The sequence below is a fragment of the Mytilus edulis genome, chromosome 6 (genome assembly GCF_963676685.1).
Source record: "Mytilus edulis chromosome 6, xbMytEdul2.2, whole genome shotgun sequence".
Taxonomy (NCBI): Eukaryota; Metazoa; Mollusca; class Bivalvia; order Mytilida; family Mytilidae; genus Mytilus; species Mytilus edulis.
Genome location: NC_092349.1, coordinates 66,325,813 through 66,469,991, shown reverse-complemented (window position 1 = coordinate 66,469,991; position 144,179 = coordinate 66,325,813). Strand labels below are relative to the sequence as shown.

At 32.0% G+C, this 144,179-nt stretch overlaps 6 protein-coding genes across 8 annotated transcripts; 4 read left to right on the top strand and 2 right to left on the bottom strand.

Moving 5' to 3' along the window:
* Positions 1–2,156: 2,156 nt before the first annotated feature.
* Positions 2,157–37,882, top strand: LOC139528194 (pre-rRNA 2'-O-ribose RNA methyltransferase FTSJ3-like). Of its 2 annotated transcripts, none has more exons than XM_071324069.1 (18): positions 2,157–2,343; positions 8,672–8,824; positions 9,577–9,656; positions 11,074–11,173; positions 12,400–12,712; positions 14,016–14,124; positions 14,947–15,047; positions 15,424–15,492; positions 16,522–16,632; positions 17,128–17,263; positions 22,906–23,126; positions 23,565–23,664; positions 24,477–24,858; positions 25,746–25,848; positions 27,499–27,583; positions 29,348–29,440; positions 32,508–32,602; positions 37,658–37,882. In XM_071324069.1, exons 1-18 carry the CDS (start codon positions 2,277–2,279, stop codon positions 37,863–37,865), a joined length of 2,526 nt encoding a protein of 841 aa, XP_071180170.1. In that variant the 5' UTR covers positions 2,157–2,276; the 3' UTR covers positions 37,866–37,882. The 2 variants fall into 2 exon arrangements, with proteins under 2 accessions (XP_071180170.1, XP_071180171.1); XM_071324070.1 differs by having other exon boundaries at positions 2,176–2,343; positions 25,749–25,848.
* Positions 37,883–49,710: 11,828 nt separating this feature from the next.
* LOC139528193 (14-3-3 protein epsilon-like) lies at positions 49,711–60,549 on the top strand. Its single transcript, XM_071324068.1, has 5 exons — positions 49,711–49,945; positions 55,172–55,371; positions 56,396–56,502; positions 57,442–57,785; positions 58,910–60,549. The coding sequence occupies exons 1-5, from the start codon at positions 49,882–49,884 to the stop codon at positions 58,963–58,965; spliced, it is 771 nt and encodes a 256-aa protein (XP_071180169.1). The 5' UTR covers positions 49,711–49,881; the 3' UTR covers positions 58,966–60,549.
* Positions 60,550–63,259: 2,710 nt separating this feature from the next.
* On the bottom strand, positions 63,260–137,271 carry LOC139528191 (probable RNA-binding protein 19). 2 transcript variants are annotated; one of them, XM_071324067.1, is made up of 27 exons: positions 137,143–137,271; positions 131,473–131,655; positions 130,654–130,779; positions 129,726–129,785; positions 129,308–129,461; positions 128,600–128,655; positions 127,417–127,677; positions 125,691–125,759; positions 124,164–124,242; positions 123,674–123,745; positions 120,424–120,515; positions 119,965–120,003; positions 119,291–119,366; positions 118,845–118,975; positions 118,060–118,120; positions 116,189–116,243; positions 115,473–115,569; positions 114,218–114,328; positions 109,682–109,882; positions 109,254–109,364; positions 108,812–108,913; positions 106,565–106,631; positions 104,577–104,712; positions 103,975–104,091; positions 103,035–103,140; positions 68,925–69,048; positions 63,260–63,509 (listed from the first exon to the last, which is right to left on the bottom strand). In XM_071324067.1, the coding sequence occupies exons 1-27, from the start codon at positions 137,176–137,178 to the stop codon at positions 63,442–63,444; spliced, it is 2,790 nt and encodes a 929-aa protein (XP_071180168.1). In that variant the 5' UTR covers positions 137,179–137,271; the 3' UTR covers positions 63,260–63,441. The 2 variants fall into 2 exon arrangements, with proteins under 2 accessions (XP_071180168.1, XP_071180167.1); XM_071324066.1 differs by having other exon boundaries at positions 129,302–129,461; positions 137,143–137,267.
* On the bottom strand, positions 70,666–91,444 carry LOC139528189 (uncharacterized). The gene is made up of 17 exons (XM_071324064.1): positions 90,957–91,444; positions 90,335–90,460; positions 89,091–89,188; positions 88,393–88,579; positions 87,607–87,689; positions 86,360–86,483; positions 85,237–85,499; positions 84,806–84,953; positions 83,535–83,698; positions 80,001–80,061; positions 79,059–79,205; positions 77,797–77,874; positions 76,956–77,087; positions 76,269–76,465; positions 75,028–75,151; positions 74,050–74,232; positions 70,666–73,323 (listed from the first exon to the last, which is right to left on the bottom strand). Exons 1-17 carry the CDS (start codon positions 91,422–91,424, stop codon positions 72,970–72,972), a joined length of 2,937 nt encoding a protein of 978 aa, XP_071180165.1. The 5' UTR covers positions 91,425–91,444; the 3' UTR covers positions 70,666–72,969.
* Positions 91,490–95,593, top strand: LOC139528966 (uncharacterized). The gene is made up of 4 exons (XM_071325211.1): positions 91,490–91,619; positions 93,371–93,530; positions 94,240–94,334; positions 95,495–95,593. The coding sequence occupies exons 1-4, from the start codon at positions 91,611–91,613 to the stop codon at positions 95,591–95,593; spliced, it is 363 nt and encodes a 120-aa protein (XP_071181312.1). The 5' UTR covers positions 91,490–91,610.
* On the top strand, positions 97,255–101,209 carry LOC139528188 (uncharacterized). The gene is made up of 4 exons (XM_071324063.1): positions 97,255–97,367; positions 98,932–99,054; positions 99,771–99,940; positions 101,082–101,209. The coding sequence occupies exons 1-4, from the start codon at positions 97,335–97,337 to the stop codon at positions 101,083–101,085; spliced, it is 330 nt and encodes a 109-aa protein (XP_071180164.1). The 5' UTR covers positions 97,255–97,334; the 3' UTR covers positions 101,086–101,209.
* Positions 137,272–144,179: the final 6,908 nt, after the last annotated feature.

The following is a 144,179-nucleotide window of genomic DNA, read 5'->3' as shown; positions in this document are numbered from 1 at the left end:
ATGAATGAACGATAATTTTATGAATGAACAAGAGCACCTGACCTCTTAAAGAAACACAAATTAAACATAAAAAACCGTATTTATTAGGAGATAATTCAGTTAAATTTTCAATACTAAATCAACAACTGAAATGAATCCATATTTTGTTGAAACATCGTACGAACGGCGGAAAACGGAATCGCATTTATAAAAATGTATTTTTTTTTACTCGGACTTCTATGTTATTTGATAGTCAAACGGTTGACCCTTTAAATACAAAAATACATCTACAAGAACATATTCTGAAACTTCTTAAATCCACTAACTTTTTTTTAAAGTTTCAAGCTATGTATTGCATTAGAAAACATACATAGGTGTTAAAGAATGACTGACCAGGAGCCTGTTTAGCAAAATACTATGGCTTGATCTGGGCGGAGTCTCTGATCTGGGTCACAAAGATGGCCATACGCGACGGCATAAAAGCAATTGCTTTAAAAAACCAGTCTCACTAGTTGTTATGGACATCTGACCTGTAAAATATTGTATAAAAACACCAATTATCAGAAACATGCCTCGCTAGTTGTTATGGACATCTGAACTGTAAAATACTCTAGTCTTATTCTATCTCCAACAAAAAAGAGTTCAAAAAGTAGGCGTGTTTTATTTCAAGTAGGCGGGACCAAAATCCTGCCTCGCTAGTTGCCGGCCTCACTAGTTCCGAAATAGTGCTCACTGTAAAATACAGTATAAAAACACCATTTATCAAAAACCAGCCTCGCTAGTTGTTGTGGACATCTGACCTGTAAAATACAGTATAAAAACACCATTTGAAAAAAACCAGCCTCGCTAGTTGTTTCGACACCTGACCTGTAAAATACAGTATAAAAACACCATTTATTAAAAACCAGCCTCGCTAGTTGTTATGGACATCTGACCTGTCAAAGACCAGCCTCGCTAGTTGTTATGGACATCTGACCTGTAAAATACAGTATAAAAACACCATTTGAAAAAAACCAGCCTCGCTAGTTGTTATGGACATCTGACCTGTAAAATACAGTATAAAAACACCATTTGAAAAAAACCAGTCTCACTAGTTGTTATGGACATCTGACCTGTAAAATATTGTATAAAAACACCAATTATCAGAAACATGCCTCGCTAGTTGTTATGGACATCTGAACTGTAAAATACTCTAGTCTTATTCTATCTCCAACAAAAAAGAGTTCAAAAAGTAGGCGTGTTTTATTTCAAGTAGGCGGGACCAAAATCCTGCCTCGCTAGTTGCCGGCCTCACTAGTTCCGAAATAGTGCTCACTTAACACGGGTCAGCCATTTATCGTCCCCTTCCGACGGACTATCATCGTTTCCTCGAGACCATACTCACAAATGGTGTCAAGGGAGAGTCGAAAATTCAGTTCCTGAAATTTTCATCCCAGACGGGAATCGAACCAGGAACCTTTGTGTTAGTAGTAATGTTTGATATTCTGACGAGAAAAAAATAATAAATTTTACTGTATATCAGAACTGACTAGATTAAGTTGCATTTTTTTTTAACTTTTTAATAGCAGACAGTCTGAGTGATACAGTGTGCTTTTAAGTGTAGGTTTTTTAGTTTGTGTTATTTGTTTGAGATTTTTTTGTTTGCTTGTTCAACTTGAAAATTTGTATCACCGGCACTTGTCTCTTATAAAAAAATACATATACAATGAATTATCATACAGTGGGCTTTTAAGCCAGTGTAGGTTTTTTTGTTTGTGTTATTTGTTTTGAGATTTTTTGTTTGCTGATTCAAGAAACATATGCACTTTTCCTTCTTTCGTAATTCCCTCATGTTTAGTAGCACTCGAAAATGACCGAATAATCATAACAGTATTTTTACACAATAAATCCTCTGTAAAATATGAATGACCAGTATCCTCCACCATAATATATTCTGGCAGTGTATATACAACAAGTCGTGAGCCAGTTTATATATAAGCACATGTCTCTAAAAGAAAAAAACAAATATATACAATATATTAAAGTATATGCAAGGTTTTGTATAAAAAGGTGATCAGATCTGTTTGACATGTTTGACCCATTGTTTGTCTTATGCTCGGTCTTATGTCCGTATGCGGCGAATCCAAAGTAAAGTTTATCTTACTAACTTATTTTCCGAAAAATTCGTTGTCTGTTCCGTCATTCAGTTTTGTATTTAGAAACATTTATATATTTACAGGAAATGACGTAGTACACACAAAAATCGGAAACCACGTTTTTCAATGTAAACAGATTCAGTTCATCAAATATCATTTAATATGGGCAAGAAAAGTAAAACAGGAAAATCCAGAAAAGACAAATTTTACAAACTAGCTAAGGAAACAGGTAATCATCATTTTTCAAATATAGCTGAAATAGTTTTCACTATAGATATTCTTCAATGATCAACCCCCACCTTCTTCTGGTTCATCAAAATTATTTATATTTTGAAGTTTGTCTATTTTCTTATTATTGGTACAGCTATCTTATAGAAGAGATAGAAGAAGAAAATGGGGGGGGGGGGGAATTAGTTGAGGTATCCATGGTAGTCTGTGGAGTTCAAAAAGTGTGGTGTTATAGACTCTCCTTTTCTGTTTTCTGTAGATATGTGGACTCTTTATCTTTTGATTTGTTGAATTAATTTCTGAAATACAATATTCAGTTCACATTTATCACGATAAAAGACAAATTAATAAACTTTTGGGGTGTTCAGTGTTGTTTGGCAGTGTGTGGTGGTGTTCGTTGGTGAAAAGACCTACTGCCGCCTTCTTCTTGTCTCCGTATAAGCATCCTTTATAAGAATCACCACCATGAGTTATGGGTATAAAGGAAGCATTTGAAGCCTGTATCGGTACAGATTAATGTGAGCATTTACCTACCCAATTTCCCAGCCAGGCCGTGACTGGGTCTTATTACCAGAAAGTTAACCTTCCCTAAACATAATACAATATAACAAAATAAAACATACATTTGTACTCATCAATAAAACACTACACTTTTGAGTCTTCTCTCAAATTAACTCGAATACATCGAAGCTCATGAAAGCAAATTCTTGCTTTGGTAGAGTTAGGCAATGAGAATTTAGAGAGGTCATGTAGTTTTATTGTGTCTGCCCACTGATTCACTTTCTATTCCAATCAACAAAGCATTATTCAAGATTTGGTTCTAAAAAGAATCCAATAAGGCAGGTTACACTCGTTTTGATGATATTTGTATGGGTTTCTTCTTTGATTTAAAAATACAAGTATATCTGGTTACCTGACTGACTTTTACTATGGTCAATTTGCATACTCCCATTGAACAAGGCCATAAAAAAGAATAGGTTTGTTAGCCCAAACCCTACCTACAGTACGGGTAAGGACTTATTTTTATGGATGTCTTAATCCGTCTAGATGTCAGACTGGTGGACAGTTGTCCCAGTGTAATAAACACCTGCTGTGCAATACTCAAGTGGAAGGTCGTAAATCAATCTGTACCAGCTTGATTAGAATTAAATTTTACCTGTACAGATATATTAGTATTTATGGAGGATAGATAAATGTAAAATATTGTTTTGTATTCAAAGAGAAAGAATTAAAATTAAAATTAAATATAAGAATTAAAATTAAAATTAAATATTAGAATTAAAATTAAAATTAAATATAATTTTATTTTTTTTATAATTTGAAAATGAAATAAAGACGATTTTTAACAATATATATTGTGTTGCCAATTATTTCAATAGTTTTGTGCCAATAATCTATTTTGTATTTGTATTTGTAAACCGTAAATATTTCAGCTAATTCAAAATAATAAGCCTAATAACAACCAAGACTGTTTTCAATAGAAGTTTAAATCAAATTGTTGAGACTTCAATCCCGTAAATTATACGAGTTTTCATTGATGGTTATATTATTTCCCCCTTTTAACGTCCTGTTCCTTTATATGTTATTATTAGAAACTCAATTTTAAGTATAAGGCCAACATATCGTATTTATAAAATATGTATAGGCATTGTGAATTAAGTTATTTTCCTTTTGATACAACTTTCCCCGTCGGAGCCTCTACATCTATTCACACCTGTCAATCATTTCTCGCAAGTGAAACATTTTGGTCAGACAGATCACTCGTGCTTTCTATTTTGACATATTTCCCGTTAATCTCTTTGAAAGTCAAACAATTGGTTTCTTTTAATACAATATTTATAACGCCGAGATTATATTTCGATTCCTATTTTTTTTTTTTAATTTTAAATTGTTGACACTCGAGATAATGCCTTTCTATTTTCATGTCTTAAATTTTTTATGAAAATCGCCGGTGTTATAAATATATTTTACAAATTGTATCAAATCGATACACGAAAATCAAAGTTTAACCTTATATAGTTTATTGAATAAATGCACATTCATACCCCAATGGGGTTGAAGGCTAGTAGTCGTACTAGTCGTGATCAGCTGTCTTTACTTTTTCGTCGTACTTCTATTCATTCTAAAGCTCGCGCAGTCAGTATGATTTTTTAAATCGATGTTGTATTATTTCCGAAGTTTAAAGGAGGTCTCCAAATAGATTATTTAAATGGGAATCCAGGAAATGACTGATAAAAATAAAAATAAAATAGTTAAAGAAGACTAAATCTTGTTTCGATTATACATGTATGTAAATCGATTAAATTTCTATTCTGGTAAATCGATCAAGAGCCTCAAAACTAAAGCACAATACTGTCAATCATTCCACATCAAATTTAATCATGAATGGATTTTCCCACGGACGTTCAGTAAGGTCACCTGTGTTAACTGTTACGACATTTCCCGCCATATAAAAATCTCGTGCAGTGGACAAAATCGATCTTTAATATCTTTTATTAGCATTCAATATTATTGTGAGTGGAGCCAAGTTAAAGTTCAACCACGTGCACACGCTGTTGATCACTGATATGTGTATCATGGAATTGTCTTTTCATGGCAATTTTTTCTTTTAGATTGCTATAAAAAAAATATAACATACAAGTTTCCTTCTTAACATGGATTGTGCATAAATTAATATTATGCAATTAAGATTTTGGGATTAACCCTTTCAGGATCTGGGAATTCTTTTTTCGCGATGTCGGGATTTAAATTTATTTAAATTTCGGGATCTTGGGACTTTGTGTTTTTAAGCCCGAGATTTCGAGATCCGGACCCCTTTTACCCCCTACCCCAAATGCAGATCAATTATATTAATTTAGCATAAAGAACAAACACGGAAATCTTAAAATAAACTTATGCCCGGGAAGAATCAATATTTTCTTCTTGTGTTATTATTTGCGTTCTATATATTTGTATTTTTGTATTCAGTTATACATCTCCAACTTTCTGACAATATTTGTTTACAGTAAAAAGTAAAAACTACAAAGAATCATCAAGCTACTAATAATATACAAGTATTGCTCACTGTAATTATCTCGGAACTGACCTAACACAGACGAATATTAAATACAAATTATAGAAATATTTTGCACTGATGTGACCGCGTCAAACTAAAACGTATGCAGCAGCACTTGAGACAGCATTCTGCTAATCAATGGATTTACGTGGAAAATAAATCAGTAAAACAAAAATAACCGTAAGCTTCAAGAAATAGAATACATGTAAAAATATATATGTTTAAAAAAATTATGCAAACAAATAAGAAAAAGATACGAAAAAAAAAAAAAAAACGAAAAGGAACATAAAATAAAAATAATTTTTAGGAACAAAGAAAATAAGTAGCAGTTGAAATATAAAAACCATAATTAACAAAAATAGGCTATTTTTATTAAAACAAAGTTTTCTCCAGTACTTCACCTGTAAAAATATTTTATGTCAAATACGATGTAGACCTAATATAATCAATAAAGTGACTGAGAGGTTAAAGTTACAGGTAACATGATTCTGAAATCAGTGAACCGTAATTCTAGCAACAGGGATTAAGATGTAAGGACCATTCACACCTGGATCTGTTGATTAATGACCATACTACCTACCATAAAAATGTCGGATTATTCATATCCGACTAGACGGATTAAGACATCCATAAAAATAAGTCCCTACCCGTACTGTACCTAGTAAAAAAGCTGCCTACTCAAATTCTTTTATTGTCCTGATTTGAAGAAGTTTTTTTTTTAATCAGATAGGCATGAAGACTAAGGCCTAAAATAAAATATTGTTTGTTTCCCCAATCCCGACCGACCCTGCAAAAATGGTGCTACTCATTTGAAAATTTGAAAAAATAATATTATTTCCCTACCTACCTACCCACACCTGGATCGGCGGAGTCGGGATTGGGGAAACAAACAATATATTAATCTAGGCCTAATAAACATCTGATACGTAAATTTCTTTAAAAAATTTTCTTTTTTAAAATGCCTACCTACATGTACTTACCCACTGTCTCAACCTTGGGTAGGGTTTGGGCAAACCAAAATATTTTTAATTGTGGCCCAATATTATATAAGAGGTGTGTGTGGGTGTCTTTATATTATTGTGATTCAAAATCAACTGCATCTGTCTATATATATATATATATATATACTTTTTTTTACATTACATCGAAGATAATAATTCTGGCTTTTATTCAACATGAAATAGAGACACCTACATTGTATTCGGTATTGGAGGCTGCTTGAATCTTTAAACTGTCATGACTGTAGTGCATGTAGTGTAAACAATACTGTCTTCAATATATAAAAAGATGTGGTATGATTGCCAATGAGACAAACAAGATGACACAGAAATTAACAGCTATAGGTCACAAAGTTGGTTTTAATCTGGAAACAGTATATCTGACTGTATTAATTTATATTTAACATGTTAAGACTCAGATTGACATCTGTTCCCCAATCTGATCTCCAAATCTTACCCTCAATTTTTGGATTTACCATAACTGATGAAAAATATTGTTAATATTCTTCTTCTTCATTTGTTCTTCCTTGCTAAGGACTGGATTCTTAAAAGAATGTTATAACATGTATAAGTCCACTTGACATGCTTGACGGAGAATGAGACTAATATTTAATATATTCATTAAATTTGAAAATAAGTTATCAAGGTTGTGTATTTAGTTTCTGCACAGTATTAAGAATTCCCAAGTGCCTACAAAAATTTAAAAATTATTATGATTTATTTAACAAATAACAAATGTATGTTAGAAAAAATCTACTTCAAATTAGAAAATTTAAGGAATTAAGAATAACAACTCACGAAAGTACAATGTATTTGTAATAACAGAGCTCCAGATAAAAATTCACAAATTGGGTTTTTTACCCACCATTTTCTTATATAATTGGGTGATAAAGTTTTGTAATTGCATTATCAATTCCAATTCACCCCTCATGTTAATATCAAATTGGGTTTTTCACCACCAAGCTCCTTATATAATTAATGTATTGGGTTTTTTCATCAACACAATATTGAATATTTAGTCAATACCAACCCCAGATTTTTTTCCATCTTAAATATGTTTCTTTCTTTGTTTACCTGTTTTATTTGGTTTAGGGTTAGGGTTAGGGTTATTTGTTAGCTGTTTTATTTGGTTTATTCACTGAGGAGCAATTGTAGGTTTAATTTGTGTTCCGTTTCAAACCTTCTGCCAGTTTTGTATTTTCTCATATAAACTATAAAAAAACGGATATGTGTATTCACAGGCACTCATCTTATACCATTATATGATAAATTCTAAGACCAGTGCCTGTGTGTGTATTCATTAATTAACCGTAAAATGAAAAAAAATAGTATATAAACTCTAATTATACTTGAATGTTTTTGTTTTATTCCAATTTTCATAAATCTGGGTTTAGTTGTCTTTTATTAGAACTTTTGGTTTCTGATGCTTTATCATGTCATAATTGATTTGGCCTTTCACTTTTTCCAACTGATTTCGTTTTTGAGGAAACCATGCTTTTATTAGCAATGTTCTCATTAAGGTACGCAGACACGCCCGTGTGTTCGATGGACGTTTCCTAAAAACACTGGCTGAGTCTTGTTATTATCATAACTTTCCCTCAGCTTTTCAAAAGAAGCAGTAAAAATGCTTCTATTCAATATTTTTACCGGACATTCACTTTCGTTTTAATTCAATGTATGTTATGATAAATCCTGAGCAATGCGAAAAAAAATATGACTACATGACAAACGCTAATTGGATAAACGCCGAGAAGATCGAAATGTTTTCAAAGACACGTGTACCTATTGAGCAACGGAAAACTATAACAGGGACCCATTTCAGCTACTCAATGCAGGGATCTATTTTTAGAACGAAAGGAAATTTACAATTATAAATATTATAAAAATAGTTTACACAACGACTTTAAACAGATAAGGGTAAATAACGCAAATGGTAGCCAATAAAAGGGTTGAAAACTCATGGTTTTGGAATATAATTGGGTTTTCCTTTGAATTAATTGGGTTATTGAACACTGCAATGAGCAATTGCATTGGGTTTTTATTATTTGTATTGCGTGATCACGCAAATACGCAGCTTATCTGGAGCTCTGAATAATACATGCAAGATATTTTCTCTAAAAACCCATATATAGAGTTATATCCCTGACTGAACAGACTGATGTTAGGCATGTTCTGTTGTACCTGTACATGTGACGTCAATCAAGGATAAAATTGCCAGTCCCGAATCCATGTCATTGTATTACAAATTGTGAAATTTAGTTTTGTATTTACTTTAGGCTACCGAGCTAGATCAGCTTTCAAACTTATCCAGCTGAACAGAAAATATGAGTTCTTACAGAAGTCCAGAGTAGTGGTTGATCTGTGTGCTGCTCCAGGAGGGTGGTTACAAGTCTGTTCTGAGAATACTCCAGTATCCAGTCTTATTCTTGGTAGGTTTATATACATTTGTGGTTTGCTGTCACATCCATAAGAAATGTTACGTACATACCAAACTTGCTGCAAACATGTATATATAAACATGTATGTTAACACACTTTTGTGAGATAAACATGTATAATAACACACTTTTGTGAGCTAAACATGTATAATAACACACTTTTGTGAGATAAACATGTATAATAACACACTTTTGTGAGATAAACATGTATAATAACACACGTTTGTGAGATAAACATGAGAAAAGCTTTTAGATTATATAAATGCTGAATAAGTATACTTAATTATCATGAAATAGAATTTCCTTTACAAGATAAGTTTCAATTGTAAGTAGTACTCAGTAGTATATTTTCCATTGGAACAAAAACTTAAAAGGAACTTGATTATATTTTTAAAGATCAAACACAGAGATAATAAACATCAAAATTAAAGTTACAAAATTAACAGAATTAAAATATGAATCAACAAACAACAATGTCTTGTGAAAAGAAATGATATAAACTATCAGAAAAAATAGCACACAGTACATGTATGTCATTATGACTTTTGTTGGGGAACATGCAACTTCACAAGTATAAAATGTTCCTTCTTTGTCAAACTCAGAAGCTGAGTACCATCATGTATTGGAAACTTTGGTTGCAGGCTGAATTTTTACAGTGTGTTTGAAATATAATAGAATAACATTTTCATGATTTTATGTACATAAAAATATCTATATTATGATTATTTTATTTTTTGTCACCAGGTGTAGATTTGGTTTCTATAAGACCTATACCCAATGTCACAACATTTCAGGAAGACATCACCACAGACAAATGTAGACAGGTTAGTAAGAAAAGATACAGCTATTTATTGTTAGAAAATAATATCCTCTGTCAAATGCTTGTCCATCCAACTAAATGTTGACATTTTTCTACAGTATAAAGGTTTTAATGAACTATTTCTATAAGTATATAAGACTAAGAAGATACATTTGTACATGGTATAATTGCCAATGAGAAAACTCTCCACAACAGAACAAATGACACAAAAATAAACAACTACAGGTTTTCGTACAGCCTGCAACAACGAGCAAAACCATACAGCATAGTCAGCTACAAATTTATAAAAGGCCATGAAATGACAAATGTTAACAATTCAAACAAGAAAACTTGCGGCCTAATTTATCTACAAAACAAAAAACAAATACGTTCTATTTGTTCAACCAGTAGCCTAATGCTACCAATCATCAACAAGTATTGTGTAAAATCAAGTATGAACATAATTATATGAATTGACCAACAAATTCATTTTCTAAAATTTGCCTTTTTATATGTTTCACCAAAAGTCCAGTTGTCAACTGATTCTATACTGTGCAGAATTGGATTTTGCCCACATAAAGCATGATAAATTGAAAGTGATATATCTATGTTTTAACAAATTTTAATTAAAAATAACTTCTGGTATATGTATCAAAAGTATTTAGATTAACAACAAGTTAAATGTAATTAAAAGATTTGAAAACCTTAAATGTTACATGCATTTAGCACAGATAAATTTGCTCTTTCTGCTAGCTCTCTTTTATGCAAAAAATGTATGTCCCTGCTAAGGGAGACAACTAAAAACAGGGATCTCTAATTACAGGGTCAATGGCTGGAATTGGCAACACGAGTGTTACTTATTTGTTTAAAACCTATGCATAATGCCTAATAAAGATTAAGACATAAGCATGAAAAGAACTGTAGCTAAGATACATATTTTTAGCTGTAACAAACAATACCGCATAATTTTATCACCATGACTGCCATGTATATTACAAACATTATTGTACAGTTTTGCATATTATCAAGATCATAAAAAGATTATAAGTAATAATTGAAAAGTATACTCTTCTTAAACCATTGACAGATGTAATGAAAGTTTGTTAGATTCTGATGTAATGCCAGTGTGCAATATTTTAGAATCCATTGTTTTCCAGGAGGCTTTTCTGTTGAAAACAAACACAACAATGAACATGTACATGTATTTGCCATACAAAATATTACAATGTACTCAAACCATTTTGTTTCAGGAACTTATCCACTGAATGGATTTCAATGAAACTTTCAAAGAATCTCATTGAGTTTTGCACTTCCTACCAAGTTATAATATGTTAAGCTCTTAAAAGAGTATTTTTTTCAGCTGATTCAGATTATTATTTCTCATCATTTAAATGTACAATCTTCTAATTATATCAGTGACATATTTTTTGTTAATTTTTTAGACATTGAGGAAGGAATTACATACATGGAAGGCTGATGTAGTTCTCAATGATGGGGCACCTAATGTTGGTAAAAATTGGCTGCATGATGCTTTCACACAAGGTATTATATTACAGGGCTTTCCCTTGAAATTGAAGTAGAAGGCTAAATTAAAATTATAGGCGGCTGTAACATGTGTTCGGAGGAGCCGGACGCCCACCAAGCTGTAAGCTTGGTGCCTAACGGCAGGGGGTCTGAGCTCTCGCATAAATAGAGCAAATTCCTGCATTCATGCAATCTGGCACCTTTTTTCATCTTTCAAATGACCATTTTTTATGTATAAAATTAAAGAAAAAAAAATCTCAAAGAAATTTCATTTTTAACCCACCTGGCCCAAAGGGCCAAGTGAGCTTTTCTCATCACTTGGCGTCCAGCGTCTTCCGTCGTCGTTAACTTTTACAAAAATCTTCTACTCTGAAAATACTGGGCCAAATTTAACCAAACATGGCCAAAATCATTATTAGGGTATCTAGTTTAAAAATTGTTTCCAGTGACCCGGCCAACCGAACAAGATGGCCGCCATGGCTAAAAATAGAACATAGGGGTAAAATGCAGTTTTTGGCTTATAATTCAAAAACCAAAGCATTTAGAGCAAATCTGAAACCGGGTAAAATTGTTTATCAGGTCAAGATCTATCTGTCCTGAAATTTTGAGATGAATCGGACAACCGGTTGTTAGGTTGCTGCCCCTGAATTGGTAATTTTAAGGAAATTTTGCTGTTTTTGGTTATTACCTTTAATATTATTATAGATAGAGATAAACTGTAAACACAAAAATGTTCAACAAAGTAAGATCTACAAATTAGTCAACAGGACCAAAATGGTCAGTTGACCCTTTTAGGAGTTATTGCCCTTTATAGTCAATTTTTAACCATTTTTCGTAAATCTGTTTACTTTTACAAAAATCTTCTCCTCTGAAACTACTTGGCCACATTTTACCAAACATGGCCAAAATCATTATTAGGGTATCTAGTTTAAAAGTTGTGTCCGGTGACCTTGCCAACCAACCAAGATGGCTGCCATGGCTAAAAATAGAACATATGGGTAAAATGCCGTTTTTGGCTTATAATTCAAAAACAAAAGCATTTATAGCAAATCTGACACGGGGTGAAATTGTTAATCAGGTCGGGATTGGGGGCTAAAGGGTTAAAGAATAAAATATTTCCATGCAAATATGCACTTTTGATTCTTGATTCTTATGTCATGTTATTTGGATGCTTCTTTGATTTAGAAAAGAAAAAAATATCAGCATACAATTGCAATGAATTTTCCTATTTTGTATATTTTCAGTTCAGCTTGCCCTTCAAGCATTAAAACTAGCAACAGAGTTTTTAAAACCAGGTGGATGGTTTGTAACCAAAGTGTTCAGGTCCAAAGATTACAATGCACTTCTCTGGGTTATGCAACAGTTATTTAAACGTGTACATGCTACCAAACCACAGGCATCACGTAATGAATCAGCTGAAATATTTGTGGTCTGTGAGAAATTCTTAGCACCAGATAAAATAGACCCAAAATTTGTGGACCCTAAGTATGTTTTCCAGGAGTTGGAAATGGAACCTAAACAGACAATAAGTTTGATCCATCCTGAAAAAAAGAAAAGGTTCGTTCATATACAGTTAACTCTCGTTGTCTCGAACTCGGTTGACCCGAAATTTCGGATGAGTCGAAGTTTTCACGTGGTCCCGAACTTTATTCCATACAAAAGTATAGAATTCGACTCCTGATGAGTCGAAATTGGATGAGTCGAAATTTCGGTTGAGTTGAACTAAATTTACGGTCCCAAGGTTAACAAAAGCATTCAAAATGCATTATTTATATCGAACTTATACACATATGTCAAAACATGACCTCTGGGATTTAAATGGATTGAATAGTTAATCTGACAATACACGTGTAATTAAATTTCTGGTCACTGACCACTGTATTGATTTATGACATGCTATTTCAATGAGTGTTTACCTAAGATTATCTTTTATAGAATTTTGACAAATAATTAGTGATACATTGTTAATGTTCATGAAAAAAGTATTAAAAATGCTTACAAAACAATTAATTTGTGATTTACACTAATGAGCTTGGGTGTGTATTAAGTGAGGATTATGGCTTCCTTTGATGATCACCTAAAAACTACTCAAACGGCGTCTTTAATCTTGTTATATTTTCTTTTGACAAGAAAGAGTGAGATAAAACAAAATGAATAGAAATCAACATTTTTTAAATCTCTTGTATCCGAGAATAAACAATTTTGTCAGCTATAATCGACCTGAATAACGAAACTATCAATTGGAAATTGCTCTCTTGGAAAAGCCATAAGATTTTTTTTTAATTGAAAGAATTGAATAAATAAAAATAATGTCATCATAATAATAAAAGACTGTGACATACAAATACATCGATCTGATACTAGAATATCGATCCCCTTGCCATATTCACCCGGATTTAATTTAGCTTCACCAAGCTAAGCAAGAGTTGTGTCCCTTAGATTGTCGAACTTCCGGTGTTCGTTTGAGTCGAACTACGTGTATCTCGAAATATTTCTCTGGTCCGGCTGACTTCGACATAACGAGAGTCGAATGTATTTTCTAAGGATAATTTTGTAAATACTAATTTCTTATTTTCAATAAAATTCTTTTTTGCAAAACCTTATTTATGTATTAAAGTCACCACAGCCATAGTTGCTGCTGATGATGTAATCACTGAAAAGATGTAGATGTTAAATGAAATTTACATGATTCCAACGAATGAGGAATTTGACTATAAAACAATTTTTATCAATGCAAACAGACAATGACAAAATTTTAGTAAATCTTTTGCAAATCAAGGCTTTAATGAAATATTTTTTGGTAGATCTTTCTTCTATTTAATCATTTGGTTTAAATATTTATATGAATTCTATATTTCAGACAAAGAGATGGTTATGCTGAAGGAGACTACACACTCTTCCACACATTAAATGCTTCAGAATTTATACAGAGCGAAAATTATTTAGAACTGTTGGCTGCTGCTAATCAGGTTTGTCATACAATTGGCTTTAACAAAAACTTGATAAGCATTATCTGGCCTTAGTTTATAGTGTTTTATCTGCAATATTCTGCTCGAAATGTGAACTAATAATACATATAAAATACCGCTGGATTGACAACAACACTTAAGTGAACTGCAACTTTTAATGTGTCGACTAGTTTCGCGGATTACATCGGCGTCTTCAGGACAAATTATAAAGATCGACGAAACTAGTCAACACAATCAAACTTGCAGTTCACTTAAGTGTCGTTGTCAATCCAGTGGTATTTTATTTATTTTTTATTGACAACCCTGCATACCATCGGGTATCCACTTTAGTGACTCTACCTTCACTTCACCACAAAGGCATTGGTTCAGCAGCTTTTTATTAATAATACATTTGCATATACTTTATATTCAGATACATATCTCAGATCATTATGATGTAGTTATCATTGAAAACAATTTGGCCATGTGTTTGTTCTTGGTTATCTTCATGTGATTAATAAGTCCTTGAATTATAAAACAATGGTTTCCCAGAATTATTTATATCTGGTTGAGAAAAGAGCAATGCACTTATTTGCTTTATTGTTGTTTTCTTAACGTCCAGTGGAAATGATTAAATGCATTTATTGTACATGTCCTTTCTATTAATGCATAGGTTGAAGTGTAACTATACTGTTCTCAATGTTGTAAATTACTCAAATTTAATATTTTCAAATATTTTTTAAGGAGGAAGCATATCAAAAATGCATATTGAGACTGTTTGATCTCTTCAAACAAATGACATGTTTTAGTGATTTTAAGATTTACTGATTTTTTTTGTATTAGGTCATTCTTGATGAAGATAGAATAGCAACCCATCCATCATCCACAGAAGAGGTGAAACACTGTTTAGGAGATATCAAAGTCTTGGGCAAGAAAGAATTACGGTAATTGTTTAAATTGACCTCAGTGAAAAACAGTTATTTCCCAGTCAAATAAAAACTGATAATTTCATATATGATAGAAATAATTTTACAATACTAACATTATAAACAACAATACCAGAAGATGTTATTGAGACATTTTGTATTGCCTTGCATCAAAACTAAGTGAAAACACTAGAACAATATAGTTCCTTGTCATTAATTAATATTTGCCATGGGATAAGACCTAGAGCCTTAGAGTAGGAAGTTGTCAGAATATGACAATATTTTTTTAAAGTGTGAAAATTTATATTTTTATATCATAGTCATTATTTAAATTTTTACAAATAGTTGGATGGGATGACTAAAAGTAAAAATATGTATGGTCTTTACTTTGTAGGAGTATAATTAACTGGAGGAAAAGACTGAAAAAGGATTTCAACAAAGAGGATGAAGTAGACGAACCTGTGTAAGTAGTTTGTATATTAATAAATAAACTATTGTATATCATATTCCACAATAAAACCAAGATAATTCTAAGATTGTTATAGTTTCTGTAATCCCTGAAAATAATTATTGGGATGCATTCCAAATTAACAGTCATAGACTGCAATTACAATGTGTGCGTAAAGGGTATCATTTTGTGATCTTTGCTAGTAGTCCGTTCTTTGTTCGTCCTTCTGTCTGTCCTGCTTCAGGTTAAAGTTTTTGGTCAAGGTAGTTTTTAATGAAGTTGAAGTCCAATCGACTTCAAACTTAGTACCCATGTTCCCTATGATATGATCTTTCTAATTTTAATGCCAAATTAGAGTTTTTACCCCAATATCACGGTCCATTGAACATAGAAAATGATAGTGCTAGTGGGGCGTTCAAATACTGCGGACACATTCTTGTTACACTTATTTTGAAAGCTGATTAATTGCTATATTTAGTAAAATAATTGTGTGACCCAAGCACAAAATTCTAGATAGACATAGACAAGGTACATGTATATAGCAACAACCACTGATGATTTTCTAACTGGTTCTGTTCAGATACAGAATTATATAGTGGGCTTAAACTTGATTTATGCCATCTAATATCTCAGTCAGTGATGGAACAAATGCCACAGTTTAAAGTTCTCATAAAGATTACACAGTTGGAAATACAGCTGCTCCTGGCACATTTGGTGCCTGCTTTCTATACTGGAAAAATAATTTACAAAATTCCATTGTAATATTGCACAATATGATAGTTCTGGTCTGTACGATCATTTGTTTGTCAATCTTAAGGGTAAAGTTTTTGGTCAATGAAGTTGTTGATGAAGTTGAAATCCAATCAACTTGAAACTTAGAACACATGTTTCCTATGATACAATCTTTCTAATTTCAATGCCAAATTAAAGTTTAGACCCCATTTCACGGACCACTGAACATAGAAAATGATAGTGCAGATAGGGCATCCATGTATTTGGGACACATTCTTGTTTATACAATAATTATTTTCAATTATATATCAGGAAAGAAGAAGAAGTGATAGAAGAAAAAGCAGAAGATTCAGAGGAAGATGAGGCAGAGTTGTTGAAGAAAATAGCAGTGGCTGAGGAAGAGGAGAAAAAAGCTTTAAAAAGGTCAGACTTTAATCTTTGAGAAGTCGTGTTAAGGAACTGATAAATATATAATCAAATATTTTTTGCTTTGCATTCTCCAGCTCTAGTTTACATCAACAAAATATTATGCAACTTGTATACAATAGTTACTTCCATGAAACACAGACCAAGTTGGAATTTGTTTGCCATTACTTTTAGAGGTCTGTGGAAATGTCCCTTATTAAAAATATATTCAAGGGGTTCATCAGTGTCTGATGGACACATTATTCATTTATTCTGTGTAAGACATTTACAGAATGCATAGCAATATGGCTGGTGGCATCTCTCTGTAGAACAGATATTCTAATAAATCAAGGCGTCATGACTTGTTTAAAGCTTGTTCAAAGAACTCAACACCCTCTGACTTAAAATGGGTTTCAATATTGTGGAAGGATTGATAATTGCAGAATATGCACTATTACAGTGAATAAAACTTTTGAATTGTAATAAATCTATGCATATCTATTTTCATTGCAGGAAAATAAAGAAGATTAGAAGGGAGAAAGCCAAGTTACGAAGAAAGATTGACATGAAGATGATAATACCTGGCGATAGACATGACTTTGTTGATGATATTGGAATGTTCAGCTTACAGAAAATCAAGAATAAAACAGTATGTTTATTTGGAAAAATATTTATAACCTATTTCTGATGTACCATATATAGTATGAACATACTGCCGATCGATGAAGGTGTGTGAGTAGATTAACACATGAGGGGGGGGGGGGGCCCCTATAGAAAATATCACTGGTATTCCAGTGGAAACCAGTGGTATACCATTGGAATCCAGTGGTATACCACTGGACAACACTGGAATGACTTATTCCAGTGGAGTTACCATTGAAATTCCAGTGGAAAGATGCATTCCACTGGAATTTTGAATAAATTATACCAGTGGAAAAAAAAATCAGTGGAATACCAGTGGGAAAAAAAATCAGTGGAATACCACTGGACCCCTGCGAGATGAAATTCATGAACTGATGATGAACCACCATGAACTGTTCATGAATGTTCATGAACAATGCATGACTGTTCATAATGAGTTCATTAAGTTTGTTCATGAATTTAGTTCATGAATAGTTCATAAAATGCAGTTCATGAATATTTTCTGAACTTTAATGAACTGTGAGTCAGTTCATAATGTTCATAAATTGTTCATAACACATGTTCATGAACATTTTATGAACTTTTAATGAATAAATGAATTCATTAAGTTCATAAATAAATTCATAAATTTGACTGTCATACAAGTTCTCATAAACATCTATACATTGTACATGTTGTATTATGACCACAATTAAAGTGCTTTTAGCATGACCTCCAGGTTATTCATTTACAGATCTTGAGATCATTTTGAGACAAAATTCAGTTGAATAGCAAAAGTGTAAATACATGTACATGTTTGTTTATCAAAAAGCATTAAAAATATAAATATATAAAAAAGAAGATGTGGTATGATTGCCAATGAGACAACTATCCACAAAAGACCAAAATGACACAAACATCAACAACTATAGGTCACCGTACGGCCTTCAACAATGAGCATTGAGCCCATACCGCATAGTCAGCTGTAAAAGGCCCCGATAAGACAATGTAAAACAATTCAAACGAGAAAACTAACGGCCTTATTTATGTGAAAAAATGAACGAAAAACAAATAACACATAAACAAACGACAACCACTGATATACTCACTTTTGCTGTGCTGCGACTCCCCAAAAGTTTAAAGAATTGAAACCAACTTTGGGACGTACATGTACATCTATACAGAGGGACAAGGGTAAAACGTATTGCCCCCTCCGCTATGGCAGAGGCAAAATTAAAAAAAAATCATACAGATTTGATTAGTTCCCTTTCACAGCATGCAGGTAGAGCCTCATATTACTTCAATACATGTGATACAAATGTGTTTACAAATGTAGTGTAAGCTTAAGTAATTATAAGCAAAAGTATGTCCATAAAAAATATTTCCTTTTCATTGAACAACAGAAATTAGCTCAGCACCTTTTTCTTTTTTTTTCATACTACACCAGAAGAGTGTTACATTTTGAGAGTCATAAAAAATTTGGGACTAACTTTGAAGTTTTGTAACTTACTTTGAGCTGGAGATGTTTCTCATGTTTCGTTTTTACAATCATGACAATGGTAAACTTAATTTCTTTCTTCTAAAGATGTAATTTCTGATTGTCTCTCCAAGTTCAAACATGTGCCTTTCTTAACCATCATACGGCACATAGAGGAACTTGGAAACAAAGCCCAGATTAATGACAATTCATTCTTTCCCAAACATTGCAGACCGGTGTCAATAATTATCATATTTAATGAATTACGTTTACCTATTGTAAAACGCTTCAATGACTTTGACAAAAGATTGCAATGCAGACAAATGATTACAAGTGACTGGGAATAGAAAAACGTCATAATTACGTCAGCAAAATGGTGGTTTTGACGCTTACAATACAAGATGAAGTAATATAGCTGTCAAAATAAAGCAGATTTGTTATCAGATAAGTAAATTATATATATTTTTGATTATTTTTTTTGCTGAATAACTATTTGTTAAAGCATTATAATAATTATTGATTAATTATAATAAATATAAAACACCAGAAAGTGAAAGTAACCTTTACATTTTACAGTGCTGGTTAACAAATTCGCCTTTAATGTTTTCCATTCAGGAATAACTGATAGATTTGTACAATATATTTTATTTCAAGGTAAACATAATTCATGCTTCAGCCATTCTTATGATTGTGTGTGGGCAAATTAAAAGGGGAAAAGGGGGGGGGGGGGGGGTACATTATTTGAAATGTCATGAAAAGGCAAGTAGTATTCATGTTATTAATCTTACTCTATTGATATTTTAATAAAAACAACAATTATTAAATTAAATTATTACATTGTATTATACCTGTTAGAAACTGTTTAATCTTGAGTGTTTATTTAAAACAAATATCAAGGACTTTTGATTCTTTGTGGAGTGATTTTTGATTTTGCAGGGGGAAACTTAGATGCATTTATTGATTAAAAGATCTGTTCAACTGGGAAGAATTTCAAGCAGAACAACTTCACCAAGATGTTATGTAGCATTTCTAGTTGGAAGTCCAGCAATTTCAATTACAGACAGGAAGAGAAGTTTACTTATGATAATAACACAAAAATGAATATTCAAGAAAATCCTTTTTAATAATTTCATGAACTTTAGATGAACAGTTCATGAACTACAAGTGGACAAACAATGTTCATGAATTAAATTACTGATGAACAGTTCATGAACACAGTAGTTCATGTGTTCATGAATGATTCATGGACTGGTATATTTCATGAACAAATTCATGAATCATTCATAAAAAATTCATGAACAGGACATGAACTACAAATGGACAAGCGTGTTCATGAACTATAAAATCATGAACAATTCATGAATAATATTCAAGAACTATTTTTGTTCATGAACTTTAATGAACCAAAGAGTTCATGAACACTTTCTGTTCATGAATAGTTTATTATTCACTGGTTCATGAACATGCATGTCCATTTGTAGTTCATGTCTAGTTCATTAACTGTTCATGAATCTTTTATGAACAATTCATGAATTGTGTTCATGAATCATCCATGAACATTCATGAATTATTCATAATCATTTCGCAGGGGGGGTCACTATCAAAAGGAAAAAAAAATATCTTATTTTAAATGTACATATAATTAAGTTATAATTGAACAAACAATATAATATATAACAAACAACATGCCCTTTTTAAATTTATATAATTTAAGTAAATCTATATGAATTATAAACATAAATACTGATACAATGCATAGATCCCAAATGACATATGTACATTTCTAATTACAAAATAAAAAAATACAAAATTAACGTGTAATAATTGAACAAACAATATATATAAGGCCAAAAACCAGAGGCTCCCTGGAGCCTGGAGCCGCACACCTGGTAACCTGTTGGATACCCAACAGCAGCAACCGTCCATGTTTTTTGACAAATTGGAACAAAATGAGCAATCTTTTCCCCTAGGGTCCAATGTTAAACTATGTTCCCTGCTGGTGGCCATAATGGATCAGGTGTGGACATGTCGGATACAATTTTTAAAGAAAACCACCTAAGGACCATTGTCACCAAGTTTGGTTCCAACTGGTACAGTAGATTCAGAAGAGGAGATCTTTGAATACATTTTCTCAAAATGGCATCCATCTTGGATCATGTGTGGACATGACGGATACAATTTTGAAATGGGACCGCTCAAAGACTTTTGTGACCAAGTTTGGTTCCAATTGGCCAAGCGGTTTCAGAGGTGTAGAAAACAATAGGGGCATCCTCAGGGGTTTTCTTCAGAGCAAGGGATGACGGAGATCCCTCTCAATTAATGCCCCTTCAAAAATGGTGTATTCTTTAATACAATTTAAGAACAAGGCTGGCTTGTGATTATATCCCCATCTGAACAAATTTTCTGAAGAAAACGCTGATCCTATGTCTCATAACTTTTTAGTTTTTTATTTAAATTGGAATTTTCATGCAGTATAATTTTTATAGTGTGGATATTATAATTGCTTCATTATATTTGTACTTTCAGTAGAAATGAATTTTTTATAGTGAAGATTAAAGAATGATCATACCACAAAGATTTATGGTTGTTTTTGTTAAACTGTGAGTTAGCATGATGCATGATTTACTGAAACCCTTAGTAATTTCCAAAACAAGTACTGTGACCGCAAATTATTCAATACAACAATTTTTTATTGGAATTTCACTGGAGAGAAATTGTCTGGCATTCCACTGATCTACTGGAATTCCACTGATTGACCAGTGATAATTCCAGTGGAATCTACTGGAATTCCACTGATTTACCAGTGATAATTACAGTGGAATCTACTGAAATTCCACTGATTTACCAGTGAAGATTCCAGTAGATCAGTGGAATGCCAGAGAAAATACCACTGGAATTCCACTGGAACTTGTTGCATTCCACTGGAGTTACCACTGGTAAATCAGTGGAATTCCAGTAGATCAGTGGAATGCCAGACATTTTTTACCGCTGGATTCCACTGGAATTCCACTGGAATCCAGTGGTTAATCCACTGATTTTGCCAGTGGCTTTCCAGTGGAATTCCACTGGAATTTTGTCATCCTTTTCTATGGGGGGGGGAATTATCACTGAAGAGAAAGTCGCTGGTGATAGTTTGTTCATATGTTAATCATCCTGACACCTTCGTCCAAGGGCAGTAAGCTTTTTTTTCCACAATGTTATAAAAAGGACAATGGTTAAAAAATACAGTCATAATTTAAGAACCTTGACTGTAGCAGGTGTTAATTTTTCTGTATCGGCAAACTTCAGGCTCAGACTGGTGTTAATATTAGACATTAACACCCTTTGCTAATATTTAATGATGTTGCTTTGGGTAGACAGGGCTTATGAAAGGTTAGTGAGAATTAATAAATGCCACATGTCCAATGAAATTATTGGATATTACAAGAAATTTGCATATAAAAGTATAAGCCTGTGTCATATCAATATTTCCCTGTTTTCCCCCTCCAACTAAAAACCATGTTACTTTGCAAAACCATGTCACTCTAGGTTTTTTAAAAGAAACATATTTTTTTCAATCATGACCCGTCATAAAAGATTTAATTTTTTTTCATGTTGGGTTTTTATCAGTGTAAATAATTTTGATGAATCTAAATTTGACTTTCTAAATGATTTTCTAACAAAACCAAAAATGTTAAAAAAATAAAAAAAGGGTATTGCAAATGGAGTATTAGTTGTAGTTCCATGGATTAATTATTATGATCATTGATCTATTGATAAAAAAAAATGTTAGCTAGTCTTATTATTTGAATAATTTATCAAAATCTGAATAAGCAATTTTTATGCCAAACCTAGGGGCATTATGTTTTTCAGTCTGTGCATCATTGTGCCGGTCCATCAATTCATTAGTCTGTCTATCCCCCTTTCAGGTTCGAGATTTAGGTCAATGCAGTTTTGGATGAAGTTGATGTCCAATCAACTTAAAACTTAGTACCCATATTCCCTATGATATGATCTTTCTAATTTTTATTCCAAATTAGAGTTTTTACCCTAATTTCACAGTCAACTGAACTTACAAAAATGATAGTGTGAGTGTGACATCCAAATCTATGGACACATTCTGGTTTATCAAGAAAAAGGTAAGAAATTGAATTTTAAGACACATATCTCTGAAATAAGATATTTTCTTACATACAGACCAATTCTATTTTTAGCAACTGGATAATGTTGAGGAAGGTGATACAATGATTGCTGATGAGTATGCTGCTGAACAAGATGTAGAAGAAGACGATCTTAATGCTCAACAGAAAAAGCTGACATTTGACCGAGAAGACAAAGAGCACCTAGATTCTGATCTATACTCGTCAGGAGAGGAGGGAGAGGAGGAGCCAGACTTTGAGGACATGGATGATGGGGATGATGAGGAAATTGAAGGGTATGTTTACAAAATTTATATTTGCAAGAGTTACTGTGGATTCATTATTATTCTTTGGGTACCAATTTTTTCGTGGATTTCATTTATAAAGGTGAAAAGAATGACATATTTCCTATCGGCTTGTATGCTGACTTCCTCTTAACCACAAAATTGAATATCCATAAACATGTAAGTTTTACTTAATGCATGAAAGTAAGTACCCACAAAAAAAGTAAATTAATCCACAGTATGGAGGCCATGAATTGGTTATTCTCTGCAGCTTTTATCTTATGTGTATGTAATGTAATATTATTGAGTAAAAAATTTCCTGTAAAAATACTGAAAAAAAGGAATTTCTTATAAAGGTTTCTGTAAAAAGACTTAAACATTCATTGTACTTTTTCTTTCTGCAACATACACCTGGTAAACATATTTATCTGATGCTGACTGTCGTTGCAGTGATCTTGAAGCAGAGGATAATGATGAGAATCCATTACTGGTCAAAATGGAAGATAGAGATCAAAGGACAGAGAAAAAATTAAATAATTGGTTCAGTAAGGTATGTGGCTTATTTAAAGTACAATATTTTTAATATTGTTTTATAAGAGAGATTTCCAATTTGCTTTATAAGGTAGAGAGAATGGAAAATGTTGGGGCTTGAATGGTTAGTATAAGTAACTTGAATACCTAAAATTTTGAATTATTTATTCTTCTGGTCAAACCAAAAAAGTTATTTGAAGAGAAATATACAAAGATCGTTTGATTTAACAGAAAATAGAAGCTAACCTTGAAGACAGAAATTTTTAAATGTTCATGAGAGAATAGATGGAATGAAAATAAGCAAATAAAGTTATATCCTTTTGTCTTCAATTTTGAGCTTAAAATCACACTTTATAGAAAAATAATCCTTAGATTGTTAATTTATTACCTTACATTAAAAAAAAAACTGATGAAGTCCTGTTTAAATGTTTCTTTTATCCTTTATATTTATAGAGTTTTCTTTTGGTTTAGACATTTTTGGATCGCATGCATATGAGATATTAGAGTTGCTGTTGCAAAGGAATTATGTTGTTGTTAGCTTGTAGCTTATTAGCTCATTTTCCTTCAAAGTAACTTGACTTCATTTTACTGTACATGTATAAATTGAATTGTTGAGATTCTATAAAAACGCATTAGTTCATTTTTCATTCCGGAATCTAAAGCATTATCTGTAATATTTTTAAATGTAGCTCAATTTTTTTGCGATTGGCAACAACTTATTAAAAAATTGACATTTAGCCAATGATGGAATGTCATTTTCCTTTTGATGTACACAAGCAATAAAAATGAGTTTTATAAGTAGCTAATTGATATTTTTGGTTTGATTTGTAGGATGTTTTTGCTGATCTAGTTGATGATGATCATGAAGACATTGAATTAAAAACAATGGCTAATGAATATGTTAAAAAGGGTGGGAAAATTCTTGATCAAAAACCAAGTGTAAAATTAGCTGCAACTGACAACAAAAAATCCAGTGAAACATTGACTAATGGCAAACCTCCAAGTGATTCAGAAACTAAAAAACAGTTGGTTGATTCAGATGATAGTGGTTTGTCAGATGACAGTGATACTGAAAGTGAAAGTAGTAGTGATGACAATGCTAGTGACAGTGATTATGATACTTCAGAACTTTATAGAAAAGAAAAGGAAAGTAGAAAAAAAGAAAAAGCACAGACAAAAAAGGATGGTTTTGAAACAGTGCCAGTTGGTTCAGGTAAAAAATTATGTATTGAATTTCCTCTTTATAGTAGGATTTCTGTTGCAATTTTGCATTATTTGTTTGCATATTATAATCTGTTCATCCTTTTACATTTTAAATGATAGTCTGAATTATCATGGAATTTTAATCATAATTTTATTAACTAAATTCTAATACAGTGAAAGTAAGCTCTGTTTGTTCCAACTGAATGATGTTCTAGAGATTTAGAGTAATGTTGATGTAAAAAAAAAAAATGTGTTTCCGCATTGTAAAGTAATGGAAGTCACCTTGTCAAAACAATTGTTATTTTACAATTTTTCATTCATTAATCCTCTTCATGTTCTTGAACACATAAGGCATCAACAAGGGACCTCCAACTCGTTCTATCTTTCGCGATTTTTCTATTTGATTCCAGGTGTAACCATGCCTTTTTATCTCTGCTGCTATATCTCTTCTCCATGTGCCTTTCGGTCTTCCAGGCTTTCTTGTCCCTTGTGGTGTCCATGTCAATACCTTTTTCACATGCCGGTTGTTATCCATTCGCAGTATATGTCCAATATATTTCCACCTCCTTCTGATGATCTCGTTCACTATATTCACAATTGTAGAGGGCATAATCTTTATATTTTCATGATTTTCTTATTACCTCTTTTTTCAATAGCCACAAAGTGAACATTAAATTTTTAAACCTTTTTCACTGACAAATTGAGGTTTTGCATCTAAGTGGGAATTGTATGTTCCGGTTGAATAGGGGACATAGATTCATATGTATATGCTTTTAAGTCAGTACTTTAATATGAAATAGTGAATATTCAATAAGCAGAAAGAAAACTTGTTCTGTAAAATTCATTTTGAAATTATTTTTAAATATGAGGCAACTAATTAATAATTCTTCATTGTAGCAGCCAATATTCCAAAGTTGAATGCAGTAGGATTAGCTATTGGAGCTGCCATGGTAACATCAAGAAAGAGAAAACGTGATATAGTTGATGATGGATATCATAGGTAGGACACGAAGACAATCTTTTTAAGCCTTGTGAAAGTAGGAAATCTTCCCTAAGAAAATTATTTTGTTGGTTTATTTCGCCGTATCCAATTTTTATACGACTGCAAAAAAAATTTGCATTCAGATAATGGTATGATGTCGGCCTCGTCTGTGTCGTCCGAAGACACATTTGGTTACGGACAATAACTTTTGTTGCAGTCAATGGATCTCTATAAAATTTAAGAAGAAGGTTCAATACCACAAAAGGAAGGTTGGGATTGATTTTGGAGATGATACTCCCAACCGTTTAGGAATAAGGGGCCAAAACAAGCATTTTTCACTTTCAGGTTAATAACTTGTGTATCAGTATTGCAATTGCTCTGAAATTGTACCACAATGTGTAATGCCACAAGTAGAAGGTTTGGATTCATTTTGGGGGTTATGGTGCCCACAGTTTAGGAATTAAGGACCAAAAAGGGGCCAAAAACAAGCATTTGTGTAGTTTCTGGACATTAACTTGTGTGTTAGTTTATTGATCTCTCTGACATTGTACCACAAGGTTCCATATCACAAAAGGAAGGCTGGGATTGAGTTTGGGGGTAATTGCCCAATTCATGGAGGAATTAGGGGCCTAAAAAGGGTCAAAAACAAGCATTTTTCTAGTTTCGATACAATAACTTGTGTTTAAGAGTATGGATCTCTTTGAAATTGTACTACAAGTTTCCATACTACAAAGGAAAGGTTAGGATTCAGTGTGGGGGTAAGTGCTCCAAGGAGGGATTCAAAAGTTTGGGGGATTTTAATTTTTTGAAAATTTTCTAGAAGAATCTTTAATTGCACAGTATTGCGCAATAGATTTGTAAGATCTTGACATTTATTTGCGTCAGCAACCTATACTCAATGTCAAAAATTTGATCACAATCCAAATTCAGAGACAGTGTCTAGCGTGAATATTGTGTCCAAATTTACCCCAACTGTTCAGGGTTCAACATCTGCGGTTGTATCAGGCTGCACTCAGCGAAGCAATTTATTCTCAATGCTTTATTGATATTATCCATTACTTGCTGCTGTTAAACGAATGTTCACAGTGATGAAAAAGTGGTGGAATGTATATTGGGAGACACTGTATTGAGATGTTTTTTAAAAATTATGATATATATTGTAACTGTATTTTTGGTTGATTGTTAACTACTTAAAATTCAGCGTTTTACATTTTTTGATACATTTGACCTTTTTTGTTTTTGTTGATTGTTGGATTCTTTACATCTATTGACAAACATTGCAAGTTCACAACCGGCTTTACAGCTCTTCTATAAAAGCATGCAAAGCAAACCTTTGATCAACTTGCTTGCTATGTTTGTTTGGATGTTTGTAAACAACAGGTAGGTAGTGTGTTTCAGTCTGTTTACTATATACTGGAATTTGATTGGACAATAAACATTAACTTCATTTCATGTCAATTTTTATTGTCCAATCAAATCCCAGTATATATAAAAGAGACTAAACTCCGCCTACCTATTGTTTGCAAACATCCAGGTAACATAGCAAGCAAGTTGATCAAAGGTTTGCTTTGCATGCTTTTATAGAAGAGCTGTAAATAGATGTTAACTCTCTACATGCTACTGAAACAATTTATGTGAACCACTGCTATATAGGTTTATATATTTCAGGTTCATGTATGATGATGAAGGCCTTCCAGAATGGTTTGTGTCGGATGAATCAAAGCATACAAGAAGGGATTTACCTGTCACAAAGGTAAGTTATTCCATGTGTTCCTTCTCTCGGTACATATGTATGTTCTGGCAATTTTAGTTTTATGAAAGTTTCATTTTTGTGAGAAAAAAACAATTTGGTTAGGCTGGTATTTTCAGTGGTATTCCCATAGTGTGATCCTTTTGTGACATTGTAATCCAAAAGAAGTAATGTCACAAAACACTTGCAGACACTTGAAAAAACACAAAGCACAGGAACAACACTTTTATTGAATGTCTTAATGTCATAGTCACAATGAGGCCTTCAACAAAGTGCAATGTCTCACATCTCAATGCTAGTTTTAGACAGCTGGTTGCTACCATATTGTACATGTTGTAATGGGAGTCTGTTTTGTGTTGAACATTGATCCTTGTGACTAATACTCTTTTTCCCAGTTTGATATTTGATAATAAAAATTATTACTTCAGATGAATTATTAACCTTAAAAGGATATCGTTGGTTGTTACATAAACAATATTTCCCCAAGTGGTAGATGTTCTAGAATTCTTGCCAAAGTGAAAAGCTAAGTTGTGAATAATAAGTTCAGTTGTCAGTTATTTGTTGTCGTCAGTTACTGACATCAGTATCTAGGCCACTGGGGACACACACTCTGGCTGTATTTATACTTCCGGCAGACCTGACCGGGCTCGGGACAACAGAAGTGTCCCGACGGGAGCACAACGTAAAGTAACAGGACTTTATACAAATAAGGGAAGTAAGTTGTACGTTGGGACTGAACGTCTACCACTAAAGTGTGAGGGAAGTATGTTGTATGTTGGGTCTGAACGTCTACCACTACAGTATGAGGGAATACTTTGATAGGTGTTGATAACACTACATATGTATTGAAGAACTGTCACTCAGATAGTTTATCTATTATTGAAGAGTTGCAATGGCCTATGTTTTATGCAGGCTTGGTCTAATTTAACTTTTAGTTTCATCCTAACTGATAGAATAACCACATGTTATTGTGTTTGATTGAAGTACAGGAATATCAAATGATATAGTAACTGCATGTAAATGTGTAAGATTGATGGTGCGGTGAGGGAATAGGAAAATGTTGATTATTAAAAGAGTTTAATTTCAATTTTTAATTAGTGCTATTTTCTCAAAAGCTGAAATGGGTAACTTGTTTATTAACTTCTTACAGTTAATCACGGTATTAGGACACAGTTAATAGGTGTAAAGATGAAATTAACTCGAATTTGATGATAGTGACTTCGGTTTATTTGATGGATGATATACCTACAGGAAGTCTGGAAATTGTTTATTACAAAAGTTGATATGGATGATGCATAAGTCAACATAACATAATGGTGTTTACAGTCCTAATTCCAATTGGAAATACAGAACCTTGTCAAAGACTTAAAGAAAACCATTTTACCTTGTTTAGATATGTGAAGATGTCCTGTCACTTTCTAACCCACATTTCAGTCAGTGCTTACATTTCATATATCCAATATCTTGCTTTCTGAAAACTGCACCATATTTTCTTTTGACAACCAAATTATTTTTTGAGTACAAAATTTGGGAATCGAATGATATATATTGTAGCCGTGAAGTAGTCATGGCAATTTAATTTTGAAAATTCTGACTGGTCACCAGGCTTTGAAGGATGAAGTTCAGGAATATAAAATGATATACTATTTGCATGTATATGAATGATTGAAGGATGAAGTCCAGGGGTATAATATAACTACATGTTTATGATTGAAGGATAACGTTCAGGGGTATAATATAACTACATGTAAATGTGTATGATTTTAGGATGAAGTTCAGGAGTATAAAATGAAGATGAAAGATATAGATGCCCGTCCTATCAAGAAAGTGGCAGAAGCCAAGGCTAGGAAAAAACAAAGAGTGAGTATAAGCTTTGACTATCATTTTTGTCGAGCCTGTGACTTTTGTCGCAGGAAGCTCGACATAGGGATAGTGATCCTCCACCGGCAGCAGCAGCGTTAGCTAACTTCTTTTAAAAAAGCTTTATATTTTAGAAGGTTGAAGACCTAATTGCTTCATACTTTGTATATAAATGCCTCATGTTACGAAGTTTCCATCAGTCACATGTCCAATGTCCTTGACCTCATTTTCATGGTTCACTGACTAATTGAAAAAAAAGTTAAGATTTTTTATGTTAAATTCTCTCTTATTATAAGTAATAGGATACCTATATTTGGTATGTGCATATCCTTGCAAAGTCCTCATGCCAATCAGACAGTTTTCACTTAACCTCGACCTCATTTCATGGATCAGTGAACAAGGTTAAGTTTTGGTGGTCAAGTCCATCTCTCAGATACTATAAACAGTAGGTCTAGTATATTCAGTGTATGGAAGGCTTTTATGTTGTACATGTCCAACTGGCAGGTGTCATCAGACCTTGACCTCTTTTTCATGGTTCAGTGGTTATAGTTACCGGTAGGTTTTTGTATTTTGGTCTGTTTTTCTTATACTGTATGCAATAGGTCTACTATATTTGGTGTATGGAATGATTGTAAGTTGGACATGTCTAGCTGGCAGGTGTCACCTGACCTTGACCTCATTTTCATAGTTCAGTGGTCAAAGTTAAGTTTTTGAGGTTTGGTCTTTTTTAGCTCACCTGACCTGAAAGGTCAAGTGAGCTTTTCTCATCACTTGGCGTCCGTCGTCCGTCGTCTGTCGTCCGTAAACTTTTACAAAAATCTTCTCCTCTGAAACTACTGGGCCAAATTCTACCAAACTTGGCCACAATCATCCTTGGGGTATCTAGTTTAAAAAATGTGTGGCATGACCCGTCAAACCAACCAAGATGGCCGCCATGGCTAAAAATAGAACATAGGGGTAAAATGCAGTTTTTGGCTAATAACTCAAAAACCAAAGCATTTAGAGCAAATCTGACAAGGGTAAAATGGTTGATCAGGTCAAGATCTATCTGCCTTGAAATTTTCAGACGAATAGGACAACCTGTTGTTGGGTTGCTGCCTGTGAAATGGTTATTTTAAGGAAATTTTGCAGTTTTTGGTTATTATCTTGAATACTATTATAGATAGAGATAAACTGTAAACAGCAATAATGTTCAGCAAAGTAAGACCTACAAATAAGTCAACATGACCAAAATTGTCAGTTGACCCCTTAAGGAGTTATTGCCCTTTATAGTCAATTTTTAACAACTTTTCGTCATTTTTTGTAACTTTTCTAAAAATCTTCTTCTCCAAAACTACTTTGCCAAATTTAACCAAACTTGGCCACAATTATCATTGTGGTTTATAGTTTAAAAAATGTGTCCGATGACCCAGCCTGCCAAACAAAATGGCCGACATGGCTAAAATTAGAACATAGTGGTAAAATGCAGTTTTTGCTTTATATCTTTGAAACTAAGACATTTAGGGCAAATCTTTCAAGATTTAAAAGTCCATCAGAATAAGATATATCCCCTCACAAATTTTGAGTTGAATCGGACAACCTGTTGTTGGGTTGCTGCCCTAAAATTGGTGATTTTAAGGAAATTTTGCAGTTTTTGGTTATTATCTTGAATACTATTATAGATAGAGATAAACTGTAAACAGCAATAATGTTCAGCAAAGTAAGATCTACAAATAAGTCAGCATGATCAAAATTGTTAGAAGACCCCTTAAGGAGTTATTGCCCTTTATAGTCAATATTGAACAACTTTTCGTCATTTTTGTAACTTGTATAAAAATCTTTTCTAAAACGACTTGGCCAAATTTAACCAAACTTGGCCACAATCATAATACTAGGGTATCTATTTAAAAAAAAAAGTGTCTAATGACCCCGCCTACCAACGAAGATGGCCGACATCAGTAAACACATTAACAGGTGAGCGACACAGGCTCTTGAGAGCCTCTAGTTTCTAATACTTTATGCAATAGGTCAATTATATTTGGTGTATGAAAATATTTTATGATCTATATGTCAGTCGCACAGGTTTTATTTAACCTTGCCCCATCTTCACGATTCATTGCTCAGTGTTAAGTGTTTGTGTTTTGGTCTGTTTTTCTTAAACTATTAGCAATAGGTCAACAATATTTGTTGTATGGAAGAATTGTTAGCTGTACATGTCTGCCTGGCATGGTTCATCTGACCTTGACCTCATTTTTATGGTTCATTGGTCAATGTTTAGTTTTCCTCGGTTTAGTCTGTTTCTTAGAAACTATAAGCAATAGGTCAACTATATTTAGTGTATTGAATGATTGTAAGGTGTACATGTATTTCTTGTTTGGTTTATATGACCTTGACCTTATTTTCTTGGATCATGTTAAGTTGATGTGATTGTTGTAGTAAAGAAGTCGAGACATTTCAATGTGTGCACTCTTGTTTTAATTATTTAATTGTGGTTTTGAATTTATTGGGAAGGAAAATTTTATGTTGAACTTTACATTATAACTGGAAATTCTACAAAATTTGAAAATATTTTTTGGTGGGACTAGGCTATATTATTAATTGCTTTGTAGATTAATTTATGAAAGTTTGTTTGACAGAAAAGAAAAAATTCTATCAAAAATTATAAAGGGCTAAATACATTTCAGAAATAGTACAGATACTTTCAATACATTTGACCTATAATAGTTTAATGTTATAGAAGTTCCACAACCTTAAACCTTCATATCTTTGGACCCGTTCTTCTTTAAAGAAAACTTAAACATAGTGGACCTTAAAATAGCTTGTTATAATCTTACTTTAAACTAGACTATTGTTAAACCGAATCTTTATATATAAGACATTGTAATTTCAAACTCCAATCTTAATTGACTTAGTCATGTTAGTATTGTCAGTTTTTCTGCCAAAGATCATGATTCTCTATGGGCACTCTGACTTCTTCCACCATTAAAAACTGACCTCCATGATATAGCCAATAGGGCTAAAAATGGCATTAAAATCAATCAATCAGAAATTTCAATTCTCAATGTGAAATCCTTTTTGTTGATTGTAGGAAGGTAAACGGCTAGACAGAGCCAGGAAGAGAGCTGAAGCCGTCTCTGACACAGTAGATATCAATGAGAGGGACAAAATGCAGCAGATTAAACAGTAAGTTTATTATATATTGGCAAGACCTCAGGCTGTTACTGACGTTTATCAGTACATGTCAACTCAAGGTTTTAGCTCACATGTCACCACAGATCTTCTCTGAAACCACTAGGACAATTTGAACCAAAACTGGCCTGAATGATCATAAGAGCGTGTTTGTAAAGTTTGTGAATTTTTACTGCTTCTAACAAACGAACATGACTGCCATGGCTTATAATAAAACAGAAGGATAAAATACAAGAAATGTCTCCTATCTTTTAAAATATAAAAGATAGCATGCATTATGCAGTATTCATTTTGTATTATTTTGGTAATGTTACTAGAATTACATGTCTACAAGGCTGTAAAGCAGAAAAAATTTGATGAGGTATGGGGAAAACTGAAACCGTATCTTGCACAGTTTGCAAAAAACAACAACATTTTTAAAAGTACTAAATGATAACGAATGGTAAGCAGGAGTATTGTGGAGTATGGTGCACTAATAAGTTTTGATATTAAGTTGCATAAAATTGTGTCAAGCCTTTTTTGATAAAATAATAGAAATATATCCTTGAATGTGATGTACTATTCTGGCTGTATAAGGCCAAAATAAATAAATTGTGTGTTTCCTATTTCGCCTCTTGAAAAAATTAGGTAGGGTAGGTATGTTAAACATTTTATTCAACAAATTTAAATTTTCTTTCAAATGGTCGTGCAACATTGAGGATTATTCCAGCCGGTCTACCAATGCTAAGCTGAGGTTGATTTTCAGGGGTAATGCTCTGCACCTGCATCCTCTTTATTTAATACAAAAAAAAGATGTGTTTTTTGCTCTCGATTTGAGAAGATTTGTCTAAATTTACTAATTAAATAAATTACAGATATAAATATGACATAATTTTTTTCCTTTTCTTGTATAAATTGTTAAGGGAACAGCTGGAGTAAATATCGAAGAATAAAAGTTGATATGGTGCCTGGGAAATAAAATTGAGAAAGGAAATGGGGAATGTGTCAAAACGACAACAACCGACCATGGGAAAATTCATTATAATGTCTACTTCCTGAGGACAGCTTCTTTTTATGCCCCAGGCCTAAATTAAAATATTGTTTGTTTTCCTTTTTCCAACCCTATTTTTTGGAACAGGGTTGGTAGGCAGGTAAAATATTTCATTTTTCTTTCCCAAAAAATAACTTTGCTCGGTACATTTTTTGTCATGGGTGGGCAGGTAGGTATAATATTTTATTTTATAGATACAAAATCTGCATGATATCATTTTTGTCTGTATTGCTTTTGTTTAAATATGCTTTTACTATTAAGTTTCTGGGACTATTGGTATAATGTAGAATGTGAAGTTAATTCATATGCACTATTATTTTGTTTTCAAATATCAAAAATATAGGGCTGTGTGGCATATTTTCAATATTTATATGCCTGGAACTTTTAAGAGTTTTAACTTACACTAATATTCTGTACTATGTACCTTGTAAATGTTGTATGCCCTCGACCTAAAGGTTTATTAGTATTATATATCTCCCCAGCATGGTCTGTAAAACAGCTGTACAATGTGCAATCTATAGCATGTTTTATTCCGATATTCTAACAATTTTATCAAAATTTGAACTTAAATTACCATGATATCTGTGAAATAAAAAGAATATTTGACTAGAATATAAAGCCTTTGCCCGGCAGTGCAATTCTCATCATCATCGTCATGCAACCAGTTGGAAGAGCTAAAACTAACCATTTGTCTTATTTTACTAACAACTTCAGGCACTTGTCTCAGAAAAATTTCTGAGACAATTGCCTGTGCTTGCAACCCTAGAGTTTTTAAACTTTCGTGTGTGCCAGTGTTTTCAATGAAAATGCTACAAGACTTTAACACAATTGTCATGCATTTTACATCGCATTCATAAATGGTCTGTATGGAAAAACTTGGCGAATTTACTGCCAATTATTCTACACTTTACCATGTTTACAAGCCTTTGGTTCATGTCAGATATAAATATTATGTCAAAGCTGGTCGAAGGCATCATTAACATAATCATCCTGATTTACGGATCACCAAAGGCCACCCCTACATAGGATACAACGTCTGTTTAAAAAAAATTTTGTACACACGTTAATAATTTTGTATTGGACGAACTTTTTTTATTGAAACCCTGCTCTTCACAGGGCAATCATTCATCATACCATGATTTCAAAACTTTCAACATCAATTTCAAACAAATGCTTTGAATCGCTAAATGCAAGAGTTCATGTCAAACGCTCACGTGATACCAAACGGTCTAAATCTTATATGGGGAAGGTAAAACCAGAGGATTCCGGTAAAAAAGTTTTGAGCGGGAAATACAAATATAAGATTTTCAGTAGGAACGAAAAAAATAAAATGAAATAAAATATCAGTACAAAGGATAAAGTTTATTTAGTTTTCAAGGTTGTCAGTCTATTTAAAAAAATAATAGGTGGACTATATAGGATCTATAGAACTTTGTATGTTGAACATTTCTGTTTGACATAGATTTCTAGACCTTTACCTCATTTTCATGGGTCAATGCATTATTTGCATGTATCACATTGTTTTTAAAACTTAAGCATGCTGTATTAAAAAAAAATGTTTTTGAAATATATTGTAAAAGTAAACTTTCTGATCAATGTTTTATAAGTCCCATACTGACGAAGTCAAATGGGACTTTAGGTTTGCACTCTGTCCGTCTGTCTGTCTGTCCATCTGTCAGTCCGGTAAATCAGTTTTCCACACTTTCTTTCTTCATGCTTGAAGATATTGATTTAATATTTTGTGTATTACTTATCATGACAAGTTACAGATAAAGTTTGAATTTTGTTCCAGTCTGATGATTTTGTACAGAGTAATGGGCCTTTGAGTTAGACAATTCACTAAAATAATACTTAAAGATATTGATTTGATAATTGGTATCTAGTTTTATCATGACAAGTTACAATTCAAGTTTGAATTATGTTCTTGTCTGATGATTTTGTGCAGAGTTGTGGTCCTTGGACTTAGAAAATTTACTCAAATAATCAGTTTTCTGCATTTTTTTTCATCATGCTTGAAGATATTGATTTGATAATTGGTATCTAGTTTTATCATGACAAGTTACAATTTAAGTTTGAATTTTGTTCCAGTCAGATGATTTTGTGCAGAGTTATGGTCCTTGGACATAGAAAATTCACTCAAATAATCAGTTTTCTGCACTTTTTTTCGTCATGCTTGAAGATATTGATTTAGAAATTGGTATATATAGTTATATCATAACAAGTTACAGATCAAGTTTGAATTTTGTTCCGGTCAGACGATTTTGTATAGAGTTATCATCCTTGGACATAGAAAATTCACTCAAATAATCAGTTTCCACACTTTTTTCGGTCATGCTTGAAGATATTGATTTGAAAATTGGTATAAAGTTTTATCATGACATGTTACAGATCAAGTTCGAATTTTGTTCTGGTCTAATGATTTTGTGCAGAGTTATGGTTCTTGGACTTAAAAAATTCATTTAGATAATCAGTTTTCAACACTTTTTTTCGTCATGCTTTAAGATATTGACTTGATATTTGTTATACAGTTTACACTCTGACAAGTTAGATATCAAGTTAAATTTTGTTTCAATACAATGAATTTTTTAACTGGTAAGGGGCTATGTATTGCCATACATTACTCACAGAATGCTAGTTTTTGAAATGTTGGAAATATCACAAACTTTGTAGAAATCCATGATTAGTTTAGTTTTTCCTCAATGGACTGAAAACAACCTGTTTTTGACTTTGATATTTGATATTTTGTTGGATTATATCTGTCATTTGTCTGTAGTAATAAAAGAAAAGAAAAATATGAAAAATATTGATTTTTGACAAACATTCCTGTTGATAAAGAAAATCAATCAATGAGCGATAAATAAATGTTCAACGTAATTTATGAAAAACTATAAGTATAGTTTAATATGAGTATGAATGTCAACAAAAAGTTTAGAAAAGCATTAAGTTTAAAATTAGTGTTCACTGCATGCAAAATAAAGTATCTTTTGAAACATAGCATTTTTTAGTTTGACAATTAAGCACAATACACTAGTACTGTGCAACAGTAACCTAATGATACAAGACATTTAAAAAAAGACAGCCAGACATCAAAACAACAGACAATTGTTGATACATCAAACTATAACAAGTTCTCAAGTATTGTAGGATCAATGATAAAACAAATTTTATCTCATATTTAACAGAAATTGAATGGCCATTTTAGTGCATCACACTTCATAACATTAATAACTCTTCATTTTTACATTACTAAATTATCCAATTATTGATCATCTAAGAGCCATTATTGACGAAGGCTATGGCAACTTTGGACTTTAAACCTAAGCTAATTGACAATCTTCATTGGATTATTGCCTAAGATATTGATATTCTATAATTAATAAATGACCTAATCCTATTCCAAATATTCATATCAGATTCCTAAATTGGTTAATGTGACAAAATTGATTATTGGTACATGTATTAAGAATGTTATTTATAAGAGATTGTAATTGCAATGAGTTTAGAAGAGTTGTTTGAAGGCAAAAAATATTTGCAGTTTTTATTACTTTTATTTATATATTTTAGAAAACATGTGTAGTATTTTATAGTTAAGATTTTGCATAAACATCTTGGAACTTGGTGAATGTCTTTTTAAGACAAACAAGATGCAGTATAGATTCACATATTAGATATACCCAAGTGATAATTTGTCTTAAAGTGAAACTGATGTCATGTTAGCACTTCTATCTTCACACATTCGGCACAAGGTTGTATAATGATGTAAAAAATGGTTGTGAGTGCTCTCTTTTAGAGATGACTTAAAAATCAAGGTTGTGTGCATAAAGATGATATAGAGAGTTTAAATTACTATGCCATTGCTTAATTAACAAGTCTTCAATGGTTCCAAACTAAAACCGGAGAAAACACATCAGTTTTAAGAGGAAACCAACAAAAACACCCCCAGCATACTGACATAAATATAAACAGACTATTTGATAACAGCTGCCACATACATGTAACATTCATTATTTTTGTTGCAGAATCTACAAGAAAGCAGGCTTATTATCAACCAAAAAGAAAGAAATTAAATATGTGGTGGCTAAAAAAGGAATGGGTAAACGAGCAGCTCGTCCATCTGGTCATAAAGGCCCATATAAAGTGGTAGATCCAAGAATGAAATCAGATAATAAAAGACAGAAAGCTCAAGATAGAAAGAAAGGTGGAGGAAAAGGAAGAAAGAAAAAATAAATATTTATATCAATCTAGTACTTTTCATATTTTTTATATTGAATATCACACTTAAAATCATTAGAAGCTGTCCATATTGATTTTCTCTTTCAAAAACACTATTTTTGGATCTTGGTTTTTTTTTTCAAATAAGTAAGTACCAGTAGATGTTGTTAAATTCCAAAGACCACTGTCCATCACAGTCACTACATTTTACGATGCAGTATTCCGCACTAGGTAATGATTGATACCATTTTTAGGTCAGTTTGAAAAGAACACTCCTTGCTCAATGTGAAAAAGACATCTAGTTCTTCAATTAATACTAGGGTAATGTTAAAAAAATATTTATCCTTTAAATAAAACAGGACAAAAGCAACATAAGCGCTACATTCTACAGACTTAATATAGAAATATGTGGTATGATTAGTAATAAGTAAGGGTTGAAATTTGGGCCTTCTTTTACTTTAAGGGTCCCCAAACTTTAGAGTAAGAGTTCATTCATGGTTATGGGATGTTATAGGTTAGTGTTAGGTTTAGGTATGGGTATGGGTTAGGGTAAGGTTTGGGGTTCAGGATAGTTTAGTATAGCTCTATGTGGGTTGGGACCCCTAAAGTAAAAGAAGGCCGAAATTTGCGCTGGACCGATGGTCCAAGTCCAGAAGAATTTGCATCAGACCAGTAGATTTTGTCAGCAGGTGGTCTGGCGGACCGAACAAAATTGTTAATAAAAATCACTGACTGCAATCACAATGGGAAGAATTGTATAACATGTGAAAAATTTGCAGTGACAGGACTAGAAAAGAAATGTATTTTGTAACAGGATCTTCGTATTTTAAGTTTAATTCTTTACTTGTTAATGAACAATCAGAACAGCAAAAAAATCCACGGAAATAAAAAAAGAGGAATGCACCCAAGGAATTGAAGGCAGGGAAAATCATTCAGACTTTAAATCAAAACATTTTCAAAAGATTGGTGAACATATTAAGAAATGTACATGCTATTGCTAAGTATAGACGCCTGTTCACAGATTTTCTTTGGATGTGTGAACTTGATGATATGAAAGGTGTTATTATTGGACCGGCATACTGTAAAAACAAGCAAGTTATAACTTTTGTTAATTTCATTACAAAAATGGAATGTCAAAAAGTTTTAAAATAGTCCTAAATTAACATTTTGTTGGTTTCCCCAATCCCAACCCTGCCAAACAAGGTGTGGGTAGCTATATAGAAATGTACGCTACAAGGAGTTCAAGCTTTTGCTTCAAATGGTATGGTAAAAATTTTGCTTGAATTACAAAGAAAGAAAATGGGATATACATGTACACCCAACAACACAAACAAAACAAAAGACATCTAGAGGTAAAATTACTGTATAAAGTAAGGGGAGATGTGGTATGAATTGTCTTTAGACAACTATTCAACGGAGTCTCAATGAAGCTGATTAAAGCAACCACAGGTCTTTCTTGGGTCAACAAAATGTCTGGTTTGCTTGGGTTCAGAATTTAAATGGGGAGTATAGTGTTTTCTTGTGGACTGTTACCTTGTGGTAAAGGAAATTAACAATCCAGCTCAGTGTACTGTAATTATACATATGGGTCCCATATTTGTTTAATATTTGTAGCAGGATGCAGCCATCAATATATCCATTATTTGACAGAATATGAAACACATTTAAAAAACTAAAATATAGTAAAGTAAAGGACAAACTAAAGCAAAACTCATAGAATTCTTTTATAGAAGGAACCCCCAACAGCACTTGTACTAAAACAATCTATATTTAAGTCCAGCTTAATTCTGGACAGAAAACATATGAAAAGCTTGTGTTTAGTCATCATTTCCTCCTTTTTGAAAAATGCTTAGGAAATAGAATTCATGATTTAGTACTGCCGAAACCTCATCTCCATTTGAACTACTATTGTTGAGCAGTGAGTCCAGATCAAAGTCTGAAAAATTACTTCAAGATGTTAACCTCTGTCCCATCTTAATATTTCCTTGTGTTAATGTCTATTTTTGTGAGGTGAGCGTTAAGATCCAATACGTTTTTCCTACATGTTGGTATCTTCAACATTTTTTCAAGTGGCAAAACTCTTTCACAACGTATTGAAAAATGTTACTAGAATAGTTTTTTAAGACCCTACAAAGATCATCTCCTGTTGATTGGGTGGCATAAGTTCTACATAGTTACAATTGGCCGGTTCAGAATCTGATGCATTCTGGGTAATATTTTCAAAAGCGTACACCAAAGCGTTGTGATTGGTTTAAAACGTTCTAAACAATGGAAATTCAACCAATGACGTAACGTTATTTTAATTTTGGGGTACGAACAATAAAATTACCCATGATGCTTTAGATTCTGAAACAGCCAATTGAAATCACTTTTGGCAAATCATAAGTTCATCTTCTCTTTTACTAGGCATGCCTATCCAAAACTTTATAAACTGTGTTTTAATGGGTTCATCCTTTTTGTCTTTTATTTTTACTGATTTGAACTTATTCTTGGTCCTTTATGTTCTGAGTTTGTAAGGGATAAAAAAAAACATTGCACTGAAACCAGATTTTGAGAAAGTTGGGGCCCCAGGACAAGACAATGTTAGAATTTGGATTTGTAAATATATGTATTAAACATTTATGTAGATACAGGATGTGTCAAAATGAGCATAAGATTGCAATGGTGTTTAATTCCCTAACACCTTATTTTTGCTATGAACATCGTAATGGATTACAGTGGCGGATCCGGCCATTTAAAAAAGGGGAATTCCCAACCCAGGACAAAGGGGGGTTCCAACTATATGTTCCCATTCAAAAGCATTGATCAGCCAAAAAAAGGGGGGTTCCAACCCCCGGACCACCCCCTTGGATACGCCAATGGATTAATACATAATGGAGGTTGCACTCTCTGAAATGTCTCGCCTGTCAAACTCATGGTTGATTTATGTCAAATATGAAGGGTTTACTACAAGTTTCAAAAACAGTTAACCTTATCAATGACCAATGTTATTGAGAACAAGGGCAGGTGAACGATGCCCTACGAACATGTACACGTATCATACAATCATTTCATTTTCTAAATGTTGTGGTCCTGTAGCTTATAATACTGGAGTAACAGATCAAACCCCAAATACTTGACTTGACATTGACCAATAAACCATGTAAATGAGGTCAAGGTCAAGTGAACCCTATCAGACAGACCTACACTCATTAAAATCATGTCATACACGGTCACCAAATACAATTCATCAGTTACTCAAAATTGGTTAAACTGACAAAACCATGAAAACACAGCATTAACCAATGAACCACTATATACAATTATGTAACAAATGAGGTCAAGATCATATGCCTTCTACCAGTCGGACAAAAACACTTTTTAATCATTCCATACATCAAATATCTCGGCAATATTGATTAGAGTTTCTGATATAAAAATATATAAACACCTTACAATCATTCAAACACCGCATATAGTGACCCTATTGGTTTTTCTAAGATATAGAACAAACCATAAACTAAACAGTGTCCAATTAACCACGACAATAAGATAAATTGTCAGATGAAACCTGTCAGTCGGACATTTACACTTTACAGTTCTTCCATACACCAAATATAGTTCTATTTCTTATAGTACATGAGATACTTGACCACGAAAACATAACTTTGATCACTGATACATGAAATGATGTTGACAGGCATATAGACCTTGCAAATAACCCATATACCAATTGTTTTTCCATTCGTTTGACGTTTTTAGCTTTTAATTTTCAATTTGTTTACGGACTTTTGGTTTTTAATTTTCTTTGAGTTCGATAGTTTTATTATTCTACTTTCTACCAGATAAAGTTATCCTATTACTCATAAAAAGAGGTTTTCATATGACAAAAACAACTGTTAATTTTTTAAGCAGTAAACCATGATCGAAAACGATGTTAAGGACAATAGACATATGGCAGACAGACATGTCATTACATAAAAGGTATCTCAGTATACAAGGTATGAAATTCCGGGTCTTCCACCGTTCAGGACAGGAGTTTTGAGTAAAAAAAAGTCCGGATAAGACACTTGCAAAAAACAAAATCAGGACAATTTAGGTAAAAAAAAGTCAGGATAAACTAAAAAAAAAAGGCAGGACCGAACAGAGTGAAAAATAAAAAGGCAGGACAGAGATTACAGCTAAAAAAAAATGCAAGACAACATTTTTCATCCTAGCCCCCCTTTAAAAATCAAATGGTAGCTCCCTTACACAAATTGTTGATGACACCGCAAGATTGTAAAACATATGTCTTGCATTCTGCGACGACTCGATCTTTCGCTGACATTTTGATTGTATTATATAAATAAAACGGAAATTCATTTAACAGCAACTTATCAATTTTTATGCAGGTGTATGCAAAATCTTGTACAAATATGTGAGATGACATATTTACTAAAATCATAGATAAATAACATGTCTCTGTAGTTATAAACCTGATCTTAATTTTAAATGTAGTTTGCGTAAAAACCAATGCTACATGATGGAAGTCAAAAGGTCAAATAGGATGGCTAATTTTGAACTTCTGTTCTCAACTCGTCGTATTGCAATGTTTATAGGAACAAACGATGACCGGCGGCAGACTTGCATTAAATACTTAATGCTCAAACTTTCATCAGTCACTCCACGAAATATAGTCACCATATTAATTTTGCAATGTTACTTCCACTGAAGAGATTTCCATATGTGTCAATTTTAAAGCTTTTTTCCTAACTGTGTATTGCTACCTAAGCAACACGACGGGTGTCACATGTGAAGCAGGATCTGCATACCCTTCCGGAGCACCTGAGATCACCCCCGTTTTTGCTGGGCTTCGTGTTGCTTAGTCTATGATAGTTAATTATCAAAGGTACCAGGATTATAATTTAGTACGCCAGACGCGCGTTTCGTCTACATAAGACTCATAAACTAAACAGTGACGCTCATATCAAAATATTTATAAAGCTTAAAAAGTACAAAGTTGAAGAGCATTGCCAGGATCCAAATTTCAAAAAGTTGTGCCAAATACGGCTAAGGTAATCTATGCCTGGGATAAGTAAATCCTTAGTTTTTCGAAAAATTCAAAGTTTTGTAAACAGGAAATTTATAACAATGACCACATTATTGATATTCATGTCAACACACCGAAGCGTTGACTACTGGGCTGGTGTAAACTGGACCCCTGTTGTGTTCACTTATCGCTACACTGACAACAGGTATGGCCTAAATCCCGTGGTCAGAATTCTGACCACGGGATTTGATAATTCGACGAGACTAGTGTATCATGTGCTATGTTTATTATGTGTTATACTGATAGGAAATAAAACAAGAAATTAGCACATTTATAACCCTACTGAGTTCTTAAGGGAATAAAAGATACCGGCTCAGTTTGTCAAGAACATGTTAACACGCGTGTTTGTCATTTATCTGCGCTACTACCATGGGGTTAATTAACAGATACTTATTTATTTTGCGGCATCACAGTATTAACATTTGAGGTCAGTTTCCTATCACTTTAATTGGTCAATTTTATTAGCGAATCGTTGAATTTGTAAAATTCGTCCAATTAATGCCAATTTGACAATGGCACCAACCCGTTCCTTCGGTGCAAAGCTATAGATAGAACGGCGGACCAGTTTAGGGCTGGTGATACCCTCGGGGACGATTTGACGGACCGTCAAATCGTCCCCGAGGGTATCTTTCGCCCCTCTTTTACCTTAGCACCATTTGGCAAAACCTTTCGGGGATTTTTCAATCTAATTAAGATTAAATCCTTGAATTGCTCTTGTTCTGATATGTCGCGCATCAGGGACAAGAGCAATTCAAGGATTTAATCTTAATTAGATAGGGGATTTTTGGGACGTCCGTATTGTTGGCTTACTTCGTATTTCATTTGGCTTAAAACCTTCTATGATTAGAGCGATACTGATGAGTCTTTTATAGACGGAACCAGAGGTGGATTTAGGGGGCAGGGGGCCCGCCCCCCCCCCCTTTTGGGGAAAAAATTTGGTTGCTTATATAGGGAATCAATGAAGCGTGACTGGAGCGGGCCCCCTCTTAGGTCAGTCAGTGGGCCCCCACTTATGAAAATTTCTGGATCCGCCACTGGGAACTCCCGTCTGATGTTCATTATTATTATTTTAGTAAGCCTGATATCATCAATGTTTTTCCCAATTTGTAATAAACCATTTACTTAGTTTTGTCTACTATTTGAAACCCGTTATAAATACAGAAATATGGGCGCAAACGTTCAGAGTGTTTTGCTCTTCAAATATATATATATATATATAGTCCGGCGTTTGAATTTGCGCCGATTTTTTCTTTCATTTGCGCTGATTTTTTTTTTTCAATTGCGCTGATTTTTTTTTATTTGCGCCGATTATTTTTACAGGTAACTTACAGGTGAATGTTATTTTCTATTTATCATTATCACTGGTGGTAAGCGGATGGTCGTAACTAAAAGTTACTAAAAGTTACGACCATCTGAATATGGGAGACAACTATAGGGGTAAGTTTTTCTTTTCCGATTTTCGTGCAGTAAAAGGTTCATTTGAGTCAAACCGCTTGTCTCATATACACATATGTGAGTGCATTCTTATTGAAACCAAATTTGACACATAAAATCATTCCAATTTTCGTAAAATAGTCATTCAAAAATTCGAGCATGATGGTCGTAATGTCAACTATAGTATTTTGGATGATGGTCGTAACCGACACAAGATGGTCGTAACTTTGAGAGATGACCGTAACTCAAGTATTTAGACGAACTTTTATCAAGTTATTTTAAAAGTACTGTGCACATGCATAACCATGTTAATAAACTCAGTTGTTATATAAAGTTTACTACAAAAAATATTATTTCATTTGTTACTCTGATAATGGTATGCAGAAATTAAGTTAAAGAATTATCAATCATACATTTTTGATATGTTCCAAACGACCATCGTTTAGGAGAAACAGTGAAAACTAATCAACTCACATTAAGCCAAATAGTATGTTAGGGTTGAGTATTAATATATTTTTACTGTACGTTAAGGCATAAAATTGTTGAATATTTGCTTTCAGAATTTTTGACCCGCCCCTGGAGAATAGGTGCATTATATTGTATGCTCAAAAACATGAAGGCTGTTTTTTAAACTTGAATTCAGTGACAGAAAGTCCTTGCGTAGCTTATGGTAGGCTTTTAACGCCTGTTTTTAAAATAAAAAAATCATGTTTGATATGTCTGCCTGTCTTGTTAAATACTATGGCTTGGTTTTATTGGGATTAATTTTCAAACAACGATCTTAATCCATCAAGTTTACTTTGAAGTCCTTTTGCTGAAGTAGTAAAATGGCAAGATCATCAGCATATGTATAGTAAAGAATAGGCTGGTCGTGAATAAACGACAGCTGGATCAGGGGAACTTTTAACACAATCAGGAAGTTCATTTATAAAACTTTTAAACAAATTTGGACTCAAATTGTCTCCCTGTTTTACTCCAACTTTAGTTCTAAAGAGATCTCTTACCATACTCTCTAACTATATTCAATAGCTTAAGTTTTATCCCTGGGAGAATGACAGTATTAAAAGCCTTCTGGAAATCATCAAAGCAAGCAAACATTCTACCTTCTTTTGTATTACAATACTTATTTATAATAGTTTTTAGAATGAACATATGGTCAGATGGTACCGGTCATGTTTTTTTTTTTTTTTTTTTTTTTGATAAACCCAATTTGGCTCTCATCAATGATATGATATTTATCTAAGGATTTACAAAGACGTGTATCAAGTATCTTATTAAAAAGGCTTCCTCAATGAATCAGTAATTGTAATTCCTCGGTAGTTATTAAGATCGGATGCATCATTCCCTTTATGAATTGGGAATAAAAAACGTTTGGTCCAGGGTTCCTGGTATTTTTCATAAGAAAGATAAAGATGTATAACGGATAGCATGGTACCAATAGGCGTATTCAGAATTTTCAAAAACCACGGGTAATAATTATACCTGAACTTCGAATTTGCACCTTATAATCAGCTTGACTATATACCAAATGACAATACGACTTCTCAAAATCCAGGCTAAGAATAAGATGTATGTTGTTTAATTCAATTACGGACCTGCGAATTCGCGGATATGGTCTCCAACGATCCCCATAACATTATTTTGACTCCTTACTTATGCTCTTTCGACTTAAAGTATCAATTTTAAATTGTAGATTTTTCTTTTAAATTCCACCTAGTAGGTACATACTAGTTTTTAAAAAGTTTATCTTTTCAATCCATGCAAAATATAAAGAAAATAAATCAGGATACTGTTATTTCATGTGATGTCAAATTTGTTAAAAATCGCCTTTTCTTAATTCGTAACTAAGAATGATCATAACAAGAGCTGTGTGTTAAAATGAATTCTCCACTTTTGAGAATTTATATTGTTATTAAACTTAACAGCTTATAATTAGTTGCCTCTTGGTTGATTTTATACATTATATTTTAAGTAACAGTGACTGGTCATTTCATTTTGTATTGGTTTTTTTTTTCGATTCGTTCCAATTTTCTTTCCTTTCGCACTTTACAGGTATCCCTCTCTTCACCTCTATTAGTTTTTATCATTTAGTGAAATCAACTTCACAAATATATCATATAATATATTCATATAACAAAAGACACGTTTAAAACTATTGACTTGTCTTATTAGGTCCTATTTAATAAAGAGTTACGACCATCACAATTTTAAGTTACGACCATCCTGAACATTTTTGTTTTTTTAGTTACGACCATCATGCTCGAATTATTGAATGATCATTTTACGAAAATTGGAATGTTTTTATGTATCAAATTTTGTTTCAATATCAACGCACTGACGATTAGTATGTATGAGACAAGCGGTTTTACTGAAACATTTTTTTACTGCACGAAAATTGGAAAAGAAAAATGTATCCCTAGAGTTGTCTCCCATCTTCGGATGGTCGTAACTTTAAGTTACGACCATCTGCTTACCACCAGTGATTATACGGCCTCTTCCGTTAGCCAGTTGTACAAATGTTATGAATTACATATATAACTGTTGTCCCCTCACTCCAGGGAGATGGAAGTAGGATTAGATTAAACTACATTCAATGTATAGTGCATGCACAAGTATTTACTCGCCTATTTATGTTAAAATATAAATGCAACTAAGCGCAAATATGAAATCGGCGCAAATGGAAGATTGTTTTTTTTTTATTCGGCGCTAATGCCATACGCCCTACAGTCCAAATACGTCAAATATGCCAGAAGACTTCTTTTATGAGTTATTGTCCTGTGACAATTCTTTACCTTTTTCATTTAAATATTGCCTATTATCTTGAAAACTATAATAGAAAAGAGAAGCTTTAAATTGCAAACATGATCAGCAAAACAAGTTCTACAAATCATCATCTAGTGGAAATCGTCTGTCGACGCCTTATTAAAGTTGTTGCCCTTTAATTACGATTTTTACCATTTTTTTGCGTTTTCGCCATATCAACGTAAATAAGCAAAAATTATCAGTAGGCCAAGAACTTAAATTAAGACAATATAGGGGAAAAAATTTGACCACTCCTTATTGGCGTTATTGTCCATTGACAACGATTTTTACCAATTTTTTTTGGCATTTTGTCTTTTATATGGTTAAGATTGTAATAGATAAAAAGACATTTTAAATCACAAAAATTATCAGCAAGTCAAGAACTAACAAGTCAAATTTTGCTGTGTAACGAAATTAATAGACTGTCCAATCTAATTAAAACCTGATCTCTCAATATCAGAAAACGGGAGCGATGAGAGATCGGTTTTTAATTAGATAGTAGACTGTCCTTCTTTTTTCTTAAAATGTAAAATTAATAAATCTTTACGTAAGCAGCTTGAAAAAGATATAAATAATATATGTCCAGAATACTTTAAATTGTCTGAAACAGACAGATAACAATTAATTCTATCTTCATTTGATATTATGCAGCTTACTGTTCCGTTCATTAAAAAGTCATTTGCACTGAGGGGAGTGGACACAACGCCTGCATACTGAATATTACTGTTTTACCACTTTATATATGATGTTTAATATGTTAAATTTCCATTGTGTATATTGTATTGTATTTTTTGTATATACCTTCAACCCCCAGGGGTATAAATGTGCATTTCATAAATAAATTTATAGGAGAAATTGCCCTTAAAAGAGGACTGTTGACCCCTCTTTTGTCAGTGTTGTAAGCAAAAACGTAAGAATTAAGAAAGAGAGAAACTAAACCAGACTGAATGATTAGCGATACAATTCAAGATCAACATAACAGAATTTTTTGTCATGAATTTTATTCTCGTCTATAATGTTGTAGAATGTCCTTTGTTGAATATGCACATAGACTTTAAGGTGAGTGACACAGGCTCCGCTATCGATCCTCTGTTTTTTTCTTCTTCAAATCTGAGTCATAACTCTAATGACAAACAAACTTTTACCATTATGTTAAAAAATTCTACTTTTAGCTCATCCATGATTTTCTTTGCACCCAACATGGCTCGATATTTCTCACTATGCTTTGACAATTTAACGGATATACATGTATACATGTATGACTCTGATAATTTCCTGCGGAAACACATAGGACAATGTATGACTTGTTTCACGAAAAGAACAGAATTTGAGGGAAAGCAATGACATAGACCTGTGGCGTCTATATGGTGCAAGTCTATGATGCAATATGGAAGGGGCCACAGATCTGAGGGAAGGACACATTTTTTAGGCTGGACACAGATTTGAGGCTTACATGTATAACATATAAAAAATGCAATTAAGGCGGTCATAAAAATAGCCCAAAAAATCAGCGCCGTTTAAGGCGGTCATAAAAATAGCCAAAATAAAGAGTTTCAGGCGGTCATTAATCGTGGCAAATCCTGCATGATATTTTCAAGCATAAAATGGAGAGCAAAGACTTCCAAATAGGAGACACGCTCCCATTAATTTATGAATAGTGTATGATAAGCCATTTGTTTTCCACAACGGCTACCCCTAAATCTGCCTCTAATTACGGAATATGGAAGTTCAGAGGCGGGTTGGGTTCGGACAGAGGTTGTTCCCTAAATAAACTGAAACCTTTAAAGCTAGGATTACATAATCATGGATACTATGGTAAATGCATACTTAAACCCCTTTCTTTTTATGCAAAATCCTCAGAATTCGGTATTTTCTTAAAATAAATTCAGCATTTCATTGAAATATAGCCGCTATGACAAAACTGCATTCTCGAAGAGATTATTTCCCTGAATTGTACGATTGTAGATAGCCTGGACCGTATTAAACTGAGTTGCCTTGAAATGACACGAGAATATTGATCAATATTAATTTAAAGACACATATGTTGTATGACAACTGACTTATGATCTGATTAATCAGATTGACTAAAATTTGCCGACCAGCTTGAACCGGAATTGCTTAGCAGACAATGATCTGACTAACACATTTATTTAAAATACTTCTTCTCCGCAATGTTTTCCATCTGCTCAGTGATTTTTCAAGTTAATGCGTTAATTTTGACCTACAAAACGCCGGCTGCATATTTTCAGAGGGTCTTTCACGAAATAGACATTCTAGCTGACAACCTAGTTAACGCAACCTCCTCCCTTAGTCAATCGCTGCGTCGTATTTGTTCATAAAAATTTAAGAAACTGTGAACAGCAAGAAGCGAAAAAAAATCAGTATTATATGTAAGAAAATGTTGTGTCTAGTTGCTTTTTATGATCTTTCAATAAATTACTTTGTTTTGAAAAAAGATTTTTTGACATAAATGACTAAATTTGTACATTTTTTGCATTCATATTGAAGTCAAGGTCACAAATTGACAATCGTAAAATTATTAATATATCGTACTACGTCCGTGTGCAAACGGTGAGTAAATGAATTAATCATGAATGGGCTTGTTCCCGCGCATGGATACAACCGTTAGTAAGGAACTACTTTCATTGGCGGCATCGGCCATTTTAGAACAGTTTACGATAGTAATTTACAATCTTTCTGAATCTTTGCTAAATTGTGGTCATCGAAATGGCTGATAGAGAGGATTTAGTTTACATGGCCAAGTTGGCTGAACAGGCCGAGAGATATGATGGTATTTATTCGTTTACGATACATGTCAACGATTCAATCAAAATATGTCGGCTATCTTGCATTACTTCCTCTCGCATAATTTAAGACGAGGAAGCAGTTAAAACTTCTATTGTATGCCTCTTATTTACCTTTATGTCTGATTTTCTGATTGCATGTCATGTTTAATACTTTACTGGTAAATGTTTTAAACTGTTTTTGTCCGTAGAGGATAATATTTGCAGTTGTGTCCATGGATATTGACATGACACTGACGGTCGCCATTTTGGGTGATTCTAGTTGTTTCTAAATGCAGATTTTGAATATTAAATGCCAGTAAACTGTTCTAAATAAATGTAAAATATGCACAACGTCCATGTATCGTTAGGTTTCTTGAAGTTGAATCTACAATTATATATTGTTTTGCAATGGTGTACATTTGAAAACCATTTGAAATGTATTACACATTTGAACAGTTATTCTTTTAAACTCCCAGACATATCATTTAATGTTAAATGGTCTACCCTTCTGACTGCTCATAATTCAACGAGTTTTCCTTGCATGTGTATGATATGATAATGTTCAATCCACCTGCAGACAAGTTATAACTTTTGATTGTAATAATATAGGAAATAAAACTTGAAGGAGTGGCCTTGGTAGAAACCTAATCTGCAAATTTTTACTATCCCAAAATACTGATTTACTATTTCAATGGTGTGATGTTCTATAAATAATGCATCCATAGACATACAGCCAGTCCGGAAATATGTCCTGTCAAAAATCTGCCATTGTATATACATGTAGTCCAATAAAACGTCTGATTACCCTTTATTGGGTTTGTCACCATCTTTTCTAATAAACATTGATGAAACAACTATTTGGTAACTATCTAAGGCCCAAAAGAAGTTCACTCAATGATTGTTCAACCAAAAACTGGTCTTGGATACCATTTTTGTTCGCTGTTATACTAGTCTGTCGCTTCCACCCCATACATGTATGTAATGCAGAGTTGTCCAGAAGTTGTTACGATCTTATTGGTAATATTGGCCAGCTAACTTTAAAATGCCAACTTGAGTAAGTGAGCTTATCTTTTGGTTGATAAAATCGAACCATAAACTCTAAAGGAAACATTTATGGCGCTGACAGTTTAACCTTTAAAAAATGCTCATAAAAATCAATGCAGGCAGGCAAAATATAAATCATGATCAACTGACTATTATTGCGGTATGTAACAGGAACCAAACCTATTTTTTATTTTGTAAGCTCTAAAAGTCTTCACTATGCACTTTTGTATCCCAATGAACATAAAACACCCCTTTCATTATTAATTCTAGGAAGTCTATAGAGCTTAAACTGTTGCTTTATTACAAAATAAAAAGATTTCTGGTATCCCTACATACCCCAACATAGTCTTCACACATGGCCACAGACTCTGCATCCAAGGCTTGTAAAATCATCTCTACAGGCCATAAGTGTAACAGTAAATTTGGTCCGGTAGTAAAATTTGTCCTCCAGACTTATTTTCCTACTTAATCAAGTTCATGTCCATGATTTTACTAGTAATATAAGTCCTAGGACAAATGTTCCTAGGAAAATAAGTCCATAGCTAGTAAATTATGTCTAGCACTTGTTTTTCTAGGAAAAATTGTCCTAAGACTTGTTTTTCTTTAGAGTTTTATTAAATCATAAAATATATTTAAAATAGATGAAAAAAATGTTAGATAAGATTGGAGAATTTCCTTATTTTTTTCCAATTAAAATGAAGGACATTTTCTTTATAACCTAATTAAAACATGAATATTGAATTCCCATTGCTTATAACATTTTCTTTTATAATAAAAGACATGGACATTTTTACCTAGGAATACTAATGACATAGACATGATTTCCTAGGAAAATTAGTCTGGGGACATGAATTTGATACATACAACTCTTTAACAATATTAAAACATATTACATTTATAATTTTATATTCACCTTTTAAAATTAAGGGCAAAGACATTTTAACCTAGAACTATTAATGACATGGACATGATTTCCTAGGAAAATTAGTCTGGGGACATGAATTTTATCAAAAATATAACTATGCAATTCTTAAACATTACTAAAACATAACATTTAAATTTCCATGGTTTAAATGTAATTGAATTTATTATATGATTTTAAATTAAAGGACATGATTACTTAGGAAAATTAGTCTGGGGACATATATTACTAACATTGGACTAGATATACTAGTAAATTCTGTAACCATGGACTTATTATACTAGTAATGTTTGTCCGCCCAGACATATTTTACCAGGACAAATTTATCACTAACATATGCATCTTAAATAAAATTATATGAAAAAGCAAGACCTAGCAATCCAACATTCCGTCACAAATATTCACTCTGTTAAAAGTTTTTGAAATTTAAATAACTTTCTAAAACTATCCTGGATTTGTACTAAACTTAAACAGAAGCAAGTATATGATTATAAGATAGTATTCAGCAGTAAATTTTGTAAAAATTCCATTCTGTGTTTTACTTATAAATGGACTTAGTTTTTCTGCCTGGAAACAAGACGTTCACTCTGAGGTTAAAGTTTTTATACGACCGCAAATTTTGAAAAAATTTTCGTCGTATATTGCTATCACGTTGGCGTCTGCGTCGTCGTCGTCGTCGTCCGCCGTCCGAATACTTTTAGTTTTCGCACTCTAACTTTAGTAAAAGTGAATAGAAATCTATGAAATTTTAACACAAGGTTTATGACCATAAAAGGAAGGTTGGTATTGATTTTGGGAGTTTTGGTCCCAACATTTTAGGAATAAGGGGCCAAAAAGGGCCCAAATAAGCATTTTCTTGGTTTTCGCACCATAACTTTAGTTTAAGTTAATAGAAATCTATGAAATTTTGACACAAGGTTTATGACCACAAAAGAAAGATTGGGATTGATTTTGGGAGTTTTGGTTTCAATAGTTTAGGAATAAGGGGCCAATAAAGGGCCCAAATAAGCATTTTTCTTGGTTTTTGCACAATAACCTTAGGTTAAGTAAATGGAAATCTATGAAATTTAAACACAATGTTTATGACCACAAAAGGAAGGTTGGTATTTATTTTGGGAGTTTAGGATCCAACAGATTAGGAATTAGGGGCCAAAAAGGGACCCAAATAAGCATTTTTCTTGGTTTTCGCACTATAATGTTAGTATAAGTAAATAGAAATCTATGAAATTTAAACACAAGGCTTATGACCATAAAAGGAAGGTTGGTATTGATTTTGGGAGTTTTGGTCCCAACAGTTTAGGAAAAAGGGGCCCAAAGGGTCCAAAATTAAACTTTGTTTGATTTCATCAAAATTGAATAATTGGGGTTCTTTGATATGCCGAATCTAACTGTATATGTAGATTCTCAACTTTTGGTCCCGTTTTCAAATTGGTCTACATTAAGGTCCAAAGGGTCCAAAATTAAACTTAGTTTGATTTTGACAAAAAATGAATCGGTTGGGTTCTTTGATATGTTGAATCTAAAAATGTACTTAGATTCTTGATTATTGAAGTTTTTTTGGTCCAGTTTTCAAATTGGTCTACATTAAGGTCCAAAGGGTCCAAAATTAAACTTTGTTTGATTTCATCAAAAATTGAATCCTTGGGGTTCTTTGATATGCCAAATCTAACTGTGTATGTAGATTCTTCATTTTTGGTCCTGTTTTCAAATTTCAAATTCTACATTAAAGTCCAAAGGGTCCAAAATTAAACTAAGTTTGATTTTAACAAAAATTGAATTCTTGGGCCTCTTTGATATGCTGAATCTAAACATGTACTTAGATTTTTGATTATGGGCCCAGTTTTCAAGTTGGTCCAAATCAGGATCTAAAATTATTATATTAAGTATTGTGCAATAGCACGTCTTTTCAATTGCACAGTATTGTGCAATGGCAAGAAATATCTAATTGCACAATATTGTGAAATAGCAAATTTTTTTTTAATTAGAGTTATCTTTCTTTGTCCAGAATAGTAAGCAAGAAATATCCTATTTGTGCAATAGCAAGAATTTTTTTTAATTGGAGTTATCTTTCTTTGTCCAGAATCAACTTAAATCTTTGTTATATACAATATACAATGTATATACACTTTTTACTACCAACTGATAAATTTAAATAATCTTTACCATTCAGTGATAACAAGCAGTTTTTTTACATCTTAATATTTTATGATGTATTTAAATGAGTAGTTATTGTTGCAAACTCAAGTAGAAATTTGAATTGATATCAGTTTTGAAAAAGGGAAACGGGGATGTGAAAAAAAAAGGGGGGGGGGGTTAAATTTTTCTCATTTCAGATTTCATAAATAAAAAGAAAATTTCTTCAAACATTTTTTTGAGAGGATTAATATTCAACAGCATAGTGATTTGCTCAAAAAGTTTGAAGAAGAAATCTTTAATTGATTTGTAAAATCTTGGCATTTGTTTTGTGTAAAAAAAAAACCATGTAATGTCAAAAATTTGATCACAATCCAAATTCAGAGCTGTATCATGCTTGAATGTTTTGTCCATACTTGCCCCAACTGTTCAGGGTTCGACCTCTGCGGTCGTATAAAGCTGCGCCCTGCGGAGCACCTGGTTATAATTTTATTTACTTTCTTATATTATCTTGGATTTTTACCAAACTTGGACAAAAGCTTGTATATATGATTAAAATCTAGTATCTAGAAGGAAATTTTGTACCTGTTTATCTGTAATTTACTTATAAATGGACTTATTTTTTCTTCCAGTTTAATAACATGACATACATAGTCTGCAGTAAAAAATGCAAAACATTTTTTAGATTCATAACTATGCTGGATTTTTCGAACTTAGACAGAAGCTTCTTAATCAAAAGATAGTATCGAGAGGAAAATTTTTATTGATTTTTTTTCCTCATTTTTGTTCAGTCCGCTTTTAAAGCAAAAGTAGGCAAGACACTGGGTTCCATGAAACCCTTACAAAGTCTAAAACTTTAGTTTGCCTCAGCCAAATGCAATGAAACTTATACACAAGGCTTTTAACCACTATAAACATGATCAGGTTTGAATCAAGGTGGCGTCAGTTTAACATTGTTCTTGAGTATGCCCCTATATAACATTAAATGTAACCAGGGATGCTTCCATTTAGCTGTCAGAACTAGAATACTATATTTATTAAGGGGCCAGCTGAAACTGGCCTCGCTTAAGTTATTTTCTTAGTTGTAGAATCGCCATATATATATTAAGCATTGAAACTATTTTTTTTACAGAAATGGTTGAATGTATGAAGAAGGTTGCACAAATGAATGTCGATTTATCTGTAGAAGAAAGGAACCTCTTATCTGTAGCATTTAAAAATGTAATTGGAGCAAGAAGGGCATCATGGCGGATAATGAGTAGTTTAGAACAAAAGGAAGAATCGAAAGGGGAAAGTGAAAAGAAAGAACAAATGAAAGAATATAGAACTAAGGTACAATAATGATAAATAAGTCAAACTTTGTAGCTTAAATATGTTGAGTCCATGAAGTTAACACTTGGTATCCAGTTCAGATTCTACAGGTCTAATTTGTTGGTACACAATGTATTAGAATTACAAGTTGTACAATTTATTCATACAGCAAAAAACAGAAGTGCAGAATATTTGAAACTATCTTGAGAGAAAAAAAACATGATCATCAGAAATAAGTATGGTTTTATTACGAATTGTGACAATGTACAAATTTAGCCTCCAGCTAAACAATATCATTCAGTTCTGTTTTGTTGTACTCCCACATTCTTTTATAACATAGGTCATGACAGTGTGCAAAGGAAGTCAACAAAAGTTTTCTGAAAATTGAAACCCATATGTTATTAAATCAGATCTTTTACTTTGTCTCTTATGTAGCACTGTTGTATTAAATAAAATTAGATCATCACTCTCAAACATTGTTCAGTCCAAAATTGAGTTGGTAGATATCTAGCCAATCTGGGCCATAAAAAAGAATAGGTTCGTTTGCCCAAACCCTACCTACCCAGAAAAAAGCTGCCTATTCAAAATCTTTTATTGTCCTGATTTGAAGAATTTTTTTTTTAATCAGATAGTCACGAAGACTAATAAACATCCGACACGTAAATTTCTTTAAAAAAAAAAAAAAAAAAGAAAGGCCTACCTAACTACCTACATGACCTACCCACTGTCTCAACCTTGGGTAGAATTTGGGCAAACCAAAATATTTTTAATTGTGGCCCTATAGGGTATATTTTACAAGTCTATGACACAGTTGTTCAGATTCAGGGCAGTCAAAATGCAAATCAAATTTAAAGTTAAATTTTGAATCAAATTTTACAATCCATGATTTTTTAAACTTACTGTTTTCCAAATACATCAGTAAGGATTCATTTGCTAGTGAGTTTTGTTTTACATTGTGTATGTTAGGACTGGATTTAAAAAAAAAAAATTGCACATTAAATGAACTTCATTCCTGGTTAACTTTAACGTTTTATTTCTTTTATAGATTGAAGAGGAGCTTAAAGGCATTTGCAACAGTGTTTTAGATATATTAGATAAAAATCTGATCCCACAAGCAACAAATGGTGAATCAAAAGTATTTTATTATAAAATGTGAGTGTATGATAAAGTACTAAAGTAGTGGATTAAGAATTTTCTGCATATTTATCATTTGGATTATATTTTGTTATGGTAGACTGAAGTGACAGATTGCATTATAAAATAAACTGAATGTTTATACATAGTCTTCCATGATAGAGATTAGATAGATATATTTAGGAATCTTATAGTACAGTGCAAGTTGATTTATTGTTGGTTTTCAATTTAAAAAAATGTCTTGCATAATTACTGAAAGTGAATTAATGTAAAACAAATTTATTTAGTTCTAAAAGACATTTTCATATATAATTGATATTCAAATGTAAACCATGCATCATTAATTGAGTATTTGCAAGAACTCTTCTACTGACAAAAAGTTTTGTTTTTCTTTTCCGTATGATTGATGTACATGTATGGGAAGGGAAATTGTGAGTTTCATTCATTCAGGTATCAAATGTGTGTTTTCAGACTGAATCAGTTTAGAAATTGAATGATCTTAGCTATTTCAATCATAATCACCATCTTTTAAAACGACCTGTGATTCCCTTGAACAGACCTTCATTCATGATCCAGTCATAAATTTTTAGTTCATTAGTAATGATTACCCAATATTTTCAACCATGATTGGGGATTTCTTTTTGATAGATATGTATATCTGATTATTCACTGATTATTAATGACTTAATTATGGATAAAGTATAAAAAAACTAACATTTGAAAGAAAATTGAAATGGATAACAGCATTCATACATTGTAGTTTAAAATTCCTATTCATTGTCTATGGATTTTTATTGAAATGTAGATTGTTGACAACTTTGAGTGGGTGGGTTAGGCTACATACCACTTAGGTCAGCTTGAATTTTTATACTTTTCATAACACCTTGTGTATTCTACATAAATCAAAATACATGTACACTTGTATTGTACTGTTCAAGGCGACCTATAATTTTTCAGGAAAGGAGATTACCATAGATACTTGGCTGAATTTGCTACAGGAAATGATAGAAAGGAAGCTGCAGAAAACAGTTTAGTCGCCTATAAAGCTGCTAGTGATACAGCTCATACAGATCTAGCACCTACTCATCCTATACGTCTAGGTTTAGCACTGAACTTTTCTGTCTTCTATTATGAGATCCTAAACTCGCCAGACAGAGCTTGTAGGTTAGCAAAAGCAGCATTTGATGAAGCTATATCAGAATTGGATGCTTTAAGTGAAGAGAGCTATAAAGATTCAACGTTAATAATGCAGTTGCTAAGAGATAATTTAACACTTTGGACATCAGATATGCAAGGTGAAGGTAAGCATTCAACAAAGGCATAACACAGTAGTATTTATATCTTTATTGAACAAGAGACTTGTCCAATTATTTATTGGGAAAGACGCCTGGGGTAAAACAATGTCAATGACACATTGAAAAAGACTCCTGTATATTATAAAAATGTCAAATAATTTTGATATTCTTATAATAAGTTGGTCTAGACAAAGAATTATATATGGGTGGTCTGACCAGAAACCCTTCCAGACAAACTGCTTTTTTCACCAGCTTCAATCGCACTCGAGTTGATAGCAGACTTATAATTATCAAAGTCATGAATATAGTATGGCTAAATGGATTGATTTGAAATCTCACTGTCTACAGTTCACAATGAAAACAAGTACATATTTTTAAACCAGTTTTCACTTGTCAGACGTGGAATGTGATTATTGATTTGTTGAAGTATTTAAGTGACGCCAGCTGTTTCCTTGCAATAACTTAATAAAAACTTTTTAACCAATGCTTTTCAAATTTTAATATGGTGTTACTGATGACAAAATGGAGGTAAAAGATTTTAACTGGATATTGACAATTTTCTTTTTTTTTGACGGACCACTTGTTCTAAAGCCTTGTTCAAGTTTTATTCTGTTTCTCAAAACAAAAATCTGATCAAATGAAGGTGTTCATAAAGAATTATCTCTAGAAGTAGAACTTGACGACCTCCTCTTCAAAACAAGTCAAACATATTCTCAATAGACAAGAATAAAAAATTTAATGAAATCTCATTTTCAACATAAACAAGCAGACCTACTCTAAGCTTTCATGAAACACTCACTTCATGCTGAGGTGGTGTCAAGGTAAAGCCAACACCAATCATTGAAAATAAGTTTTTTGCAACTTAGTCCTTATGCTAAGCCACAGGCTTGTAAAATTGCTCTTGGGCCTGTAAAAATTGGCTCTGCAGGCCAACAAAATCTAACAAAATAAATCAAAAAATTGAGATCAGGGCCTGTAAATTTTTAAGTTCATCATAAAGACTGACTTTAAAAGTCTATTGATGTGTAAACATTGAATGGGAAACTTGTTTAAACAGTCCAATCACATTCATGTACACTGTATTTGTAAATTTGCAAATCATGGAAGAACTTTTACAATTTTTCTTGCAGATACAGAACAGAAACAGGAACAAGTACAAGACCTAGAAGGAGAGGATGCATCATAAGGAATGTAGTGACCTAGTTAACGATGAATTATTCAAATTTTTATTAAATTGACACATTAGTGTGATTGAAGACATCATCTGTATGGAAATGAGGAAAAGGTCACCTGCTTACGTCACATGGAATAGTTTAAAAAAGACCATATTCCTACAGGTTGTAACTGTGACGTACCCTGTATTGCCCCCCATTTGTAATCTTTCTTTGTATTGTTCAGAAATCTCATTAGTATGTGAAGCATGGAATATTTGTCAGCTATAGATTTTTTTCAGTGCACATGACTCAATGTACTTTTCAATTGTTGTCGATTTAGCACCTTGAAAGTAGCTATCATTTATTTTATTTTATAATTTTCATATTCCCTTTGTCTATTTGAAGTGCTCTATCTTAGTTGCATAGTATTCCATGCTTCTTTCTGGTCTTTTTTGTTTTTTTTATCAAATACCTTTCGTTAACAGTAATAGGTTACTTTCATTGCTTTTGTAATTGTGCTTTGGAAAAATGGTGACTTGTTGTATACTAGTAAGAGGACCAAATACTTTAATCTGTGACGTTTTTGATACTATTGTGACACGTAACGTAGATTTGAAAAAGCAGGTGTGTATTTGAACTTTTTTTGTGGGGATATCTGTGACATTATTATTGCGATATTGTCAAAATGCATGATATATATGTGTCCATTTATTTATTATCAGAATTCAGACAGTTGTAACCAGGTAAATTGATGTTTAAATTCTCTATTCTGCTAAATTTTACGTGTTTAACAAATATCGATTCCCCAAATCTATACCTCCATATTGAAATTGAATATTATAGTGCTTATAAGAAGGAAAGCAGTTAAATTTGAAATCTGGATGTATTTCGATTGGAATTAGGCCAGTACACCTAGGAAAATATCAAGTCATCTTTATCATGTTTTTTGACAAAATCCTTGCGCATTTCGATCGATCGATATTCCTTCTTGTTGAGGGTTGAGATATCTCTTTACCTGGATTAAAATTGTAATATCTATTGTTCATATATAGTGTAGACAATTTGATGGAGTTTATTATATTTATATGTACTTTTTAATTAAGTGTGAAAAGGAAACAGTATTGGATGTTTACTTAAAACAGCAGCACACAATGTTGTACCTCGTTCTTCTCCGTAATAGCAGTACAGTGACAGTTTTGAAACATTGCCAGAAAATTGGCTTTTGGAAGAAAAAAGGTGTTTGAATAATAATTGACAAGTAGACATTTATAAATGGAACGTTAAAAAAAACTTTATTCTTCAAATGTTACCATGACAATCTGGAAATTCACTCTTGTGGTAGAAACTATTTGAAACAAAAATCTGGACTAATTAAAACCTAACTGTAGTTATGAGTGATTTGTTAAATGATCTGATATAATAAGAGAAGATAATTTTTGTGATTATTTTTTATATTGTTTGTTTAGTCTGGCTGTCTGGTGTTGTGATCAAATCTCACAATCTTCTCTCTCTCACCATTATTGATAGTTTCAAAGCATAGATTATTCTAGATAATACATTTATATATGATAAATTTGTAAAATGTCATGCTTTTAACAGTAAAACATGCTGATCATTACTGTGTCATGTCTATCTGCTTCATTCTGGAAAATAAAGATAATTAGAATATGGGGTAGAAACTGAAGAACTGGCAGCTAGGTATTACTAAAGAGCAATAGCTCTCAGATTCACTTGTTGGTATTGGTACATTATCAATTCGGGGAGAAAAATTTGTCACTTAAGAGTTAATTTCAAATAATATACAAATGTATAGAAATAGATGTGATATGAGTTCCAATGAGACAACTCTCCGTATTAGTCGCAAATTGTAAAAGTAAAACATTATTGGTCATAGTACGGTCTTTAACATAGGGCCCTGGCTCACACCAAACAGCAAACTATAAGGTCTCCCAGAAACTAGTTTTAAACCATTCAAACACGAAAACCAATTCTAATCTATACAAAATGTATATAATAAGAGAAACACTTTTGAACCATATCAACAAATGACAACTTCTGAACATCAGGTTAGGACAGGTGCAAACAAATGCAGTGGAGTTAAATGTTTTAATAGGTACCAACCTCCTTACCTTAAAAATAGTGTAACATCACAACATAGAAAGAGACATGATCATTTGCATTATTTTTAGCTAAGAGTAAAAAGATGACAATACATGTATTTGTAAATGATTCTAAAACACATTCAAAATCACAACAAAAACGGAAAAGTTGTTTTAGGAAACGGTAAAGGCATGCATATGACAAACAAATACAAAACTAGTAAGAGGGTATGGAAATTCCAAAACTTGTGTAATCATCTTTAAGTCAATATATTGCTGATGATATACAAGAAACATACAAAATTATGAAAACTTCTATTGACTAACAGACCATTAAAAAAGAGGTCAAGATGGGATGAGACCAAATATAGATTACCTTTTGCTTAAAGAATAAAGTATAAGAAAAAGGAACCAATATATAAAAACAAAATATTGAGTGAACTGAAATTTAGGTCAATGTCAAAGAAAAATAAAACATGCCTGACTGATGTTTGCATCATAAAATGTTTTCCATACCCCAGATATAATTTCATCCAATTTCAGAAAAACTGATCTAAACACTAAGAATTTAACTCCTACCATGTGCACTAAAACCAAGAAAATGAGGTCATGGTCAAATGACTGCCAATTAAACATGTACAACCTACAATCATTTCATAACCAAATGGAGACCTGTTACTTAATGTATCTGTAATGTAAATTGGATCACAAAAACCTTCTTGTTCATTGCTCCATGAGATGAGGTCATGGTAAAGTAAACAACTATTGACAGGCAAGGTAAGCACATACGAAATATATCTCCTGCTGAAAAATATTTACACAAAGTATGAAGCTTCCAGGTCGTCGACCTGCTATAATAATTTGCATTTTGTGTCATATTGAAGCTGCCACTGCTAGAAACTTGCCCCAAGTCTTGCTTGCTGTAACAGAAGTCATAGGCTTGGAAGATTTGACTCGTTTACACATGTTTTTTCTTGTCTTAAAAATAAATTGAAATACAAAAAGTTCTATTGTTAAAATTCTAAACAGCACTAAGAACTGCAGGTTATGATGATTGATAATCAAACCTTGCTACAGTTTTCATATGAGCAAGTTAAATAAGGTCACAGTCAAATAAAGCCTGCCAGAATTACATTCTTTGCACTAATTAGAGACTAGTTGTCCTATTGCTTATCGTATCTGAAACCTGATCTGAACACAAAAGTGCACAAATCAAAATCTTGCATGCTTAATTCATATGACCATTAGATTAGTATGAAAGTCTATTACAACAAGTAACATTAACAATAATCCATTAAAATGAGCTCTAAAGTCGAATAACCCTGCCAAACAGATATATACACCTTTTAACAATCATACCAAATACCAAATGTAGTTAGCCTACTACTTGTTGTATATATGAGAAACAGTGATGTTGGCCCTGTGTAACATGTTTGTTTGTTCATTATTTTGTACATAAATTAGTCCGCTAGTTTTCTTGTTTGAATTGTTTTACATGTGTCATTTCTGTGATGTTTCTAGCTGGCTATGCTGTAATGGCTTTGCTCATTCGCTTTACAGTGAACTATAGATTTTAATCTCTGGTTTGTGTGGTATCTGTGGAGAGTTGTCTTAGGATGTTCTTATCCCAGGCAAAGATTACCTTCGCCGTATTTGGCAGAACTTTTTGGAATTTTGGATCCTCAATGCTCTTCAACTTTGTAATACATTTGTAGTTTGGCTTTATAAATATTTTGATATGAGCGTTACTGATGAGTCTTATGTAGACGAAACGTGCGTCTGCCGTACTAAATTATAATCCTGGTACCTTTGATAAAAATTTACTATAACTTGACCACCTATGAGGGCCTATCTCGGCCAGTAATTAAACAGATTAATGAACCATTAAAACTAGTTCAAGGACAGACAAACATATATACCTTACAATCATTCCATACACCAAATACAGTTGGATCTATAGCTTTATAAAAGTATCTGATATGCCGACTACAAAAAAATCGTAACCATGATCACTTATCAATGAAACATTCTCAAGGTCAGGTGAACCCTTTTTGAAAATCATGTCGACCTTGCTAAGTTCCAATATATCTGGTTTATGACAAAAAATAACTCTTCCATAGACTTATACTATCAAAATAAATAAAATGAGAAAGAATTCTGAATGGTGGAAGGCATCATTTAATCTATTTGCTATCCAATGTTGCATAAAATGGAATAACATATAGAACAAAATTCAATTTTTATTGACAAGTTTTAGTCTCATTCAATATCTTGACAATCTGTTTTTCTTGTTTAATGTCCATGAACACATGTATGCAATACTTCACTTAGAAAATGATGTTTTTTGGTAAAAAATTGTGCAACATTTACATTGAAGTTACGTTTTTCTCAAGCATTACAATCAATTTTTCATTTCAATTCTGAAGATTCCAACTGTTCCATTATACTTGATTTCTTCATCTTCTTTCTTGGGACATCTGCAAAATATAAATAAATACATACAATTTGTTGGATTTCATTTTCACTGTGTATCATCGCCACCGGAAATTGGGTACTAACGAAGCGGAGAGAAATAGAAAAAAAAGTAAACAAGTTAAGAATTCATCCAATTTAAAGCATTTCCACTCATTTGATGAGGGTGCCGCTTAAGAAATGATTTTCTGATATATGATTCTTTAAATTATTAGGCCGATAAGAACAAAATTAATTCAAGATTTTGTGTTATACCCCAAAACTTGCCACTTAGTACCGGAAAATTTCGAGGTCGATCGTCCTCTGTCGCTCCATTCTCAAGATATTGAACTGTTTTTCATTATTTTTCTAGACACATTTTTAGATTATTATAGTGTGGCATTATATTTACTGAAATTTGTTGTCAAAAACATGTTTTTTAAAGAATATGGACAAAAACATTGTTTGTTTGTTGTACGGCGAATTGCAGGACGTTGTACGGCGAATTGCAAAATAACAACTTTTGTGTGTACGGCGTCTTGCAATATATCATATTTTTAAGAGGAAATTAATCACTGTTTAGATAAAATCAAGTGACGATATTTTGTTGATATCAAAGCTTTACAGGCTTATAAATATACAAAATGTCTAACTTATCAAATATTATTAAATACATGCCGTTAATTCAGTTCAGAAGGCCTCTGTTGCGTACCGCTTTTCGATTTTGTACAAAAAGGTTTTTTCAACCATATTATCCTAAATACATTTATATATTGTTATACTGCTAGCGACTGTTGTCTTTTTGTTTTAGTGTAAATTCAATAAAATAAACCGTCCATTCATCGTTTGTTGGTGCTAGCTTTAAAAAAACAGTGGAGATGTGGTATGATAGCAAATAAGATAACTATCCATCAGGATAAAATAAAGTATATGCTATCGTACGGCCTTCAACAACGAAAACTCCTACGAAAACTCGTACCTTATATAGCTGAGACTACTATAACAGTTATAGTAGTCTCAGCTTGTAGTCGGCTATAAAAAGCACTGACAGAAAAATGTGGAAGGACTCAACAAGAAAACTAACGGCCTTACTTATATACAGTGTAACACTGAAACAATTTATGAAAACAACAAATAAGATAGAGATGAAGCAACGAAAATCACCGAACCACAGGATCGAAAATTCGGACAGACAAAATTAAGAAAATACTTTGTTTTCATCGAAAGTAAGGAGAAAAAAATCGTGAATTGCATTTCGAATTAATTTTCTTGTCTGTTTCTTTTTGAAAATATATAATTTGTATACATCTTAAATGCTGTGAAGCAAATGGTATTTCTATCTAATGCATTTTATCTAATGCATAATTAGATGGGGGGGGGGGGGGGGGGGGGGGAGGGGTCCGTTAACATGTTAACAACACCTCGATTTTGGCAAAAACTGTTAACAACAAATTTTAAATGCTGATAAGAGTTAACAGCAACTTTAATTTACTTTTTCCAAACGAACTCAAAAGCAATGAAAAGGGGAAGTGCATATATTTTCAATGTATACAAAAGTTTGAAAACCACTGTACAAAGTCGCAGAAATGCCAAGCTCCATAAGGAATCTTATATAAAGCTGACTAATTTTCAGAAGACACACGCAAGTACCATATTTTTTTTATTGACACATGGACAGACAATTGAACGGATGGAAAAACAGACGGAGTGATTGGCTCCAAGAAAAAGGACTATGTCATGAATAATCGAAAATGCTTCAAAAAGCAAAACGGAGGCTTCTTCTGGTTATGTATATTGTTGAGTAAATGTTTTATGTCAATCAGTCGTAGCAACTTGGGTTATCGTCATGACGTAGGAAAGTAAAACACACAGAATGAGTGAATACTATAGGGCGGGGCTCTTATAAATTATGGTTACATCTCAGTCAGGGTTTTTCATACGACTCATTGCTTACATGATTTTATTAAAAGGAATTACATCTCCAAGTCCTAATTAAGAACTGTGAGCTGAAATAAAAATCTCCATCTTTACATTTCTGAAGTCTTAGACTAGCAATTTGACATCAATTTGAGAACCAAGTCCTCATTTTTCGGCCTCTTCTACCAGGCCACACTGTTCAGTTATTTTACGAATTGCAAATTGAAAAGGTACTTTATTTTTCACAATTCCGTCCAGGTACTCTGGGTCAATATAACTTATCAAACATTTCATATACATCTCAATTATTTTCATCATAGGACTGACCAGGGTTTCAGCTGGATAAGAAGTGGCCTTTCCTTTTAACGTTTTGGATACATTACAAATAGAAGCCAGATATAACTACATTGGTTAGACGTATAAAGAGGGGCATGAGATATCCCTAAACATGTTTAACACTGCCGCATTTGTTGCACCTGCATGTCCGTAACCTTTGCTACATTTGTATATAGTCTTGTATTTATTTCATTTTTTAAATTTTGGTTCATTTATATGTTTCAAGAACAAACATTGAACTTCTACCCCCTTTTTGTAGTTAAATGATTGCTCACTTAGGAGACAGCTTCAGGTATATCAATACACAAGTACAAGTTTAGTTTCGCATTATAGCCATGGTGAATTTTCTAAATATGAAAGTTTTTGTACAATTGAATTGATTTTGGATATTTGGATAATAGTATATCCTTCCTAGTGGGTTTATATGAACATTTAGATTGTTTTTAGCATGTTTTATAAGCCATTTTTCAGTTTGAACGTCCATACGTTCCTATCCGTACCGCCATAGATTTAGAAATTTTGTATTGTTTTTCAACAAAGATTTGACGCTCGATCTTTTCAATTCAATTTTATGGAAAAAACAGCAGAAATGCATATGATTTTTTTTTTACCTTTTGATAGATATATGTCTATGGTTTCAGGAAAGGTATCACTCTTATTGATTGAAATTTTCCTTCGGACCAAATTTTTGAGATCTTTGTGACATGTTCAACCCCCTATTTTGCAATATTTGGTATCAAATAAATGCTGGTTGTTGCCATGGTTACACAAAAAAAAAGATTATATTTCACCATTATTACTATTGGAAATCAAATTTATGGACGATTCTCTTTCCATAAATATACACATGCATAACTCAAATAGTAAGCCTTATTTATTAGGAAGGAAGGGAAAGAGGGTGTTTAAAAATCATGAGTGTTAATTCTAAGTTTTTTGTCCTATCTGTGAATTAACACCACACCCTAGTGCATAATTTTCTCGTTGCGTTGGGTTGTTTCTTCTATATATTTGGTCGGGCTTCTGTTTATCTGACATTTTCCTCATTTCCATTCTCAATTTTATCAAGGATTTACTATACTCAAATATTTTTTAAAGATATGTACAGTTACATATATGCTGTTTGTCACTCCTTTGTGAAAGCAACAGAGATGGACAGCAAATTTTAATGTGATTCTTGTAAATAACAGTTAACAAATAAACAGTTAACAACATTGCAAATTTTAACAAAACAGATTACAAACAGTGGGTTAAAAACAGTTAACAGTTTTTAAAATTTATCAGTGAAATAACAATTTAAAACAAATTAAAACCTTGAAAAGGACAAAAACAGTTGAACATAAAAGGGTACCCCACCCCCCTTAAATATTTGAACTTAATACTTCATTTTCTTTGAAAGGACGGTAAATAACTATTCTATAATTAGCAAGTTGCCATACAGTTGAAAACAAGTTGCCATACAGTAAATTTGTCAACACGAGCAAGTTGCCGTACACTAGACATTATTTCTTATGGTCTATATTCTTTAAAATACATCTTTTTGACAACAAATTTCAGTAAATATGATGCCACACTATAATAATCTAAAAACGTGTTTGGAAAAATAATGAAAAACAGTTCAATATCTTCAGAATGGGGCGACAGAGGACGATCGACCTCGAAATTTTCCGGTACTAAGTGGCAAGTTTTGGAGTATTACACAAAATCTTGTATTAATTTTGTACTTATCGGCTTAATAATTTAAAGAATTATATATCAGAAAATCAATTCTTAAGCGGCATCCTCATCAAATGAGTAGAAATGCTTTAAATTGGATGAATTCTTAACTTGTTTACTTTTTTTTCTATTTCTCTCTGCTTCGTTAGTACCCAATTTCCGGTGGCGATGATACACAGTGATTTTTATTACAGTAACACAAATATATAACTACATATTTATATAACACCAAATATTTTGAACTGTCAACAAAAAATTATACAAAAGTTGTACCATTCATTTTTTAAAAAATTGGATGATCTGCGTAATCTAATCAGTTAAACAAACATGAACTCTCCAGTATCAAATGCCTCATGCATATTTCAGAACAATCACTGGGAATAGAAGAATCAATGCCAAATATAAAATCATCATTGTATCTTTTCAAATATTACATAAATACTCTATTAACTTTATTATTAATGTGTACCTGCAGAAATAACATGATGCTGGAAATTACGTTTTAAAATAATCCAATTCATCCAAAATGTATGCATCAATTGTTTCAAAGTAATTTGAACTAATCATTGTCATACTGATCATGTTTCCTTTATCTTTATAATCTCAAAAGGACCCTTTTGTGATACTAGTACTCAAATAATTGATTAATTGATGGGTTTTATTTCATGACAGTCATTTTGTATTGGTGAAAGAAGCTGGAGAGTCTGGAGAGAACATCTGATTTTGGTAGGACAAACCTTCTGAAGCTTCTTAGCTGTATCAAAATATAATACAATACATAATATTTGAATATTTATAAAGTTTATTTTTTATCTCTTATTGCCCAAAAGTTTTAAAGTCTTATCATGACTTTTTAAAAGTGCACTAATTCAATATAATTCAGCACTAGCAGATATTTATAATGAGAGGGCAAGTAAATATACAATATTAGGTAAATGTCAGAAAAATATCAACTATTTTGTATCAGGCCGCGAAACTGGGGAAGGACAAGGTTCTATTGGGCCCTTCTTCAGTTTTGCGCTGAGTACAAAAAAGTTTATATTTGTCTGACATTGACCTTATATTGTTTTAAAACTGCTGCTTAAATAAATAAATTGATAGCTTTTATATATTGTAACACAAATTTCAAACTTATTTTCTTCCCTTTATTAACCCTTGACTGTGGAAAAAGTGTTCCATGATGAAATTGACATTGCATAAATTATAGCTGTGTTACTATATTTAGGAAATAAACACAACTAGTTGCAATATAAACCTATATATAAATATGAAAAGCACAGGAAAAGATCATGAAGGGTTGTTCTAGAAAATACTATATCTCACCCACAGAAATAAAAATAAATTAGAACAACACTCCCTTTGCATTTTGGTATTTAAAATACAATCACTCACAGAAAAAAATGCCTTCCCTGAGGAGGGGGAACATTGTACTTTCTGCTGCAGCCCTTAATATTTCAAGAATTTTCCCAACATACCTTCATGGAAATGTTCTGCTGTCTTTTTACGTAATTCATCCAAATCTTCAGCACTCTCTGCCCATTCTAGAACTAAACGTCTTCCATACAAATGAGTACTATGACACAGTGCTGCAAATGCTCTCTGTAAAATTAAACAGAAGTTCTAATCATTTTAAAGTAAAAAAGATTATTTTTTAGACCTTTAATTTAAGTGGTGCAGACATATGTTTAATTTTTGCAACATCAGACCAAAATAAAAGCCAAATTGTTTTCTATGAACGAAAAGAACAATGGTTCTGATCATTTTTCTAGAACATTTGTACACCCCACTCCAAGGAGAGTTGCACATTGGTTTACTTTTCTGTTCATAATAGATTTCTGTCACAGCTTTTTGATATGTGGTATTAAACTTCATCTGGTTTATATACATATGCAAGCATGTGACATATTTTCAGTATGTTTGATATTTAACTTCCAATTTGTTGAAAACTTGTACCTCTAAAAAGTTCATAGAGTCAACAACTTTGAAGGACAATAGCTAACAAACAATACACCATTGAATAGAAAGGAAAGGATATGGAATATTCATCCATGACACAAAATCATTAAGCACAAAACACAATAAGCAGAGGAACAGAACTTTTATTGCTGTTAATCATTTCAATAGTCCCAGTCAGGCCTTCAACACAGAGCATAAAAAGTCTAACCTCACTGCAAGTTTAAAACGGCCCATAGCACAGGTTTAGGCAGAATTCCTTGAAAATTAATTTTTATCTTTTCCAAACAAATGGTAACCCTAATTTCTTTATTGCAAACCCTTGTTTTAACCAAAATTGGGGTAAATCTGAAGTAAACTGATATCAATAAATAATTACATTAGATGTATGTTTCATTATAATATTTTATTCTGATTGGCTAACTGCACATCACGTGTTACACAGGCAAATTTTGCTCACGTGAATTTCACGTGAATCTCATTTCACGTGAAAGTCACGTGAAATTCACGTGAATTTCACATGAATTTCACGTGAAGTTTTGTTGATGTGAATTTCACGTGAACTTTTCACGTGAAATTCACATGAAAACTGTTCACGTGAAATTCACGTGAAATTCATGTGAAACTCACATGATTTGACTCACGTGAAATTAACGTGAACGTGCTAACGTGAAACTCATGTGAATTTCATGTGAATTTCACATCAACTTTTTTTCACGTGAAATTCACGTGATTTTACTCACGTGAAATTCACGTGATTTCACTCACGTAAAGTTCACGTGATCTGACTCACGTGAATTTCACATGATCTAACTTGCATGCAATTCACATGATCTGACTGACGCTAATTTTATATATAATGTGCTTACAGATATAATTTTTGTGCCTGTCCCAAGTAAGGAGCCTGTAATTCAGTGGTTTTTGTTTGTTTATTTGTTACATATTTGTGTTTTGTTCATTTTTTAATATAAATAAGGCCGTTAGTTGTCTCGTTTGAATTGTTTTACATTGTCATTTCGGAGCCTTTTATAGCTGACTATGAAGTATGGGTTTTGCTCATTGTTGAAGGCCTTAAGGTGGCCTATAGTTGGTACTGTCTTTGTTATTTTGGTCTCTTGTGGAGATTTCTCTCATTGGCAATCATACCACATCTTCTTTTCATATTTACAGAGTTCAAAATTATACAGTGTATGCACTAGTTATTGCTATTTTCACATATTAAATCAACTAAAAAGTAAAATAATTATTGAAGAAGAATTAGAATACGAATATAAATCTTTTACTGGTTTGAAATACAAAAATTCACAAATTTTAACCAAATTTCACAATGAATATTTTAAACACATTCATAGGATAATATTTTTACTAGCACTTGTATGTATGACTATATATCCCCTTTAAAATCTTATGGTAAACAAGAATGTGTCCAAAGTACACGGATGCCCCACTCGCACTATCATTTCCCATGTTTGATGGACTTTGAAATTGGGTAAATATCTAATTTGGCATTAAAATTAGAAAGATTATACTATAGGGAACATATGTACTAAGTTTCAAGTTGATTGGACTTCAATTTCATCAAAAACTACCTTGACCAAAAACTTTAACCTGAAGCAGGACGAACGAACGAATGGAGCCACAGACCAGAAAACATAATGCCCCTCTACTATCGTAGGTGGGGCATAAAAAGATACTTTTAACATTAATATTTTGTTAAATTTTTTAGTGGTCTCACCCTGAGGTACATTTACAACAAAATGATTAATTATGAAAACAAAGCATTTCTAGTATTGTACATATTACAAATGGATTTAACAATGACTTTTATTATTTCAAAATCTCTATCTACAAATTATACCAAAAATTATCCTTGTCCAAAAATATACAAATTTGAATACAACTTTATCTGACTGAGCCTTATTAATAAAATACAGAACTATTTTCAATGCATTTTGTGCATATTTTTCTGGAATGAATTCAGTAGTAAATTATTATTTGTAATTGTTTTAAAGCTGGATTTAAAGGGGTGATCTAAATAAAATAAAAAATTTTAGGAATTTTTAATAATTTGTCAAAATCTTGTTTATTTGTTCTTGTCCATTATATACACACACGACCAGTTTTGAAAAAATTGTCAGATTTTGTACAGATTATGCATGGAAAATCAATTTGCTTTTGAAAAGAAATCTACACTAAAGGATTTTAAGTTTAAATGCAAAAGGATAGGTCTAATAACATGCTTTCAGATAATAAAAAGAAAAAATTGGGTCACCAGACTTGTTTTCTTGCTACATATTAACATACATAAATGCACAACACTTTCTATTATAATGAATCACTCTATCCGAGTTATCTCCCCTTGTGTGACAATTTTGAAAAAGTATGAATCAAACAAAAATAATGATGTTTTTTTCTGTATAGAAAATACACCCAAAATATGGTAAAACACACAATTTTCTATATTAACATTGAAAAGTCTTACACATAAATTACATACTTCTTTAAAACTTTGCTCATTTCATTAAAGATCTAGATCAATAGTTATCTGCTACTTCAAAATACAAGATGGAGGAGGACAGCCACCTTATGTCATCTATGAATTCTTAACTTTTTACAGATAATTGAATCAATATAACAATAAACATTTTATTTCCAATATTTCCAATATAATCTATCATTAAGTATAGTATATACTGCATGTATACAATACAAGTTACTGTCTCTAACAAAATGTTTTGATTTTCCAAAAAAACTGTTAAAAATTAAGTTAATGACTCTTAACTTGTTATGGCAAACCCATTGCTCACTTGCAACATGCGCAAAAATTTATTAAATATGTGTCTAAGTAAACAATTATTGTCAATTTTTACATGCAACCAAAAGACAATAGACAATTTTAGGGCTTCTTTTTATCAAAACAGGATACATACCAAGTTCAGCCAATACTGTTAAATTGACAAGAGGTATAGTTTAAGTCTTAACAGTTAATCTGGCGAAGAGTCTCTGCTAACAGTTTTGAATGACTTCTTGAAATTAATTATTTACTTAGTTATTTATTTAAATGCTCCATAAATAACAGTTTTACGGGTTAAAAGATGACCACTAGTTTGACTAATGTGATTGTTTCTAAGACATTTTTCTCAATAGACTTTTATTTAAAACTTTTCTGCAGCATTTTTAAAGGGATATTACTGATTGATTAGGAGGATCATTGAAATACCCAACCTGAAAAATAGGATAAATAATTAATGTGATTAAAGGGGAAAAAAGCTTACAAATATATATGTCAGATTTTAGAAGGAGAGTTGAAACACAGTGGTTGTCTTTTGCTGATGTGTTACATTTTTAGTTTCATTCATTATTCTTTAATATCCTATTCACATAATACATTACTGTACATGAAGGTATTAACTTTGCTCATTGTTGAAGGCTGTACAGTGACCTACACATGTTAATGTCAGTCTCACTTGTTCTCTTGTGAAGAGTTGTCCTTTTGGCAGTCATACCCCATCTTCTTTTTTATAATTAATTTGATTTGGTACTGCATCATGTTCTAAATAGCCAAATTTAAAAAACAAATTTATCCAAAGAATGTGTTAATCTGTATTTGTTAATGATATAAACATTATGCTGTAAAGAGTGTTTAAGGTATGTTCTTTTGACGCTTCTGTTTTCCTGTTCAATTCTTTTGGTTACAGTTCCTTCCTTCAGATGGCAATTCCCTCCTCTACAGTCATGTACAGTGTGAATTAATGACTGCAATTTTACTAGTTTTACACAATCTGTTGTCTCAGTTGTAGTTATATATTGCAGTCGTGCATTACTATGATGAGCAGGAATAACCTTCTGGATATAAACAACCTGGTGACAATTTCCTTTCCACACCAACCTAAGAAATTTTGTAACTTTTCCAATTTTGGCCTGTGAAATAAAATTAAACATTACTTTACATGATAACAGGCTGGTGCTTTCAAACAGATATACAACTGTGATAAAGTGACTACAATCTGCTCTTAACAAATGTGATTATACATATATATCAATAGATTGAAAAAACATGGAATATAGTATTATTTCTGTACCAAAATATTTAGTACAAATCAAGTTCTGTAAAATACCAGTACCTGAATATTACAATAATTTTAAAGTAAAGAAATATTACTAAATATTAAAAGTAAATTTCCAGTACTACATATTTTTAGTACAGAAATAGTACCTATGCAAAAGTAGCTGTGTATGGATTATGGGCTTTGCTCATTGTTGAGGGCAGTACATGGAGCTATAGTTGTTAATTTCTGTGTCTTTTTGTCTCTGGTGAAGAGTTGTTGCATTGGCAATCATACCACAACCTCATTTATAAGATCTATAAAAATTATAACTAAAAATGTTAGATAAAAGTATGATATACATAAAGTAATACTTGTGTAAATTGCTATTATGGTATTTATGTCTCGTAGTGATATGGTGTGCACATGATTTCAAAATGATGGATAAAGATGTACAAGTTACATTACTATTTTTTTAATTGCTTGGGTCGATTAAAACTTTTTTTATTCTAAATATTAGAGTGATTTTGATGAAGCTACCGGTCTAAGAGATTTTACAAGGTTTAACAGAGTAGCACACAAAGTAGAGTTTTATACATACGTTTTCTTCTTCATCAAGGTATAAATCAAAACTTCCAACTCTTGCATTTTCGCCCAGCTTAGTTGTGCCCTTTGAAAACTCCTGCACTGTAAGATCTTTGCTGCTTAGAATATTTGGACTTCCTCCACAATTCAAAATGGCCTGTAGGACTTGTACTTCTATGTACATTAGGTCATCAGGACTCTTCAATAAAGAAAATGAGCAAATATAAATTCAATTTTATTTCAAAATAATTCTTATATGATTTGCATATCTATAAATACTTGAATTGGATTGGTCAATTAAAATTTTTCTCTTAGTTTAAACTTTGATAAACCAAGTTTCCGAAACTACTTTCGTAATCTATATATTCATGCGGAATACACAAGCTTGCAGAAATCAATTGGAGAAGGATAATCTACATTTTATATAACATTTGTATGATTTCAATAATACATGATTCTGTTTTTACTGTATGAATACATAGTTCTGCACACATAATACTAAATGCTTAAAGTATATATTCATTGCTTTTATTGGTGCTATTGTGGGGTAGTACCTGCTGCAATAAATATCTTGTGATGAGCTCTGGTTGTCTTTTTATATATAACTTATGACAGTTAAATCAGCATTGCCAAATTCTGACTCTTTATCATTACAGGTAACTGAAGTTATTGAACTTAAGGAAATATCAAATCGTCATATATTTCCATACACAAAACATAGTTAGTAAGACACCAAGTAAAATGATAAAAACCAATAAAACACAAAATTTTCTACTATTGTTGTGAAAAATCATATCAAAAGCTATACAGAACTTTACAAAACCTAGATTTTATTACAAGTAAGACTTTCTCACAAAAACTTAATAGATCTTTACAAAATCTAGATTTCAAACAGTTAAGACTTTCGCAGAGTCAAACTCACAAGATATTGTGAAATTATACTGAAAACGTGAAACAGAAAAATTGAAAAACTGAAGCATATTCAAGTACTCACCATCTTTTTATTTACAATGTTTTTTAGAAGTCCAACTCCTTTATCATGGTTATTTGGCATTCCTAAGAACTTTAATAATTTGCCGTCCTTCCCATAGCTAATCACCAAATCAGAAGCACAACTCCTTAAAAAAAAATACAATGTGTTTGATTTCCAGATTAAAGTTTATACATTCACCTATAATTAACCGAAGATTTTATAGTAGTTTTTATTATTATGCTCCTTATAAAGTTACTTTTCCTGGTTGTGTCAACAGATTATTTAACATTAATACTGCTGATTCCAAGACTTTTGGAACCATTTTGTATTCAAAACAAATAGTAATGTCATTTGCAACTTTGTTTTACTTTCAAGTTCCTAAACTGATGAAACCAGAGGCACTTTTTGACAAATTTTGGAACTGAAACAGTGATTTTCTGTAACAACCATTTTTTTTTAAATTGAGTATTCAGAGACCGTTATAAGAGTTTATAAAAAAGGTATTTGGTGAGGCTTTTTGAAATTTTCTATACCATAATAACAGTGACTTTGTGGGGTTCATCAGAGGTCAGGATTGATATTAAAGTTATCAATGACAATGTATATCTGTTGACATTGTCTTGGATTTGTATAACACCCCAATATTTCAATGACAGATCTTAAAGTCATATGAAACCTATGAAATATGAAATGTGCATATGTTCTTTATAGGTAAATGAATAGTTTTCATTAAACAACTTATGCACATATATACTTTTTTCTGAGGAAAAAATTTTTAATTCTTCAATTTGTTCACATTTAGAAGAGGTTTACTTATTTTTAATTGCTTGATTCCAGGAAGCTATTCCCCAACATATTTTCCATATATGCATAGTGACCTTAGCATGACCCTCCTTGTAAAAATCCAGTGATCGCAATACCCATGGATCTATCATTAAAATAAACATACTATAAGGTGAGAATTGGTAAACTTCCGCTTCAAAACACAGCATTTAATGAGCAATATTTATTAAATCATAACAGACAGAAATAAAAAAAAATGACGATTATAGGTAGTAAGACCAAAGGAAAAATGTGCTAATTGGGGATAAAATTTCATCCTACAAATTATATCACGAGTTTATAAAACAACAAATTGTTTTAGTTAATTTATCAAAAAGTGTTATTTATAATTTTTGTGATCAGGAAAAAGTAAAAAAAGATAACTCTTTTTTTTATCTCACAGTTTTTGTTTGGAATTATTAAATCTATTATCCTATTACCATTGTGTAGAATTTAGAAAAAATCCTCCAGCAATCACATGTGACATCAACTCACTGTTGGCAAACTGACTGGCTGTATCCCTTGACCTGGCATGGCCATTTTGGTGTGCAATACTGCTTCTGATCGTCTTGTGGTTTTTTTCGAAGCTGTCCTCTGTATAATGCAGCAAGTGGCCATGTCTTTCCATGTCATCAGCCTTTGAAAGACAGAATTTTTTTTTTGAAAAAGTTATAGTCTACTTAATACACACTTGAAATTACAGAATTGAAATTGGTGGCATTCTTAGTTACAGACACAGACTAGTAGAACCTGAAATCTAACCTCTCAAAATATTTGTCAATGTCCAATGAAATTTATCGTTCAAACTAATTGCAATGAAATAATGGATTTAAAAACGCAGAAAAAAATCAAGGTCTCATCGATAAATGCGCTTATTTTTGAGAAATAATCCATTGAAAATTTGTTTGAAAATAATTTTCTCTTCGTTTTTCATACTTTTAACATTGTCCAACTTTCTCTTTAAAAAACTACGAAAGAATAACATTAGATTAATATAATAATTTCAAATGGAAAAAAAAGTTAGGGAAAGGTAATATTTTTTTAAGGGTATAACATGGATAAAACCATAAGATAACAAAAATATCATAAACAAGTGGATCAAAAACCTTAAAAAAAATATTATTTACCAAATGAACACAAAGATGGGTCTTTCTTTTTGTGCCAATTTCTGGTATGTTTTCCTGTATCAACAGGAAATAATCTTCAAACTCTGATTTGATTTTTGGCACACCACATCCTTGCAAGATATACTTTGAAATCTACAAAAGAAAGAGTTTGCATATTATTTTTTTTCATTATTATTACCAAAATAAAAATAAAACAAACAAAAAAAGAACAGATAAAAAAATCCTTGTTATAATCATAATATTAAAAGTTGCATTAACAAAATTTGATTTTTTTTTCTCATGTAAATGGCCAATTATAGATGTTACTCTGTGGTTATATATATATTTTTTGAGGTGATTATGTTACAAGGTGACCCTCTGCTGTTGTTTTTTATTTGGTCGGGTTGTTGTCTCTTTGACACATTCCCCATTTCCATTCTCAATTTTATTTTCATAGAATTATAAAATGGTGCAATACAAAATCTAATATGAGTAAATCGAGTCAAAAGAAATAACAAGTGAAACTGCGAGCTACTGCTCACTGATGGTACCCCCGCCGCAAATGGATAATTTTAATAGTGTAAAAATATGCAAGTGTTCGGTAAACAGGAAGTTGTCAAGTGATGAATCTAAAACACATCACACGGTATAGCAGACTTATATAAACCTTGAAAGCAAATTTCAGAAATCCTTATATTGTAGTTCCTGAGAAAAATGAGACTAAAGATATTCATGGGACAGACAGACTGACAGACTGATAGAAAGACAGAGGCAAAACAGTATACCCCCCTTTTTTGAAAGCGGGGGTATAAAATAATGAAATTGACTTAATTGGAAATATTTTGTCATGTATCTTTCTTACCAATGCCAGTTTTTCCAACACCAAAATGTACTTTGTACGCAATCCAGCATATTCCATATTGATAACAGCAATTTGGAGCTGCAAAACAAATTAATAAAACCAAAAATTAAAAAAAATGTATGTAAAAAAAAAAAAAATTTTAATATTTTTTTAATCAACAGAAACATTATGCATGTCAATGTGATGTCACCATACTATCATGCTGAAATCAAATTTGAGTTTTACAAAATTGGCTTTCCACATCCTTTTTTATTTGACAACAAAAAAAATAAGTCATAAAAATATATATCACCCTGCTGTCATTTATATAGTAATCCCACTGTACATTGCATTATATATAGCCTGTATTATGAAGCACTCTGCATGCTAGCATTGTAAAATCAAGTTGTGCTGCACTATCTATTTTTTTTGTCTGTGTTATACATATACAATATATTACAAACGAAAGTGAACCAATGCTTTACTTACTTACCATTGTAACATTGTGACGTTTAAATTTTAACAACCCGATTTTGTACTTCAACATGATTTTATGTATTGTTTTTGGTTATCCTGATGACGGTGCCCTAGGCACCGAAACATGTCGATCATTAAATTTCTGCAGCAGTCCCTAAAGTGTTGTTGTTATAAGACTCTCTATATACAATATATGTACAAGGTCGGAAAATATGTATGAGCTTTAGAAACAGGACGAAAAGCATGGCTCTGTACATATATTGTTTTTATCCTGAAATTGCTCCCAACACTTGTAACTATAGTTAATAAATCAAAATCATTGTCTCTAGTTTCTCAAAGAAATCGACATACCATAGTTGAAATGTAGACCACAAAAAGGACCCCAAAAGAACTGGTTTGGAAACAGAAATATTCATATTAGCACTCACTCAACCTGTAAGTGGGGTAACAGGAGACTTTATTTGTACAAGTACAAATATAGCAAAAATATAGTGTATACCTGTCATTTGTACAATAGTTGACTAATTGCAGGATAAAATCTAAAACGTAATCACCTATCCTTTATTTCACACCAGATATACTGTTTAAATGTTTTACATTGTTATTTTCTGACAGAAGCATCTTTTGAATAGCAAAGGTATAGCAAGGACAGCTCAGTTCTTATAGAAAAATAAGACAAGCCTGATTATTTCAGCAATTGTTAATATGTTCTTGTTCAGGTTGTTGTCTCTTTGACACATTCTCCATTTCCATTCTCAATTTTATTGTATTGATTATTTTCATTTGTAATGAAAAGCTGTACTCACATAATGTTTGAAATCTTTGCCCTGTCTACTATCAAAGTACTTGAAGAAACTGGTGTTGATTTGATAGGCGAAGTCTGACTGGTCAATACTTTCTAGATGCTTTTCCAGTAAATTTTTTTGGTTTTCATTTAAGGTATCTAAGCAGTACTGTCAAATATATAAAAAAAAAAAAATGTAGATTGATTGTTAATGTATACATATTTTTGAGACAGCAGCTGTTCTTAGTTACTCTACTAAGTCGTCAACTTCTAACAAAATTACATGTAAGCGATCATAATTTGGAAATTGAATAAGAATGATATAAAAAAAGTTCAAAGAGAACACAAACTGTGCAAAGTTTGTAAAATTTTAGATAAGGAACACTTTTTTTTCATTGCCAAATTAACAGTAATGTAATACATTCCCTTATAAATTCAATTAAAACCCATTATCCTAATTTAAGAATGTATTGTTCTGATGTTTTAGTATCGTTGAAATCTCATTCTGGAATTATTTCTAAATATTTGATACAAGTGGAAAATAGCAATGAATTAAAAAAAGTTTATAATCAAACTTAACTCTTGTGAGAAAATTAGGTATTTCCAATGAGTGGTTTTTGAGTAACGGTAATCAATTATTCAAATTTTATTATCAATCAATTCAGTGTTTTTAGTCAAATTTTTTAGATATGTATTTTTTTAATCTCATTTATAACAAAGAAGTTAAAAAAATATGCAATTTGTACTTAACATGGGAAAAAAATCTCAAATTTACAAAATTGATAAGTTAAACATGGTAAATTCGATGGTCACATAAAAGCATCAAAATATGATAAAGCTTTCTTAACACCTACCCATAGTTTTTTAATTAAGAATTAATCCTTTCTGTCCCCTACTATTAAGAAAACTTCGATCACAATCATCCTCTTCAATTTTACCACCCATAATAGAAAAAAACATTTACCTTAATCAAATGCTTAGCTAGTCCTAAATACAGGAAATGTAAAGTTCCCACTGGTGTATCTCTGAAAAAAAAACCTACATAAGAACACATATATATATCATTTCTAAATATAGTTAATACATCAAGTCAATACATGCAGACAAACAGTGAAAAAAACACAAAATGTGAAATGGAAAACACATGACCAAATAAACCAATGAAAAAAAAGAAAAATTAAACCATAAGTGATATTGTTAGTTACACAGTGTGCCATTATCTTAATACGAGAATTAGTTGAGTCAATAAAATTCATATCGATACAAATTTTATAGACCTATCAGATTTAATGTATGTTTTTTTTAAATTACAAATTTATATATATATATTCAATAATAAGGACAACATCAAGCAAGAAAGTTTATATATTCTTCTTCTTCTTCCAGGTAAGGAACCGGATTCATTGCTGAATGTTAATGGTTCCGCGCGAAAACTTTACGCAGTGTCGGGCAACACAGAAAGATTTCTATTAGCTATTTACAAATTACATTTAAAACGTTCGCAAAAAAATATACAATTAAAATTATTTACAACTGGTTTTCCTACTTCCTTTCAGAGCATGCCTTCAGGGCAGCTCTGAATCCCTCAACGGTGTTGGTCGCTGTAACTGTTGTTGGTAGGTTGTTCCAGTCCCTGATTGTCCTCGGGAAGAAAGATTGGCCATAGGTGTCTGTACTTGTTCTTTCTTGGAAGAAGCGGTTTTTACCTCTGGTCCGGTTATCATTCGGGGTCAAATATTGGTGACGGTCTATATCTATAAGTTCATGCTGGATCTTGAATAGCATGCACAATCTATTTGTTTTCCTCCGTTCTTCGAGGCTTTCCCACTTTAGATTTTTAACCATATTTGTGACACAGCCAGGTGTTCGGTCTGTGTAGTTGTTATTCACAAATCGTGCTGCTCTTTTCTGCACCTGTTCAATTGCCTTGATTTTATTTTGGGCGGTTGGGTCCCATACTGTGCTTGCATATTCCACTGCAGGTCTTACCATGGACACATATGCAGCTGCTTTTACAGGTTTTGTACAGCCTTTGAGGTTTCTACGTATAAACCCCAACGTTCTGTTTCCTTTGCCTACTGTATTGTCTATGTGTTTATCCCATGTTAGGTTGTTGCTGATGGTTACTCCAAGATATTTACTTGCTTCCTCTGTGTCTAGAGTATGACCGTGAAGATGGTATGATGTTTGTATCACTGGTCTATTTTTGGGGGATATTCTAATGACAAGGCATTTTTTGGCATTAAAACTCATCTGCCATTTGTTTTCCCAGTCTTCCAATGCTGTTAAGTCCTTTTGTAGAAGTTCACTGTCAGCTTGGTTGGTGATGGTACGAAAGAGAAGGCTGTCATCCGCGAACAATTTGGTCTCTGATGTAGATGCTGTTTCAGGCATGTCATTAATGTAGGCCAGGAACAGTAATGGACCAAGGACTGTGCCTTGGGGTACACCAGAGAGTACTGGTACTTGTGAAGAGACGGCACCCTCTAATATCACGCTCTGTTTTCTGTTATGTAGGAAGGAGCGAATCCATTTATTGGTTTTGGGGTTGACGCCGTAGTATTCCAACTTGTGTAGGAGGCGGTGATGTGGTACCTTGTCAAATGCTTTTGCAAAGTCAAGCAGGATGATGTCTACTTGGCCGCTACTTTTTAATTTCGATGCAATGTCGTTGATGGTTACGATTAGTTGGGATTCGCATGATCGTCTTTTGCGGAATCCGTGTTGTGCATCAGTTAGTATTTTATTTTTGTCAAAGTGGTCCATGATGTTGCTATGTACAATATGTTCTAAGACCTTACATGTGATGGAAGTTAGAGATACTGGTCTGTAGTTAGATGCTAGGTGCCTTTCGTCTTTTTTAAAAAGTGGAACTACATTGGCATCTCTCCAATCTTGCGGGACTTCACCAGTGTTCAATGATGTTTGATATAGGTCTGTGAGTATAGGAGCAAGTTGTTCTGCTGCTGCTTTCAGTATAAAGGCTGGTATTGAATCGGGACCAGTAGCTTTATGCGGTTTCAGGTTTTTTAATAATTTGTGGACTCCGTTGGTACTAATTTTTATGTCCTTCATGGTGGAGTATGGACTTTTACCTTTATCTGGAAAGTTATTTAGGTTTTCTTTGGTAAATACTGACTGGAATTGGTCGTTTAAAATGTCAGCTTTACTCTTGTTATCACTTTGCAGAAATCCCATTTTGTTTTTTAGCGGTGCCACTCCTGTCCATTCCTGACCTTTGCTCTTGATATAAGACCAGAATTTCTTTGCATTATCTCTATAGTCTGAACTGACCTCTTCCATATACTTCTTGTTGGCTTGACGGACCTCCCACTGCACTTCTTGTTGTAGTCTTTTATACCTATCCTTGTCTCTTTTCTTTTTAGTTTTTCTCGCCTTCTTGTGTGCTTTCTGCTTTTGGTTTATTTTGCGTCTAATGGTTGTATTGATCCATGGATGAGTGTTTCTTCCAAGGGTCATTTTCGTTGGTACTCTTTTCTCTATGGTGGTTTGTACAGCAGTTTTAAATGCCTGCCATAAAGACTCAACGCTTCTATCTTTGATGTTTTTGAAGGTAGTTATAAAGTTTTGTAGATCTTCCTTTATATTATGTATTTCCGCTTTTTTCCATAGAAATATCTTTCTTCTGACTGGTTTAGGTTTAAGTGGTTTACAAGCCATATCTAGGAGGACGATGTCATGGTCGCTGTTTCCTATTGATGGTAATGGTTTGCATCTTAATTTAAATGAAGGATGAGATGTAAGCAATAAATCTAGGGTATTCTCTTTTCTTGTTGGGAAGTCCACAATTTGTTCTAGCCCGTTGTCAGCTACAAGTTCCAAGAATGCCTGGTTGGTTCTGGTAGGATACTGTCTATGGTCTATAGTTTGTTCTGCCCAGTTGATATCGGGTAAGTTGAAATCGCCACCAATAAGGAATATGTCTTTTTGATGTTTTGATCTGATGTTATTTATTTCGTCTTTCATTTTATTCAGGTAGGTGTCATCTGTTTTATCAGGTGGTCGATAAAAAGCGCCTATGAGCATTTTCTTTTTTCCTTCTAAGTTAATAGTGCCAGTCAGTAGTTCTATTTCAGTGCTTTTTATGATGTTACCCAGCTGTAATGTTTGTTTAGCTGCTATCAATACCCCTCCATGGGGGTCCTTTGGGCGATCTCGGCGTTCCGTGTCATAATGGAAGTAGTCTGGTATATATCTTATATAAAACTGTGAAAAATGGAAAATCTGAGGACATAATACATGCAGTAACTTAAAAATATTTTTTGTAGGATCAATAATTTAAGGGAGATAATTCTATCTGAGATAATAAAAAAATGGTACTTGATAACTAGGACAACATCCGCCAATCAAATTATGAGAAATTACTCTAATTCAGGTTACTTATATAAGACAATTACCATCCATCCCAACAAATTGAATATATGTCATATTGATATTCCTTAAATTATACTAAGCTTATAAAGCATGTGCTGCATACCTGTGTGGATCCATAAATTGCCATAAACAATTTTCATACAATTTCACCCCTGTCTGTCTTTGTAATGATACTTTGTCTCGCACTAATTTGAGCCTTTCCAGTGTCCTCTTTGTGGTTTCTGGTGTTCTCAAATCCCATTTCTTAAAAGGATCTGTGCCATCTGCCTACAGTTAAACAAATAAGTTTCACTAAACAAAGTAAAGTTTGGTATAAAAAAGTAATTTATAATATGATGAACAACCATCCAACTTTTATGTGTTGTTTTTTTGAGGTTTCTATAAATAAAGTTATAGTTATATCAATCTGAATTAATACTATAGTATCTATTTGAATTGACTTATTGGGGGTAATTTAATTGAAATATTTCAATATTGTAAATATTTTGTTATACATAATGTCAATATAATACACATATTTGTATTGAATTGTATAGTGAAAAAACCAAGAGAAATGCTTATTTGGGCCATTTTTGGCCCCTAATTCCTTTAAAACTGTTCGGACCAAAACTCCAAATTTCAATCCTAACCTTCCTTTTGAGGTCATTAACCTTGTGTTAAAATATCATAGATTTCTATTTATTTATTTATAGTATAACTAATCGCCGTATTTGAATATCAAAAATAAGACAACGTGTGACCGAATGACGCATGGATTAAACGAGTGCGCAGCACGAGTTCATAGCGGCGTTCGGTCACAAGTTGTCTTATTTTTGATATTCAAATACGGCGATTAGTTATTCTTTTTATTACATTTGCAAAATTTGGCTTTTTTTTATGAAATTAATGTAGAAAATGTAAGGAACTATATCTTTTTCCTACGCATTGACAATTTGTTTTGATCCGACGTTATCGACGTCTTGACAACGCCTATTGTTGTATGACGTCAGAGAGTGAAATAACCACGTTTATTTCACATGTGAAATTATCGGTTTTTATCTAAATGGGAAATCAATGTAATTCATTGCAACCAATGTAATAAACTTAATTTATTGTGCAAAAACCAAGAAAAATGCTTCTTTGGGCCCTTTTAAGGACCCTTAGTATTGGGACCACAACCCCAAAAATCAATCCCTACCTTTCTTTAGTGGTAAGGAACCTTTTGTTAAAAATTTATAGAGATCCATTCACTAAAACTAAAGTTATTGTCCGGAAACTAAATGCATCTTCGAGCACTGATGACGACAACGATGCAGACGACAACATCATACCATTATAAGATGCAAACATTTTTTGCAGTCGTATAAAAATAGTACCTGTACTGTGAATACTCACATTACATTTTGGGCAATATTTATTTGCAGATGGGCCTAAATGGTTGCAGGCCAAACTCATCATTTGGTAGTCCGTAACGATCAGGGATATGTCAGTTGTCAGTATAACCTTTTGGTTAAGTGAAGCATCAAATGCTTCTATCCCTGATCTGAAAGATAAAAAAATAACATACAGTATATAAAAGTTCCATTAATCACTTCATAAGCTGTAAATGTATTTTTTTCATGTGCACTTATTTTTGCAAATTGTGTATTTCAAACAAGTGTACAGCTAATTTATTTTGTGATTTTATTTGTTTTATAGTTATGATTATTACCTCACATGTAAATCTGAACTGTATTGAAGGTAAAATTGTAAATAGCCATTGGAAATACTGAATTAGACTGTGGTTAGTGCATACATTTAAAAATGTAGAAGACAATCATACATACTGTTTACAATTTTCAATGTCCTGGCAAATAGGAGACACAAGCTCAAGAATATTCATTCTATCAGCCACACCTAACAAAAACACATTCTTTCCTCTGTTCTTTTCTTCAACACTCAAGCCAGAAAGCTGACCCTGGATGGCATGCAGGGGTGACCACCTCTTGGACTGATTGGCTGACATGTCATCCATAAACAGGTTTAAAGGTACTGTTATAACAGGTAAACCGGTGTATAAAGATGACTGCTTTAAGATTGCATCTTTTCTCTGAAAAAAAATTAAATGATATCATTGTTTAAAATTGCATTTGAATAAGTTGAACCTTACAGTAATTTTTTTTGAAATGTTCATGTTGATTGGATTAAGTCACTACTCTTCATGGCATCAGTTGACAATTGGTGCTATGAAAACATACATGTAAGTGCAGACAGCATATAACAGATTTTAGAATTAAGATAACAATATTGTATTGTAAGTTAACTTGTATAGTGAATCACTGAAGCATTTTACTGGCGAATAAATCTATAAAGTGGCAAAAATATATATTGTTTTTGCGGAAGAGGTGGCGAAACAAAATTATTTCAACCAGCAGAAACCCAGACGGATAGCAATGAGACTTTATAAAAATGTAATTGATCTAATAAGTAGTTCCTTAACATGTCTTAAGCAAAAAAAATATACTATGAAAATAGCTAATTAATAGATATAGGAAGATGTTATGTGAGTGCCAATGAGACAACTCTTCATCTAAATAACAATTTAAAAAAAAAAGGTAAACCATTATAGGTCAATGTACGGCCTTCAAAACAGAGCCTTGGCTCACACCGAACAGCAAGCCATAAAGGGCTCCAAAATTACTAGTATAAAACCATTCAAACTGGAAAACCAATGGTTTAATCTATATACAAAAATGAGAAACGAGAAACACATTTATATTACATAAACAAACAACAACTACTGTACATCAGATTCCTGACTTAGGACAGGTGCTGCAGCGGGATTAAACATTTTAATGGATCCAAACCGTCTCCCTTTTTCTGAAATAAGTCCTTTATAAAACTAATTTCTAACTTGTTCAAATAATCGTCTTTAAACAATGTACAAATGTTAAACAATGAAACACATACTTCTCTGGAAATATTTATCAACTCCCCATTTATGAGCTCCATCAATGATGTGTCACTTGGAATTGAAACCACCTTGCATTCTTCTAAAGACACCATATGCAGTTGCCCATACTTCACTAAACATCTAAAAAACAATTAATCTTGCAATTATCATTGTTCAAAATTTTGACACTAGATTGTACTTACAGCAAATGCACATAAGGGGTAAGTTTTGGCACTTAAAAAATAATGCCATTTATTTCCTGTTTGGAATTTAAGGGACATCTATTATGACTTTGTGGTTTTGTATCATTATTGAAGGTCATACATTGTTTTATGGTGGATTATTTGATTTTTGTGTAGAATTGTCTCATTTAGGCACTTAAACTTATTGTAAATAGTTTGATCATGTCACTTATTCTGTTTGCTGTTTTTACACCAATATAAAAGTGCGTTTATTTATGGGAACCACAAATATTTGCCTCTACCTAGAGCGCTTCAATTCAAAAGAAGTTCCGTTTTTGTCCTATTAGAATCAAAATAATTGAATATATCTAGATTTTACCAGGGGTTGTCCCTTTATGGCGATATTTTACCCCTCGCTATCGCTCAGTGTAAAATATTTGTAATAAAGGGCCAACCTGTGGTAAAACCACAATATATTCAAGCCCCAATGAATTATTTCTTAAAGCGTACACAATTCGAACAGGAAAACCAACGATCTAATTTATATATCCAAACAGGAAAGTACCAATGAACAGCTGATGAACAACATGAACAAACAATAACTGCTGAATGACATTTCCAGATGCGGGAAGCAGGAATATAAAAAATTAAAAAAATCTGTTTTGAAAAAAAAGGGTTGGCGGGTCCGTCGTACAAGGAATCAAATTGGTGTGGCTTAAATGATATTTCAACCTTTACAATTTTTTTTATGCTCTAGACAGCTAAAATATAAAAAATCAATACAATCTGTTGAACAGAAGCAGTGAAATTATAATTTTGTGTCAATTTTTTATTGACATTTTGTCTAATTTTTGCAGAGTTATCTCCCATATCAATGGAAATGTCCATAGGAATTTTAAATCATTATTTTTTACTTTTCCTCAAGTTAGATTTTATTGGATTTTTTCTGTGTATATAAGGGTTATAATGAAAAGTTTTAAACTTCTTCTGATGCAATTACTTCATTAAGGTCAGTGTCAAATTTATGCCAGATTAACTGAACTAAATACCATATGGCATAACTTATGTAAAATTATACATACTTATCTTCCATATTCATTTCAGACATGTATCTGTGTTCCTTGCCAATAAACACATCTACTTTAGCATACATCAATTTGTCTTCCTGCAAAATCAAATAAAATATAACAGCAGTTATGAAAGCATAATCACACATAATAATATTAATGATATTGAAACATCTAGATTGAGTTCTATAAGGTAAAAAATAAGATATTAATACACTATTTAGTAACTATGTATAGTTTAACATAAAATTAATGAGATTTATAACCGAAGTATCATGAAATTTATAACATCAATATTAAATGCATCTCAATACTGACAAAAGTTACAACTATCAAATTTAAACAACAGCATCTTACCATTATACAACAATATTTTTTGCATTAGTCACAGAACAACTCACAACATTCTTGATTCACAAAATTTAATAATTATATATGCAACATTCAAAACAAAATGCATGAACATGAACTGTACTGTCTTTTAAAAAAAAAATGTTTGATGTTACATTAGCATTGTTGTAGGACTGAGTAACTAAGTTAAATTATCTCCCTTTGTTGGAGACTGCAAATCAAATCTTTCATTACAGTCTGGAAAAATGTAATAAATTTAATAGTTCATATTTTGATTAATTAATGTTTTTGTTTCAAATTTTACATAAGATTATAAGGGATGTAATATTCATCTTTTATTTCCTTTTTAAACCTAAATCTGCTAATATCATCAATAATATTGTTTTACAAAAAATCATTTTAAACGTCCCTATATCTTGTATATCAGGTTTGCCAAATGTATTACAATACCTGTACACTTTCCAGAAACTGCAAAATCTTGCCATAGACTTCTTGACCATCAAGTTCAAAGGATATGAACTGCCCTTTAACAAATTGGTGTTTTTTACTGTTTATAGTCCAGTGAAATTCCATTTCTTTCCACTTACTGCCTGACACTTGGTAGTTTGACTGAGAAGAAGTTTCTACAGTTGGATATCTATTTATATATAAAGAGAGAGTATTTAATTATAAAATATATTCTTCAACATTATGTTATATTTTTTAGATGCAATAAAGGTTTGGGGGTACTTATACAGTTGGAAAAAAAAACAAATCTCTTATTTCATTGACATGTGCTTTGAATATTTTTCAAGTACCTGGAGTGTCTTTTTCTTCAAGGGTTTTCCTCTGAGAGTACATAGAAATGTATAAGTTGGTTTTTATGTAATTGGGGTACCTTTGCGACAAATAACGTTAAAAAAATGATGGTAATAAAAATAATTTCAGACCTCTGACAATACATGATAATAATATTTTGGTAAATCCTTATAAAATTTTAATCAATTTGATGCTTTATAGCTTAAAATTGTCGCTTCACCCCTATAGGTAAAGTGCATTACAACCCTTATATATAAAAACATTTACCATAAATCAACCATCCTTAATTACAAAATTACAGCAATCTTGCAAAAGACTGAAATTTCACTCTTTATGAAACATTTTAATACCTGAATATCTGGTTTGAAAGCACTGGATTAGCCAGTTGCAACTTAAGCATTGAAGTTGGCTTGATCATCCAGGAAATGTTTCCATCTTTATCTTCATGCTAAAAGTAGATTAAAAATTCTAATGCAATTTGGATGTAACAATTTTTTTCATTGGCTAAAAGTATTCGTCAAATCCACAGTTGACCAGGCGTAACTAAGGAGGGACCCGCCCTTTTTGAATTGATGAATCAATAAATGTTCGATTACTACTATATAATCAAAAATAAAACAACACCTACCACGAATTTGTACGTTTTAATGCAATTTTATTCGAATTTGAAGTTTACAAGTAATGTCATAACCTCCAGTTAGTAAGTTTTCATTTGTATGACGTCACGTTTAGCCATGACGTCTTTGCCAAAATCATTCATGAAGTTTCACAGATTTTATTGATTTTTCAAATTTATACCTTATTTCAAGTTTTATCGTATTATTGCAACTTTAGCATTGAAGTTGGCTTGATCATCCAGGAAATATTTCCATCTTTATCTTCATGCTAAAAGTAAATTAAAAATTCTATGCTACGGGTCGACAGTAAAACTGCATTTGCGACCGTCAAATCTACAATTGACGGTGGCAACTCTTCAACTACAGTACTGTTATTCCTTAATTGTACATGTATAAATAAGTAAGGTTAAAATCATTATTAATAGTATTGGATACTATAGATTATAATCTATTAAAGATATTAGATATTATTATTTAAGATAAAGTAATACTAAAAACTGCAAAATTCCTTAAAATCACTAATTCAGGGACAACAACCCAACAGTTGTATCGTACATAATAATTTGTAGGTGGGGCATAAATACTGCATTTTACCTCCATGTTCTATTTTAAGCCATGTCATTTATCTTTAATAGTGGGGGGATCATTGGACACATTTTTTAAATTTATATACAAGACAAAATTATTTCTCATGTTTTTATTAAAGAAAATTACTATTGAAAATTATAGCAAACATTAAAGAGTGTGCCCATTTCCTTTTAGGGGTAATAATAGCAAACTTTTTACTTATCTTTTAAAATTGTAACAGTTTCATATGTAGTTTATACAAATATGTTTTAAAATACAGGCAAAACAAATATTATACAAAAAAGGTCATTATAATAAAACAAATAACTCAGATAACTTGCTTTTTAACTAAATTTTTTAATATAATTATTTAAAAAAAAAGATTTTAACAATTAAAATAAATGAATTACCTTTTGGATCATATCTTCCATTTCCATTTTTGTCTGAAGATACTTTTTTATTTTGGACAGTGGAGGCACATTACGACACCCACACTCCTTCATTATGTACATAACGAAAGTCATTACCTCATCACTCTGAAGAATAATAAAAAATAAATAAAAAGTGAAACAAATATTGATATCCAAGTATATCTGCATGGCCGCAACATCGACAAAAAAAATATATGGTATAAATGAAAATTCAGAATTTTGATTGGGTGATTTTGGAGTATGGGCTAAAAAAAAATGACTAGAAAGCTTAATGACTTCAAGGCCTGGCCTTAGGATCATAAAACTTGTGAACATGATTTTTTTTACTAAGATGCAAGAATCAACCAATCAAAATACTGGAGAAAATTAAAATAGCCTTGCCAGACCTCATAATTATTTTAAATGTAACTAAATAGCTATAGTATTCATGTAGGTTATAAAGAGCTTTCATCACAATACATATATAATTTTAACAAAATAGATATAGTATACATGTAGATTATAAATAGCTTTCATCACAATACAAGTTCATTAGATTGGACATTATATTAGAAACATATAAGAAACTAACTAGATATATGCAATCAGAATGTTAACTTACAACTCTGTGGGTTTTAGAACTGTATAATGAAGTGAGGAGAAAGTGGATTTTGGAGTCGAAGGGGAACCACTCTGTATCTATCCTGGCGTCGTGGCTTTGTTCCTCGTAATATTCTTGTTCATCATTATCCTCTACAGCTTCATCTTCTTCTTCTTCTTCTTCAAAATCTTGATCGTAATTATCTGTACCGTAACTGGTTTGACAGTCTACTGTCGCACCATCTACGATCATGTCAATGGGCTGAGTACTTGCGCTATCCGTGCACAAGTCATTCTCGTTGATTTCACAGTTTATCTGGTTTGAAAAATTCAGTACCCGCAGATGTCGATCTGATGCCAAATGCCGGTGATAATTTGCACTTTTCCCTGTTTCATATCCACAACAATCACACTTAAAACTACCCGGTGCCTCAAATTTTGACGTCCGATTGCGAGACATGTCAGCGGCTTCATTGACAACCATCAACATCGATGAAACGCTGTAGTGTAATCAACGAAATCGCATCTCTTTGAAACGTATACGTAACCCGGTTTATACATGACGTCATAATACAGACGACAGTTCTGTCAAAATTATTACAGTTCTGTCAAAGACGCCAAACATCAAAGGAAAGACAAGAAGATTAAAGAACGACAAAGATTAGACTTCAAAGTCATGTTTCAGGTATAAAAAAACACACAATCTTTCAGCGTCATATAACCAGAAAAAAATCAATGCCATACAATGAACTAGAAATTTTAAATACATTTAAATATTCTACTTTTGCTACGATTTTTAATTTGGTAAAAATTTATTAACAAGTGGACACAGTTGTAAGTGAGGTTAATATAGTGGTGGAAAAGACAACAAGTATTACAGGCGAAAATTTTTAGAAACATTTGTTGCACTGTCTGTCAAACATGCATGTGTTGCAGTAAGGGACTTATCTTTTTTTGTCTGGGAAAAGGGGGGGACCTGGTCAAAATACAGGGGGTGTCATTTTTTCTGTATGTAGAAAAAGGGGGGTTCAAATCTGTTTATAAATTCAAAGTGGGCGGATCAAGTTTTTATACACATGAAAATAAGTATTTTACATACTTCAAGAGACAAAATGTGTAAAAAATTACAACAGTCAAATGAAAATATATTTTAAACATTTATATACAAGTAAGACATCACAAGAGGTGATGTAGGAAGCTGCAGCTTTATCATCCAAATAATTCAGTCATTATACATGTATTTCACTCACTTTGATCACTATATTAAATTAAAAAGCCTTACAACCAAACTTTATTTAAATTAGTTTATTTGTTTGAGAGAAATTAAGTATCAATCAAAACGAAATTTACAGCCATTTGGGCAAATTTTTTTCCAAACATACAAATCAGGCAACATTATGAAAAGAACATAGTGTACAGCAATAAATGATTAAATATTTATCTACTCTGCATTTGAATATTGATACACATTGATAATGATTCTGACCACAATGCATTCTTTTGTTTTCATAACAAGATCCCTTTGGGTCAATTTTTACAATGTACCTCTAACTCCCTCAAGCTTTTTGGGCTAATATAGAATAAGAAAAAGGTTACTATCACACATTCGTGAGTGAAATGTGACAATAAATGAGTTATTGAATTGTCAAGCTGAAAACATGAACTATCTATATAAAAGTTTAGGGACTTAAATTAATTGAAGTTTCAATAAGGCCTTACAAAAAACTTAAGTTTAAGCATCATTTATATGATAGATTCCTGTTAATAAATAATGTGTTGTTCCTGTTGTTACTGTTTCAAAAAGTTATTTTTTGAGTTACTTAGGATAAAGATTTCTTTTAAAGCACAATATAGCAAATTAGAAAAAAAGTCAGAAGAAAATACTAATTTTAGCACTGGCTTGCTCTACCTACTTATATTCATGGAAAAGGCCTTATGGAAGAGCCCTATTACAAAACAATTTCCCCTCAAATATGTTTTCATTTGCAATATTTTTGTAGATTTACATGTTGTATGTAAATAGAGGGGGGTGGGGTAATTTTTTTTTAAATGTTTTTACCTTGGGGGATCAAATAAAAATAGTGAAATATTATTTGGGGGTCAAGAAATTTTATATGTTTGATTTCAAAATGACCAGCCCCTCCTCCCAGGTAAATAATGATAAGTCCCTAAAAAAAAGTATTTGAATAAAGTTTTTTATTATACCTCCCAAATAGACATTTTAATATGTCAGTGTAATTTTTGAAAACAGAATTAGATAATTAAAAAGCAGAGTTTCAGTAAGGCAATGCTGGTAATTAGTTAAAAAGCTTAAATTTAACAACACAATGTGTACATAGCCTTTCAATCAAAATGGAGAGAATAACTATGAGAACAAATCATTAAAAGCAACAACAATTTTTTTTTTGAATTTTAAAAAGAATTATTTTTTAACAGGACAGCCAAGACAGCAATGCAAATGGTATTGGTGAATTAGGTTCACAGCAGGACCTTTTTGATGACTTGGTAGCAGCACCGGTACCACTCCCTAACCTACCAAATGGTCACTTTTGTTGTGAAGGGTGCAAATGCAACTCTTTATTGTTAAAAGAAATAGGTATGTTATGTTTTTGAATCTATATATATCTCTAATTATGTTGAAATGTATAACTACAAGTTATAAAATTTAATATCTTGGATTTCTCTTAGAAGTGTTTCCATCCAAACTTGCACTGTTTTATAGACCCACTGGTACAACCTGCCTGATTTTTTAAATTAATCAAATTGATTATGCAATGTATTGGAACCTACTTCTAGTGAAAAATATGTTGGTAATTGTTGCAAATTGTCAAAACAGGGGAGATAACTCATGAAACTACAAAAAACTATAAAGTACTAAGCCATGTAAATGAATTAAAAAATAGATGGGCACTGTATGATACTTACTAACTAAGCCTGCAGTTATTAGATTAATTATAATATAATATAAATATATTGTGTAAGTAGACATTTTCTTTTACTTTGAATTTCCTGTAGTAAAGATACTAAAGAATAAATTATTTTACCAATTATTTTCCCATATGTTAAATGCTGAATATCTTTCTTTGCTTACTTGTCTATTTAAAAAGGCATGCAATGATGAAATATAGATAATTTCTTTATTAAAATGCATATATATGTATTTTAATTTTATACTTTACATTTAATTTTTTACTATCATTTTTTTTTTAAATGCACCTGAATCATTTTGTGAATGTGACATCAAGACCTTAAAATACATATTTATAGCTTTCTATTTATTTTTTTTTAACTTATAATTATTACAGTAAAAGAGTTAAAAGATTTGAAAAAATGTGTAAACACAACAGCAACAGCAAAACCTGGAAGGTCTTTTACCTGCATTGAAAAGACAGATATGGAGGTAACTATTGAGAAAATTTTGAAAATATGATACAATGTGTAAGAATTATAGCTGCAGTCGGTCAATGTAATCCATATCATAGATCTTGTATGTCTCATGATCAGCAAATCACTGAATTGTTTCTTTGCTCAACATATTTACAGTTGACTCTTGCGAGCACCAATATTCCCAGTATTGAAACTATAGTATGCATTCTTAAATTTATGGTAAAGTAGTTATAAGTTCTTATCTACAATATGAGACAGAACTCTTTGATCCTGTTTTTTGTCATTATTATGCCCAAGTAGTAACAGAGATCATTAAGTAATACCCATGTCGGTTTGTCCAGTCTGTCCGTCCTCTCCATTAAAAAAATGGTGTCTGTTCTCTCATTTTAGTTTGCCTCAACCAAATATTGTAAAACTGAAATAAAATGCATACTACCACAAAACAAAGATCATGGTTAAAATTGGGTGTCATCACTTTATTCCTTCATAAGCCCCTTTATTAAATTCAATTGCTGAATTTTTTTTCCCATTCTATATATAGCTTTAGTTTGCCTCAACCAAATGTTTTAAAACTTACCGTAAATACAATGCACATTACCTCAAAATATAATCATATATCAAGTTTTAAATTGAGTGGCAAAACTTTTACCATATATTAGTTATGCCCCTTTATATATGTAAAAATCTCTCAATCTGTTTCTGTTCTCCAACTGTACTTTGCTGCCACCAAATGCAATGAAATTTATTCTCTTGCTGGACCCGGGAAATGACAAAAAAATGAGAATTGTTTACGTACATTGTGTTAACGGTATACTTAAATCTGACAAAACAGTAAGCGGAATCCTGCTAAATTAACATAAGGCCAAATTAGACATATTCTCCATTTTTTCACTTTCATTTATAAATGACAGACCTCTATCATTGCACTTGAATGCACCTAATTATAATGATAGCTTCTGCTGGTTATAAGCAAAATCAGCAGTGACATGTGTATATCATTAAAAAGTTCAAAAGAATGATCCGGTAAAAATAAAAAATAAATGTAAATCGACATAGAATGAGCTATAACTTGACTAAACATGATTATTCAAATAAAATTAAGATCTTATAATAAATATAAAGGGAGACAGAAACTTAGAAGACTGAGACTACTGATGCTTTTCCTTTTTGTAGAGACCCTTGACAGATTACCTGAAAAGCCGGTTCCCAAAGAACCCATTTTTGGCAGACCCAGACACAGAGTTAAAAGTAAGATTTGTTAGCAATGAATAAATACATATGCATGTTTAAACCAAGAATTAATAGTCATCTGCCTTTTAGTTTAAGAGGGAATGTTCAGTCTCTCCATTTATATGGAAATGTACATGTTCAGCATTACTGATGACTTTCCCTTTATTGATTTTCATGAAAAAGTGTCTCAAAAAATCACTGCTTCATTCTATATTTTACTTTTGGCAATTTGGCACCAAGTTCTATGTAGGCATGACAATTGCAAATCAATCAATTTTTTTAAAAGAATGGCAATCAACAACAGATGTCTGTGTCAGCTAAATACTGCAAACTCACAGTTTATAATTCCTGATGTTTGGTAAATTAATACAGCATGTCATGTATAAACATGCCTCATTGGCACTCACACCACATTCTTCCTATATCTATTTATGATTCTGATCAACTTGAAAAATAGAGAGGCTGAATTTTTTTTACACACTTCTCTTGCTTGAAGGACTGAATCGTACTAGCAATATAAAATTTAAAAAAACAACATATAAATTCAATGGCATTATTATTAAACTGGACAAAAATACAAGAAATATGAAAATTCAGTGTTTCAATAACAATTTCTAGATTTGATAATGCATGTACCAAGTCAGGAATATGACAGTTCTTGACCATTTGTTTTTGATGAGTTTAGTTATTTGATTTTGACATGTGATTATGGACTTTTTGAATTGACTTTCCTCTAAGATCCGTATTTTTGTGATTTTACTTTTTTCTGATTGAATTAATATCATATTAAATGGTTTATTTTGAATAAAGATGAAAATATAACTTATATATTGCATGCTTGTTTTTATTTCAGGCCAAACAAGTGAAACTGCGAGCTACTGCTCACTGATGATACCCCCGCCGCAAGTGGATAATATTAATAGTGTAAAAATATGCAAGTGTTCGGTAAACAGGAAGTTGTCGAGTGATGAATCTGAAAATGCATCACACGGTATAGCTGACTTATAAAAATCCTGAAACCAAATTTCAGAAATCCTTGTATTGTAGTTCCTGAGAAAAATGTGACGAAAATTTTTTACTTGGTTATCATGTGTAAAATCATACAAGTGTTCGGTAAACAGGAAGTTGTCGAGTGATGAATCTGAAAACGCATCACACGGTATAGCTGACTTATATAAATCCTGAAACCAAATTTCAGAAATCCTTGTATTGTAGTTCCTGAGAAAAATGTGACGAAAATTTTCAACTTGGCTATCATGTGTAAAATCATACAAGTGTTCGGTAAACAGGAAGTTGTCAAGTGATGAATCTGAAAACGCATCACACGGTATAGCTGACTTATATAAATCCTGAAACCAAATTTCAGAAATCCTTGTATTGTAGTTCCTGAGAAAAATGTGACGAAAATTTTCAACTTGGCTATCATGTGTAAAATCAGACAAGTGTTCGGTAAACAGGAAGTTGTCAAGTGATGAATCTGAAAACGCATCACACGGTATGGCTGACATATATAAATGTTGATACCAAATTACAGAAAGGGTGGATGTGTAGTTCCTGAGAAAAATGTGACGAAAGTTTCATGGGACGGACTGACTGACGGACTGACGGACTGACGGACTGATGGACGGACGGACGGACGGACGGACTGACAGACAGAGGTAAAACAGTATACCCCCCCTTTTTTAAAGCGGGGGTATAATTAATGTCTTTAAAGAGGAGACTTGCTCCGGAGGCAGACTACCAAGAAGTTCTTAGAGCAGGAGTGAGGTTCAGCACCCGGAAAATGGTTGACTTTAGGTCTCAAACCAAAAACAAGGTAACAATGAAATTTATGAGAGTGTTAGAAGAATGACATACAAGCATTGTAATTCAGGGCTTGTCTTTTTATGATGTGTTACTTATTTGTTTTTCGTTCTTTTTTTGTACATGATTTAGGCCATCAGTTTTCTAGTTTGAAATGTTTTACATTTGTAATTTGCTGGCCTTTTATAGCTTAATTTGCGGTATGGGCTCTGCTTATTTTTGAAGGTAGTATGGTGACTTATAGAAACTTTATTAATTTCTGTGTCATTTGATCTCTTGTGGAAAGTTTTGTTATTGACAATCATACCAAATGTTCTGTTTTATACTAGGTGTTGTCCTATAACTATTATCTTGATTTACAGTTTTAAAGATACATAATAAATGTATATCTTTAAAATGTATATAAACTGTATATATATAGAATAACCATACATTGTCTCGAAATATCCATGTCATTTGTACAAGGCTTAGAAACAGGTATAAAGTGAGGCTGTGCCGAGCATTTCTACCTGTTTCGAGCCATGTACAAATAACCGATTGACAATGTATGGTTATTCTTTATATAGTGCAACTCTTATAAGTATTCTAAATGAAGTATTTAGGGTAAAAACCATCATTTTTAAAATTTGAAGCGGACGACGTAAAATTTCCGTGAACTGGTATGTTTTATTGACTTCATAAATAAAACTCTACGGAAACGCATTGTCAACGTCATAAAAAAGGTGATATACGGTCAGTGACTGTATATCACATATGAATATACAGTCAATGCAATTTGACTGCTCAAATAGCACAGCGGCAGTATATATATAGTCAAAAGTGGTATTCAAATGTACATTTTTAAAGATGTATATAAACTGCAACTCTGTAAAAATGCACATTTTTTAATTTGTATAAGCTTTATAGATTCTACCACTGCATACAATATCTATTCAGTTTATATATAGGTTTTAAGATGTACAGTTTATATACAGCTTTACTACGGTACAGTTTTATATAAGGATTTACTACGGTACAGTTTTGATATACAGCTATTCAGATGCACATTTTTTATGCATCTTTAGAACTTTTTTCCAAAGGTCTTCAGTCTATTCAAGTTTAAGTTAGGGACGGGTTCCACTAATTTTTTATGAAATTACAGGCTTTGGACTTCGATAAGTTGTTGAAAATCAAAGTTTAATACAGGCATTTTTCCAAAACGCCTTCAGACATTGGGCTGATTTTTGGATTGTAAGTTAACTATGATGAGGACATGGACAACATTTTCTTGGAAAATAAATCAGAGAAATATTTAGCTAATACAGGACATAAAAATCACATGTTTTTTCATGATTTACTCATGCTTAAAATAAAATTTAGAATTGAATTAAAGAAATAATGACTTTTAATTTATATTTTTTCTTTCTCCTACCATCAAAAATGTGGTGCACCCTTTAAAATAACCATGTAGATATGTGCCCCACATTTTAGATGCTATTTCTTATATAGACCAAATTTTTGTTAAATTATTCCTTAAGAAACATAAGTTGCTTACATGTATGATGTAAACCTATCATGATGTTTAAATTATTTTTTAGATGCTATCAAGAAATGAATCAGCAGACTTAGGCTGTAAAAGTCTGAAGGACTTAGGAAAAGCTCTCTTTTCCAGGTTTCAATGCCAAGATGAAGAAGCTGTTGAGAATATGACAGTTGCTTTAGTAAGTACATAAATCAGTATTTAAAAAAAAAAGATATTTATTATCATATATTAAAAATATAGTCCCCACACAATCACATGGATTAATGGTAATCACATAAAATACTTATTATGATTATCATTTATAGCTGTAAGAATTCTCAAAATCAATCACTTAAGAGTTAAGCAACTTTTCACATCATTTTGCAGATAAACCCAATTTGTGTTAGTAAAACATTAGTTATGAGTAGGTTAGATATACTAAAAAACTGAAATACAAGATAGTTTACTGCATACCTAATTCATCTATTGAGCTGGCTGTTTGCTTATATAAATACAATGATGCAACCTTAATATATATAGATTCATTCCCTGGGTGAAACACTAAGAACAATTTAATTTTTAATCATAATGTGCACACCTTTAAAATATATATGCATATTGGTATCTTCTTTGTAGAAAATCAAGTCAAAGCCTTTCTAACCTGGGAAAGTACAGACCTTAGGATATAAAATAATTGTATAAACTCTTGATTCTTTAAATTTCCATTTGATATTTGGCATGTTGAACATGATTAGGAGGAGTTGTTATTGTGTTAGCAATTTTCATGTCTGTCCTATGTCAACCTCCTTTGTTACTGTTAAGAAACTTTTAAACCAATGGGGCACTGAAAATGTGTGCATTAAACACCATATTTGTATAAACATACTGTATTATTGATCTTTAATTATTTTTCAGAGAGCATTCAGCTATGAAAAAAAACAACTTAAAAAGCAGTCTGGGGAGCCCTTGGAGGATTTCTGGACAGCCTTCAAGGGTTTCCTGGGTGATATCTTAGACAATCAGGACCAGGACAAATGGGCCCAGTTGAAAGACAGAGAAATCAAAAGAATTGAAAGATATATTAAGTATGTAATATAAATATAATTTACACTTTTGCTAGCTTGTGACATATTATGTATACAAAGATGTCATATTATTTCAATATTCTACTTTGTCATCATCATGACCAAGCAATACATACTCTCTTAAAAATATTAAATAAGATTTATTCCATAAGAAAATATAAGGAAAGGTTATACATGTATATGTATTCGGTTCCTGTAATTCAAAGGCACAATCATTTGGAAATAACTTTGTTTGGATATAAAGTTTTTATTGAAGTAACAATTTAAGTCACGTCCCTAAGACATCTTGTATGAGATATATGTCAAGGTTTAAGTACACAATCAGAAACTTTTAAACTGTAATGTTTTCAGAAAAATAAGTCTTAGACAGTCAAATTTTGGAATAATTTATATGAAACGATCATTTTATTTTTTACCATATATTATTATTTCTATAATATTAGGATCAGACTCTACATCATACTTTACTGGTTTAAAAAATGCACGGAAAGAAGAGTATGTGTATACATATAATGCTTGAGCTTAGTATTTCATTATACATCTTATTTTTATTGTGAAAAGAACTAAAGTCTAAATTAATCAAAATTGAGGGTTTATTCTATTTTAGTCTACTTAAAAGATAACTGTATTGTATTTGAAGCTCTAAGGACTTACAATCAGTAGTTTTTACTGTCAAATTTAGTTTACCTGGGATGGGTAGACATACTCAAAGCTTTAAATAAATTTTAGTGTAAAATCTTCATTAAAGAAAATTCTGGGAAAAAGATGTTATCTTCTTATTTTGGTCCCTTCACTAGGTGACGTCATATACATGCTTCTGTCCTCAAACTAGACACCAGGTGTTTTCTGGCTTCTGTGCCGCTTAAGCATGTATAAAATTTGATAAAGATAAGATTTATAGGTGCAACATGTGATTTTTTTGTAGAAATTACATGTCAATACATTCAGCAATTCTAAATGTTGGCTTCCTTAGTTACAGACAGGAAGATAGAGAATTTTACACTAACTGTCATCAAATCAGAACCATTGATACAAAATGATTGCATTAGAATTAAATATAACTCTTTGTATTCTTCATTGATAGAATAGCTTTATTTAAATGTGTCCTGTATAAATATGAGAATTCTTTTTTTTTTTACAGATAAAGATGGATAGACATGTTGATGGAGTGGTCAGGGGAAACACAATATATAAAGAACACTATTAATGTTATGATTTTTTTGTTTATATATTTCTTTCTTTATATGTAATATAAGTATATTTTTGTAATTAATTGTTGTTATTTTTTTCTTATCAATTTAGTGGTTGGCAATTTGGAAGAAAGAATTAAGCATCTTAATTGAAAAAGTATAAGACAGAAAGGGAAAGTTTGTTGGTATGTTGTACAGGTACACCTCTATCAAGGTTAGACGGAGGATTTGTGCATTAAAACCAGTTTAACCCCACCACATTTTGTATGTGCCTGTACGTAATCGTTAGTTTATTGTTTGCTTTGTTACATATGTAATTTTTGGTTAGAAAAGTTGGACATAAATTAGGCTGTTTACTTTCTGGTTTGTATTGTTTTAAAACCTTCTTAAAAAGAATTGGCATCTTGTGCAGGTACTTTTCCATACTGTGATTGGTTTGTGTCAAAATTGATGGCCATACAATACGACTTAAACATACATACATACATATTAAAAATCAACTAAAATGAAATATTCATCAGTACATAAATCATTTACAAAAAAGAATTGAGACTCGAACACAACCATAATTGTACTTGGAGTTAACTAAGGTGCCCTGGATATTATTTAAAACCTGTGATGATTTTCTTGTTCTTCGTTTAAGAGATCAAAAACATTTGGATGCAAAGAAAGTAGATATAGAATGGAAGTATAAACACATGGTCAAGACTAAGAAGAATGTTAAATAAGCTCAAATCCTGTGAAATATGTGGGATTTCAGAGGCTGAATTCACTTTAATTTCATTGAAAAAAAAAAAAACTCGATTCATGTTAATTTCACGTGAAAAGTTCACGTGAATTTCACGTGAAGGCTCAATTCATGTGAATTTCACGTGAAGGCTCAATTCACGTGAATTTCACATTAAAATTTCACGTGAATTTCACGTGAAATCTCAATTCATGTGAATTTCACATCAGATTCACGTGAAATTCACGTGAAAAATTTCACGTGAGTTTCATGTATAAGCTCGTTTGAGGTGAATCTCACGTGAAAAATTTCACGTGAAATTCACGTGAATTTCATGTGATATTCACGTGAACAAAATTTGCCTGTGTATTCCGTAAGCAGTTGCATTGCTCACTACAACTTTTCATTCATGATAACACATGCTCCAACAATAAAGTGCACAGGTGAATTAAATATTAAAATATATAAAATTCGTGTTTTCATGATCATAGCTAAAAAATGTAATTATAAGTATTGAATGCTTCTTTTTGTAACTTTATAGGGTTGTAAAAGCGTTGACCGTGCATACATTTTACAAAATATACTTCGGTCAACGCTTTTACACCCCAATAAATTTACAAAAAGAAGCATTCAATTCTTAATTATATTTCCAGACTGATAATATCACACTAAACCGATCATTCCAAAGAAGATGAATGAACATTGAATTCAGGAGCATGATAATATATGACTGTTGTTAGTTGCAGTTTATCCAATAAGCTTTACGTATTGCTGGTACAGTTTGATCTTATGTTGTTCTGTTGAACCAATGTCCTAGGTTTAGGGAAGGGTAAGGCCCCATCTTTACATGATTGACTCTTCAAATTTTATATGCATCTGTCCCAAATCAGGAGCCTGTAATTAAGCAGTTGTTGTTTGTTGCTCATAATCTGAATTGCTCTTCATTAATTGTTTTGTACACCTTTCAAGCCATTAGATATCTCACTTCAATTATTTTACATTTGTCAAATTGGGACCTTTTACAGCTTAATATGGGGCATAGGTTTTGCTCATTTTGAAGGCTGTACAGTGACTTATAGTTCCTTTACTACTACAACACTTGGCTCTCTGGAGGATGTTGTCTAATTAACAGTCATACAATATCTTATTTTCATACGTGACTTCAGAAAATTATTACCTTAGCATCCTGTCTGGTTAGAAAATCTACAAAGCCAAATCCTCTATGTGATCCTGTACCACTAAGTTTCTTGGGTAATCTGACAGACTTCAATTCCCCAAACACTCTATAAGTAGTAGCAGAGATATATTACAATATAATAACAAAACATGCAATTTCAACCTACACACATTTATAATATTTGGTCTTTAAAGCACCTTTTAAGACATACATGTCATGTAAAAGCTGACATGCATGCTTATGCGTTTACTTTTCTACATTGGCTAGAGGTATAGGGGGAGGGTTGACATCTCATAAACATGTTTAACCCCGCCACATTTTTGCACCTGTCCCAAGTCAGGAGCCTCTAGCCTTTGTTAGTCTTGTATCATTTTTAATTTTAGTTTCTTGTGTATAATTTGGAGTTTAGTATGGCATTCATCATCACCGAACTAGTATATATTTATTAAGGGGCCAGCTGAAGGACGCCTCCGGGTGCATGAATTTCTCACTACATTGAAGACCTGTTGGTGACCTTCTGCTGTTGTCTTTTCTCTGGTCGGGTTGTTGTCTCTTTGACACATTCCCCATTTCCATTCTCAAATTTATATTTAATTTAAATGAATGGGAAAATGACAAGATACATTTCTGGCTTATATATAATTAGGAGATGTGCTATAATTGCCAATGAAACAACTATTAATTTATAATTTACTTGCAATCTGTCAGTGTTTTCAGCTTGTAATAAAACATGCATGTTTGTATTAGACTGCAAGGTTATAAAATTGCAGTTGTATTGATAACCAAATCATTCCTAGACTGCTGGATATGTTCTGTTGTCCGTTTTACCAGAGTTAACTATGAACTGCTGAATTTTATAACCAGTTTCATGTTATAAAGTATGTACTTGTTGGTGCATTGTACTTTAAGCCATGTGATGCTTATAAAATTTTGCACTTACTTAAAAAGCTCATATATTTCTCTCCGTGTAGCTTCAAAGGGTACATTCCTTACTAAAATCTTTGAAGTTTTGATTTCTTTCTTTGACTGTTTCTTTTTCTTGTCTACACCTGGCTGACTACAAACATGAAAATATGCATATAATAAATAAGTCTTGTGTTTGCAATTAAAAGCAAGAATGTGTATCAGTGCACAGATCATTATCATTTTATAAGTTCAGTGGCAAACAATTGGGGTAAAAATTCAAAATTGGCATTAAAATTCAAAAGATCGTATCATAGGGAACATGTGCACTTATTTTCAAGTTGATTGGACTTAAACCTCATCAAAAACTACCTTGAAAGACAGATGAACAAATAAATGGACACACAGACAAAAAAACATAATGCCCCACAACTATGGTAAATGGGGCATAAAACATAGAATATAGTTTCAAATTTGCATATGCGCATGACTGACCCTGTTCAAGTGAAATTTATTTGAATATGGTGTTTTGAAAAAGAAAAGATGTATTCATTTTACTGACACAAAATGCCTACATTTACATGACTGATAGAAGTAAGGTCGTTAAAATTAATTAATTATAATATTAAAGTATATTACATGGTAGCTTTGTTTGATATTTTCAGTTCTAGCTGATGGCCATCCAAGTCAGTATGTTGCAAGATTTTCATGGCCTTTTCAGCACTCTGTTTCTTCATATACTCCACAAAACCATATCCCATAGACAAAAATTTTCCTGAAAATAATAAACAAATCATTTAGGATAGTAGTAGTCCAAGATTATTCTGATGTCCAACGGCTGTTTTGCCAGACAAGCTGGGGCCGTAAAACAGCCGTTGGACGTTAAAGTAATCTCGGACTAGGATAGTAGATGAGAAAAGTAACAAGAATTCCTTTCTAGTGAAAAAAATTGGCAAAATGATACCATTCCGATACCATTGTCATAGCAAATACTTTTTTCTCTTTATGTTTTACAAAAGTTGTATTCATAATGTGAATTACAGAAGCTTAAGTGTATAAATCAATGCCACAGCAGCTTGATGACACAAAGTAACTTTAAACATCTAAAGTTTAACATAGGGTCAATATTGCTTTTATCAAAATTTCACACTCATGAAAAAAAATGAAAATCTACAAGTATCCAGGGCTTTCCATTGAAATGGAAGTAGAAGGCTGAATTAAAATTATAGGCGGCTATAACATGCGTTCGGCGAGGCCGGACGCCCACCAAGCTGTAAGCTTGGTGCCTTAAGGCAGGGGGTCTGGCATAAATAGAACAAAATCCTGCATTCTCGCAATATCCTGGCACCTAATTTAATCTTTCAAATGACCATTTTTTATGTATGAAATTAAAGAAAGAAAAAAAAAAACTCAAAGAAATTTCATTTTTTTTTTATGTCTGTTTTTTATTTTCATTACCTTGTATGCTTAAAATTCATTTACTTTTAAAGGAGTTTTATTTAAATAATCATCCGGTTTGTTAGAAATCTTGATCGATCATTTATTTTGCATAACTACGTGCATTTGTAAACAAATGACCCCCCTTTTCTCTCTAAAGACTGTTACGCGTATTTAAATCATATAATTAATTCTCAAGCATTGACAGAAAATTGATATATCCTCTGATTTTCTCTTTTTTTTGTAAACTGTTCAATAAGTCGGATACATAAATCATTTGGAAATGTTATTTATTTGAAGTCGAGTCGACAATATTCTACTTTCGTTTTTGACCTTGATTCTCTGAACACCACGTGGGCTTTGAAAAATGAACTTCAAAAGATACTGTTTTCCAGATTCACGTTTTAAAAGCCAAAAAAAGCCAACGAGTTAATGACCATCGGAACATCTCTATTGTTATCGTTCAATGACCACCGGAACGTCTCTCTTGTTATCTTTGAAAAGAAACGATGCATTCTGACTTTAAATAGACAACCAATCAGTGACCTGAATTCATGTGAACTATATTTAGCCCTAGGTAAACATTGACTTTTCATCCTTGTTTATCGTGACCGCGACTTTGCGACAATATTCGTCTCTCGGCTGCCTGTAAACATTTGAAAAAGATATTTTTTTCTTTTTGAATTTATATTTTTGGCAGTGAAGTAGCCGTCACTTGAAGTCACCGTAAGCGGCGGATTTCCACCGGCTACCGGCTTCAATGGAAAGCCCTGAGTATCCCCTTTTTCTTTTTAATTTCTAAAAATAAGTTTTAATAAAAAAAAATCATATAGTTCCAGCCATATCAACTTATTTATTTGTACTCACCATATAATGTATAAACACGAACTATATTAATCTATATAAATAGAATCCAGATTCTTGTAATTCTAGAGATCGACCACAAATCATATACAATTTTATGAAATTCTATTTCAAAACAGAAATTGCTTTAATGTCAAGAACATTTAAGAAAAATTTAGGAATCATAAATTCAAGTAAGTGCTTAAAATAGTCTAACTTATAATGAAACAAAGCCAATAAATGATTAAAATTCAATTTGCAAACACAATTTTTTTTAATGCTTGGTTGCTGCTCTCACACAGCTAACAAGCATAAATAAAACAATTGTGTAGAGCTTTAATTTTTACCTGGATTTTTCATATCTTTTTTTTTAGCAATGTAAGCTGCCTTTATTTTGCCACATTTCTCAAATTTCTGAAAGATAAAAGGGAAATATATATATAATATTAACTATACAATATAATAAATTGATGTGTATGATACATGAAACAGAAAATAAGATAGTTCTTAGAAGTTTTCTCATTTTATATGAAATAAATTTATGTCAAATCTGCTATCTAACAACCAGGGCTCACGCTACCAGGCGACATGGGTGAAGACTGAAGAAGTCTCTTTCCCGACCGCCACTTCGCCCTCCCCGACCCCCAAAAGCAAAAACAAGTGGCCCTGTTGTTTACGATACTTGCTTTCAGTCTCTTAGGTAATCGGACATTTTCAATTTTTAGCAAGTTGATAAAACATCAATTTTTTATTGATAATTAAAGAAATTCAGACATAAACGATTCATTTTCTTAAGAAAAGAGGGTGAAGCATTGTCTTTACAGTGTGTAGCAGGTTATTTAATAAAAAGACAACTTTTTATCACTTCATGCACTTCTGGCATGTCCTGTGCTTGTTACTCAAAAACGTACATCAACCTAACTTTTGGCAGCAAAATAAGTTTGTAACTTCATTCAAAAGTGATAAAAGTTGCCTCCAGTAAATGTTTAATCCATTTATTGCATTTAAAACGTAATGTTCCTTTTCAAATAGCTTTTAAACATTATTTATCTTTTTTAATTTTCTTGCATTTGTCCGACATTGACCGTTTCTAACTACGGATCGGAACCGGACCAAGTATGACCGAAATCTGTATTTTTACAATAATAACTATGGGTGCATGGATGGAACAGCTGACAGAAGAATACTGATTCCCAAAAGGAAAAATTACGCATTCCATACACATTAACATACTTTTGGTTTATACATCTAATTGATTAATGTATCTAATTCAAATAATATATGGAATGTTTCAAAATATTGATTAAAGTTGTCTAACTCTGACACTATTCAGTATTGTACTAATATCAATATATTATGGCCCAGCTTAAATTTGTATATCTTTTGAAGAGAAACACTTAATTTCATACACAAAGTAGTTTTAATTAAATTGTAATTGATGTATTATAATTTCTTTACCTTTTTGAGATAAAAAAAATCTTTTAGTGCTAGATATTTAGTTGGTAGTTTCTCACAAGAACCTTAACTTAAACAACTTTGAATTTGAACTGATACTTTAATTGTTTACTCAGATATGAATTGAACAATATAAAAAGAACATTATTTACATAAGACCCTTTATACTATGGTAAAAGGCAAAAATTGTAGCGCAGCGCGCGATGGAGCACTGTGTGGAAGTTTTATGCAATAATCATAAATAGTTTCTGAGAAAGTTTTAAGCAATTACCATTTATTGCTTTTGAGACACGGCGGGACATGTGAAACCCCTCCACCCTGTTTTTTTTTTTTACAAATATCACTAAAATAAATTTTGAATCAAACCAAAAAGTATACAGATCTTTAGATTAATATAACAAAGAAGTGTGTAAAGTTTTAAGCAATAATCATAAATCGTTTTTCAGATACCGCGCGACATGTAAAAAACCCTCCCCCTTTTTTACAAAATACTCAATAACTCAAAAATGAAATTTTGAATCATCACTAAAAAGTATACAGATATTAAGATTAATATAACTAAGAAGTGTGTAAAGTTTTAAGCAATAATCAAGAATCGTTTTTGAGATACGGTGCGACATGTGAAAAAAACCACATCCCTGTTTAAGTTACAAAGTGCCGTAACTCAAACAGTTTAAATCTTATTTTCACCAAAAAGTATACAGATCATTTGACCATCATAAAAAACAACTATATTAAGTTTCATGAAATTTAGATAAGTCCTTCTCAAGTTACAGTGCAACATGTTTACGCCGGACAGACAGACGGACGGACAGAAAGACAGAGGGACACCGGACATTTGTATACCATAATACGTCCCGTCAAATTTTGACGGACGTATAATAAAAAGAGAAGTCACTTCTCCCTATGATTCTGAAGTAGTATGAGCCCTGAACACCAAATGTGATATCAATTTTGCATTTCTTAATTTGTCATGTCTTGATATCTCCTCTGGGTTGTTTTGCTATGAAGCAAGACAACATTTTTAAAATTTGATATATTTTTTTTAGTAGAGCTAAGTAATTTTAAAGATTTGTAAGTTGTATCAAGCATAAGGTTCTACATTATTAACTTCCTGTTAGATGTATAAATAAATTGACCTGTGTAAAATCTTCATCTGTTGTATCAAAGTTAACGTTCTTCACAAATAATGTACTTCCTGGTTCTGCTGTTTCCTCCTCTTCTTCTTCATCCTCTGACTTCTATAAATAAAACAGATTGAGTGTTTAGTAAAATATTTACATTAGAATGAATTCAAAATCAAAGCTGTATCATTTTTTCATTTTCTGCCAAATGTTTCCCGTGGATCCATAGTATTTTTCATCCTTTCCCCAAAATTGTTACATACATCAGGTGTCTTTCAAAATTACAAGTTAGATTGCCTTAATTTTGATGTTTTCCCAATTGAGACAACCCGAATCAAACATAAAAGATGATTTTAAATGATGGACAGAAGATGCCTTATTGTAGTAAAGCTTGAAATCTGTACTTTATCTCACTCATCAACTTTTTTTTGTGTATTCACCATTTTTTCTGACTAACCTGAGAGGGATCTTCCTCCTTTTTGTCAGCTGGTTTGTCTTCCTTTACTTGGTTCAGTGGTTTTAATGCTTCTGTTGGAGCCCATTCCAAATACAATGGAACATGCTGGAACTGGAAATAAAAATAATTATTACTATTAGAATTCAATACTGTAAATTTAGAAATTATTGAGATTGTTGAACAATTAATAAACATGTGAAATTTAATATTGCTATATTAGGGAATGTAGCATACAAAAAAATGCCAGTTTTCATTTTTGTGAAACCTACATTTATCCTGTTGCAATTTTCATAAAAATAAAACAACACAATTATTTCCTAATTACCATATCCAATTACATCAAAGCTGAACTCCGCAACTGTCTGTTGGATCTTACTTCATTTACTGAAAATAATCAGTAACAAAGTTTTTATACCTCATATACCTACTTTTGTGTATGCTAGTTTTTTATATGCCAATTTAGCTTCCGTCGGTTCAAGAAATTCGACTATAGCTGTAATACCAGAGGGAGGAAGTATGACTCTACCCAGTGTACCATGTTTAGAAAAAACATGTTGTAATTCTTCTGTCTTGGTTCCCGAAGGTAAATTCTTCACTAATATCACTGTTTTACTTCTAGGACCATCAGCCTGCAAGAAATTATAATCAATTGCTGTTCAATATCAAGTGGTAAATTAACTACATATTCAGGACAAGAATATGATAATGTGATATGAATATAAACTTTGTTTAGCACTAGACCTACACTCTGACATATTTTAGTGTGCTAGTACACAAGGTAAAAGTCAATGGGAAGACAAGTTACCCTACCCAGACACATTATTCCAACTCTCAGCTGACCAGTTTTTGCTCTTACTCCCAATATTGTGTGTTCAGTGGAGAAGCAGAGAATACCATTTTTTTTTTTTTAAAGTGTTTGGTTTAACAAGATTGTATTTACAATTATGGAAACTACAAGAGGTTAAAACAGAAACCATTCATGTATTAACCAAATTTTTGGCTAAGTCAGTTAAATGTATTTTATTTCGTTTGAAATAGGGTTTTTCCCGTTTGCTATTTGTAGTTAATATTTACAGATGGGAACTAGTATAACTAGTTCGGATACTTGTTTTGTAACAGTATGTACTATTTATAAGTTTGATGTTAGGTGCAGGAGGCACGAGGAAAGTTTTGGCGGTTTTTATGGGTGGGGTTTAAAGGTACTATATAAAGTTTGGGATTTAAATGTATTAGTATCGAAGGTGCTCACAGTTACGTCGGATTGAAGTTGGTCACATAGGTATATGTGCAGTTGCTGCTATGTTTATTGTACGTACAGGCGTTGGAGGCATTAGCCGGGGGAAAAGAAACGATGCGAAAGAGGAACATGTTTTCACATGACGGAGTTGAGTATAATGTTGACTTTATTTACATTCTGAAATCATGCCTGGAACGTATTATTAAGTTAGAAGCGAAAATCAATATATTTGTGTTCTTTTTTTTTTTTTTTTTTTTTTTTTTTTTAAACCGTTTTACAGGTTTATGATTTTATTTTAAAATACTACAGAATTTGGTTATATATTTCCATTCAATACTGAACCATGTGAACCATTTGAGTTCATTAATATGAAAAACAAATCAGCTTTTAAGCATGCAACTTTTATTTAAAAGTTGATAGATGAAATGCTCACTAAATATTACAGTGTCCACCTTTTGTATAAATCTGTTAATGTTTCAGTACAAAGTTCAGGTAAAGAATTTGTAAGACTTGTACTAGATTTGAGACATGGAAACAACATATGTTTAAATCTTCTCGCAGTGAGATGATTTTGTCACGGAGAGTGATACGAGTTACAGATGAGTTTGAAACGGTATGTATGAAATTTATTTTATTAGATCGCTGGGAGCGATGTGATTGGTTGCACAGTGTAGTGCACCATGGAATGTTATCGCTGGGAGCGATGTGATTGGTTGCACAGTGTAGTACACCATGGAATGTTGTCGCTGGGAGCGATGTGATTGGTTGCACAGTGTAGTGCACCATGGAATGTCGTCGCTGGGAGCGATGTGATTGGTTGCACAGTGTAGTGCACCATGGAATGTTGTCGCTGGGAGCGATGTGATTGGTTGCACAATGCACCATGGGATGTTGTATAGTTTAATTAATATACAGAAAACAAAAGATTAAATATGAAGGCATTAACTTTTTGTACATTATTAAATATATGTATACAATTGATTTGAAGATGAGACTTGTAATAATCATCATGTGAACCATGTTGAGTTCATTAATATGAAAAACAAATTAACTTTTAAGCATGCAACTTTTATTTAAAAGTTGATAAGATGAAATGCTCACTAAATATTACAGTGTCCACCTTTTGTATAAAATCTTATTACTGTTTCAGTACAAAGTTCAGGTAAAGAATTTGTAAGACTTGTACTAGATTTGAGACATGGAAACAACATATGTTTAAATCTTCTCGCAGTGAGATGATTTTGTCACGAAGAGTGATACGAGTTACAGATGAGTTTGAAATGGTATGTATGAAATTTATTTTATTAGATCGCTGGGAGCGATGTGATTGGTTGCACAGTGTAGTGCACCATGGAATGTTGTCGCTGGGAGCGATGTGATTGGTTGCACAGTGTAGTGCACCATGGAATGTTGTCGCTGGGAGCGATGTGATTGGTTGCACAGTGTAGTGCACCATGGAATGTTGTCGCTGGGAGCGATGTGATTGGTTGCACAGTGTAGTGCACCATGGAATGTTGTCGCTGGGAGCGATGTGATTGGTTGCACAGTGTAGTGCACCATGGAATGTTGTCGCTGGGAGCGATGTGATTGGTTGCACAGTGTAGTGCACCATGGAATGTTGTCGCTGGGAGCGATGTGATTGGTTGCACAATGCACCATGGGATGTTGTATAGTTAAATTAATATACAGAAAACAAAAGATTAAATATGAAGGCATTAACTTTTGTACATAATTAAATATATGTATACAATTGATTTGAAGATGAGACTTGTAATAATCATCAATTTTATATGTTTTTTCATTAAATACCACAATTTTGATTTTATTTTATCAGCAGGTCGCATTTACTATAAAACGATCAGAGTTTTAGTACCATATTGGAGACCTTATGTATGTGCTAATTATTTCCTGGATGCCACAAATATGCAGGTGTAGGTATAAAAAGTAGCCCGTTTTTATGTGAGATAAATCGGACAGTACCAAGAGTTCAACTTGGAGAGATTTTAAAACGGTAAGCAGTAATATTTTACAGTCCGTACACATGGTACATAACATATTGAGTGGAAAACTTTTTTAATTTAAAATCGATAATAAAAATGTAACAAAGATAATAAGAAACCTTGTACAAAGTCAGAGCTTCAGACATAGCTGTAGACTTTGTTTTTTGTTGTTGTTGATATAATAGATATATATATATATATGTTTAGATTTTTATGAATGCAACAATAGGATCACACAGTGTGATATGAAGTTGATGTATGTAGATCTGAGATGCATATATGTTTAGACTTTCATGAGCTATGTTGCGCAGTGTGACATAAAGGATCACAGTGTGATTAGAAGTTGATGTATGTAGATCTGAGATGCATATATGTTTAGACTTTCATGAGCTATGTTGCAGTGTGTAACATAAAGAATCACATAGTATGATTAGAAGTTGATGTATATAGATATGAAATATGTATATATCTATAGAGTTTAATGTTTATCTGATTAAGATACAAGTACATGTATGTATGAAGTTTTGATTGTGTTCTTCTATTTACAGAATCAAGGAAAACAGTTTGAGAAATTATCCATCGATTCAAGATTTGCATAACATTTGTCTGCATAAACATCTATTGCGAAAGCTTCCGGTTCAATATGTCGTATTTGACGTTCCGATTGTCGACTTGAAACTGATATTGGTCCAGTTTAGTGGTTGAAGATTTATCTTCAATTAGCAATATCTCAAAAGACTTTTTATATCAGCATCTTATTCTGAACTGTTTCATTTCCTTTGTTTCGATGTTACTGCGAGCAACTAATCCTATATCTGTGTTTGTCTTGTTTATAGCCTATTGAATTAGAAATTAAATGCTTTAAATTCGGACGAGCAGGGCGAGGGAGAATTTAAATGTATTTTATTTCGTTTGAAATAGGGTTTTTCCCGTTTGCTATTTGTAGTTAATATTTACAGATGGGAACTAGTATAACTAGTTCGGATACTGGTTTTGTAACAGTATGTACTATTTATAAGTTTGATGTTAGGTGCAGGAGGCACGAGGAAAGTTTTGGCGGTTTTTATGGGTGGGGTTTAAAGGTACTATATAAAGTTTGGGATTTAAATGTATTAGTATCGAAGGTGCTCGCAGTTACGTCGGATTGAAGTTGGTCACATAGGTATATGTGCAGTTGCTGCTATGTTTGTTGTACGTACAGGCGTTGGAGGCATTAGCCGGGGGAAAAGAAACGATGCGAAAGAGGAACAATGTTATATGTCATGTGTTTATATAATGTTTCGATTGAAGAAATATGTACAATTCAGTAAAATAAAATATTGTATCGCAAGAGAAAATAAGATGTTACTGCGAGCAACTAATCCTATATCTGTGTTTGTCTTGTTTATAGCCTATTGAATTAGAAATTAAATGCTTTAAATTTCGGACGAGCAGGGCGAGGGAGAATTTAATTCAAAATTATCCAGTGCTACTGCCAAGCAATAATTTGGATGGTACATTAATTATTGAAAACATTTGAATTTAAATTTTGCTACTTTGTAAGTCCGTTTAGGTCATAAAGCTCTACTTGTATTTTGGTCTTGTATAGTCTTAGCTTACAATTGATTAGGTTAAAGCATTCCTGATAAAAGTAAATCAAAATAATCTCTTTGGACACATGAAAGCAATAAAGTGTCCTTTTAACCCATTTTTTTACATGTTACTATAACTAGATATTATATATTTACCTGACTAAAACTATCTAAAACAACACCATTATCTATTAAGAAATCTCTTGTTTCTGATACAATCTGTGTTTCTCCTAGAGCCATCCGTACACCTAAACTACCAGATATCTCCTGTAAAAAGATGGTATTTTCATGTTAATTGGTACTTTTATATTAAGCATACAAATATAAATGAATATTTTAAAAGATGTGTGCTCACCAGTTTTATCTAAGGTGCATTGGCGGATCCAGGGGGGGAGTTCCGGGGTTGGACCCCCCCTTTTTTTTGGCCGATCAATGCATTTGAATGGGAGCATATAGCTGGAACCCCCCCTTTACTCTGGGTTGGGAACCCCTTTTTAAAATGGCTGGATCCGCCCCTGAGGTCAATTTGATTTTCAAATTGAATCAGTTTTGTTCAATAATGTTTTAATGTTCCCTGGTACAAATGTATGTTAACATTTAAAGTCATATGAAACCTCAAATTAAAAAAAAATATGCATATGTTTTTTAGAACTAAATTGATAGTTTTCATTAAACAACTTATGAACATATACTTTTTTTCTGAGGAAAATTCTTTAATTTGTTCACATTTAGAAGAAGTTTACTTATTTTTAATTGCTTGCTGCCAGGAAGCAATTCGCTGACATATTTTCCGTATGCATAGTGACCTAAGCGTGACCCTCCTCGTAAAATTCTGGTGATAGCAATACGCATGAATCTGTCATTTAAATAAACAAATACCTGATTGTATATGTTAAACACATGCTAAATACCCATGCTTTTTGTTGATTATTTACTATAAGGTAACAATCGGTAAACTTCGGCTTCAAAACACGGCATTTAATGAGTAGCCATATTTGTTAAATCATAACAGACAGAAAGAAGAAAAATTGACGATTATACGATATATTTGCGTAAAAAATGATAAAATCGTGCACAGAGGACTAAGTTTATGATATATACATGCATTGGTTCAAGAATTGGATGAACATTATTTTTCACCAGTCACTCGTATCTTATGACTTTAAAAATCCAATTTGTAAATTTAAAATTCATGGAATTCAGTTATAATCTACACTAATTTTACAACAAGTTTCAAATTTTAGACCTCCTTGATCTGTTTTGTTGCGACAACATTTTCTACAATACCATGTGTGATTTCAAGTAATGCCTTTAAAAGTCATTGGAATATGTTAAAAACAAACATCTAAGACAACAATAATTTTTTGTGTTGATGCTTGTTAAAAATCATGTTATAATAGAAATTACTTACTGCATCAAGAATTTGACTCTTTTCTGTTCCATATTTTTGTGCCATAACATTAGCCACAGCATTAGCACCCATAAATAATGTATTCCAGTTGTGAGAGCTGGTAATTATATAATATAAATTTAAAGCTACAATAATTACATTCGTTTTGGTCTTGTTAATCTGTTAGATTCAAAATATTCTATAAATTTTGCAATGATAAAGTTTGTTAAGTTTTATATGAAGTCAATTTAAACAGCTTATCTATAATTAAGAAAGGATCAATAAAGGCAGAATATTCACATCGTATGTATGTCTAATCATTTCTTTATAAATGATGAGCTCTGAAGAAAAATTTTGGCAAATTATTTATCAATCAATCATTAGAGAGGATGCTTCAAATGTTATTGATCCATTGCAATATGTTTGCTAAAATTTATTTTTCTAATGTAATATGTTAATACTTATTTCTCCTTTAAGAAGAGTAGCTTCAAGGTTTAACTTTTCACTTTTAACATGCCAAATTATTTTATACTCTGTCATAAATCATGAACCCTTATGTCTGTCATAAACGCTATTAACTTTAACCAAGCAGAAAGTTAACTTTTTCACATTTCTCATTTTTTTCATCCCTTTCTAAGCTTACTATACATTATTGGTTTTTTTTCTCATTATTGACGGCCTTAATCTCTTCATTTTTTTTAAATTCATTATATTTATTATGTTATGGTTGTACCTACCTGCCAGCCATGGCTTTCTGTTTTGCCTGTTTTTGTGTTTTAAAAGATGAACCTTCTGAAATAATATTTAATAACAATTTTTCATACATTTATTTTAAATAGCTAATCAAATTGATCTAGTTGGTGGCAAAATGCTATAGTGAAAAACTGTATGGATCAAATTAAGCTATGATTTGATTTTCTGCACAACCTTGACATTACTATCGTTAATTGCATATTTATTTATTCAATACAGAGCAGTATTTTTTCCAGTGGTGTTGAAAGGTTTTTAATTGCAGTGTTTTCCTTTTTTTTTTTTTAGCTATGTGCAAGTCTTCTGTGTTCAATATATAAAGTGGTATTTTTCAAAAAATTTTGGACACTCTGTCCGAGTCTGTCTACAATCTCAGGGCTTTCCAAAGTAGCCGGTAGACGGCGGATTTCCGTCGTTTACGGTGGCTTCAAGTGCAGGCTACTTCACTGACAAAAATATAAATTCAAAAAGAAAAATATATCTTTTTCAAATGTTTACAGGCAGCTGAGAGACGTATTGTCGCAAAGTCGCGGTCACGATAAACAAAAATGAAAAGTCAGTGTTTACCTGGGGCTAAATATAGTTCACATGAATTCAGGTCACTGATTGGTTGTCTATTTGAAGTCAGAATGCAGACGTTCCGGTGGTCATTGAACATCAACAATAGAGACATTCCGATGGTCATTAACTCGTTGATTTTGGCTTTTAGAACGTGAAGACAATCAGATAGGTTGACAGTATAGTACATCATGTTGTTCAGAATCTAGAAACAGTATCTTTTGAAGTTCATTTTTCAAAGCCCACGGGGTGTTCAGAGAATCAAGGTAAAAAACGAAAGTAGAATATTGTAGACTCGACCAAAAATAAATAACATTTCCAAATGATTTACATATCCAACGTATTGAGTAGTTTATAAAAAAAGAGAAAATCAGAGGATATATCAAGTTTTCTGTCAATGCTTGAGAAATAATTGTATGATTTAAATACACATAAAACAGTCTTTGGAGAAAAAAAGGGGGGTCATTTGTTTACAAATGCACGTAGTTATGCAAAATAAATCGATCAAGATTTCTAAAAATTCGGATTATTAAATAAATAAAACTCCTTTAAAAGAAAATGAATTTTAAGCATAAGGTTAAGACAATAAAAAACAAACCATTACATAAATAAAAAAATGAAATTTCTTTTGAGATTTTTTTTACTTCTTTAATTTCATACATAAAAAATGGTCATTTGAAAGATGAAATTAGGTGCCATGAGATTGCGAGAATGCAGGATTTTGCTCTATTTATGCCAGAGCTTCTGGGGACTTTGAGCGGCCCCCCAGACCCCTTGCTGTAAAGACTAAGCTTACAGCTTGGTGGGCGTCCGGCTTCGTACAGCCAACTATAATTGTAATTTAGCCTCCTATTTCAATTTCAAAGAAATGCCCTGCAATCTACAACTTCTTCACTTTGAACAATTCTTAATGTCAAATTTTTTGTTTGTATTCTAAAAAAACTCTGTTCATATGGAATTAACTTCTGAAATGGTTCAGCCATTTAAATTAATGGTGATTTATCTACTCAAATGTAATGTTAATATATATATTGAAGGGGACTTTTAAATGACTTTTATTCACTCAGATAATTTCATAGCTAAGAATAAAACCAAGCTACAAAAATGTTTTCAACACCTGAAAAACACTTCAAAAACAAACCAATATTTGAAGTGCATCATTGTAATTTTTTTGTGTGAAAATGACTGATGTGACTTTTGTAGTGTCTGCCAGCCAACAACACTACACAGCTTGTGTTGCCTTGTTTAACATGTTAGTATAATATTAAGTATGTTTGTGTTATAAAAGCTTTACACAAACCTGATGCAACAGTGTCTTCATCTTCCTTTGACTTGGATGGTAAAATGTGTAACATCCTCCCCTATAAAAGACATGTAAGAATGATTTATAGAGAAATAATTTAATTTTGGATGTAACACGTCTTCTGATTAGCTGACGTTATTTTGATATGAGCCCATAGACATAATTTAGTCATGTGACCGTGACGTAATAAACGTTTTTTCATGGTTTTCTACGGTTTAAAATGGAATTTAGAATTAAATTATAAGAAATGACTGTAACATTTTTTCTGTCTATTCGAAATAACATAAAAAATGTGGTGCACACTGTTAAATAACCTGCTACGCGCGATATTCAGTGTGCACCAAATTTTTGATGTTATTTCTTCATAAACAGAAAAAATATTACAGTCATTCCTTAATTGATGATTAAAATGCTTAACTTCTTTTTTTATCTTTGTGGATTTTTTTTTGGTTACTATATCTGGTAAATAACAACTCACTTCAATATCTTTCCAAAGAAAGAAAAATTAAATCAAGCCAAATGTCAACTAAATTGTTGCAGTCAAATATATCATTAAATTTTCCATTGTTTAGATTGTTTTTAAGCTATCACAATGTTTCAGTGTACCTTTTTGAAAAAATAACTTGAATTCCATTATATTGTGAAACCGGGAATTACTATTCCATGTGACTTAAGAATACCATTTACTCTGCCATTATAAAAAAAATCTTCATACATACAATTTATACAATTTCAAAATTTCCAGACCCTGCACCCAGAGTTTGAGATAAAATTAGACTTACCATAAAACTGGTTCCATCAAGGAATGTAAAAGCTCTGACAGCATGTTCAGGCATCATATAGGTTATAAAGGCAAAACCTTTTAGCTTCTTTGTTAAAGTATCTATTGGTAAATGTGTCTCTGTTAAAGGACCTATCAAGATAAAATATTCATAACTATAGACAGAGGAAAATTTAAAGAATGATTTTAATGCTTATACATTTTATGTTCATTAACATGCCCAAAATTGAATGATGCTATAAAATTCATCTGAAATGTATCACTATAAATGGAAAAAAGATTTCATATAAAGAAAAATCTTTTAAAATTTTTTTGTTTTGACAATTAATGTATTAAACCGCTATAAGCTTTCGTTCCAACTTAGCTAAAATGTTTAGGTACGAAATTCTTCAACTTGTGCTTAAAAATCTTGAATCTTAAGAATTGTTTTGAAGTCAAATATCTTACCAAACTTTGAAAATAATGCTTCTATGTCTTCATCCTTACATATGTATGGTAGGTTTCTGACAAACAATCTGCCAGTCTGAAAAAGAGAAAATATATATACCTTTTATAACAAGAGTTTCCAATATTTGATCAGACATTTGCAAATAAAAACTTAACCTATGATTGCGGATTTCACCTTCTAAATTCATTTCTTAAATCTTAAATTTTAAACTTATGCGTAGGATTTGTTATGTTTTAAATATGTACTTATTTACAGTGTGTTCTTTTTTCCCGACCCTATTTGGTGGTATTGCATGTTACAAAAAAGTCTATCTTATTTTTTTATGCAAAGAACAAGCTCAAGCTGAGGTTATGGGCGTTTTTAAACTTGCAGTTAGGTGAGTTTTTTTCTCTGTGTTGAAGCCTCACTGTGACTTTGAGATGAAAAACAGCAATAAAAGGGCTGTTCCTTTGTTTTTTGAATGTTGTTTCCTGTTCATGTACTGATTTTGTGTCATAGTTATCCAATATCCTTTGTTTATTCTAGGTTATTATGATGATGCTTCCGGATCTCTTAATCAGTATTTAAAAAGTGTATTCACATGTTAAGAGGGTCAATTAATAGCTAGTTAACACCCATGATCTATAAATATGTCACTAAGTCGTAAAGAAAGCTACTGTAAAGAATGACTTACATCAGCAATGGCTGCTTCTGATTCTGCTGTTTCTTGTCTCTACAATGATTAAAAACTATAACATCAATAATGCATATAATAGCATATTTTTAAACTAATTTGAGGTCGTGAAGTAGCAGATAATAGGCACTGAAATTTAATTAAACAATAATTCATTAATTCTTACTCAGAAAGCAATGCAAAATTTTCCATGTCAGTATTCTTGAAAATTTTGGACATTTTCATGAACCACTTTTTAATGTATGAAGAATAAAAAAATATATCACTGTGTTGAAGACCCATTGGTGTGGACTTGGACTGTTTTCTGCTCTATGGTCGGGTTGTTGTCTCTTTAACCCATTCCTCATTTCCATTCCCAATTTTATCATATTTTTTCATTTTTACCGATATACATTTCAACTGTATTAGTATTGATAGAAATGGACAAGTGAAAAAAAAATAATATTTAGTTTTGCTCACCTGTTTCTCCAGATCTACAGCAGGAATGTGAACGTCTGCCACATCTTCGACTGTATCTTCTTTCATCTTTTTGAGAAGTATCCTCTTACCACCTTGAATATAGTTAGTATTCTGTTAATGGTTCTGTCATCTTATAATTTAATGCATGTATGTATTCATTGTATTGAGGTTGAAAAATTGTTAGAAAATATCTGAAGTGATTTAGCCTGTTATCGTAGAATATTTCAAGAAAAAACACAAGTTTAATTAACCCTTTCCTCCATTATGACCCCTTTTGACGCCACCCCTTTTACTCCATAATGACGACTTTTGACGCCTGTGTAGTGACTCAGTTGAAACGTCTTGACTATGAAAAAACTTTATCAGACTTTAAAAAATTGTATCTAATAAAAACCAGATGCTCCGCAGGGCGTAGCTTTATACGACCGCAGAGGTTGAACCCTGAACGGTTGGGGCAAGTATGGACACAACATTCAAGCTGGATTCAGCTCTAAATTTGGATTGTGATTAAATAGTTGACACAGCATAGGTTTCTGACACAGAATGAATGTGTTCTAATGAACTTAAAATTTTTGTTTTCTCTTAGAGCAATTCACTATGCTGTTGAATATTAATCCTCTCAAAACAAGAATGTGTCCTCAGTACACGAATGCCCCACTCGCACTATCATTTTCCATGTTCAGTGGACCGTGAAATTGGGGTAAAAACTCTAATTTGGCATTAAAATTAGAAAGATCATATCATAGGGGACATGTGTACTAAGTTTGAAGTCGATTGGACTTAAACTTCATCAAAAACTACCTTGACCAAAAACTTTAACCTGAAGCGGGACAGACGGACGGAAGAACGGACGGACGAACGAACGGACGGACGAACGAACGGACAGACGGACGGACAGATGGACGCACAGACCAGAAAACATAATGCCCCTCTACTATCTTAGGTGGGGCATAAATGTTTGAAGAAATTTTCTTTTTTATTTATGAAATTTCAAATGAGAAAAATTGAACCCAATTTTTTTAATCACATCCCCCTTTCCCTTATTCCAAAACTAATCTCAATTAAAATTTCTAATGGAGTTTGCAACAATAACTACTCATTTAAATACATCATAAAATATTAAGATGTAAAAAAAACTGCTTGTTATCACTGAATGTTATTTATTATAATTTATCAGTTGGTAGTAAAAAGTGAATATACATTGTATATTGTATATAACAAAGATTTAAGTTGATTCTGGGCAAAGAAAGATAACTCCAATTAAAAAAAAATTTGCTATTTCACAATATTGTGCAATTAGATATTTCTTGCCATTGCGCAATACTGTGCAATTGAAAAGACTTGCTATTGCACAATACTTAATATAATAATTTTAGATCCTGATTTGGACCAACTTGAAAACTGGGCCCATAATAAAAAATCTAAGTACATTTTTGGATTCAGCATATCAAAGAACCCCAAGATTTCAATTTTTGTTGAAATCAGACTAAGTTTAATTTTGGACCCTTTGGACTTTAGTGTAGACCAATTTGAAAACAGGACCAAAAATGAAGAATCTACATACACAGTTAGATTTGGTATATCAAAGAACCCCATTTATTCAATTTTTGATGAAATCAAACAAAGTTTAATTTTGGACCCCGATTTGGACCAACTTGAAAACTGGGCCAATAATCAAGAATCTAAGTACATTTTTAGATTCAGCATATCAAAGAACCTAACTGATTCATTTTTTGTCAAAATCAAACTAAGTTTAATTTTGGACCCTTTGGACCTTAATGTAGACCAATTTGAAAACGGGACCAAAAGTTAAGAATCTACATACACAGTCATGACAGTTAGATTCGGCATATTAAAGATCCCCAATTATTCAATTTTGATGAAATCAAACAAAGTTTAATTTTGGACCCTTTGGGCCCCTTATTCTGTTGGGACCAAAACTCCCAAAATCAATACCAACCTTCCTTTTATGGTCATAAACCTTGTGTTTAAATTTCATAGATTTCTATTTACTTATACTAACGTTATGGTGCGAAAACCAAGAAAAATGCTTATTTGGGTCCCTTTTTGGCCCCTAATTCCTAAACTGTTGGGACCTAAACTCCCAAAATCAATACCAACCTTCCTTTTGTAGTCATTAACATTGTGTTTAAATTTCATTGATTTCTATTTACTTAAACTAAAGTTATTGTGCGAAAACCAAGAATAATGCTTATTTGGGCCCTTTTTTGGCCCCTAATTCCTAAACTGTTGAAACCTAAACTCCCAAAATCAATCCCAACCGTTCTTTTGTGGTCATAAACCTTGTGTCAACATTTCATAGATTTCTATTAACTTAAACTAAAGTTATAGTGCGAAAACCAAGAAAATGCTTATTTGGGCCCTTTTTGGCCCCTAATTTCTAAAATGTTGGGACCAAAACTCCCAAAATCAATACCAACCTTCCTTTTGTGGTCATAAACCTTGTGTTAAAATTTCATAGATTTCCATTCACTTTTACTAAAGTTAGAGTGCGAAAACTAAAAGTATTCGGACGCCGGACGACGACGCCGACGTGATAGCAATATACGACGAAAATTTTTTCAAATTTTGCGGTCGTATAAAAAGATATTCATGAGAATATCTGACTAGAATTTCATTGATGACATATTCCTTTTTCGCAAGGCAATAATACTTTAAACCTGACGATTATTTTTTATTGAAAAATTCTATTCGAATCAAGTATGTAAAAAAATAAATCCATGGAGGAAAGGGTTAACTAAAAAGAAGGGAATTATTTGTTATCTATAATTAAAAAAAACCACAAGCCACATTCAAATGCATATGTTTATGATCCAAAACAGATGAACATCATCACTGTACATTGTTCAAGTCTAATCATTGCTGATCTATAATATTCTCAGTGGTTTAAACATCTTGCCTGACTAAGAACACTTTTAAATTGTTTAATAGCTGATCATAACTCTGGCTGGATCTATATCTATTCAAATGTCTGTTTCAATGGTTTTGAAAGAAATGTTGTAACTTTTTCATTATTCTACTGCTAGATAATCATACATACAGACTCTTCATCAATTGATAATTCTAAATTACACAATATTGAAATGCATTCAAATGTGTGGCTAAAATACTGGAACATTTCTACCATACTGTATATAAGAATATACTGTAAAAATATTTCAAAGATTTGAAATGAGAGGTGATTGGTCCAGCTAATTCTAAGTTTACTGCTTTTTTTAGTAATAATTACCTATAAACAATTTATTTTTTCTCATGGCCTCATCCCATTCCTTTTCTGTACTGAAGTCAATAAAAGCTACACCTACAAAATAAAAAGCAACAACCAATGAAAATCAGTCTAAAAAGGTAACAGAAATCATTCCTTTAAAATGTTATGCATGTCTGAGTAAAATACTGCTATAAACATCCAAATTTAATATCTTTTATTTCTAGAATTACACTAAGCATACTGGTTCAGTTAAAAAAAAAACCATATAAATGCTTGTGCAAAAGATTTTTTTAATTTTTTTTATCAAAGAAAAAAACACAGGTTTCAAATGTTAAGAATATCAACAATCACAAATCTAATACCACAAAGTCTTAGGAAACTCCTTTCTTTCAGTTGATGATAATATTATAGGGATAACATTGCAGTAATAAAACTTCTATTTCAACAAAAAGAAAGACTATCATTCTAAGAACTTTGATCATTTAAATCAGTAGGTTTTCACAGTTTTTACCTAATGGTTTCTTCTTTGCATTCTTAGGTATTCTTACACCAATCGGTTCAAGTGGCTGGAAAAACTCTCTAATCATTGTCTGAAGAAAACAAAATGATAATAATACTGGTCATCTCATGCTTAACATGCAAATAACAAGTTAATAATTGCTATTGAATGGATTAAATATTTAAACAAGAATGTGTCCCAAGTACACGGATGCCCCATCCGCACCATCATTTTCTATGTTCAATGGACCGTGAAAATGGGGGAAAATCTCTAATTTAGCATTAAAATTAGAAAGATCATATCATAGGGAACATGTTTACTAAGTTTCAAGTTGATTGGACTTCAACTTCATCAAAAACTGCCTCGACCAAAAACTTTAACCTGAAGTGGGACGAACGGACAAACGGACGGATGGACGCACAGACCAGAAAATATAATGCCCATAAATTGCATAATAAATGGAGCATAAAAACTTACTTTGGTAAGTTTCATTTATTATTAACAATTTGAGGGGATTTTATAGTTTCAAGCTAAGAAGATAACTTCAACGATAATAAAATGTTCCACTGAGCACAGCTTGATATGACCACAGAGGTTGAACCCCTGAACAGTTGTGGGAAATTTGGACACAATATTCAAGCTTGATTCTCTCTGAATTTGGATTGTGATCAAATTTTTTAAATAGTATAGGTTTCTGACACAAAATAAATGTCAAGATCTTACAAAGCTATTGCACAATACTGTGTAATTAAAGATTCTTCTGAAAATTTTTAAAAATTTGAAATTTAAAAAATTTTGAACAAAAAATTTGAACCCCTGACGACACAGATGGCGACGACAACATCATACCATTATACGATCCCAAAGTTTTTTTTTGGCGGTTGTATAAAAAGGAAGTTCAATGGTAATCAAGTTTTGTTTATGATGATGTCGCAATAGTGGAATTTAATTTTTAGGACTAAAAATCTGAAAAATGAAGTATTGTATAAGATACTCACTAAATTAGGCCCAGTTTGCTGCAGTTAGTTTAATTACCATTCACATATAAGTTTGTCAAAAGTAATATCAAACTTATTAGTCTGTAGAAAAAGTCAAACTTACATTTTTGAGCTTGGTTTAAGATAGACTTATATATTGTTAAATTTTCCAGCGAAATAGTTATAGAATAACTAATTGAAGAATTCAAATAGAGAAAAATAGTCAACAGTGACCGAACAACACATAAATTCATGAATGCTCGTAGTGCATGAGTTCATTATATGTGATGTCCAGTCACAAGTTGAAAATTTTTCAATATTTGAATTCTTTGATTAGTTATTTTTTAATTATGTTTACAACGATATTGTCTTGGCAACGTCTATTGTTGTATGACGCCAGAGGAGTGTAATAACCAAGTTTATTTCACATGTGAAATCATCAGATTTCATTTCACTGGGAAATCAAGTAATTCTATGTAAGCAATGTAATAATTACCCATATAACATAATCATGAAGTCAAAAACTTGATATATAAAAAACTATATAAACAACAGCACATACCTCATCAACATATCCAGTAAACCCTCGTAACTTTATCAAATATTTCTGTTTGACTGGTTCCTTGTCATCCTACAAAAACAACATGAAGATATAAACTATTAATCATGAAAACACTGGTACCTTATCTAAACTTTTTTACTGCAAAGTTTTATTGATATTTTATCAAGAGCTATTAAAATATTACTTTCTAAAATCAAAATTAAGATAATATACCAGAAAACTTTGTTTCAAACAACATAATTCTAAAATTAAAATCAAAATAAATTGACTATTTGCAGTTAAATAAAGATTGACTAGATCTGTTACCACTATACAAAAGATTGAAAGAGAATTAGGAATTACATGACCTTATTTTGACACAAAATTGGCTACAATTCTAGCTTAATTAGATTTTACTGAAAAAAATTAGGGGGGGCATGCCCCTTTTATCATTCTGCACCTGTTGTGATGTCCATAATATGTTCTCCTCATGTCTAAAAACTGCCATACATGAATTACAAAGCAACTGTAAGCTGGGTAATGTAGGCACAGGGAAGCATGAAAAGCATAAGAATAAGAATTAAAAACCGAGGTCTTTCCACATAACTTTTCAAAGTTATTGATAATAAGCTAGTTCCTGTTTACTCAAAGTTAAAATTGGCATCCAACCACAAAATCTTCATACTGATGCGATAAAAAAGTGGTTTCCATATACTTTTGAGTGAAATAAGGAAGTTTATTAGCTACTTCCGGTTCAGTAAATGTCACTCCCGCGTTCATATGATAGTTTTTTTCACACTGATTCCAAAAATATAGTTCTATATACTTTTGCCTGTAAACCAGGGGATAATTGGATACTTCCAGTTTATCAAAAGTCCCTTCTAGTCTTTAGTGATATGTTAATGTATCTAAATTACAAAATATATGGATTCCTAGTACTTTCATGAAAAAGTGCAAACATAGCTACTTAAAGTTTTGTCAAGGTCACTTCTGGTTGTTATTTTTCAAGGTCATATGTCACCTAACCTTTTGTTAAAGGTCATATGGCTATATAATGAACCAGGTTGAAGTTATAATCAATTAACCTTATAATAGACATTTCAGGGGCACTAACTCCTATATTAAGCCTTTAGATTTAAGCATACCAAATGTAGCAGATCTTCATTACAGTAAAGCAAACATTTTGCACTTGTTCTTTTATTATATATTTCTTTTAAGGTGTCAGAGAAAATGCAAAAACGAGGAAAAGTCAAAATTGTAAATTTGACCTTGACCTCTTTTTCTAAGTTAGGACCTAGGGGCCTCAAATAAAAACATGCCAGGGTTATATGATTAACGGTTTATGAGTTAAAAAAACATATCGAAAAATTTATTTGGTGAAGGTAGATAACAAATTTCTGAGGATGTGACGAACAATTTATAAAAAGAATTTAGTCGATATATTTTTTTGTTACGAAGGAGATGCACACATTGGATAAACAGTGAATAGGGAGATAACTCTTACAAGGAAAATTCTTCGTCTTAGCAGGTTGAAATTTAAAAGTGCATAAACTGTACAATACAATATAAGAAATATCTAAGCGACATATTACGAAACAAAAATTCAAAAATTAGGCGGAAAAAAATAAATAATAATGATAATCAGAACAAATACAATGGGTCTTTCCACAGAAAAGTGGAAACACCTAATTATCTATAACATGAATAACTAGCATCAGTTAGATGTAAATGTACAGACTAAACTTACTTTTGCAGGTACTGCATCCTTTTTCAGTGTGAGGAAATCATCATCATCACTTTCAGACTTGTCATCTTTATCTTCACTTTTAGATTTGTTATCTTTGTCCTCGCTTTCACTACTGTCACTTGTGTCACCTTCTTCATCTTTGTCACCTTCGTCATCACTATCACTTTCCTTATCACTGGTGTCACTGCCACTATCATCTTCCTTGTCACTGTCATCAGAATCACTTAATAAATCCTTGTCTGCCATTTTAGCTTTTAAGTACTGCAATAGCAATGTCATATTTTTTATTTGTAAAGCAAAACTTTTGATATACACATCATTTTAAACACTACAAAGGTAACATGCATGAAAAACTTTCTGTAATTCTAAAAGTACTTGCCTTTTGTCTAACAAATCTAAAGAATGATTGTAAAATTGTGTAGGTCTACTAGAATATCAAAGAAGCAAGGATAATTGATGTATTGATTGTTGGTGCGTAAATCTATTTCCAACATTAGTGACTATGTTGTGATGGCCTGTTTTTATTGGTTGAGGAAGTCAGATTGCCTGAAGAGAACTTCTGCTAGAAAACTGACAATCTTAGTCAATTAAGATTGCAAATGAATGTACCTACCATGTAGGGGTTTGAACTCTAAACAACAGTCTTGACAGGTAAGTGAACTACTAAAAACACTCTGCCACTGAGGCACAAGAAAACGCAAGAAGAAGAAATGCGTTTAATAAGGCAGAATAAATAAAAGAAAAAAACGTCCCAATTTTTAACTTATTTTTTAAAAGTATCTATTTTGATCTACCTCCACAGAAGAACATCTCTCCATAACTGAATGATTGTGTAAAATATGTTAAAACATGTTGTTGATGTGATTAGTAAGTGTTTCTAGTTTTTTTTATTTTTTTTATATAAATTTATAGACCATTGGTTTTTCTGCTTGAATGGTTTTACATTAGTAATTTTTTGGGCCCTTTATAGCCTGCTGTTTGGTGTGAGCCAAGGCTCCATGTTGGAAGACCGTACTTTGACATATGATGGTTTACTTTCATGAATAGTGATTTGGATGGAGTGTTGTCTTATTGGCACTCATACCACATCTTCTATATATCTATAAATTCAATAAAAGCAATTACTTGTCTGTAATTAGGACAACATATTCAACATATTTTTCTCACATAATTTCACACTTACATCAAGATCAGACATTTTCTTTGGACTATCTTCCTCTGTTTTATCAACTTCCATCTCTATTGAAATAAAACATAATACTCATCAACAACTATGTGACTGTTTACATATGATCATACAATGTTATATTTGAAATAAAATCTTGTAAATTCAGAAATTACTGTATACATATATTATTGTGATTCTAGGACAATCGACCAAACTTTGAGAAATGTTAATGTGATTCCAGAACATGTTTCTTAAAAAATATGCAGTTAATCTTTTTCAATTATTTACTGAGACACCTCTTGTTCTGATAATGCATGTAACATTAAGCATACAAAATATTTCATTTTCAAAAGTGCACAAATGGCAAATATACAACAGAAACATAGGGGTTTGAAAACAAAATAACCCTATAAATAACCAGACATTAAGGAACCATCATGAATTAATGTAATGTATTACATTAGTGTGTAGATTAGGGGTGGAAAGTACCCTTTTTGAGGACATTGGGATTTGGCCTATATTTCATGTATTTTGCAAGAATTCGTGATTTACATTTAATGAAAAACTCTCATTAAAGATTTTTTGGATCTAGGAAAAATTGCTTTATCTAATTTGGGAATTGCGGATTCAGCATTTTATTTTTCTGGGGATTTAAGACCAAACCCCCTTCTAGACATTTGTGTCATAATTGTTTATTCAATCAAAGATGATATTTACCAGTACCTTCAACACCACTGTCAGAATTCTCATCATCACTGTTGTCAGATTCAGTCTTTTTTGTTGTCATGGTAACAATCTCGTCATTGTTCCAGATTTGTTTTTTCCCACCTTTCATATGAGCATCAAGAAACTCTTCAAATTTTGGGTCATCTTTTAACTAAAAAAAGAAGTATGTTGTACTGAATTGTTTCAATAGTAACAAGTAGACCATCATGAAAGTGAAGAAAGAGCAAAAAAGTAATTTTCTTACATCTTAATGTTGTACACGTATCTTAAAGAATGTAGTTGTAGAAAATTATCTCTACAAACCAATTTAACCCACACTGGATACAAAAAATAAAATAAGACCTTTATAAGGCAAATAAGTAGCTAACTAGTAACTAGGTATCAGTCCAATGTGGGAACTAGTTCATATTCTTACCTCTCCCATCATGTCCTCCAATGCCTTGTCTTTAGCTGTTTTCTTCTTTTCAGACTTGGACTGGAAATAAAAAAAATAACACATTAAATTTTCATATGTCTGAACTGTTATAAGATTAATAATCAGAATTGTTTTTTGTATTCATGACATCTTGTGTATATTTTAAAAGTAAAAATTGGTTAGACAAAGAGATAATGTTCTTAAAAATTGTAATTTAAAGCAGAATGCATTTGTGGGTAGGTCTAGGTATAATTTTTGGTTAGCTTAACTGTGAAGTCATTATTAGGTTAGATAAACTACCCTCCTTTCGGAGTAATCAAGTCCAACAGACAAATAGATTGGTTATCTGTTGGATTAGTCTTCTTTTACAGGAGGGTTGTTACATAACCTAATAATGACTTCACAGTTCAGCTAGCAAGTAAGCTAACCAAAAATATTACCTTTACCGACACACTCAATGCATTCTGCTGTAAAGTTATAGGAACAGTTGTAGCATTGACTGCTTTGCTACATTTTAATGAAAACAGTTCAGTAGCTAACTGAATTACAGAATGTAAAAGCATGGATAACATAAGCATGTCCCAAGTTGCATTGAGATTCTAGAAATCATACACATACACACATAGAAAAAAAATAGTCTGTTCAGTGTGAGCTGTACCTTGACCTATAATGGTTTACTTTTATAAAATGTTACTTGGATGGAGAGTTGTTTCATTGGCACTCATATCACATCTTCCTATATCTATTTAACTGAATTTTTCCAAGTTTTTATCTGAATATCAAATATTTTCAGAATTATCTTGCCTGGGTAAAAAATTGTGAGTTCCTAGACTGAACTGAAAATTTGTTGGTAAAACTCTATATGATTGGACAAAAATACTTGACCCCCCCTGTTCCCTAAAAACAAGAGAAGAATAAAAGCACTCACAGCTTTATCAGGCTTTTCCTCTGTTTTGACAGCAGCTGTTTTGGCTTGGAAAGCTGAACTATCTTTTGAATATTTACTCCATGATCTTGGTTTATTCTGATCTCCAAAATCTTTCGCATATTCAACCTTTAAAAGAACAGAACTTCAGTCAGATTATGTTGTAGTTTTAATTATGGCAGTAAGTAACCAGTAAGTTACTTCTAATTCTAAACATTTTCATGCATTCTTCCTACTTAAAATGGGGTCTGTAGGTCCATTGCATTATATAAGCTAATATTGATAATAAAATTGAGAATTGAAATTGGGAATGTGTCAAAATGACAACAACCCGACCAAAGAGCAGACAACAGCCGAAGGCCACCAATGGGTCTTCAATACAGTGAGAAACTCCTGCACCCGGAGGAGTCCTTCAGCTGGCCCCTAAACAAATATGTGTACATGTGAAAACTAGCTGTCATGTTATTATGTAATTTAATATGTAATCTGAACTTTCAATTTGAAAAGACAGAAATTATTGCGTGTATTTATTATGAAGATTTTGTCATTTTAGTCTAAAATGCAATATTAATTTGCTATATTCAGAAAACTCCTGTTTGATTCAAATTAAAAAAAAGTTTCAAAATGCAAGTTTTAATTATTGCGAAGATGACCCTGTCACATTTTTCACAATAATAAAAACATTGCAATAATTTTTGAATTTACAATATATGTTTTTCTTCATTTACTTTCCATATACATTGATATATGTCATGCATGTTGATCCTTGATTAAACTTGAGAGTTGAGTGATAACTTTTATTTGTATAAAATGTACACATACCTGTATTCTAGCTGTGTCAATAAAAGTTTTGTTCAGAGAGTTCAAGGCATTTTTAGCTTCTTCATCTTTACTATATCCAATAAATGCAAATTTTCTGAAGCGACCATCTTTAGTGAACTTCAAAGTACAATCAGTTATCTCCCCTTTTGTACTAAATACAGTCCTCAATCGCTCTTCTTTTATCTAAAATTATACAATTGAATAAACGTCAAAATTCAGACAATTCATACAGGGTTAGATGGTAACCTTTGTGTAGTTTGCGTCTGCTACAGTCAGTCTTAAAGAGTTATGTTGTCTGCTCCTAAATAAGTCTATTTATCAGCTATTGTCAGTAAAACATGGAAAATGAAAGAAAAAAAATTGTCTCAAGATTCTATCTTGTATTATGAAGAAGCTTTTGAACAAAATGCAAAACTCCATACAGGATTCAGGTTTTAAAATATCTAACCAAAGAATGTAAATAAATGTTAATTTCAAAAAATAAATTGCTTCTCTGGGTGCAGCTGGATACAAGGGCAGAGATCCTTGGTATTTAGTTAAATCGCATTACCAACTGGTTTCCTTTTATTAGAAGAGTGCTCGACCAAATGTTATTGAATAGGGATACAGTACCATTCAAGAGGACCAACTCTCCAACTCCCAACACCAAGGAAAATGCCGGAGTCACTCCGAAAAACTGCGATATGAATTTAGGAGCAATCTCTCCCAAAATCAAGTAAATGTTTATTGTGGTAGCTGGCTCACTCCCTACACCAAAGAATTAATTGCCCTTATCCTACTTTGATCTCTACCGGCACACAGGTAAAGGTGGTTGTAATAAAGAATTACATTTCCGTTCTACTGCATGTACCAGTTTAAGTGTCAAACAGGTGTATAATTTTAAATGTCTTTTAATATTAGTTAAGTTTAATTTGCGGTAAAAATAAGTTAAAATATTTTCGTATTTCTTGCTTGCTAATCTAAAAATATCTTGACCTAAATGTACTTGCTTTTTAAAAAAAAAGGTTTATAAAATATAGTGGAATATGTGAAAAACCCAATATTCTACTTCAAAGTTAAAGTCTTTATTTGAAAATTATGTGTCTAAAAGTTTTGTATATATATGCAGATAAAGAAAATTTATTCACCATTCGTTAGACATAATAATGGCCCCGTAATAATTATGTAAGTCTACAGCATTTTCTTTTTACGGTTAACTTATTGCTGGAATGAATAAAAGATTTAAAAGCAAAATGTTGTTGTTAATTCTTTCAATTTCATTAAAGTTTTATAAAAAATAAAATCTGTACTTAATTTTGACCTGGATGTCTTCACAAGTAAATTAATATTTTAATTACGAAATGGACATACTTTTGTAAAAATAACCGGAAACTTCTGCTAAATTTATGAGAGCAGTTTAAAGAAAATTATAAAAATTATGTGTCTCAAAGTTTTGTATATGCAAGAAAAAAAGGGAATATTGTTCACCATTCATTAAACTTAATAATTACGGCATTTCGTTTTATGATTTGATGGCATTACTTTAGAATAATAATACATTTCGGTTACAACAGGAATACTTCCACAGCTGCATTAACTTGTCTTTGTATAATATTTATTTTCACACAATGAATGTAAATTTGTGTATTTTGAACAGTGATCTTAAAAGATTTTAAAAACAATTATTTGCCGTGCGTAGACAATTCCACGATACACATCTCAATTATCAACAGTTTGGGTTGAACTTGACTTACTTAACAATGTTAAATGCTAAAAAAAGTTAACATTAATTTTATCCACAGCACTAGTTTTTTAAATGGCGGGAAATAATATCGCGTACCAGTAAACTCAGGTGCCTAGACGACCATGGGAAAATTCATTCCCGTTTCTAAAGTTGCAGAACGACATTTTTATGAGTTCGTATTGAGGCTCTAGCAGGTCCTTTTACAATTGATTAAACCAGCACACATCGATCTTCTTTGACTTTTTGATTTTTAATGTTTTATCAGTCAAAACAGGATGTAGACCTGAACATTTGTTATATCATGTATATATTCATGGTTATTATATAAATTTATGGTTGATGAAATATTGAAATTATGATGGAAATTGTCCGGGGGATCAATTGTGTTCAAATGACAAAAATACGATAAAGAACTGCCAAATGTCATGAATGTAGGCGGTTGAGAAATTTAGAAAATAAAATGATGACTGATTTAACTAGAATAGAATATTATGATGGGCAATTATGAGGTCTAATTATAATTAAAGGATTAGTGACCTATCGGGTAGCGATAAGCGGATTACTTATTATCACAACTTTTAACATCTTTTAAAACATTAAATGGCTGAGAGTCATAAACTTGTCAAAAACATGAAGACAAGTAGAATTCATTTAATGTGAAAATGTTTTTACACTTTTCAAATTAAAATGAAGAAATTGATATAAAATACTTTCGTCAATTTGAAAACCGTTTCGTAAAATACGAAAATGACAAGCTAGCAATATCACTTCAAGTTATTTCCTTTGTTCAACAGAGTTGTCACTTTACAGTTTCTTTTCGTAATTTAAATTATTGAAGTCTGTATAAATGTACCGAGGTGGTGAAACATAATATTTTACATATAAAATGTACATTGCTCAATAAATTGAGTTTATTGTTGATCGGATGAATCAACTCTGTGGTTTAGATAGGACTATCGTGTAATCGTAAAAACTACATTTTTTTATTAGCAAGTTGATTTTTAAATAATGTACAATTAATGGCTGGATATTGCTTATTGAGTAAGTCATAAAAGATTCTAATGGTGGCAAAATCATCTTTGTTGAAAGAACACAATGTAAGACCTGACCAGACTGTAATAGAAACACAATATAACAAGTTTTTTCTTCATATTGCTTCGTTTGTACGTTTTATTTCAAAGATAATGGCATGGGACAAAAACATATTAGATAATAATTATCATATTCTGAATGATAATGTCACATCTTTATCTGTCAAAGAAAGGAAAACATTTGTTCAAATTTTAATATGGTGATTTTAAAGCACACCTGTGCAATCAAGATCGATTAATGTACATAGGTAAATTATCTGGCTAATCCGATTATGTTGTCACGCTTCCTTAACTTTTAGTACATCCGATGGGCAATAAACCAATTAACAGCCATGCGGTGTTGAGAGAGAATCTTTGGAGGAATTTGGGAATTGACATGGACAAGAGTTATCTTCACAACCATAGGTGAGATAAAGAGTTTATCTGAGTCAGTGAGTGGACAGTATCAAAGTATTTCAGGTGTTTGTTTATTTTTACACCTTCTGCAGAAAGGAAAAAAAATGCCCATCAAAAACTAAGAAAGATTTTATCTTTCTCAAACACAAAATGCATTTAAATTTTATATATCTAGTGGATGCTAGGCATTAAAACTTTCCAAACAGCACAGGTAAGTCTGTACACAGAGTAGTTTTTGGGGTGAAAATACGGCCATATTTGTCCATTTGTTATGATGAACCTTAAATGCAATATGTTATGTCACTATACACCTTATCGCTAATCCTGGCTGACCCGGCCGCTTGATCTTTTGACGTCAACAACAATCACTTTTCCATTGTGGCGTCAGATATTTTGTTTTATGACGTCAAAATTTTACGGGAACCTTAGTCCAAATAATTATGACGTCTTGAAAGGCTATTATAATTTTTTTCTTTGACGCCTTACTTCGACGTCATAATGCTGAAGCCGCCATTTTCGGTTGGACTTTGAGAGCATATTTTGCTCTCAAATTTGAGACCCAATTTAGCCATCAAATTTTCAATGAAGGCTAAAACAAAAAGCACATATAAAAATTCTTACCTTTTATGTGTTTGTTTGTGCAAAATATTTCCAATTAATCCCTACAGAAATAATAATATAAGTAACAATTCCATCCGAGGCGGGAACATGTCGACTGCATTTTTTAAAACGTTTGTCTGATTTCTTTTTAGGAGATTATAAAATAATTTTTATACCAAACTCGGTAAAACCCGAAATTTCCGGAACCATTGTTTTACATTATCCGGAAATTCAGGTTGGTCAAAATGTACCGAGTTTGGTTCAAAAATATATTTTATACACCTAAAATGAAGCATCTTGAGGAGAAATCAGCTAAACATTTTTATAAAGCAGTAACTTCCCTCTCAAAGTCCAGTTGAATATATGAGTTTGGCGTTATGACGTCGAAGTAAGGCGTCAAAGAAAAAAATTATAATAGCCTTTCAAGACGTCATAATTATTTGGACTACGGGAACCTGTGTGATTTCCAGCAATGGCGGACAAATAACGATAAGGTGTATACTTAACTAGAAATGTTTGACAAGTATTCATACCATAATATGGTTTTAAGAAAACAATGCTCCATTTTGGTAGAATAATTTGTTTTGAAAAACAAAGAATTATACACCAATTGGTCTATACCATTATATGTCAATTGGTCTATATGTCAGTTGGTGGATTATACGTCAATTGAGGTATAATCCACCAATTGGTGGTTAATATGAGGCAGGCATTACCTGTAAATGGGGACGAAGTCTGTATGAATTATTTTTTTGTAACTTAAATATTTGTTAAAAAAAAGAAACGGAAATACCGTAACGTTTCCGATTTTGGTTCTGTTGTTAGGGATTTTAGTTGTGACGTTATTTAAATTATGACGTCATATGCAATGTAAACAAAGAAACGCTATCATCAGGTAACGATTTTTCATATCAAGGAATTATTAAAAATGAAATTGGTATTGCGCGTTCCTTCCTATTTTATACTAGGGCCGAGAAAAAAAAGATCGATGTTTCCGGTAACCCGACCGACCCTGTTTTTTAGCCCCGACCCTAACTTTTTTATTGGATCTTCAAAAAAAAATTTAAAAAAATTGTATCAACCGACCCCGTTTTTGACACAGGCTTCTGATAGATGACATATTTTTTCTCTCTTGCTTCTACTTGCATAGAAAGCCAGTAAAACATTTTATTAATGTCAAAAGGTATTCCAAATAGGTTAAAATCCAAGAAATTTGCACAGCAGGTGCTTCAAAAACATTGCAAATGGCACACTTCCGGTTTTTGAAACTAATTACGGATCCGGACTTGGAAAAACCATGATAATTTTCTGGATTTCATTTACGATGTCAAAAAAAAAAAAAAAAAAAAAAAAATGAATTCCGACCTACCGACCCTATTTTTCAAAATTATGTTACCGGAAACACATATCTTTTTTTTTTAGGCCTAGACTGATAAATATATATTTTACTCAAAGTTTCATACAAACGAGACCGGAAAAAGGAAGTACATTGTACATTTCTGCGCAGGTCCGGGATTTCAAAACACGACAAAAAAAATTTGAACGATTTTGAGTTCATTAGTACGATGAAAAATTCGGGAAATTTTACCGAATTTTTTTTTTATTGAATTTTCTACTGTTATAATTGGGGACTTCGTCGCCATATTACTGACCTGCCTAATGTTTCTGGGTATTGATTAATTATAAATCAGGCACCAATTGTACTTAATAATCAATACAACTTAGAAAAACTATGTTAAAGATAACCATAAGGCATAATTGATAAATTAATTTAAATTTTATCCATAGTCATAGAAATATGTTTACTCATGAATTTTGGGCTAGCTCGTAATACGTAGTTTATCCAACTATTTTTCTTACCCCGTTAGGAAGATTTTTTACAATCAAACGAGACATTTTACTCTGTTAGGGATCTGTTCTCCCTTTTGACAATTTGTAAACACGTGAAACGTGAAAATCTACCGGAAGTGATTAAGTTATCTCCCTTACAAAGGACAAACATGAATTCGGCCTAAATCCACTTCGCCCCAAAAAAGTAGGGTTTTCCGCCATACTACATTTTTATGTGACTCAGGAAATTGCTGTCGATCCCGTTGCGATTGGTACTCTTCTTACCTTTTATTAAAATTTATATAGAGGTATTGCGTTTATCTTACAGTCCAAATGGACTGCAAACATGAATAAATGTATGATCAAGTACTGTTTGAACTTTTGACATGCTGACCTGTACTACTTAATATGGGGACGAAGTCCCCAATAACAGTAGAAAATTCAATAAAAAAAAAAAATTCGGGAAAATTTCCCGAATTTTTCATTGTACTAATGAACTCAAAATCGTTCAATTTTTTTTATGTCATGTTTTGAAATCCCGGACCTGCGCAGAAATGTACAATATACTTCCTTTTTCCGGTCTCGTTTGTATGGAACTTTGAGTAAAATATATATTTATCAGTCTAGTATAAAATAGGAAGGAACGTGCAATACCAATTTCATTTTTAATAATTCCTTGATATGAAAAAACGTTACCTAATGATAGCGTTTCTTTGTTTACATTGCATATGACGTCATAATTTAAATAACGTCACAACTAAAATCCCTAACAACAGAACCAAAATCGGAAACGTTACGGTATTTCCGTTTCTTTTTTTTTGACAAATAATTAAGTTACAAAAAAATAATTCATACAGACTTCGTCCCCATTTACAGGTAATGCCTGCCTCATATTATTGGATGCACATTAGTAATTGGTACATTTGGTATCTCTACTTAAGGTGGTTGGGGTCTTAATCAAAATCCATAGATTTTTTTTATAATTTGTCAAAAAGAAGTTTTGATCATGCCTTTTTCAAAAAATAATTTTAAAGATGTGTAACCGGACTTTTTTTTCACGCTACAGGTTAATTGTGCAAAATTGTCATATTTTATATAGAGTATGCATGGAAAATCCAATTTTGTGTGATAAAAAGAAAACTAAACCATTTAATTTTAAGATAACATGTGAGAAAATAGATCTTATAACATTCTTTCAGGTATTAGAAAAAGAAAAGAAAAATGAGTCACCGCGAACTCAAGTTGTTTTCTTGCTACATATTTTGTCATGAGACCCTGACGTAATCAACGTTTTTTCATGGTTTCTCTGGTTTAAAATGGAATTTATAATTAGATTATAAGAAATGACTGTAATATATTTTCTGTCTATTCGAAATAACATTAAAAAAATGTGGTGCACACTTTAACAATGCAGCAGTTTAAATTAACCCACTACGCGGGTTATTCAGTGTGCACCACATTTTTAATTTTATTTCGAATAGACAGAAAAATATTACAGTCATTCCTTATACAGATAAATTCACAACACTTTCTATTATAAAATTACTTTATCTGGGTTTATATAATTTTTATGCTCAAATTCCTTTAGGTCTTTATTTTTTTAACTATTAGTAACAACAAACCGTCAAAAGAACTCTGTGACTTGTCAATTTGACATACTTTGATACTATATCTGCCCTTGAAATTTTATTAGATCACATTTTTGTTCGCTTTGGAGATTCCTTATATCGTCAAGTTATCGGAATTCAAATGGGGACTAACTGTGCACCACTAATTGCGGACCTATTTCTGTATTGTTATGAGTTACAATTTATGACCAAAATCAGCAAATTAAGACCCTTCGAAGCAACATCTGATACAAAAAATTAATAATACTATTATAATGGTATGATAATACTGAACCCCTAACGGGAGGGATAATGCTTGATATTCATACGATGAAGACACAATCTTTCAATCAGTTTAATTTGGGTCTGGAGCTGGCATGTCAGTAACTGCTAGTAGTCCTTTGTTATTTTTATATGTATCATTGTCATTTTGTTTAGTTTCTTTTGTTACCTATTCCGACATCGTACTCGGGCTTCTTTTAAACTGAGTGTTATTTGTGCGTATTGGTGTGTGATTTTTTTTCTTCTGCATTAGCCATGTTAGCTATAGGGGAAGAGTTGAGATCTCCAAAAACATGTTTAACTTCGCCGCATTTTTGCTACTGTCCTAAGTCAGGAGCCTAGAGCTGGCCTTTGTTAGTCTTGTATTATTTTTATTTTTTATTTTTTTTAATATATATTTTGGAGTATATTATGACGTCCATTATCACTGACCTAGTACGTATTTTTGTTTAGGGGTCAGCTGAAGAACGACTCCGGGTGCGGGTTTTCTCACTGTATTGAAGACCAATTGGTGGCCTTCGGCGGCTTTTTATCCTTGGTCGGGTTGTTGTCTCTTTGACACATTCCCCATTTCCATTTATTTCACTTACTATTTGAGTAACTCTCCTTATTTTCCAAAGTTAGGGGGAAAGTGAAATAAACAAAAATATTGTGTTTTGTAGAAAATACAGTCGTAAATATGATAAAACACACAATTTTCTATATTAACGCCTTTAAGTTATGTGATCGAATCGACTGGGTAGTAACTCAATAAAAAAAAAATCATTTTTCTAATAATTACATTAGATGTATGTTCGCTATAATACGTTGTTCTGATTGGCTACACTGCACTCTCGCGTTATTCCTTAGTCAATTTCATTACACAATAAAATTTATCATTCATGATGACACACGATGTCCCACAATAAAGTGCACAGGTAAATTAAATAAAAACTTAATAATAAAAATCGTGTTTTCATGATCCTTGCTATAAAATGAAATTATAAGTACTGAATGCTTCTTTTTGTAACTTCATAGGGTTGTAAAAGCGTTTCAAGAACGTGTGCAAATTTTTAGAAGCTTCATACAAAATGTACTTCGGTCAACGCTTTCACAACCCAATAAAGTTACAAAAAGAAGCATTCAAATCTTAAATGTTAGAAATTAATTTTCTAATATTATATCAAACTACTTCAACAGTTTGATATTAATATTAAGAAATTGACTTTCAGTATTGAGATTTTTCAATAGTACAAAACAAAGTCTCAACATTAAGAAATGATTTTCTTTTATTAAAAAAGCTCTTTTTGCCCACTTTGGTTAGCCAGTATGATGTAATTATGGCGACTGGACCCAATATCAAAAGACCCAGATCTTCCTAACATATTTGCATTGCTTCAGGCCGCAGTGAGGATCGAACATGGGGTAGCAAGGATTTTTGTCATAGGTACGTATACTTAGGGACTATTAATTTCAATTATTTTGGCGTTTTTCTGTGTTGTTACAAAAATACAGAAAAACGCGAAAATAATTGAAATTAAAAAAAAAAAACGCGAAAAAAGAAAAAAGGGAGAGGGCAAAAAAACAAACTTGACTGTCCTGTCCCCTAGTACATATGATTTTTTTTTTTATCTTAAATTGTATAGTAAATTATTTATATCTAATATACAAAACCTTGCAGGAAGTTATCAGAATGATTCGTGCTTGCTCCGATTTGTATACTACGTACGCAATTCATCCCAAGTCACGTACTTTGTCAGTTCGTTTTGGACAACTTGAAAAGTGTTTAATCATACGAACTATTAGAATAATCTTATTGCGTTTATTTTTTAGTGATATTATACTATATAATTTGTACATGTTCAATGGACCGTGAAATTGAAAAGTCTATTTTCGGGCAATTTCGGGCCAATCATACCAATATTTCGGACCTAATTTCTATTTAAAAAAACAACGGCAGACATTATCTGTTAACAAAACTCTGTTCGTTACCGGTTAATAAGTTAAATAAAATTTTGGAGGATTGCAACACAATTTCATATAGCAGTCCTAAGTATGAAATTGTTCAAATTATTATGGCATATTGTTATTCTAAATTATTTCCCAAAATTGATCGCCTTGAAGATCATAAAAAACATTTTATTAAAATTAAGTATGTCAAAAAAGGCTTTGATTTTGTAAATATTGCCGGTATATTTAACGACCATTCTGTTAAAGAACAAATTCCTGGATATTTTGACAATACTGAGCTACCTCTTATTTGTTATATTTACAAGAAATCTACCCGGAAATTTGTGTTTGATAATGGTCAATTATGTAAAGATGTTAATATCAGTGAAAATACACCTACTTCATGTAATTGCAGTAATTCCGAATATATTTATGGACCCATTTCCCATGTTATAACAGGAGATCTTAACATCGTTCAAGACCGAGAGTTAAAATCATTCCTCAGTAAAGGACCTAAATATCGTCCCCCGTCAATTATTAATTGGAATGATCATGAGCGTAATATCATCCACGACTCACTCCATACTTACTTACTGTATGAAATGGATAAAACGGGAAAAAGCTGACAAAAAATCTTTGGACTCTTTTTTTAATTCAGTAATGAAGATAGTTGATATACGTATTCAACATTTTAAAGAACATTTTACTATTAACAATAACCACAATAAACCTATTTCTCGTATCAAACATAAACTAAAACAACTAGCCAAGGAATTTGTTTTTGTCCCTGCCGATAAAGCTGCTGATAATATTATTATTGTTTGACGTAAATTTTACATTGAGGTTCTGAAGAAGGAAATCACCAATTCACCAACATTCCAACTAACTCCATTTTCAGAAAACGAAATCTATAACAAACATAAACTTTTAGCCACCGCTTTACAGGCAGAGCCAAATACAATGAAAGTCCCAACTATGTATTGGCTTCCGAAGCTACACAAAACCCCTTACAAATATAGATTTATTTCGTCTTCAAGCCATTGTTCAACTACTAAATTGTCTATTCTTCTTACCAGCACACTTGGTACAATTAAAAACCTGATAATAAATTGTTCAAATAAGGCCTTCGAAAATAGTGGAATAAATATTACTTTTTGGAGTGTCAAGAACTCGTTGGAAGTACTTGATAAATTGCATGCTTATATTGGTGATTTTGAATCTGTTCAAAGTTTTGATTTTTCTACCCTGTATACCATATTGCCTCACATTCTCATTAAGAAAAAATTCACACACCTAATTAAATGGGCATTCAAAAAATCAGAATGTGAATATATATGTTCAAACTCTTTAAGGTCATTTTTTAGTAGCAATAAACAAAAAAACTATGTTAATTGGATATGCTTTGATACTATATATGCCCTTGAATTTTTACTAGATAACATTTTTGTTCGCTTTGGGGATTCCGTATATCGTCAGATTATCGGAATTCCAATGGGGACTAACTGTGCACCACTTATTGCGGACCTGTTTTTGTATTGTTATGAGTTACAATTTATGACAAAAATAAGCAAAGACCCATCGAAACAACATCTGATAAACAAATTTAATAATTCTTTTAGATATTTGGATGATATTTTGGCTCTCAATAATGACGACTTCAGTATGTATATTAATGAAATTTATCCTGTTGAACTTACTTTAAATAAAGCTAATACTAACAACGACCACTGCCCTTTTCTCGATCTTGATATCTATATCACTAATGGAAAGCTGAATACTAAAATTTATGATAAAAGGGATGATTTTTCATTTCCTATCGTTAATTATCCGTTTTAGATGGTGACGTTCCCTTGTCACCATCTTACGGTGTTTATATATCTCAACTTGTACGATTCGCTCGTGTATGTAACAATGTTTTAGATTTTAACGAGAGAAATTTATGTATTACTGAAAAATTATTACACCAGGGTTTTCGATATCACAAACTAGTCAAAACATTTACTAAATTTTATCATCGGTATAAAAACATCATTTGTAATTATAGCTCAACATGCAGACTTCTAATACGTTCAGGTATTTCACATCCAATTTTTTTATGGAAATATTCTTTATAAAGCACAAAGGTGTCAGTATTCACCTCAGAAACTTACAAAACCTTTGAATAGACTTATTAAGAAGGGATATAATTACGATACTGTTGTCAAGTCATTAAAGATTGCATATTTTGGCGTTAATATTGAGTCACTGATAAGGTCTTTGCATCGGAACTAAACACATTTATTCTAAAAACAGTTGTTGGCATGACACGGGTTATGTTCTTCTCATATATGTTATGATGGTATGATACTAAACCCCTAACGGGAAGGATTGTGCCTGATGTTCATATGATGAAATCATAATCTTTCAGTCAGTTTAATTGAAGTCTGAAGCTGGCATGTCAGTTAACTGCTAGTAGTCTGTTGTTATTTATGTATTATTGTCATTTTGTTTATTTTCTTTGGTTACATCTTCTGACATCAGACTCGGACTTCTCTTGAACTGAATTTTAATGTGCGTATTGTTATGCGTTTACTTTTCTACATTGGTTAGAGGTATAGGGGGAGGGTTGAGATCTCACAAACATGTTTAACCCCGCCGCATTTTTGCGCCTGTCCCAAGTCAGGAGCCTCTGGCCTTTGTTAGTCTTGTATTATTTTAATTTTAGTTTCTTGTGTACAATTTGTAAATTAGTATGGCGTTCCTTATCACTGGACTAGTATATATTTGTTTAGGGGCAAGCTGAAGGACGCCTCCGGGTGCGGGAATTTCTCGCTACATTGAAGACCTGTTGGTGACCCTCTGCTGTTGTTTTTTATTTGGTCGGGTTGTTGTCTCTTTGACACATTCCCCATTTCCATTCTCAATTTTATATATAATGACATTACTACCTTCATATATACATTAACAAGAATGTGTCCAAAGTACACGGATGCCCCACTTGCATTATCATTTTCCATGGACCGTGAAATTGGGTAAAAAATCTAATTTGGCATTAAAAGTAGAAAGATCATACAATAGGGAACATGTGTACTAAGTTTCAAGTTAATTGGACTTTAACATTATGTTTAACTTCATCAAAAACTACCTTGACCAAAAACTTACCGTAAAATTGGGGTCAAAAGTCTAATTTGGTTTAAAAATTAGAAAGATCATATCATAATGAACATGTGTACTAAGTTTCAAGTTGATTGGACTTCAGCTTCATCAAAA

Excerpts from the sequence above, each read along its gene's own strand:
- LOC139528188 (XM_071324063.1), top strand. The coding sequence starts at position 97,335 with ATGGTTGACTTTAGGTCTCAAACCAAAAACAAG. Across the intron at positions 97,368-98,931 it reads GGTCTCAAACCAAAAACAAG|ATGCTATCAAGAAATGAATC; the intron begins GTAACAATGAAA and ends ATTATTTTTTAG. Across the intron at positions 99,055-99,770 it reads AGAATATGACAGTTGCTTTA|AGAGCATTCAGCTATGAAAA; the intron begins GTAAGTACATAA and ends ATTATTTTTCAG.
- LOC139528966 (XM_071325211.1), top strand. Across the intron at positions 93,531-94,239 it reads TTTATTGTTAAAAGAAATAG|TAAAAGAGTTAAAAGATTTG; the intron begins GTATGTTATGTT and ends TAATTATTACAG. Across the intron at positions 94,335-95,494 it reads TTGAAAAGACAGATATGGAG|AGACCCTTGACAGATTACCT; the intron begins GTAACTATTGAG and ends TCCTTTTTGTAG.
- LOC139528194 (XM_071324069.1), top strand. The coding sequence starts at position 2,277 with ATGGGCAAGAAAAGTAAAACAGGAAAATCCAGAAAAGACAAATTTTAC. Across the intron at positions 29,441-32,507 it reads AGGCTAGGAAAAAACAAAGA|GAAGGTAAACGGCTAGACAG; the intron begins GTGAGTATAAGC and ends TGTTGATTGTAG. Across the intron at positions 32,603-37,657 it reads AAAATGCAGCAGATTAAACA|AATCTACAAGAAAGCAGGCT; the intron begins GTAAGTTTATTA and ends TTTTTGTTGCAG.
- LOC139528193 (XM_071324068.1), top strand. The coding sequence starts at position 49,882 with ATGGCTGATAGAGAGGATTTAGTTTACATGGCCAAGTTGGCTGAACAG. Across the intron at positions 49,946-55,171 it reads ACAGGCCGAGAGATATGATG|AAATGGTTGAATGTATGAAG; the intron begins GTATTTATTCGT and ends TTTTTTTTACAG. Across the intron at positions 56,503-57,441 it reads AAAGTATTTTATTATAAAAT|GAAAGGAGATTACCATAGAT; the intron begins GTGAGTGTATGA and ends ATAATTTTTCAG.
- LOC139528189 (XM_071324064.1), bottom strand. The coding sequence starts at position 91,424 with ATGTTGATGGTTGTCAATGAAGCCGCTGACATGTCTCGCAATCGGACG. Across the intron at positions 79,206-80,000 it reads TAGCTAAGCATTTGATTAAG|TACTGCTTAGATACCTTAAA; the intron begins GTAAATGTTTTT and ends TATATTTGACAG. Across the intron at positions 77,088-77,796 it reads TGTTGGAAAAACTGGCATTG|ATTTCAAAGTATATCTTGCA; the intron begins GTAAGAAAGATA and ends TTTCTTTTGTAG.
- LOC139528191 (XM_071324066.1), bottom strand. The coding sequence starts at position 137,178 with ATGTCTCGTTTGATTGTAAAAAATCTTCCTAACGGG. Across the intron at positions 129,786-130,653 it reads AGGAAAAGCCTGATAAAGCT|TCCAAGTCTGAAAAGAAGAA; the intron begins GTGAGTGCTTTT and ends TTTTATTTCCAG. Across the intron at positions 118,976-119,290 it reads AGCATTATTTTCAAAGTTTG|GTCCTTTAACAGAGACACAT; the intron begins GTAAGATATTTG and ends TTATCTTGATAG.